General features: G+C 36.3%; 6 protein-coding genes and 4 long non-coding RNA genes across 51 annotated transcripts; 1 reads left to right on the forward strand and 9 right to left on the reverse strand.

The window, feature by feature from the left end:
• Nucleotides 1–6299: 6299 nt before the first annotated feature.
• Nucleotides 6300–10337, reverse strand: LOC113700002 (putative disease resistance protein RGA3). 2 transcript variants are annotated; one of them, XM_072050497.1, is made up of 2 exons: nt 6977–10337; nt 6300–6643 (listed from the first exon to the last, which is right to left on the reverse strand). In XM_072050497.1, exons 1-2 carry the CDS (start codon nt 9410–9412, stop codon nt 6494–6496), a joined length of 2586 nt encoding a protein of 861 aa, XP_071906598.1. In that variant the 5' UTR covers nt 9413–10337; the 3' UTR covers nt 6300–6493. The 2 variants fall into 2 exon arrangements, with proteins under 2 accessions (XP_071906598.1, XP_071906602.1); XM_072050501.1 differs by having other exon boundaries at nt 6408–6627.
• Nucleotides 10338–15930: 5593 nt separating this feature from the next.
• Nucleotides 15931–25650, reverse strand: LOC113699785 (putative disease resistance protein RGA3). Of its 19 annotated transcripts, none has more exons than XM_072050557.1 (7): nt 22260–25647; nt 21593–21903; nt 21235–21448; nt 19414–19525; nt 16761–16811; nt 16447–16652; nt 15931–16328 (listed from the first exon to the last, which is right to left on the reverse strand). In XM_072050557.1, the coding sequence occupies exon 1, from the start codon at nt 25455–25457 to the stop codon at nt 22299–22301; it is 3159 nt and encodes a 1052-aa protein (XP_071906658.1). In that variant the 5' UTR covers nt 25458–25647; the 3' UTR covers nt 15931–16328; nt 16447–16652; nt 16761–16811; nt 19414–19525; nt 21235–21448; nt 21593–21903; nt 22260–22298. The 19 variants fall into 19 exon arrangements, with proteins under 19 accessions (XP_071906658.1, XP_027075961.1, XP_071906641.1 ...); XM_027220160.2 differs by having other exon boundaries at nt 16761–16820; XM_072050540.1 differs by having other exon boundaries at nt 16761–18749.
• A 4321-nt stretch (nt 25651–29971) lies between these two features.
• LOC140021012 (uncharacterized) lies at nt 29972–32637 on the reverse strand. The gene is made up of 3 exons (XR_011824977.1): nt 31981–32637; nt 30800–30862; nt 29972–30160 (listed from the first exon to the last, which is right to left on the reverse strand). It is a non-coding gene; the product is annotated as an uncharacterized lncRNA (long non-coding RNA).
• A 10836-nt stretch (nt 32638–43473) lies between these two features.
• On the reverse strand, nt 43474–51696 carry LOC113699858 (putative disease resistance protein RGA3). Of its 7 annotated transcripts, none has more exons than XM_027220222.2 (6): nt 48229–51694; nt 47840–47870; nt 47264–47496; nt 46966–47142; nt 44407–44539; nt 43474–44257 (listed from the first exon to the last, which is right to left on the reverse strand). In XM_027220222.2, exon 1 carries the CDS (start codon nt 51372–51374, stop codon nt 48261–48263), a length of 3114 nt encoding a protein of 1037 aa, XP_027076023.1. In that variant the 5' UTR covers nt 51375–51694; the 3' UTR covers nt 43474–44257; nt 44407–44539; nt 46966–47142; nt 47264–47496; nt 47840–47870; nt 48229–48260. The 7 variants fall into 7 exon arrangements, with proteins under 7 accessions (XP_027076023.1, XP_027076027.1, XP_027076018.1 ...); XM_027220226.2 differs by having other exon boundaries at nt 43474–43786; nt 44018–44257; nt 47264–47870; nt 48229–51693; XM_027220217.2 differs by adding an exon at nt 46111–46378 and having other exon boundaries at nt 47264–47870; nt 48229–51693.
• Nucleotides 51697–64312: 12616 nt separating this feature from the next.
• On the reverse strand, nt 64313–72040 carry LOC113699912 (putative disease resistance protein RGA4). 6 transcript variants are annotated; one of them, XM_027220284.2, is made up of 5 exons: nt 68775–72038; nt 66145–67868; nt 65835–66048; nt 64774–64840; nt 64313–64666 (listed from the first exon to the last, which is right to left on the reverse strand). In XM_027220284.2, the coding sequence occupies exon 1, from the start codon at nt 71837–71839 to the stop codon at nt 68804–68806; it is 3036 nt and encodes a 1011-aa protein (XP_027076085.1). In that variant the 5' UTR covers nt 71840–72038; the 3' UTR covers nt 64313–64666; nt 64774–64840; nt 65835–66048; nt 66145–67868; nt 68775–68803. The 6 variants fall into 6 exon arrangements, with proteins under 6 accessions (XP_027076085.1, XP_027076069.1, XP_027076066.1 ...); XM_027220268.2 differs by having other exon boundaries at nt 65835–66007; nt 66137–67868; XM_027220265.2 differs by having other exon boundaries at nt 66137–67868.
• Nucleotides 72041–79697: 7657 nt separating this feature from the next.
• On the reverse strand, nt 79698–85302 carry LOC113700009 (uncharacterized). 8 transcript variants are annotated; one of them, XR_011814994.1, is made up of 10 exons: nt 85186–85302; nt 84171–84212; nt 83991–84057; nt 83685–83887; nt 83470–83516; nt 81800–81980; nt 80783–80937; nt 80515–80590; nt 80175–80426; nt 79698–80054 (listed from the first exon to the last, which is right to left on the reverse strand). It is a non-coding gene; the product is annotated as an uncharacterized lncRNA (long non-coding RNA). The 8 variants fall into 8 exon arrangements; XR_011814997.1 differs by lacking the exon at nt 80783–80937 and having other exon boundaries at nt 80175–80392; XR_011814991.1 differs by lacking the exon at nt 80783–80937.
• A 28927-nt stretch (nt 85303–114229) lies between these two features.
• On the reverse strand, nt 114230–116535 carry LOC113700026 (uncharacterized). 3 transcript variants are annotated; one of them, XM_027220436.2, is made up of 4 exons: nt 116297–116535; nt 115243–115324; nt 115074–115165; nt 114230–114861 (listed from the first exon to the last, which is right to left on the reverse strand). In XM_027220436.2, the coding sequence occupies exons 2-4, from the start codon at nt 115271–115273 to the stop codon at nt 114343–114345; spliced, it is 642 nt and encodes a 213-aa protein (XP_027076237.1). In that variant the 5' UTR covers nt 115274–115324; nt 116297–116535; the 3' UTR covers nt 114230–114342. The 3 variants fall into 3 exon arrangements, with proteins under 3 accessions (XP_027076237.1, XP_071906702.1, XP_071906699.1); XM_072050601.1 differs by having other exon boundaries at nt 116301–116410; XM_072050598.1 differs by having other exon boundaries at nt 116263–116408.
• Nucleotides 116536–120044: 3509 nt separating this feature from the next.
• Nucleotides 120045–123365, reverse strand: LOC140007703 (uncharacterized). Of its 3 annotated transcripts, XR_011815063.1 has the most exons (5): nt 122660–123365; nt 121793–122538; nt 120908–120973; nt 120595–120790; nt 120045–120476 (listed from the first exon to the last, which is right to left on the reverse strand). It is a non-coding gene; the product is annotated as an uncharacterized lncRNA (long non-coding RNA). The 3 variants fall into 3 exon arrangements; XR_011815061.1 differs by having other exon boundaries at nt 120908–122529; XR_011815055.1 differs by having other exon boundaries at nt 120908–122538.
• Nucleotides 123366–128755: 5390 nt separating this feature from the next.
• LOC113700047 (putative disease resistance protein RGA3) lies at nt 128756–132823 on the reverse strand. Its single transcript, XM_072050604.1, has 2 exons — nt 129470–132823; nt 128756–129201 (listed from the first exon to the last, which is right to left on the reverse strand). Exon 1 carries the CDS (start codon nt 132581–132583, stop codon nt 129500–129502), a length of 3084 nt encoding a protein of 1027 aa, XP_071906705.1. The 5' UTR covers nt 132584–132823; the 3' UTR covers nt 128756–129201; nt 129470–129499.
• LOC140007663 (uncharacterized) lies at nt 132638–133410 on the forward strand. Its single transcript, XR_011815003.1, has 2 exons — nt 132638–132749; nt 133181–133410. It is a non-coding gene; the product is annotated as an uncharacterized lncRNA (long non-coding RNA).
• The last annotated feature ends 10769 nt before the right edge of the window (nt 133411–144179 follow it).

Raw genomic sequence — 144179 nt, forward strand, 5'->3', positions numbered from 1 at the left:
AAAGTTCTGGTCGACCAGAGAACCCCTTTTTTTTGGGTAAATTACATTTTATCCCCCTGTGGTTTACCCTTTTTTTTACATATCCTCCCTATGATTTCAAAAGCTATACATAACCCTCTCATGATTTGGATTAAAGTGTCAAAGTAACGGAAATAGTCACTCGTAACGGAACTTCTAAAAATATCGAAATTACCCTTATAAATACATGACACATTAACCCCATATAATTTTTATATTTTACCATATAACCCCCTTATGATTTAATACTTTACCATATAACCCCCTTATGATTTTCAAAATATACACATAACCCCCCTTGGTTAATACATAAATTTCAACTTTACATAAGGGTATTTTTGACATTTTAGATGATGCCGTTACGAGTGACTATTTCCGTTACTTTGACACTTTAATCCAAACTATAAGGGGGTTATGTATAGTTTTTGAAACCATAGGGGGGTTATGTGAAAAATGCTAAACCACAGGGGGTAAAGTGAAATTTGCCCTTTTTTTTCGTGGGTGGGGGAGGGGAAAGCTGACTAATTCAACTCTTCAACCCGTTTCTTTGGATTATGGGGATAACACCACATTTTCTATTTCCTAATTGGTCCGAGCAGAGACGAAAGGAAATCTGGCTATATTAAAACAAAGAGGTCGAAATTAAAGAAGCTGCAATCTTTGTGATGCGACCTAATTATTTAAAATGACATTAACCTTCAGTTCCAATATGTTTGAAATTGTCTGCATTTCTGTCTAATTCCTTCCATTACTTTTCACTGGAAAAAGAAAACAGTGCAGAAAACAAGTAGAAAAAACAAAACAGCATTTCAGCTAAAAAGAGAAATGCATTTCTTATAAGAATCCCATTAATAATACAAAGAATCTCATCAATAATTTCAATTCATAACTCTCATTAACCAGAAGCAAAATTTCGAATCAGCGATCGAAACTTGAACTTTATAAATACCCATGCACTAGTCTAATGTTGGCGATTTTTGGGGCTTGTGCAAAAAATTTACTGTAGTTTCTTAACCTAATAAGTTTGTCGATGTCAAGTGAAAGAGGCAAATAATGTACAATTCTAACCATCAAATGCTACCACCACGGGATAGGCTAGAAAAACTCTTCTGAATGTAGTTCAAGAACTAAGTAGAAATTGCTGAAACCAGTTACGTCGCTCAGAAATTTAAAAAGAAAAAAAAAGGGTAAATTATATTTTACCCCCCTATGGTTTACCCTTTGTTTACATAACCCCCTATGATTTCAAAATCTATACATAACCCCCTCATAATTTGGATTAAAGTGTCAAAGTAACGGAAATAGTCATTCGTTACGGAAATTCTAAAAATGTCGAAATTACCTTTATAAATACATGACACATTAACCCTGTATGATTTTTATATTTTACCATATAACCCTCTTATAGTTTAATACTTTACCATCTAACCCCCTTATGATTTTCAAAATATACACATAGCTCCCCTTGGTTAATACATAAATTTCAACTTTACATAAGGGTATTTTTAACATTTTAAGTGACGCCATTATGAATGATCATTCCCGTCACTTTGACACTTTAATCCAAACCATAAGGGGGTTATGTATAACTTTTGAAACCATAGGGGGGTTATGTGAAAAAAATGCTAAACCACATAGGGGTAAAGTGAAATTTCCCCAAAAAAAAAAAGGGAAAAAGGAAATGCTTGGAATCAAAGGGACTTTCGAGAGGATTTGGGGTAGGGACGGTCATCAGTATGACCATCCCTGCACGGTTAAGGGCCAAGATTTGCCCTCAAAAATTTGTGCGGCTGAGATTACACCATGTAACTTGATTTTCGCGCCAAGTGTGGGACCCACTACTATCTGTTCTGAAAATACATCCTGTGAAAAAAAAGTTACATCGTGTTTAACCAATGTTACGCACAGTGCAAAATGAGGACAACCGGCACAAACGGTTGCACCGTATCCCTTTCGAGAGCAGCACTAATCAGCGGGGACAACTCTGGCAAGTCAATGGCGATTGACCGGCAAATGTCAGTGGTGGCTGTGGAGGAGAAAAAGGATTAGATTTTCCCAGGAATTCAAATGGAAGAAGGGAGGCCCACTCGCATATATCAAAACATCTCTCACATTTCGCCTTAATCCTTTACTTTTAAATATTAATTTTACATTCCTCATAAATTCAAATTAATAAAATTTAGTTCCAACTTAAGTTTTCAGTCACTTCTTGATTCTATCCTTGACTCACGCGTGGTCATTTTTAGGGACAAAAAGATTAGATATCATTTGTATTTAAATAAATGACCTGATTTATATTCATTTTTTTCTGTAAAAACTAAAAAGTATAATATAACTCGAATTATATTCATTTTTCTTTAAAAAAGTTAGATCTGACACAATTTATATTCATTTTGCTCGTAAATAAGCGAGATATGATCTTTTTGTTCCTAGAACATAATCACATTTGAGTCACGTGGTGATTTCAGACTAAAAAATGGTTGAAAGTTTAGATTGGGAGTAAAGTTTGCAGACTTGAATTTGTAATAGATGTAAAATTAATATTATCAAAGTAAAGGATGAAAAAATTCATTTAGAAAAATGTGAGGGATATTCAAAACAATTTTTCCATATTATTATTCTTCAAATGATGTTCCTCTACTTATTTATTTATTTACTTGTAAATTCAGATGAAAAAAGTCGACATCCAAAAAATTCTACCGGAGGAAACTAGTCCCCCCTCTCCAATGTAGAAATAAGTTCATCCGAAACTTTTGTGCGGAAAACATATTCCCTTCCTTCTTTCTAAGATGTTAGTTTTTATTATTTTTAGGTAACTAGTTATTATTATTATTATGATAAATTATCTTTTACCTCCTGTAATTTGGTGATTTAGCACATTACTCCTCTATGCTTTAAAAACCTATTATAATCCCCTCATAATTTGAATTAAGTGTCACTATTAGATTCTCCATTCAAACTAATGCTCAACAGTAAAAAGTCAAAATCAAACTAATAAATTGGAAGAAAGACATCAATTGGAAGACGATGGATAAGGAGAAAAGAAAAGGGTCGAGATTTTGGTCAAAGTTTCTTTTTCTTTTTTCGTTTTCCCCTTGCTTGGTATGAATTACGAAGCCACTTGCTTAATTATTCACAAAGCTAAATCAATAGTTTTCTCTTGGAGATCAAGAAAGACATCTTGCTACATAAACAAAAATTTTTCTTACTTGGTATGAATTATGAAGCCACTTGCATCTTCCTCGAATCCTGCTTGGTTTTAGTTAATTATGATTACAGAGACTGCTTAGTTTTCGCTAATGCTGGGGCGTTGGGATGCTCAAAAGGTCTAATCCTTGGTATTTAAAAAAAAAAATGCTGAAAAAAAGGTAGGTACAGAAAAACTGGCATTTCCACCTAAAATATTAGCAATAACAATAGTAGAAAAATTATAGAAGCGGATGGCTCGGGTTTGAGTCCCAAACTCTCAATTGTTATATTAGGGCGGCTTTGCTATCTCAATTGTTGCACCCAAAACAACAAGAAGAAGTGGTTTTCTCAGCGTGGAAGAAGAGACTAGAGAGTGCTTCTTTTGACAAACTTCAATGCATTTTCCACCAAAACTGATTGGCGTTTTGCTTGAATGTTTCTAAATCAATGCTAGGTTTTTTTTCTTTATTACTTTGTTCTTGGAAAATTCATTTAAAATGTCTCTCATATTTTGTTAGATAAATTTTTTTGTCCCTCACTTTTAAATATTGGTTTTATGTCGCTTACAAAATCAAGGCAGACAAATTTAGTCCCAACTTAAGTTTTTTACCACTAAATACACGAAGTGATTCACCGCATGATTATTTTTTTAGGTGTAAAAACTACATTTTTTTCCAAAAGTTAAAAGAACTTCAAAAAACTAGAAAAAAAAAAATCTATAATGAGGAGTGAGACGTAAGAAGCACTTAAGAAACAAAAGTTTTGAACCAAGGATCTCTAATTCTTGTAGTTTTGACTTTAACTATTTGACCAAGCCCCTTCCCCACATAAAGGTTATTGTTTCTGGGCATTACTGTGATTTCATTAAATTTTTGCAATTTAGTCCCTAATTTTTATTATTTCTCAATTACAATTGGTTCTCTTTTTTAATTGCTAATTATGAATCATTAACATGCATTTAATGTGTAAATTTTAGATGTTTTATGTTTATTTTACATTTTTTGCAATAATAAGGGGAATTGAGTTTATGTTTACAATCTCTTTTAAAGTGTTATCAATTAAATTAGTGCATTGAGCTATTTGTTGATTTTGGAAAAGTAGACAACTCTCCTTTCCCCACACTAGTCATTGTTTCAAAAGGGAGGTACCCCTATTATCCTTTAAATTCCTCTTACGTGCTCCTCGTGTTTGTATGTTTTATGTATTTTTGCTTTTATTTGTTTATTTTAAGATTTTTATTCATTTTATGTTTTGTTTATTTAATTTAGATTTTATGATCATTTGGAGGCATTTATATTCCGAAATTGTAATAGATAGGTAATAGCCTCTTGTGCAAGAAATGTAATTAAATAGGCAATGTAATATATAGATTTTATTTTGCAAAAGATGTAATTAGCTAGATGAATATATATATCTAGAAATAACCTAAAATGTGAGCTTCACAATTAATGTGATTTGCACCAATTAAACTTTGAAGAGACATTTCATCCCTCTCAACACCCCTAAGTCTAAGTTTGCATCCCATATAGAAGTATCCAAATGTGATAAGTTTTATAGGTTAGATTAGGAAAATTTTTTACTAATTCTTGCAACTAACCTTGACTCGGTTGAAGGGGTGCATTAGATTTAATCTTTGTCTTCTCTTTTTTTAACCATGAATCCCGAACTCTTTTCTCTAGTTTTCAAAGATCCGGAGTCATCTAAAAAGGTTTTATTTATTTTTTCATTTAAAATATATTTTGGGTGATTTGGTACACCTAAATTCGATAACAAATGGTGACTCTCTTTTTCTAAAAACCCTTTTTAGACTATTATTTTGGGTCCAAACTATACCATATTCTAAGTCCCATTTTAGATCCTTTTTCTTTATTTTCTAAAATAAGATCAAATATTCATTTTAAACACACTTTCTCTTTTATTTTCAAAATATGGGGCTCTAGAGTCCCTAAAATACCCCATATGGGTTGCTCGATTAGGAGTCTAATGGAATTTATGCGGCGGTGCCATTGCTGAGATCCTTTATTGGAACTGAAATAGAAGTTTAGGATCATTGGCTACAAATAATAGTTGGGGATGAAATCAATGAAAAAAAAGTCTAGGAACTAAATTGGCCATTTTTCCATTTATTTATTTTGTGAATTCACCTGAAAAAAAGTCAATATCCAAAAAAATTTGGAAATTGGCCGCTTATTTTTTTGTGTAGAAATAAGTTCATCTGAAATTTTTGTACAGAAGTAGATTTCATTCCTTTGTTTAGATTGCTATTTATTCTGTTAGAGGAAACTAGACCTTCCCACCCTTTATTTTTTTTTTTGTGTGGAAATAAGTTCATCTGAAATTTTTGAAAAAACTTCCTTTGTTTGGATTGTTGTTTTGTAGATTTTCTGTGCTGCAATGATATGATGTATGTGAAATAGAAAGATATGCTCAGAAAATGTGATCACAGAAAATGTAAATATTTTTCCTGCAAAAAACTTCAATCCAGACCAATTAGTTATTGCTATTATTATTAATACTTTTTATACTGATATAGATATAAGAGGATTTACTTGTATTGGCCTTCGAAGTCTTAGAGGCATGGAAATGTAGAAATGCTTTCTGTGCTGTTACAGATATGGGATGATTTACTTATATTGGCCGTCAAAGTCTTAAAGGCATAGAAAAGTAGAAATGCTTTCTTTGTAACATATCCTGAGCTGGCAATGAAAAAGATTTGAAGCCAAGATGTGTAAGATCCATGTCACATTATTGCTTCATGGAACAATATTGACGCACAAGGAGACAAGTTCACATAGATGTAATTTTGCAAATAGATGCTGTGTAAAATGTCAGTTTGATGAACTAAGGTTGACCTCATATGTTCCCATTTAATTCTTATTAAATGGATTTCCACAATTTCATCTCTCCAACGTTCCCATCCACCAAGTGGTATCCTTTCTTGAATAGAAATTGGTGCTTTAACAATTCAGTTTTCTAAATTGCTCTCTGACAAACACAAGTAGAAGGGCTCAAGCTGACTGACTCTTGTGCTCTGAGTCCTGTCTGAGCTTTATAGATACAAGGAGCAATGGAAAGTATCATTGGACACAACCTGTAGTCAACTGCAGAACGCTGAGAAAAAATATATTTCCTGTTTTAGAGCTAAGATACAACTTCAAGAAGTGATGCAAGCACCTATCAGGGTTCAGCTAATCCATATCTTTCTGCTACAAAATACCGGCTACTTTGAACAACAAGCAGTATGGAAGATACGGCGAATTGAGTTCCCAAAGAAGTAAAATAGCACCTAATTAACATGTCTACAAATTGCTGAATCGGTTGGACAGTTTAAAAGCACCACGCCAACAAGGAAGACCTCAGGCTTTGGCCATCCAAAGCAAAGAGTAAAAGAGAATTCCATCCTGGATGTTTTCATCTGATCTGATTGAAACAGGATCTGGTTCAGCAGGGGATTATAGGACTTTTAATAAAGTACCAAGGATGGTAAGCAAGAGCTATCAAGGTAATGTTGATCTTTGAGCATAAAATCATTGCAAAACACAAAAACTCAAACTTAAGAAACTCGAGAAGATTTCTACATTAAGAAAAGATTTCTCAAGCTGAATTTTCATGATCATCATCTGAGAAGGGACCAATTGCAAGCTCCCTTAAGCTGGTTAGGAAACCAAATCCTTTTGCACTTGATAATCTGATAATCTCAGCTCCAAAAGAGAATGGGTGTTTGTTTCAAATCAAGCGGAAAAGAGATAAGATTGTGGCAATCAGTCACCTGAAGCTTCTGGAGAGAAGTACAAGAGTGTAGCATGTCACTGGGCAGATTCGTCAACCCACCGCAACGATGAATCACCAGCTCTTTAAGAGAAGTAAAGTTTTGCAGGGGAAGGAGTTCTCTGCATCTATTGCAGAAATTAAATTCCAAACGCTCTAACTTGGGGAGTGTTGTTGGCAAATCCATTAACCATTGAGGAAATTGATCGCCCATAAAACCCCTAATTGCCAACTCCTTCAAATTTGGGTGGGGTTGAAGGCCATCTAACACATCTTTATCGTTGTAGTTGTCGTCTTCTCGATCCCTATCCCAGGCCCACTCAAGCCGCAAACTAAATAAATTTGCCTTTTCAGATAGATTTGCTTCTTCAGCTTCTTCCTTATCCTTTACTAGTTGAAGATTGCGTATACTTAATTTGCCTTTGAGGTTGTTCAAGCATCCAAGCTCTCCAATTTGTCGACCCTTCTCTGGACCCACGTTAAAGAACTCTAGTGTCTGAAGGCAAGTCAATCGTCCCATCTCTAGTGGCATTCGAAAATTTTCATCACTTTTGTAATAGTGAAGATGTCTCAAGCTAATCAAATTGCACGTCCCGTTTGGAAGATCTTTGACATATGTGCTATCTAACACCAATGTCTGCAAATTATAAAGCTTGCAAAGGGAGTCTGGCAAAATACGGATTTGAGACTTCGAAAGGTTAACATATCGCAAATGTATCAATTTGCCAATTGAGACTGGTAGCTCTCGATTTCTTGCATCAGACAAATTCAAAACATACAAGTTCTTCAACTTCATTAACATATCACTAGATAGGTCACCCTTTACAAACAATGAATGAAGCGAAGTTGATTGACTCTCCAAAAGTTTGTCTCTGTCTTCTCCACCAGATGAGTCTACTGCAAGGTAACGAATACTGTTAATGACTTCGGTAGACTTGGACATTGACTCTGCAAGGTCGTGCACTAAATCATGCATCTTATAATATATTCTCCGATTAGCATATCTCGTTTCTTCAAACAACGAACTTTGCAATAAAATTCTCACATAATTCATTCCAATTTCCTCCATCATCATTTGGCTATTGACGTCTGCTTGGAGGAAACCTTCTGCCATCCAAAGTTCGATTAGCATATCTCGTTTCATCGTAGTATCCTTAGGAAATATAGAACAATATGCAAAACATTTCTTAATGGATGGAGATGGTAAACAATCAAAACTCAATTTAAGCGTTTCCATGACACCATCTTCATCTCCACTGAAATTTGGAAGCTTATTCTTCAAAATCAATTGCCACTCCTCTTTTCCCTTCATTCGTAATAAACCACCCATTACACTTGCAACCAACGGTAGACCACCACATTTTTTTATAATTTCCTCTTTCATGACATGCAATTGTTCTGGAATTTCTCCACCTGCAATGGCTTTCTTTGTTAGGATAGACCAACAATCGTCATCAGATAGCTTTCCTAACACATAAGGATCATGTGTAGCCAAAATGGATGCAGTTTGTTGTTTACGAGTTGTCACAACACACCGATTTCCATTAGTTGCATTCAGGCCCCGTAACAAACGTAAAAAATCATCCCACAAGATTTGGCTTTCGGTCCAGACGTCATCAAGAACAAGAAGATATTTTTTTCCCACAAGTTGTTGTCTAATTTCCTGGACAATGACATCCCTACTGGTCATTTCAACATTTCTTCTCGTGAGTGATTCTAAAATCATTTTCAAAAGCCTTGTCACTTCAAAATTGTTGGACACACAAACCCAAATTTTTTTCTCAAAATGGCGATCAACTTGGCTATTGTTGTATACAGATTGAGCTAAAGTTGTCTTTCCCAATCCGCCCATCCCAAGGATGGGAATTACAGAAACGGCATTTTCTGACAAGCTTAGCAAGATCTCCACCAGCCTTGTTTCATCCTTAGCTCTTCCTACAACATAATGGCCAGCAATAGAATCCGTCTCTCTATTTAGAGTGACTTTAGCAGTTGTAGAAGGGGGGAAAGTTGCCCTTTGGAATCTGATCAGTCCAAAATCATTGGCTTCTTTATTGATCTTATTCAACTTCTTGTTGATGTCGCTGATCTTAGAGGCCATTCTCCATCGGAAAACAATAGTAATGTCAGAGGACAGGATGAAGGAGCGTACCTTGCCCACGAGTTGACGACGAAGAACTTCATAATTCAGCTCGTCCAACAAATTCTCAGCATCAAACGCCACGACCTCCAGCCTCTGGAGCCACAGTTGCACGGCCTGGTCATGCGTTTGCTTTTCCTCAGCATCAGCCAAGACAGCTTGGATCATGGCAACGGATCCTCTCAGGGTCTCCAAATCCTCCTTGAATTGGAATAACTTGCCAATCCTTTCATTGGCAAGGGAAAGTGTCTTCTCCAGTGCCACCTTTATTGTGGAAGCAATAAGTGCATCAGCCATTCTTTTTGTTCCTTCAGCAGGATCTTCAGATTAGGATACTCTTTTGCAGCCGTAGGTTTTAGCTGTAGCTAGAAGCAGAAAGGAACTGCTCTTTACTCAAACGGAAGTTACAAGACTTGTGAGGATTTTTTGGTGCTGCGCTTCTTTGACAAACTGGATCGGATGCTTTTGCAACGGAAGTTGCTTGGCATTTTCAGTTGAAAATAAAACATAGTCGTTGCTGGGATTCTGCATCTGCTTTTGATCCACATTCCACACGCTTGGGGCCCCTGGTCGTGGAAATTCCACCCAAGAAGGACAAGAAACTGTGCTGAAAAATGAAAGGTCCACAATAATTTTTTATAAGGGAGAAAAAGCAAAAGAAAATGACAATCATAATTGAGACTCCGACAATTAAACATAGTATTAATTTCATCTAAATTGCTGATCCTTGGGGATCAGAATTAAAACATATACAAGTACACCTTATTTTGTTCGCTTTCTGCAAGGGGTTACGCTAACACTGGCTTAAAGTCCTGAACTTATTTACGGCCCAGAGACTTCAAAGTCCAGAACTTTTTTGCTTTTCCACAATGTGTAGAAGTGTTGCAGCAGTACATCTTTGAGAAACTGGGATCCCATTAATTGAAATAGAAGTTTGGTTGGCAATTTCACTGGGCCTTGTTAATCAATGCTTAGCTGAGGTTTTCATCTGTTTCTGATTGAAGAACGCCAGCTGGGGCCTTCGGTTGTGGAAAATACCTCAATTTGAAGTCGAATCAGTAAGCAGACTTGGTATGTAACGATGTAAATTGTCCAGCAACAGGATGCTCTTCTTAGCTCTTTACATTCGTGAAATTGTCAAAATAGTCCCTCGAAAGTTTTCTAGCTCTTTAAACTTACAAAGAAGGAATTAAGAACTCACATTTTGACGCAAAACGTCTTGTTCATGTCCCATATACGAAATTTAAGTGGTGAAAATTTTGAGCAGTTTCTTTATTATATATTATTATTTTTTGGCATACAATATACAATGGACTGAAATTAGAAGTGGAATAGAACTTTTATCTTACGCTATATTTATACACTTCCATTGAATTTAGACGTTGCGAAGGGAGGAAATGAGCATGTTTTTGTTGACTTTGATTTTTATCCTTGAATTATTTGCCTGTGATATGAACACAAGTTTTACTTAAATGGGGTTGTAATAATAGAAATTTGTCTAAACCTGAAAGAAGACTTCAGAAGGTGTTTAATTGAAAATCTGTGATTGTAAGCGTTACATCTAATTCAAATTAATGTTGCAAATGTATACGAGTCACAAAATGTTTCGGTGCACTAGCAGACAAAAGGGTACGTCTAAGGTTTCTAGGACAAGTTTTGCGTTAAGTGGGAGATTTGTAAACCAATTCAGAGTAAACGAATGATGTTGAGGAAAAAATTATATCAGCGCAATACAATCACAAAAGCGATGATACATTTGTTAAAACAAGAAACATTTATTAATTTGGTGCAGTCTAATTGTAAACCTAGATAAAAATATACGGTATCTTTTACTCAAATAAAAGTGTAAATGGATAGAGGATTAGCTAAATAAAAAAAATTAGATTAACAATGTAACATTTTTTGTAATTTGATATAATGCATGCGAGACAGAATGGTGACCGGTAAAATAAAAAAAAAGTGAGTGAAATAAGTATAAACAATTTTTTTTTTCATATATTTGTCTAATGATGATAGTGACAAGGTGAAAACAGTGCATACAAAGGTGAAGGTGATCACAATGATAAGTGTGGCGAGTTGAGATGGACAACGCGCAATTACTTCTTGCAATTGATTACCATGCAATCTATATCCTAGATTAGGTAAATTTGGAATTGGATGAATAGAATTGATTAGCACACAAAACTTTCAATGAATGAAACATTTATTGTGCTTTTGTATATTGTTATTTTTTTTCTCCATTTAATATCTTAGTGTATACACGTCTATTGTGTCAGTACCTAAATTGCATGGTGTGTATGACACTATATATATCCGTTGATGACATGAAAGTTCCATGGAATTTCCAGTTCAACTTTCCTACTTAATGCTTTGCTCAGGCGCCATCTCTTAAACTGCTGGGGCATTCTATTGTACCAAAAATCTAGAAAGAATGATGGTCTGACCCAAGAAGCACAAGAAATTATTATTGTCCTTAACAATTAGAATGTTAAAAAGAAAAAAAAAAAAGGGAAAGTGACAATGATGTTGTGATTTTGGCTACATTATTCATCCCATTTTTCTAGTTCTTGAGAAATAAAATAAAACCATTTCACTATCTTCGCTTGTTGCAATGCACCGCACTGGGCTTTATCAAATGCTCCATTTTTTGCCAGAATCTAGGGTCCTTTGTGTTGTCCATTTCCCTAGTATTACTTATTTTGCTTCTTGTTTGGTTCTATTATACCATACAGAATTATATTATGTATATAATGTAGGACTTGTGATGAAAAAGGAAAGGGAAAATGGCAATCATAATTGCAGCTCAGGCAAACATTTTTTTTTTTAATCTAATTTGCTAATTCTTGGGAGATAAGGATAGAACTGACTTCATCTAAATAATAATAATTCCTTGACAAACTTGGATGCTATTAATTGCCATAGAAGATGCTTGGCAATTTCACTATTTGGCCTTTCTTAATCAATCCATGAGGCTTACATCTTGGACAAACTTGGACGCTATCTCAAGCATGACAATCACAGGTGGTGACATGGGCAACATTAATCATGTCATCTGTTAATCCAGAAATAAATTTGAAAAGAATAATAAATTGGCCTTAGTAACTATCCTTGGGAATTAGACTAACAGCATAACTGGAGTAATATTTTGTTTGCTTAAAATCTTGAAGAATTTGGTCAAAATTCAGACACCACAAAGTGACCGCAAAGTGATCATTTCATACATCACGTAATTGGCCAGAAATTGTTTGCATTTTAACTTGTGAAAATTGTTTAAATATTCTCTCATACTTTAGGAAGTTTTCTAGCGCATCAATCAAACTTGAAAGAAGGAATTTAACAACTCATATCTTAGACCGTAACTCCTATTTATGATTAGTCTTCACACTCAATCTGTGTTGTTTACGTTTTATGTGCAAGATTTAATTAAGTGTTGAAAAATTTGAGGAGTTAGTTTAACTAAAGCACAAATTTAAATGTTGGGAAGTTGCTTGGTTTTTTACTGAAAAAATTTCCAAGGTCAATGCTCAGATTTCTTTTTTTTTTTTTCTACTTTCATCGCTTGTTTGTGTTGTCATATCGATTACTTAAAAGTTAAAACATATTATTTGGATGTTTTGAAATGGCTGTGGTTGTTTGACAAATTTGGATGCTTTTGTATTGGCATTTTTACTTTAACTTTCTCAACTATTTTGATTGTGGACAATATCTCAATGGTTGTTGCATTTATGAAGGATAAAATTGAACTCAGGATCCCTTACTTACAACTAGGGATGTAATCGAGTCGAGTCAAGCTCGAGTAGTGCTATACTCGAGCTCAACTCGAGCTCGATCGAGTCAAAAAAATTGATACTCGAAACTTGATTCGATGTACTCGTTCTAAGCTCGAAACTCAATTTGATAAGGCTCGACCCTTAGTCAAGCCTTATCAAGCCGAGTCTAATCAAGTTTTTTGACTCGACTCGACCAAAAAATGTTAGACATTTTTTCTTTTTAGGTATTTTTATAATTATGTTATTACTTTTTTACCCTTATAAAATTTTATTATAAAGAAGAGTATATTGTAAATTCCGTATAACCTATACCCATAATAGTCATTTTATAATTATAATACATATATTTTATTTAAATTATAAATATATTATTTAAATAGCCCGGCTCGACGAGCTACTCGACAAGCCGCAAGCCAAAAATTTGAGACTCGAAACTCGACTCGAACGCCTATCGAGCTACTCGAAACTCGGCTCGAACTTGGTCAACCCGAGTTCGAGCCAAGTCGTTGACCGAGCTCGGCTCGCGTACATCCCTACTTACAACACCTCCTACCTTATCACCCACATCCAACCCTCCCAACTTGAATCATAATTTGGTCTTAATTACTAATCCTCAAGAATTAGAATTAGAACACGCATCTTATTTTGTTTGGTTCCCTCAAGTGCCAGAACAAGAATTTTTATCGGATCAATTAATGGTCAGTTTTTGACTAATGAAAATATTCTAAATAAGATTGTGAAATCAATTAATTTCATATACAATCCAAATAAGATTATGAACTCCTTGTTTGTTTAATTAATTTCATGTGCTAACGATTGTACTTGCCAAATAATTGACGGTGACTTTAATAAAATTTCTTTGTTAGTGGTCAAAGTTCTTCCTTTCAGCACTAACTGTGTTACATTCTGATATATAGTCCATGTTCTACCCATCTCAAACTTTCTATATTATTTCTAGGTCGGAGACAAATATTTTTTGTTTTTGAAAGAAAAAGTTTGAATGATTTCGACTCTAATTATCACCATGGTAAAACACGGTATACTTTTATATTTATTTATTGAAAAAAAAGAGGTCCGACTAAGAATCGGACTAACTGACAAGAAAAAAGCAATGGCAATCGATTTGATTTTGGCCCAAGGAAAGTACATAGCAGTTGAATATTCACTCAGTAAAATGGTCAGATCCTTGAGAATCTGAAAGTAGAAGCAATGATTCTATTGCTTAAAGCTGAAACAATTTTCTGTGCTTAGACATACTTTGGAATAAAGCTTCATTTCTTTTATATAAACTCATCATCTTCCCTTTTCTGGCAAATCAGCAATAAAACTCAACTTTTTCTCCGAGAGGCCTTTAGGAATTGGCAATTGTAGCACAAGCAAAGCAACAAGATGTTCAATTCCAGCTATACATATGGCAGCAAGAGTTGCTGATCTGAATCCGCATAAAAAAATGAATTGAGATGCTAATTTGAGACGAATGAATGTACTACTGGCTGCATGTAATGCCTGAATCCAAAATGGCTACCATTTCAATCCACAGAATCCACTAGCGTAAGGAGCAGAAATATGATGAAGGCAACAGGACTGGAACATGGACTAATAAGAATCAGATGAATCAGATATGATAATTCTTGATTGCTTCAGAAAATCTTGTATGTTTGGTTATTTGACACAAGACGTCAATATGCCTCAAATGAAACAGTGAATCCAACAAATAAGGCATGATAAGCTGTGATTAATGCCATACAAACCTGAGTTTATCTTTACGATTTATTCAGGAAGTTGCTGTTAGTTTCATTAATTAACAGAGAAGATAGCGAAGAGTGAAGAGCAGAGCCATTCCAAAGTGCCAAAGAGACAGAGAGATTATAAAGATGATCAACTAATCATAATCAGCCACATACCCTTCAAGAAGGGCATCAACAAGGAGGCTTGAAAGTAGCTTTAGTCCAACATAACGACATTCAACACAAATAGCCAAATATCTGAGGTTTGAGAAATGACAACAATCACTGCAGTCAAGCAATAGCAATGAAAGGGGGGACTACACATCCAAAAGAAGGCACAGCAATATGATCAGTGTGGACCAAAATTTGCATTATAAACTAATTCAGAGCCAGCTACAACGTCACAGAAGAACAGGCAATAGCCATGAAACTTCCAATACAAGGCCGACCAAGGAGGTCGGAGCTGCAATCTTTGTGATTTCAAGACCACTTCATTAAAAGTAATGTTCATTACTACCGGAGATAGGCTGGAAAATTTCTTTCGAATGCGGTTCAAGAACTAGGTAGAAACTGCTGAAACCAGTCACATTGCTCGAAAATTTAATAAGAACAAAAAAAAAAAAAAAGAAAGAAGAAGGGAAAAAGGAATTGCTTAGAATCAGAGAGAGGAGAGGGACTTCTGAGAGCAGCACTAATCGGCGGGGACAACTCCGTAAAGTGGATGGCGAAGACAGCACTAATCCCTTCCCTTTTGGGTAGAAATAAGTTCATCTGAAAGTTTTTATTATTTTTAGGTAACTAATTACTATTACTACTACTACATTCCGTACTGATACAGCTATGAGATGATTTACTTATATTGGCCGTCAAAGTCTTAGAGGCATAGAAAAGTAGAAATGCTTTAATTGTAACATATCCTGAGCTACAATGAAAATGATTTGAGGCCAAGATGTGTAAGATCCATGTCACATTAGTGCTTCAAGGAGACAAGTTCACATAGAAGTAATTTTACAAATAGATGCTATGTGAAATGTCAGTTTGACGAACTAAGGTTGACCTTATAAGTTCCTATATAATCCTGTTCAATTGATTTCCATAATTTCATCTCTCCAACGTTCCCATCCACCAAGTGGGCTCCTTTCTTGAATAGAAATTGGTGCCTTAGCAATTCAGTTTTCTAAATTGCCCTCTGATTTAACATAAATACAAGGGCTCAAGCTGACTGATTCTTGTGCTCTGAGTCCTGTCTGAGCTTTACAGATGCAAGGAGCAATGGAAAAGTACCATCGGCCACAACCTGTAGTCAACTGCGGAACACTTGAGAAAAAATACGTTGCCTGTTATAGAGCTAAGATACAACTTTCAAGAAGGATGCAAGTTATCTAGCAGGGTTCAGCTAATCCACATCTTTCGGCTGCAAAACTACAAGCAGCACGGAAGATATGGCAAATTGAGTTCCAAAAGAAGTAAAAGAACACCTCATTAACATGTCTACAAATTGCTGAATCGGTTGGACAGTTTAAAATCACCAGCCGACAAGGAAGATCTCAGGCTTTGGCCATCTGAGGCAGAGAGCAAAAGGGAATTCCATCCCGGATGTTTTCATCTGATCTGACTGAATCAGGATCTGGTTCAACAAGGGATCACAGGACTTCATTACAAATGATAGTAAGAGCGAGCTATCATGGTTAATGTTGATCTTCGAGTGTAAAATCACTGCAAAACACAAAAACTCAAACTTAAGAAACTCAAGACAGCATGTAGTCAAGAATAAAGCCAGCACATAGTTGCATGACATTGTTGTTGTATTTGAAACACTAAAATAAGAACTTACCATGAAGAGATGAGCAATATCAACAAGTATAGGTGGTAGAATGAGCTTAATAGCCATCATCACAGCGGATGAAATAATTGCAGCCAACAAGCATGCTTGGCAGTCTCGACTAACCACAGCGATATGCTTCAAAACTTGCAGCTTAGACTTGATTGTGTTAGAAGATGCTCTGAAAAAACATCTTCCATGGCTGCTCCAAAAAACATCTTCCATTACAAGAAGATTTCTCAAGTTTTAGTTGTAATATATTCAGAATCAAAGTATTTAAAAGTCAAAATTGTGTAGTAAAAGAAGAGTAGTATATCTGAACTTACTGGATTCTTATAACCAAAAACCAATTTGATGACTAACCGCTCTGGAAACTCCTGAAATCACTAAAAGTGAGACAGAAACCCATCATTTACAAGACTTATCGAACAAATCACTAATCAAATGGTTCAAGAAGCTTGATAAATGCGCCTTCAAGGGGCCATTAAACTTTGGAGCCACTATTTACTCCCTCTAGAATCATAAGCTAGGGAGCTGATCACTTTAGCAATCACATCTTACATCCACAAAAGCAGATATATAAAATCAACAGAACAAAACTCCTAGTCACTTCAAAACAGAAAACTGGAAATTGCATGACATTCTTGTTTAGTCAATTATTCAGAAAGCTAAATCAATATTTGTTCTTGTTGTTCTTTTCTAACCTAAATCAACAAGAAGATATCAAATCTTTCTGGTCAGTCTACAAGTACCAGAAGTATCATAGAAACTATATTAGTTTTTGTTCAAAACACTGAAAAAGGAGGAGTTCTATAACAATAATGACAATGAGTGGCAACAGAAGCATGAAAGGAAGAGAGCCTCAGAATTGCCATGAAGGCGATCTCTTTGAGACTGCAAGATGCAACAGGCAGAGCTAATTACAACTATTTTACTCTTAAAATCTCATATGACAACTTCAGTAGAGGATGGTCTACCAACTCTCTACCGCTTGAAAAACATCTTAACATCTTAACCCAACATTAAGTAATGGAAGAAGATTGTTGGTATTATAAATTATCAGACCACCAATTTCACAACCAAAGGCAGTGAGAGTAACTCGATTGACCATCGGATTTAGGTCAAGAGATCATAGCTAAAGAAAGATGATAAATATATTGGAGCAATTATGTCGAATCCCATCATTTAAGAGACATAATAAGAATACCAATTATCAGATAATTTGGAGCAAGATGATAAATATATTTAAAAGAGATCAGAGCAGACATGATGGAAATACAAAAGTAAACTGGAAGTAGCAGACATATGAGATGAGCAAAAGTAAACTGCTAGTTTTTACTTAAAAAAAAAGAATTTTGTACCGTAGATGTAAATACAAAAAGTTTTTCAGCTTTGGCATCGTGTTAAACTGTCCACACTCCACATCAAATAACTTGCTCTCGAACATCTGTTGAGTTTTCAGCTTTGACAAACTAAAGTTCTAAAATTGCTAATTTACTTCCATAATTCACAGCTTATAAGGTAGTACAATTAATGATTGAGATCTCTAATTGCAACCTGCAATCAACTTGCAAAATGATAATTCTTCAGTCCTTAGTGTTACATTACTAGACAACATCTTGGAAACAGACGTTTTAAAACTTCAGATATTTTGCAACAAAATCATCTTACCATACAATATTTATCACCTGATATTGGATAGATTTAAAAGAATTTAGTAATGATTTTACTGGAGTACGTTGTCCTGAAGAAACAAAAAATTAGAAATTGACTCCTAAAATCTTTGTCCGTCATTGCCTCTCTATAATTTTCTGTGTTCCATCAAACTTTGATTTTGACAATCTATTTCATGAATGTAAACGCATTATCATTCTTTTCTAGCAAATTGATAACCAAATGAACTTTTAGAGTACTTAGTTGGCTGAGGAGCTTTTAGATTGAAAATCTCAGGAAGGCATGTTTGCCTGCATTACAATAAAGATAGAAGAGCAAATTTCATGTCATTTTTGAGCTAGGAATCTTACAGAGAGAAAGGGTTTCTTTTTGTTGCCTTTGATCTAAAACTAATGAGCAGGAAATAAAACTTGATAATAAGTACATCTACTAATCCATTTAAAACAAATTCCCTAACGTTACAGTACTTCTTGAAAATTTGCAAGCTTCTCATTGTCAATCTGTTTCTCTAATACAAGCTCTACCGCCAACCAAACCCCCATGATCATCAGCAGAAATTCACGGTAATGATGGCTCTTGATCTTGAAAGACATTACATAAGTTGGGGAAAGAAATTCAGGTGAGCAGTTTGTAGAGGCCAGCTGACAAAGATAGAGCATTTTATCAGGTTTTAGGCACTAGGAAGAAAGAAAAGTGTGCCTGTAGCGTGCCATCCTAATCATTTCTGTCCAATTGAAACAGGATTTGATTCAACAAAGTTTTCAAAAGTTACAAGCTGTGTAATTCAATCAGTAAGTAAGTCCAATTGTAGATTTCTGTTGGCATTTAAGCCTGAGATCATTGCAGAGCAGAAAACTCGAGCTGAGACAATATGTGAACAAGAAAGCTAATCAGAAAGTTCAGAAAATTCGACAATAGTTTTGTTCTGTCATTCTTACATAAGGCTAAAATATGTCTTGTTTGTTATGAAACTAAATGGATAAGCAAGTACTGAGTCGTGTTTACAATTACAGTGGTTTGGTTCCAACCACAAAGCAAGTAAGCACAATCATAAGCTTGAAAATAATGATAGGCAATTTGCATTTTACATTGAGGCATTGAGGAACAGTAGAGCTATGGGCCGCTGAGGAACAGTAGAGCTATGGGGATCCACATTTAACTGCTACCAAAGCACTAGTTAGTTCTAACTTCTAACTGTGAGCAGTATGCCACAGATGACAATTTGAATCCTAAAACATGTACATCAGCCCCTCATTATCCTGACTAAATATCACTGAATGGTTTGGACAGTTTAAAAGAACCTACCCCAATGGATATCTCAGACTTTGGCCATCTGAGGCACAGAGCGAAAGCGAATGCCATCCTAGATGTCACTATTCAACTGAAGCAGGATCTTGTTCAGCAAGGAATTGCAGGACTTTCAAAAAGTAAAGACAGTAAGAGCCATCGATTAGGTTCCCTGTTAAGCTTTGTGCTAAAATCACAGCAAAGCACAAAAACTCAAACTCAAGACGACTTTCAGGACAGAATAAAGCTAATGGAAATTTTCAAATAATTGCAGGTTTTCTATCATTGTAACTGAAGCCCCAGAAGGAGAAACCTACCATAAAAAAGGAAGCAACCAACAATCATAAAAGCAGAGAGAGCTTAAGAGCCTTTATCAAGGTGGATTCATTAAGAGCTGAAAGTCGCAACAAACAGACTTGACCAACTACCGGAATGCTTCAAAATATTCCACTTAGACAAGAATGTTGGAAGATACTCCACCAAGTTTTGTGCAAGATTTCTTTTGTTTTATATGTGATATATTACATATTAAAGTGGTTAAAAGTCAAAATGGAGTAGTGAAAGAAGAGAAGCATATCTAAAATTACCAGAATTTTTGAACCAAAACATGAAAATGATGACCAACAGCTACGAAAACTCCTCAATTGACCATTGTCTTCATGGCTCAAAAGTCAAAAAGTCAAAATGCAGGAAAAGTGAGTCAGACAACCGTCATATATGACTCTGACAGAGCAATTACTAAACAAATAGTTCAGATAAGTTAGCGAGTTCATTATCAAGAGGTCAAAGTTCAGAGAAACCATTTCATCCCCTTAGAATCACAATTTTAAATAGAGTGAGCTGACTTTAGCAATAATAAATTAAAATCCATAGAAACAGACATTTAAAATAAACAAAACTAGACTGCTAGTTGTTTTAAACATTAATAGGATATTTGTAGGAAATGCGGGCCAAAAGTTATTGAGTTCCAGCCATATAGATGTTACTGAAGAAGCTTCAAAATTCTAACCTCTGTTTGTCTAAGCAAGAGACCACAAAAATCAGCTTGGAAAGTTTTGAAGAAAGGAGTGTCATCACTCATCAGCATTGCTGATCTAAAGACATATAGAAAATGTTTCACAAATTTTCTGCAGATGCTATGAATATAAAATGCAAATGCATTTTCCACGGACAAAAGTGCAGAGAACTCATTTCATCCTGATGCAAATCATGAGTTTAAAGCGAGAGCTAATCTTAGAAATAATCTTTTACATTGTTACTTGATTAGTTAATTTGTTTCACTTCTCTTTTATGCAGAACTTGCTTTGGTCACCCAAGAAAATCTTGTGCCTTTGGTTATTCATACACAAACAAGATATTAAGTCAAGCTTCCATTGAAGACATGTAACCATCACCTATTTATGGTAATGTTTATGGAGTACCTATAACTTTCAATCAAGATACAGAAACCTAAGAAAGACGCCAGACAAAATTGAAAAGAACAACTTCATGCAATTCTTCATTTTTGGTCAAGCGACTACCAACATAAGATTTACTCAACATCATATAGACCCCGTAATTTTGGAATAACTATGAATCTTAAAGTAAGAGCATCATTCTAGACATACGATTTTTAACTGCAAAAAGAGAACAGGCAAGCTCATAAAATCATGTTGTATCTAATGGAGCTAAGATACAACTTCAAGAAGGGTGGTGAGTAGCTTGCAGAGGCCAACTAACAGACAATAAGCAGTCATAAAGACAGACTGACAATTTTCGGCAACTAAATTGCAGCTAATTTGAGAGGCAAGCAGTATGAGACAGAATAGCAAATGAGGTCCATAATTGATGAATTACTACCTAATGTCATGACCAACAGGTTGAAGGCATCGCATTCACAACGTAGATCTCCAGCTTTGGCCATCTCAGTCACTTAGAAGCAAAAGAGAGTGCCATTCTATAAGTTTGTCTCCAGTATGAAAATGATGTGGTTGAAGAAGGAATAATGGGATATTGATACGTATGGCAGTAATTAAGCCATTGAGGTCTCCCGTGAGCTCTGAGCATAACACCACTGCAAAATAGAATACTCAAAACTCAAGACAGTGTATAGAAAATCATAAAGCTAGCTAGAAAATTCGGGTAATTGCAGGACATTTCTGTTCAACAAATCTTGCAGAAAGCTTAAGAAAAAGAGATATTGTCATTGATTTCAAACCTAAATAGCAGATACAAAATCTTTCTGCTGAGTCTCAGGTACCAAATTCTTATTGCTAGACCTCGTGACTGAAATGGCAGATTGACAGTGTGCAAGCTTCGACAATAAGGACATTTGGCTATTTGAGGCAGCAATATGAAAGAAAAGAGGGCCATCATAAACATTTCTGTCCAAGATACTGGGTTCGCAATTGAATGAGCAATTACTGCTAGTTGTTCTGAACGTTGATAGGTCATTTCTGTCGAAAAGGTATGGTGTGAAGAAGCTTCAAAATTCTAACCTCTGTTCGTGAAGCTATTCTTCTATCACTCCTACAAAAACAAAGCATAGAACAGAATATGAACAGAGATACAGTAAAACTTCAAAGCACGAAACAGAACAGGTGCTTGGGGTCATTCTAATTGATAGTTACAAGAGTATTACTATTATGTTGTAAGGAGTAAATGAAGAGCACCAATATTTTGGACCTAATAAGAAATGCTAATGCTGCAGCTTTGAAAGATAATAAATAGGACGATAAAAAGGGAGAAGAGAAAATTGTGAAAATAACCATAGGGGAGACTTTTTTAGGTTTTCTCGCGAGAAGGTTAATCAGAGGGGGAGGTGAAGAGGAGGGGAGATTGATTGCAAAGCAAATTAGGAAAGTGGTTATTGAAGGCAATCTTACATGATTGAATTTGATCCGAAGATGAAAGTTGGTTATTAATCAACGTATGCCTAGGTCTTGAATGTGAGAAACTTTGGACCACTGGGAGTCGGGGCCGCTGCTCTCAGGAGTGCATCTTTCTTTTAACAGAGGAGAACCAATGACCCGTAGCTTTTTTAGTTTGGTGAGACTTCTCATGGCATCCTCAGAGGGCAGATGTCGAAGCTCTTTGAAACCAATTAAATAAAGCTCTTCAAGAGCAGCGGAGTTTCCGAACCAATCTGGCAGAGCTTTTACACCTCCAAAATCACGTAGCATTAGTGACGTCAGAGTGGTCAAGTATTGGATCTGAGGTGGCAGGGACTCCATGTGTGGCAACCCATATAATTCTAATTCATGGAGTGCGGATGACGAAGAGGAGGAGGAGGAGGATATCAATCCAGACCAATCAAACTCATTGTAAATTGAAGAATTTTCATGATCATCACCATCATCATCTGAGAAGGGACCAATTGCAAGCTCCCTTAAGCTGGTTAGGAAACCAAATCCTTTGGGCGTCATGCTTGTTTTCAGTTTGGGACAGCAGTATAATTCCAGCTCCAAGAGAGAAGGCGTTTGTTGCAAATCAAGCGGAAAGGAGATAAGATTGTCGCAATGAGACACCCAAAGCTTCTGGAGAGAGGCACAAGAGTGTAGCATGTCACCTGGCAGAGTCGTCAACCCACTGCAACGATAAATCTCCAGCTCTTTAAGAGACGTAAAGTTTTGCAGGGGAAGGAGTTCTCTGCATCTGTTGCAGAAATTAAATGCCAAACTCGCTAACTTGGGGAGTGCTGTTGCTGACTCGGGGAGCGTTGTTGTTGTTGGCAAATCCATTAACCATCGAGGAAATTGATCGCCCATAAAATTCCAAATTACCAACTCCTCCAATTTTGGATGGGGTCGAAGGCCATCTAACACATCTTCGTCATTGTAGTCGTCGCCTTCTCGATCAGGGGCCCACTCAAGATACAGCCTAAATAGATTTGCCTTTTCAGATAGTTTTGCTTCCTCGGCTCCTTCCTTATCCTTTACTAGTTCCAGATTGCGTATCCTCAATTTGCCTTTGAGGTTCTTCAAGCTTCCAAGCTCTCCAATTCGTCGACCCTTCTCTCGACCCACGTTAAAGAACTCTAGCGTCTGAAGGCAAGTCAGTTGTCCCATCTCTAGCGGCATTTGAAATTCTTTATCACTTTTGTAATAGTGGAGATGTCTCAAGCTAATCAAATCGCACGTTCCCTTCGGAAGATCTTTAACATTTGAGCCACTTAGCGCCAATGTCTGCAGATTATAAAGCTTGCAAAGAGAGTTTGGCAAAATACTGATTTCAGACCACTCAAGGTTTACATACCGCAAATGTATCAGTTTGCCAATTGAGACTGGTAGCTCTCGAGTTCTTGTACGAGACAAATTCAAAACATACAAGTTCTTCAACTTCATTAACATATCACCAGATAAGTAACCATTTACGATGAATAATGTATGAAGCGAAGTTGATAGACTCTCCAAAAGTTTTTCTCTGTCTTCTCCACCACCAAATGAGTCTGTTGCAAGGTAACGAATCTGATTACCATTGTCTATTATCTGAGCATCCCCACTATTAAAGACTTTGGTAGACTTTGATATTAACTCTACAAGGTCGTGCACTAGATCATGCATCTTATAAGATGCTGATGTTTCTGACTCATCTATTATTTCTTCCAACAACGAACTCTGCAATAAAATTCTCAAATAATTCATTCCAATTTCCTCCATCATCATTTGGCTGTTGAGATCTCCTTGGAGGAAACCTTCTGCCATCCAAAGTTCGATGAGCATATCTCCTTCCATCTCAGTATCCTTGGGAAAAATAGAACAATATGCAAAACATTTCTTAATGTTTGGAGATGGCAAATTATCAAAACTCAACTTAAGTATTTGCATGACAGGATCTTCATCTCCACTAAGCCTAAAGAGCCTATTCTCCAAAATTGATTGCCACTCCTCTTTTCTCTTTAAACGTAACAGACCTCCGATTACACTTGCAGCCAATGGTAGACCATCACATCTTTTGATTATTCTCTCTTTAATTGCTTTTAGTTCATAAGGTACTTCTCCCCCTCCAACTACTTTTTCTTTTAGGATAGACCAGCAAAGATTATCAGGTAGCCTTCCTAAGGCATAGGCTTCATCATCCATCATCAAAGCTCCAGACACAATATCTGCCACCTGACCAATACGAGTAGTGACAAGACACCAGCTTCCATTGGTTGGATTGAGTCCCCTCAAGGTGGTGAAAAAGTCATCCCACAATGCCTGATCATCATCCCACACATCATCAAGAACTAGGAAATATCTTTTTCCCCCAAGTTGATTCCCAATTTTTCCAACGATGACATTCCTATCTTCCACTTCAACCTTTTCTTCCACTTCAACCTTTTTTTCGGTCAATTGCAATAAAATGAGTTTGAAAAGATCCAGTATCGGAGCTTTTTTTGATACACAAACCCAAATTTTTTTGTTAAAGTGCTCATCAATTTGCTTGTTGTTGTATATCGATTTAGCCAAAGTTGTTTTGCCTAGACCTCCCATACCAGTTATGGGAAGACAAGAAACAACCTTCTCGGATGGGCTCAACAGCATCTTGACTATCTTTGATTCATCATCGGCTCTTCCAATCATTGGAGCAACAACAGAGTCGGTCTGCCGATTTCTTTTGTCTCCAGCATCAGCAGCAGCAGGGAGGGCAGCTGTCATGACTGCCCTCTCGAACAGTCCCAAATCACTGGCTTCTTGATTGATCTCATTCAGCTTAAGTTTGATGCCCCTGACCTTAGAAGCCATTCTCCAACGGAAAGCAAGATTAGTGTTAGAGAAGGAGAAGAAGCAGCATACCTTTCGCTTGTGCTGGTTTCGGGACTCCACCTGGTGACGAAGAGATTCATAGTTGAGCTCATCCAACACATTGCCAGCATCATAAGCCACTTCCTCCAGACTCTTCAACCATTCTTGCACTCCCCGGTCCTGGTTTTGTTGCCTTTCCTCAGCATCAGCCAAGAGAGCATTGATAAAGCGAAGAGATCGTGTCATGCTGGCCACATCCTTCTTGAACCCAACTAACATACCAATCCTATCAGTGGCAAGAGATACTGCCGTCTCCAAGGCAACCTGAATAGTGGCACTAATGACAGCGTCAGCCATTTTTCCTTTCCTTGTATGGAGCTTAATTGCTAGGATGTTTTGTTGATATCAGATTGGTGATTTCCTTGTATGTATGTAGCTTGCTAGGATGCTTTTGGCTATCAGATTATAAAGATGGAGATGGACAGAAGGGTAGAGGCCTTGGTCAAAGTTACAGTAGAAAAGTTATTAACAATAGTAGGTACAGTAGAATTGACATTTCCGTCTAAAATATTAACAATAGCACTAGTAGAAAAGATACTGAAGTGTTTGTGTCTCAATTCTCCATTGTTATTATATGAATATTAGGGCGGCTTTGCCATCTCAATTATTTCACCTGCACCTACATATTATCTGTATAGACTACCATGTCCATTGGGTGAGAATTTTGGTGCCTTAATAATATAAACTCATGTGATGTTAAAAACAAAAAAGAAAAAAAAAAGAATAGGGAGATTGACGGATAAAGTAACCTATTTGTCAAGCTAAAAACAGAGAAACAAGCTGAAAAATGACGCTGTTGACTTTTGAGTTGCTGAAATTTGTTCCTTAAACAATCTCTTTTGTACAGTTTGGTATGAAACTTTTTTTGTTAATTTAGTTTTTTTGTTAATGGAAGGTAGTATTTCATTATCTATTTTTGGACAACTTTGAAGTACATAACTATTTGAAATCATGGGAGCCAATACTCTTCTAATTACTTAGAATGAATGTTTCTTTATGCCTATTTCAGTTGGGGTTAGTTTTGGAATAAAAAACGATAATGTCACTCAGAATCTTGAAATTATTAACATTGGAGGTAAATGAGGGGTAAAATATATATATAAATGAATAATATATATATTTATATAGAAATGGATGGGTCAGGTTCGTGTCTCAACAAGTGTATACAGAAAATTCCTAAACAAATTATCCAATGGATTTTCCACCGAAGTTACCTGGCGTTTCACTTGAAAGTTTCTTAATCAATGCTGGGCTTTTCTTCTGTTTCTTTTTCTTTTTTTTTTTTTTTGAATTGCTTGCTCCTTTTGTACTTGAATGGTGGGCCTTTGATTGTGGAAAAATAAATAAATAAATAAATCTGCAGTGCTGTTGCGACATTGATTAGCTGACAAACAACATTGCGACTAGAAAAGTAGTATATATATAGAACTGAGAAAAGTAGTCACTTTTGCCTCTCAACTCTTAATTGTTATAATATTAGGGCGGCTTGGCCTTCTCAATTATTGCACCTGCACCACCAACAAGTGTGTCCAGATAAAAAATCTAAAGAAATTATTGAGGTTTCACGGTCTGTGAAACGATGAGAGTACTGAGTGTTCGGATCAGGATGAGTTTTGCAGCATGGAAGGTATCAGTAGCATTGCAAGGGCTTGCTCTTCGCAAGTAAAAGTCTACTGAGTGTAAAGATGCTCGGCTAGTCAAGTCAGCTCCATTTTAAATATTTTTAATAATTTTTATTTCGTGCATTCCTCTAATATTTCTTTTTTTTTTTTACATTTATTAAAGTGAAATGTTCAATTTATCCATTTTAAAATAGGGAGATAGTTTCACAAACCTCCCTTGAGGTTTTTGACAATTTTATTGCACTGCTTCAACGTTTTAAAACTGACACTTACCTTCCTTATCAACATAAAACGACAATACTAATGTTAACATTTTAATAAAACTCCCATATTGGGTGTGCATATACAAAGAATGGGATTTATAATTGTTTTTTCTTTTTCTTTTCCTTTTCTCTTCTTATTCCTTTTTTTTTTTGTATTTTTGCTAGTGAACCCATAGAAAGCTATAATCACCGACTCCAAATGTTGAATTGGTGACTTTTTTTAACAACTTTGAATGCCATCCAATTTTTATTTGTCAATATTTTTTTTTCAATCAAAAGGAACACCAGCTCAAAAAGAAATGCTCAAAACGACTACCAAAATATGGTAATTCCATCAACTAAAATGCAGTATGATGATGATAATTTCTTCTTCAATTTAGAAAGAAAATGTATCCCCTGTAAAGCACCATTCTATCATAATGTGAAGCTATTGGTCGTAAATGCTTATCAAACAATAGATTTGGTAATGAAAACTTGACACCCTTTCCTTATATTTGTGCTAAGAATTGCTAATTGAGGAAAATTAGCATCACGAATAAAATTCTTTTTTTTTTTTGGTAGTTGCTAACATAATTATTGACAGTTTGAAGGCCCCATATTCACAGCAACAAATCACAAGCTTAGGCCAGCGGAGACAGAGAGTATCAAAGGAGGTTGCCATGATGTATTATTTCAACAAGGAATCCAAGGATTTTCAAATGTAAAAAAATACTGGAAAAAATGGTAGGGACAAGTACAACTGCTGGCATTTCCACATAGAATATTATTACACCAGTTGAAAAATTACAGAAGTGCATGGCTATATCAATTATTGCACCTAAAATATAACAAGTGTGCACAGAAAAAATGTAAAGAAATTATTGCATCTGCAATAAGAAGTGGTATTCTCAGCGTAGAAGAAGATTGCTTCTCTTCACAAACTTGAATACATTTTCCACCGAAGTTGGTTGGCGTTTTACTTGGATTGTTATTGCTTGATCTCATGGTGTTAGCAAAAACAATCCTTCAACGATCAACTCAAACTCAAACACAAATCAAAATGCACTCAACAAAATAAAATGAAATTAGAAATAAATAATTATTGTTACAGCTGGAGGCTTCAGTTCACGCTGATGCCACGCCAGACCAGGCCCCTTGGGTTGCTGAAAAAACTCTTGATTGTTATAATATTAGGGCGGCTTGGCCATCTCAATTATTGCACCTGCGCCAACAAGTGCGTCCAGAAAAAAAAAAGGCTAAAGAAATTATCGAATGAGGTTTTATGATCAGCCAATTTTGTTCCTGTGAAATGATCCGGATGAGTTTTGCAGCATGGAAGGGCTTAGTAGCTCGGACTTGCTCTTGACAAGTAGAAGTCCTCATGGGAAATCCTAAGGATAATTTCGTATAGCTGCGAACAAATCGCCCAAAGTTTGACTCGGCAGTCGAGGTGAGTATGCCGAATGTAGAGATACTCGACTCTTTAAGCTGGCTTGATTTTACATATTTTTAATGATTTTTATTGCATGCATTTCTCTTAGATTTTTCTTATTTATTAGAGTGAAATGTCTAATTTACCTATTTTAAAATATTATAAATACTACTTATTATCTTCAGTCAAGTTCAGTGTATTCTTGTTTGATTGGAACTTAATACATCATCAAAACATCATATTGTGCACGCACAGAATGTAGATATCTTTGGAAAATAATTTATCTATGCAATACAAAACCACTCACAACTCAGGACACCATAGAGCAGATGATAAGGCTAACTGGAAAATGGCATGACACCTTTGTTTAGTCAATTAATTATTCACAGAGCTAAATCAATAGTTGGTGTTGCTGTTGTGCTTTTCTAACCTGAAATTAGTAAGCAAATACCAATTCTTTCTGCTCAGAGAGTAGAGAAAAATTGGACGAAGATACAAAAGAAAAGGGTCGAAGTTTTGGTCAAAGTTTCTTTTTCTTCTTTTTTTTCCCCCTTACTTGGTATGAATTATGATGCCACTTGCTTAATTATACACAAAGCTAAATCAATAGTTTTCTCTTGGATATTAAGAAAGACATGTTGCTACATAAACAAAAAAATTTTCTTACTTGGTATGAATTATGAAGCCACTTGCTTCTTCATCGAATCTTGCTTGATTTTAGTTAATTATGGTTACAGAGGCTACTTAGTTTACGCTAATGCTGGGGCCTTGGGATGCTCAAAAGGTCTAATCCTTGGTATTTACATAAAAAGCTGAAAACAAAGGTAGGTAGAGTACAACTAGCATTTCCACCTAAAATATTAGCAATAACAATTGTAGACAAATTCTCAATTGTTACATTAGAGCGGCTTTGCTATCTCAATTATTGCACCTAAAACAACAAGAAGTGGTCTTCTCAGCGTCGAAGAAGAGAGTGCTTCTTTTGACAAACTTGAATGCATTTTCCACCAAAACTGACTGGAGTTTTACTCGAATTTTTCTAAATCAATGCTGGGTATTTTTTGTTCTTTATTACTTTTTTTTTTGAAAAAAAATGTTCCTCACATTTCATTAGATGAATTTTTTTCAAATATAATTTTTAAAAGGGCAAATTTCACTTTAACCCCTGTGGTTTAGTGCTTTTTTACATAACTCTCCTATGGTTTTAAAAACTATACATAACTCTCTCATGGTTTGGATTAAAGTGTCAAAATAACGGAAATGATCATTCATAATGGAATCATTTAAAATGTCAAAATATTCTTGTGTAAAGTTGAATATTTTTTATTAACCAAGGGGAGTTATGTATATATTTTGAAAATCATAAGGGGTTATATGGTAAAGTATTAATGTGACGACCCCACCTCCCCATAAGGCGAACCAGAGGGTTTGGCGAACCGCCTGCCCAACTCTCGCCGGGACTCAGTCGATCACTTCAAGCAACCACCGGAATAACCATAAAATAACATGATAACGATCCAATCAAAACAAAACTTATGTACATAGATATCTTTAAAAGGAAGTACAACCGTCAAATATACAGAGGTTCTCAATTCCATACAACCAACCCGTGCCAAGCACTAGGGCGAGAACCACTACAAAAGATTCAAAAGTACTAGTTCGGCTAGTCTATACTTAGCTTCCGTCCTCGCACGTCTTCCCCTGCTAAGGAAAACAAAACTAACGGGGTGAGCTATAAGCTCAGTGAGGTTCCGAACACATAGGCAAACAAGAAGTTCATTTCATTCATTACATGTAACCAATAATTCAAGATACAAATATTAGATAAAGCGATAAACACATTCAATAAAAGGATACAATCTCACAAGGAGCCATTCATTCATTCCTTCATTCATTCATTCATTCTCCTTTCATTCCCTTATTCCTCCAATCATTTGAAAATGCATTTTCTTTTGTAATTAAAACCCTCAATCATTCATGCAATCATTCATTTCATTCACCCCCTTCCCGGACATTGGCCAGGCTCCACCAGACTTCAAGGTAATACTCGAGTATACCGAAACGTTCACCCAAGTCCCTAATTGCCCGACCGAGTCCGCTTCTGGCTCGAGACGACCGGTAACAAGGGGCAATGGCCAGTTCAGCCAAAAGGCTTACATTCACGCACAATTAACATTCCAATCGTTCAATCATTGAAAACTTCACAATCATTTAGGCTAAGTGCGATAAAGTACACACTTGCCTAGAAAACTCATTTTAGCAATCATTGAAAGCATTTAACATGTTATCAATCATTCATACCAGCCATGTAATCATGTAACATAACAAACAAGGAACACTCACCTATACACGCAAAACAACGTCCAAAATACCCCACCGGGTATTACCCTCAGTCACCAAGGAAACCTAATATCAAACAAGAGAAAATATTACCATTTATCTAGTAAAACAAGTAGGTGAAATCAAGGGACTCGACTAATTACGAGTAAAACGGATAAAGGTGGCTGTAAGGTGATAAGAGAGTATTTTGACCTGTGGTCGGAAACAACTAGGGCTTCATACACCAAATACAAGACCAAATCAAAAGGATTATGAATTTCCAACGGAAACATTTGACCAAAGATAAGTCAAAATCCAAATAGATAGGTCAAGGAAATACTCTTTCTAAATCGTTTGTGTAGCTAAGAGTCAATATATATTCAAGTAGAGGTTATATAGTAAAAGGCTAAATGAAATCATATAGAAAAGGACATTTAAAACCCTTATTTGAAAGTAGTCCACGTGTGGCCGAGACAACCTTAACTTGGCCGATAAAACCCCTAATTCACACCTCTTTATTTTGAATACGGGGTAAGTAAACATTTGGTGGTTCAAACCGAAGAGGTATCATGTTTTCGAATGGTAAAACGGTCACATTAGTTGCCTTGCGGAAATATACAAGTTTAACTAGAACTTAGCCCTCGAATCCCTATTTGAAAGACCCAATGAAATTCTCAAGGAAATACACCCAATTTGATACAAAATACATTTCCAAAACCACTTTAACTCATTCAATTTCCAAGAAAATAAATGGACGGCATATCCCCTTAAATTTTACATTTTCACCCTATAATACAAAAACCCACAACTCATAGCAATTAACCAATATCACATACACAATTAACAAGCAATAAAACACACTCAATTAGGCCACAAAACCTTTCAATCAAGGCCACTTACAAGCTTATAAGCCAACCTTAGAAATTCCCCAAATGAAACCCTAGAAACCGGAAATTCACCAACAAGCGGAAATTTTCCGCATCCAACCGCAATTAACGTAGAAGAGCTTCCATTAACACCATTTAAACCACTAATCCAAGTCCAATCCAAGACTATCATATAAAATCAGAAAAATGCTCAATAAATTGGAAAATCACCATAAATTCCTTAAACCCATAAAATACTCCACACAATAGCATAAATACCATCTCTAAACCACCAATCGGTTATTAATTGAAGAAAATAAGAAGTTCTTAGCAAAATACCTTCAAACCTCAAGAAAAGTGATAGCTTGGAGCTTCCTCTCCCAAGACAACTCCACCACTAGCTTTAAACCTCTATAATACACACTTGTATGGAGTGAATTAAAAAACTAACGGTTAAAACTTGAGATTCAAAGAAGGAAATCAAAGGGAAGAAAATGGAAAAGTTTCTCTTGTTTTTCCCCCAAGAGAGCCGGCAAGAAGGAAGCAAAAATGAGGACAAACAGCAGCCAAAATCAGATATTTATGAAGGAAACAGCCGGTCAAAGCTTCTGACCGGCTGTGACACGTCACAATCCGGCCGGAATCTGGCCGGATTTCCGGCCGGATTCCTGGCCGGATACAGGGCAGAGACTTCGACCCTTTTTTTTTCAAAACTGCACAACAATCCGGCCAGCAATCCGGCCAAGAACTGGCCGGATTTCCTGCCGGATTCAGTCCTGCATCCTTTTCAAAAAATTTTTCCTTTTCCCCAAGTTTGATTGCCACGCTCAATCGTACTTCTAACACATACACATACATACACATCTCACACATAAATGCACACAACCACAAGGCCTTCCTTTGATTCAAACGATTAGTGAACAAATTTTCATTTGAACGGGAGCGAAACTAAACCAAAACGCTTGGAAAAATATGCAAGGTTTGGGGTTCTCACAATTAAACCATAAAGAGATTATATAGGAAAACATAAAATTCATATGGAGTTAGTGTGTCATGTATTTATAAGGGTAATTTTGATATTTTCAAAAGTTTCATTATGAATGACTATTTCCATCACTTTGACACTTTAATTCAAATCATAAGAGAGTTATGTATAGTTTTGAAAACAATAAGGGAGTTATGTAGAAAAACACTAAACCACAAAGAGTTAAAGTGTAATTTGCCCATTTTAAAGTATTGATTTTATGTCGCTTACAAAATCAAGGCAGCCAATTTTAGTTGCAACCTGGGCCTTCAACCACTGAATACACGAAGTGATCCACTACGTGATCATTGTTTTAGGTGCAAAAATATTTTTTTCTAAAAATTAAAAGAAACTACAAAAAATTGAAAAAAAAAATACTAGCAAGGAGGAGTGAGATGTAAGAAACATTTAAGTAGCAGGAGTTTTAAACCTAGGACCTTTAATTCTTGTAGTTTCACCTTTAACTAATTGACCAAGTCTCTTTCCCACATAAAGGCTATTATTTCTGGGCATTAATATGATTTCATTAAATTTTTGGACCGAATCTTTGTGCTGTTAAATATTTTATACATCCATCTTGGGGAGCAAATCGTATATATCTTTTTTTTTTTTGAAAAATAAATTGTATATATCTTTAGTTTCCCTCGCCACTTTAGTTTCCTTTTCTCTTCTATTTCCAATTTCTCTTTAGTTATGTTTCCTTGTTGCAAGGCTTGCAAAACTATATAAGATATTTGTTATCGATTTCTTTGATTCCTAAAACACAAGAAATTTTTCATTCCTAATATGTATTCTTGTTTAATTGTTTAATTGATTGTTAAAAGATATTAGTAAAGAATTTTAGATCCAATTCGGTGCAGTGCTCCTTTGACAAACTGAATCGGATGCTTTTGCAACGGAAGTCGATTCGCATTTTCAATTCACCTTTCTTAATGGTATGGTCGTTGCTGGGATTCTTCATCTGCTTTTGATCCGCACGCTTACAGAAAATGCCAATCATCATTGAGACTCCTGATAAATCTCACGATGAATAATTTCTTGGGACATGAACCTACGATGAATAATTTCATCTAAATGGCTGATCCTTGGTGGATCAGATTTCAAACATAATTTAAGTACGCCTTACTTTTTGGTTTGCTTTCTGCAGGGGATTATGCTAACAGTACTGTGGCAGTGTGGCTTAAAATCCTCCAATTTCTTTAAAATCCAGAGACACCCACAGTTCTCCATTTCCTTTTGTGAATTTTGCAACATTAATTACCTCATTCTCTAATCCTTGGGAAATAGGCTAAAAACTGAAAAAAAAATATAATAATAATCGCTAGTTTAGTTATCAAAAACATGAAGTGGAGCTAGTAATCAGGCTTGACACGTAGCTACATAATTGTTTCTTGGTTAGAGAAGTAGTTAACGGGCGCACTTTAATTATCGAGACACTAATGAAAAACTGGTTGTTTATCACGTGTATGACAACTATAATCGATTTATTAGCAAATAATTGAGATAATTATTGCATTGATGATTAGTTATTTGAACCACTTTCGGAGTTATGTCTTTGGCTAGAGCTTGTTTATTCTTAAGTTGAATTTAATTTGCTTTATTTTAATTATTTTCAGTCACATTGATTATTGACTTTAGTTTTAATTCTCCAAACCTCCCTCCCCCCCCCCCCCCCACAACACCAATTAGCTTTTACTTAGAAAGAAATAGATTTTTTCTCTAATTCCTGTGGAGACGACCCTACTTGTCATTATACTCGTTTATATCTTTTTGTGAGTAGAAATTTATTATTGCACAGACAACACTCTTGTCATCTAGCACTTTAAAACATCAGACATTTTGAAGCAAATGTCTCGTTTATGTACAGTATACAAAAATTAAGTGGTGAAAATTTGAGTTTGTTTATTATGAAAAATTGGAGATCCCTTGTATTCATCTTTGTTCCTCCATTTCACAATTAGTTTGCATGCATTTTAATGGTGAATTTGTCCACAATTTATAATCATTTAATAAAACATTTTGTAATGACATCGAAAATCCACTTTGAGGGTAATTGAGGCAGCTCTCTTTTAAATAAATCATGAAAAAGAAAATGCTACAGCTGATTGACAGTTTGAACTTTGGAGGCACCATATTCACAGCAGCAAATCACAAGCTTTGGTTTATCCAGCTGAGACATGAAGAAAAAAGATAGCGCAGAGATGTGATCCAGCTAAGAATCAAACGAATTTCAAAAGGCAGTAATACTAATTAGGGGCCAACAAGGTTTATCCAATAAGCTTTCTCGATCGGCTTAGAAAAAAGAGTAATGCTTCAATTCCTCCAAAGCTCCTACTGGGCGTTTCACTTGAAAGTTTCCAAGTCAGTGCTGGGCTTTTCTTACTGCTTCTTTTCCTTTTTCGAATTGTTCGCTCCTTTTGTGCTCGAATGCCGAGCCTTTGATTTGTGGAAAAATAATTTAGTGAGTAAATTCCAGCACTTGGTTTTCAATGTCAAAGACCTCGAATGTTCTGGTGATTCTTGGAGTAGAAATCAAAAGAGGAAAACTATTACTTCGATCCTTAATTTTTTTTTTACTTCGATCCTTAATTAATAAAGGAGTACAATTATCCTGTTTTGTGAGAAATTTTAAGTGGCATGGCACAAATGTTAAAATCCCATGCTTCAGCTCAACTTCTAACGACTAGTAACATGTCATGTGCTTTGCGCCGTGATCATATTAACCTAACATATAACATCATAGAGATACTAAATCCTTTGTTAAATTTTGACTTTAAGCATCAAAATAGAGCAATTCTTTTGGTTTTCAGTTTCTTTAACTAGTTCTTTGAAAAATACTAGTTTAGATGTACATGTATTGCACGCTGCAGTTGCTATGACTAATAACTTATTCAAAATTCTTTAAACAATTGAACTTTAAGTAAATGAAACAAACCTTCAACGAAGAACTCAAATTCATATATAAATCAAAATGCACTCTTCTAGTAACCACTCCAACACTATATAGTCTTGACAAATAGACCATAGAATTCAAACAGAACAGTAAAATGTAATAAGAAATAAATGGGCTATGGAGGTTCTGATTTAATGATTAAAGTACTTAAAGAATAAAAGGTCCTAGATTCAATTCTCTGAATTTTTACTTCTCATGTATGAAAATAAAGTATGAACATAAAAATGAGCTAACCTAATGTTTCAAAAAAAAAAAAGAAAAAGAAACCACCTAAAAATACAAAGGATCCTCCGTTAAGAATTTATCTTCATACCCTTTGCAAGGTCATTGAAAACACACTTTGAAGGTACTTGACGTTACCCTGTTTTTAAATAAAATTATTAGACATTAGAAAATATAGAGGCAAGAATTATTAAAGCCGGAAATTTAAGAGGTACTTTGAAGACATCAAAAATACGCTTTGAAGGTACTTGAGGCAAACCCTTTTTGTTAAATAAATCATTAGCATTAGAAAATTAAGAGGCAAGAATTATTAAAAAAATCTACCTAATATTCCTTTTAGGATAAATTTTGTATACACAGATAGTATATATACAATCGAGGCTGAATACATGCTACCTTTACTGTGGAAGAAATAAGTACATCAGCAATTCTTTTTGTTCCTTGGATACTTTTTGCAGTGGAAGGTTTTTGCTCTGGGTGGAAGCAGTAAGGAACTATTCTTTGCTTTAGCAGAAGCAACAAGACTTACAAGACTTTGACAAGCTTGTATGCTTTTGCAACAGGGAAGAGGTTTCTACTTGATCCGGGGCCTCACAATTTATGTTTTATACAATTTTGTACAAGTTGATCTTTGGTGTAAATTAGTCGGATTTCGGTGTAAATCATATCCAGTTTAATGTAAATCAGGTGCAGTTCAGTGTATAGTAATTTGTTATTATTTGGTATAAATCAAAGACACTTGGATATAAGTTGATTATTATCATTTAGTGTAAGTTAAGGTCAATTTGATGTAAATTGAGAGTAAATTGTTAATTTACATCAACTTATACATAATGGAACTTGTGAGGCCTATTTCCTTCATAGAACTTGTCAGGCCTGTAATTTTGGTATCCAAATTTTGATACGTGAGCAGTTTTAATCTCCAAACTTTGGACAAACACAAATATGGTACTCAAACTTTCAATATTTGAACACATTTAGTAGCCTTAGTGATTTTTTTCCAAATTGTTACTTGAAAGAGTCGCGTGATTACACTTTACCCTCCTATGGTATAACTAATTTTCACATAACCTTCTGTATTTTTAAAAGCTATATATAACCTCTTTATAGTTTGGACTACATTATCAAAGTGACGGAAATAATCATTTGTAATAAAATCTATGAAAATGTCAAAATTACCAAAATATAGAAATATAATATGCATGACACTCTAACCCCATATGATTTTATTTTTTACCATATAACCCTTTATAATTTAATGTTTTATCATATTACTCCCTTATGGTTTTCAATATATATACATAATCCCCTGTGGTTAATAAATAATTTTCAACTTTTCATAGAGGTATTTTTATATTTTAGTTGTCTCTGTTATGGATTGCAAATTCCGTCACTTTGATATTTTAATTCAAATCATGAGGGGGTTATATATAGATTTTGACACCATAGTGAGATTATATAAGAAAACACTAAATCACAAGAGAGTAAAGTATAATTTGTCCTAAATTAAAATATTAAGTTTTTTGTTATGGTTAACAGTCATAGAGGGTAAGTTGGTTATTTGACTATAAGGCAATTTATATTATATAAAATGGGAAAATAGAAAATCTTTTTCTCTTCTTTCCATCCATACGCCTTACAATGTATCTCTTTTTTGTATTTTTTGGTTAAAACATTGTATCTCCTTCTCACCACTTGACCTTCCCTTTTCTTTTTTTTTCTTTTTTTTAAACTTTGTTCCCATTCACCTCTGAATCACCCATAAATTAGTACTATTCAAACCCAAAATCTTATGACCCAAAATGATGGCGTCTTCAAAATTTCAGAAATGGATGGAATCCTTGATCTACTTCTTCATTCGTGCATATATGATATTTCTGTCCATGGCGCCAGCCTATTTATGCCAAGTAATTCCGTGCGGTGGCTGCTTGTGGTGCACAGGAGCGGTTATATGGAGAAGATGATATGAGAAAAGATGACCGTACCTGTGATTTGGTATTTTACTACATAACCCTTTTATAGTTTAAAAATTTATATATGATTTCTTCATAATTTGAATTAAAGTGTTACCATCATTTTTTTCCGTTAAAACTAACAGTCAATAGTAAAAATCAAAGTCAAACTAATAAATAGACAAATTCACATTTTCACTACATTTCTTTCCTTTCTTTCTTTTTTTCTTTTCTTTTCTTTCTTTCTCTCCCTCTTTTTTTTTTTTTTGGAAGAGAAGAGATGATTTAAAATCTGTACTTTGGCTTATAAAATCTTAATTTTCTCCGGGTATTAAAAAAAAGGAAGGGAAATGAAAAATAAATAATTAAGAAATCGAAAAGATGGAAGGAAAGTGAAAAAAAATAAATTAATAAGAAAAAAACATAGTAAATAAGAAACGAAAGATACCAAATCATTATTGACTGCAAATACCATTATAGGCTTTTAGACCAAATCTTTTCTGGTATTTTCTATTTATTATTTATTTATTTTTACTTAAATTTCTTCTTTTTTGTATTTGGAGGAAAAAAAGGAAAGTAGTGAAAGAGTAAATTTGTCAATGTATTATTTTGAGTTTGATTATTTTTTCCTATTGATAGTTTTGATGGAAAAACTAACGGTGACCCATTAAGTCACACCATGAGGAGGTTATATATAGGCATATTAAGTCAAACCATGAGGGCAAAAGGTAATTTATCTTAATTATTATTTTGTTTGCTTAAAATCTTTGAGAATTTGGTCAAAGTCCAGAGACCACAAAGTGATCATTTCCATACTACTTATCTGGCTGGTTGGTTTAGTATGGAGGAATATGTGTACTGGATGTCCACCTCAATAATCAGACTCGGTCATACATCATGTAATTGGCCGCGAATTGGATTCTTTTCTTTGCATTTTAACTTGTGAAAATTGTTCAAATATTCGCTCATACTTTAGGAAGTTTTCTAAAGCATCAGCCAAGTGGAGAGAAGGAATTTAATAACTCATATCTTAGACCGTACTCTTCCGTTAGCCCCCTATCCCATTTATAATTAGTTTTCACACTCAATGTGTCTTGGTTATGTTTCATGTGCAAGATTTAAGTGGTGAAAAAAATTTGAAGAGTTTTGTTTAACTGAAGTACAATATGCTTTTCCCAGGGAAGTTGCTTGGCCTTTTACTGAAAAAAATTTCCCGGCTCAATGCTGGATTCCTTTTTTTTTTTTGGATAAAAAACAAAAAAGCCCTCGTGGTAAATCTAATATACAGAAAAGTCCCCATGATTTCAAAACGTACAACACGAGATTTCATATTTTGAACTAAATTGTAAAAGTAACGGAATCCGATAAACTTAATGGAAATGGACAAAATGACAAAAATGCCCTGATATAATTGAGCAAAAGACAGCTCAACAAAATCATTTATTTTATTCTCTAGAGAGAGACAATTAAGGGCTAAGGGGTAGAACAGGTATATTTGTTAAAATTTAGGTATAATTTTTTTTTTTAAAATTCCAATAAGTCATTTCCGTTAAACTTAACGGATTCCATCACCTTTACAATTTAGTTCAAAATATGGGGTGTCGTGTTGTATGTTTTGAAATTAAGAGGAACTTTTCTGTATATTAGCTTTACCACAGGTTTTTTTTTTTGGCTTTTACCCTTTTTTTTAAGTTGCTTGTTTGTGTTATCATCTCCATTACTTAAAACATATATTATTTGTTTGGGCAAATTACATTTCACCCCCCTGTGATTTAGCGTTTTTTTACATAACCCCCTTATAGTTTCAAAAGCTATACATAACCTCCTCATGGTTTGGATTAAAGTGTCAAAGTGACGGAAATAGTCATTCGTAACGAAACTTCTAAAAATGTCAAAATTACCCTTATAAATACATGACACACTAACCCCCTTATGGTTTAATACTTTACCATACAACTCCCTTATGGTTTTCAAAATATACACATAACCCCCCTTGGTTAATAAATAATTTTCAACTTTACATAAGGGTATTTTTGACATTTTAGGTGACTCCGTTATGAATGATCATTCCTGTCACTTTGATACTTTAATTCAGACCATAATGGGGTTATATATAACTTTTGAAACTATAGGGATTATGTAAAAACGCTAAACCACAGGGGGTAAAGGGGAATTTGCCCTATTTGTTTTGAAGGGACCAAAGTCCTGCATTTGGTTTTGTGAAAAAGAGACCTCCTCCACAGTTTCCCATGTGCATTGGATTTTGACTGTTGGCTAGCACGTTCAAACTTCCAAGTTTCTTAAACACAAGTACCTCCAGGAATAGAGAAAATACCAAATTGAGGGTCGACTTCTACTTTGTATATTATCAGCAATCAGGTTTGGTTAGGCAGAGCCAAAGAAGAAGGAAGATTTTCAGCAACTAGTAGGCATTGTTCTGAAGCCGCGGATTAAAATGCATACACAGAGTCATGCCAGCAAAGAGAGAATATCTGAGAGCATTCCAATCAAATATCAGAGGATAAATTACATACAATCCCCTTGTAATTTTGAATAATACCACATTCAAAATAGTCATGCAAAGCAACAAGACGTTCAATTCCATCTGTATATATATGGCTATAAGTGATGTCCTGAATCGAAAAATGATGGAGGAAACTGAACTGCGACATGGACCGATAAGAATCAGATACGTGATAATTGTTGATTTCTTGCAAAATGGCTACCCAAGATAATCTTGTACATTTGGTTATTTGAAACAGGACATCGATAAACATCAAACCAAAACGCGAATCCAAGTGCTATTAAACAAGAATCACATTTTGTCATGGAACTGAAATGTTTCCTTTCCCACTTTACTTCCTACATCGCCAAGGTGTACGCAGCCTCGAGAAGTACGAGGATATATATATATGTGTGTGTGTGTGTGTGTGTGTTTGCTGAGAAACGCAAGCCAAACCAGTACTGCCTCATTCATAAATCATAACTCCTTAGTCCTCTCCTTCCCCACCAAACCAAACGAAACCAACCAAAACCTACCCATGGCTTCATCTGACAAGCAATTTATATCTATATAGCGGCCACATACGTACGCCACCCTTTCAAAATCTCAATCTTCTCATCCGCTTTTTTATATTCTGATCGTTTATCTTCTTCCTCGAAAAGACCAGCATTATTCTTCCATAAACCAAGTTGTCTTTTGCTCATCACCCCATGGATGAATTACATTTTTCTTTTTTTTTTGGGGCTTCATGATTGAGTATCAACTATCAGCTATCAATCTAATGCTTTTCTATGATTCCAACTGCTAGTAACTTGGTATTCTGAACCTTTATAGCTTTCTTTAATTCTTTCTTCCGTGTGTTTTTTTATTTTCTTGTGACCATAAATAGCTGGCTTTATGTTTTGTATGTTTTGTCAAGCCGCCATAGTCGAAAAAGTTATTAGAAACGATTCATTATTAGAGAAAAGACACAAGAATTTGGGCTGGAGAAATTGTCTGTGATTATGATAAGTGATAATCTGTTCTAATCCTTATCATAGATGGAGACACAGGAACTTGAAAGTATTCAACAATCTCTCGTATTCTCCTGAGTTTGATCGTTAGCGGGAGTGTACAGTATGGCAGTAGTATGGTTAGTGTTTGGAAAAAGGTACCGCAGGAAAACTTGCCCTCATGTTTTCTGAGTTTCTGGGGGTATTCCTTATTCTCCTGTTTGTATATGTATATTGTTTGAAAGTTTGAAAATATTAGCTTAGGAAAAAAGAAAAGTCTTCTTATTTCCACTCTGAATTGTTCCCTGCTGGATGGAGGAACAATGAAATTCATCATCTATCAGAGCATACTCTTGTCATAGAAATTATAGTTGAGATTAGCTGATTATTTGTTGATAATGTAACTAGCCATACTCTACTCTTGCAATCCTCACGATGGATGAGGATCTTGTTTCTGATGAATGCAATTGATTTAACCAGCAGAACGCCTGAAGTGATGAATAAGATGACAATTTGTTGAATCTAACACGTTCAATCTATGGAAAAAAAGCATCATAAAGAGTGTTATCATGCACTGCAGGAAAGCATATTTGTGAGGCTAAGATTTGGAGTGTAGTGTAATGCATTTTGTTTTTGCTTTGGCATTGCTTAGGGCCTGCTTAAGAGCCAAGACAGACGAAGAGTAAGAGGATTCACCTTTCAGGGGCAGCCGTTCATGCCCTTTTTCTTTGGAGAGTATGACAGTAAAGTACTATTCCTTTTCCACACCTGTAGAGTCAGTTTGAGCTCCTTCCCATTCCAACTTTGTGAAGTACTAAAATCACATCATAAGTTCTTGAGCTACTCTTCATCACTTCAGTCCTTAGCATTGGAAAAAATGGCTCCTCCAAGAAATAGACGCAAAACGGTCTGGTTTTTACACTTGCATCTTTTTTTTTTTCCTTCTGCATTTGTTTATTCAAAGATTGAATGTTGTGTGTTATATTGGTCTAGAGTTTACTGATACGAATTCAATCAGGAAGTTGATGTCGGTTTCATTAAATTAACAGAGAGTGAGCATCATACAGGGAGGCATGACAATAACATTTAGTTCAGCATAACGACATTCAACACGAATAGCCAAATATCTGAGGTTTGAGAAATGACAGCAATTGTTGCAGTCAAGCAATGGCAATGAAAGGGGGGACTACACATCCAAAAGAAGGCACAACAATATGATCAGCGTGGAACAAAATTTGCATTATAAACTAATTCAGAGCCAACTACAACGTCACAGAAGAACAGGCAATAGACATGAAACTTCCAATACAAGCCCGTACACATAAACCCCTGATTACAAGGCAAACTAATTTAATCCTTTTCTTTGTAATATAGGGAGAATTGGAATACAGGGATAACAACACTTTTTCCGTGTCCTATTTGGTCTGACCACGGACAAAAGGACATCTGGCCAAATTAAAACAGAGAGGTCGAAGCTGCAATCTTTGTGATTTCAAGAACACATCATTAAAAATAATGTTCATTACTACCAATGATGGTCATCTTTCATTTAAATAGGTTTTGGGAACATGTTCTGTTTCAAATATGTCTGGAATTTTCTATATTTCTGCCTGATTTCTTTCATAACTTTTCACAGAAAAGAAAAGCACATATAATAAGTAGAAAACACAAAACAGCATTTCAGCTAAAAAGAGAGATGCATTTCTACATTTCTGTGTAATTTCTTTCCATAAATTTTCATAACTATCATTAAGGGGAAACAAAATTTCGAATGAGTGATCAATACTTGAACTTTATAAACGTCCATGCACAAGTCTAACGTTGGCAAATTTTGGGACTTGCGCATAATATTTACTGTAGTTTCTTAGTTTGCCAGTGGGTGAATAATCTGCTATCATTCTAACCATCAAATGCTTCTAACCATCAAGGCAGATAGGCTGGAAAAGTTCTTTTGAATGCAGTCCAAGAACTAAGTAGAAATTGCTAAAACCAGTTACATTGTTCGAAAATTTAAAAAGAACAGAAAAAAAAAAGAAGGGAAATTGGAACTGCTTAGAATCAAAGAGAGAAGAGGGTCTTCTGAGAGCAGCACTAATCGGAGGGGACAGCGCTAATCCCTTCCCTTTTGTGTACTGATACAGATATGAGATGATTTACTTATATTGGCCGTCAAAGTCTTAGAGGCATAGAAAAGTAGAAATGCTTTAATTGTAACATATCCTGAGCTACAATGAAAATGATTTGAGGCCAAGATGTGTAAGATCCATGTCACATTATTGCTTCATGGAACAATACTGACGTACAAGGAGACAAGTTCACATAGAAGTAATTTTACAAATAGATGCAATGTAAAATGTCAGTTTGATGAACTAAGGTTGACCTTGCATGTTCCTATTCCATAATTTCATCTCTCCAACGTTCCCATCCACCAAGCGGGATCCTTTCTTGAATAGAAATTGGTGCCTTGGCAAGTGGGATCCTTTGTGCTCTGAGGCCTGTCTGAGATTTACAGATACAAAGAGCAATGGAAAAAGTATCATTGGGCACAACTTGTAGTCGACTGCAGAACAGTGAGAAAAAATATGTCGCCTGTTATAGAGCTAAGATACAACTTCAAGAAGGATGCAAGCACCTATCAGGGTTCAGCTAATCCACATCTTTCTGCTACTTTGAACTACAAGCAGTATGGAAGATATGGCAAATTGAGTTCCAAAAGAAGTAAAATAGCACCTCATTAACATGTCTACAAATTTGCTGAATTGGTTGGACAGTTTAACAGCACCAGACAGATAGGGAAGATCTCAGGCTTTGGCCATCCGAGGCAGAGAGCAAAAGGGAATTCCATCCCGGATGTTTTCATCTGATCTGACTGAAACAGGATCTGGTTCAACAAGGGATCATAGGACTTCATTACAAATGATAGTAAGAGTGAGCTATCAAGGTTAATGTTGATCTCTGAGTGCAAAATCACTGCAAAACACAAAAACTCAAACTTAAGAGACTCGAGACAGCACTCGAGAAATTGTATAGTACGGTTAGTTGAGATTGATATGGAACCATGCATGGCTTATTAGTGGTAAAGGTTATGAAATATTTTGCTTATTAATGATAAGATTTACCTATAACTTTCAATCGTGATGAAGAGGAAGAAAGGGCCGACCCTGCGTCCAACTTGGCAGACCTGCTCTGTTGTTGCTCCAATTATCAGTTGATATACTTTCAAGGCAAGAAAGACTTTCAAAAGTAAAGTCACTGCAAAACAGAAAACTCAGACTCAGGACTTCGCATAGCAAATCATGAGGCAAACAGGAAATTGCATGACATTTTTGTTTAGTCAATTATTAAGAAAGCTAAATCAGTATCCGTTTGTTTTTGTTGTTCTTTCCTAACCTAAATCGGTAAGAAGATATCAATCTTTCTGGTCAGTCTACAAGTACCAGAAGTATCATAGAAACTATATTAGTATTTGTTCAAAACACTGAAAAAAGAAAATTTCTATGACAATAGCGATAATGAGTGTCACCCACAAGCATGAAAGGCAGAGAGCCCCACAACTACCGTGAAGGCAGACTCTTTGAGACTGCGAGATGCGACAGGTTGAGCTAATTACAACTATTTTACTCTTAAAATCTCATATTATTGCATTTGATCTTAAACTTCAGTAGAGGATAGTCTACCAAGTCTTTGCCGCTTGAAAAACGTCTTAACCCAACAATAAGTAATGGAAGAAGATTGTTGGTATTCTAAATTATCAGACCACCAATCCCACAACCAAGGGCAGTGAGAGTAACTCGATTGACCATTGGATTTAGGTCAAGAGATCATAGCTGAAGAAAGCAGAATCCCATTATTTAAGAGACATAATAAAAATACCAATAATCAGATAATTTGGAGCAAGATGATAAATACATTTCCAAGAGATGGAAGTTCAGAGCAAGCATTTCCATCCCGGTAGAATCTCAAGTTTAAAGAGAATTAGCTCCTTTCAGCAATCATGATATACAACTGGAAGTAGCAGACATATGAGATGAGCAAAAGTAAACTGCTATTTTTTATTTAAAACAAAGAATTTTTTACTGTGGATGTAAATACAAAAATTTTTCAGCTTTGACATCATGTTTAACTGTCCACATCAAATAATCTCCTCTTGAACATCTGTATTCCATAATTGAATTTAATATATGGTTAGCGATATTGTTTTCTTCCCGGAACAACGCTTGTTGAGTTTTTCTGAATCAGACTGAAAAGGCCAAGAAAAGTTCAACAAAGTAGACAACTGACCTTACTGTTACATTACTAGACAACATCTTGGAAGCAGACGTTTTAAACCTTCAGATATTTTGCAACAAAATCATCTTATTGTACAATTTCTATCACCTGATATTGGATAGATTTAAAAGAATTTAGTAATGATTTTACTGGAGTATATTGTCCTGAAGAAACAAAAAACTAGAAATTGACCCCTAAAATCTTTGTCCATCATTGCCTATCTATAATTTTCTGTGTTCCATCAAACTTTGATTTAACAATCTATTTCATGAATGTAAACGCATTTTCATTCTTTTTTAGCAAATTGATAACCAAATGAACTTTTAGAGTACTTAGTTGGATGAGGAGCTTTTAGATTGAAAATCTCAGGAAGGCATGTTTGCCTGCATTACAATAAAGATAGAAGAGCAAATTCCATGTCATTTTTCACTAGGAATCTTACAGAAAGAAAGGTTTTTTTTTTTTTTTGTTACCTTTGTTCTAAAACTAATGAGCAGGAAATAAGACTTGATACTAAGTACATCTACTAATCCATTTACAACAAATTCGCTAACCTTACAGTACTTCTTGAAAATTTGCAAGCTCCTCATTGTCAATCTGTTTCTTTGATACAAGCTCTATCGCCAACCATACCCCCCATGATCATTAGCAGAAATTCATGGTAATGATGGCTTTTGATCATGAAAGGCATTACATAAGCTGGGGAAAGAAATTCTGGTGGACAATTTGTAGAGGCCAGCTCACACAGATAGACCATTTTATCAGGTTTTACACACTAGGAAGAAAGAAAAGTGTGCCTGTAGTGTGTCATCCTAATCATTTCTGCCCAATTGAAACAGGATTTGATTCAACAAAGTTTTCAAAAGTTACAAGCTGTGTAATTCAATCAGTAAGTAAATGCAATTGTAGATTCTAGTTCACATTTGAGCCTGAAATCATTGCAGAACAGAAAACTCGAGTTGAGACAATATGTGAACAAGAAAGCTAATCAGAAAGTTCAGAAAATTCAGCAATAATTTTGTTCTGTCATTCCTACAAAAGGCTAAAATATGCCTTGTTTGTTATGAAACTAAATAGATAAGCAAGTACTAAGTCGTGTTTACAATTACAGTAGTTTGGTTCCAACCACAAAGCAAGTAATTACAACTCATAAAATGAAAATAATAATGGACAATTTGTAGTGTGGGCAAAGCATTTCACATTGAGGCATTGAGAAACAATAGAGCTGTGGGCCACTGAGGCACAATAGAGATCCACATTTAATTGCTACCAAAACACCAGTTAGTTCAAACCTCTAACTCTGAGCAGTATGCTGGAGATGACAATTTGAGTTCTAAAACATGTAAATCAGCTCCTCATTATCATGACTACACATTACTGAATCATTCGATAGTTTAAAAGAACCATACCCCAATAGATATCTCAGACTTTGACCATCTGAGGCACAGGGGAAAAGAGAATGCCATCCTAGATGTTGCTATTCAGCCGAAGCAGGATCTTGTTCAGCAACGAATTGTAGGACTTTCAAAAAGTAAAGACAGTAGGTAAGAGCCATCGCTGAGGTTCCCTGTTTGTGCCCAAAATAACTGCAAAGCACAAAAACTCAAACTGAAGACGGCGAATAGCATAGAATAAAGCTAGTGGAAATTTTCAGATAATTGTAGCTTTTCTGTCATTGTAACTAAAGCCCCAAAAGGAGAAACTTACCTTAAAAAAGAAGCAACCAACAATCATAAAAGCAGAGAGAGCTTAAAAGCCTTTATCAGTAGCAATGCTTGTCGCAACAAGCAGGTGGATTCATTAACAGTAGCAAGTCGCAACAAGCAGACTTGACCAACTACCGGACTGCTTTAAAACTTTGCGCTTAGAGTTAAATGTTGGAAGATACTCCACCAAGTTTTGTGCAACTTCATTGCTCAAACAGTACACACCTTCCTTGGCTACCTCAAAAATATGAAAGTTCATTTATGACTGATAAAGCAATTACTAGTCAAATAGTTCAGATAAATATGCAAGTTCATTATCAAGAGGTAAAAGTTTTGTCCCCTTAGAATTACAATTTTAAACAGAGTGAGATGACTTTAGCAATAATAACTTGAAATCCACAGAAGCAGAGCACGTAAAATAAACAAAAATAGACTATTTGTAGGCTATGCAGGCCAAAAGTTGATAGGCTATGCTAGTTGTTCTAAACGTTGATAGGCTATTTGTAGGAAATGCAGGCCAAAAAGTTATTGCGGTCTAGCCATATAGACGGTGCTGAAGAAGCTTCAAAATTCTAACCTCTGTTCGTGAAGCTATTCTTCTATCAATCCTACAAAAACAAAGCATAGAACAGAATATGAACAGAGATACAGTAAAACATCAAAGCACGAAACAGAACAGGTGCTTGGGGTCATTCTAATTGATAGTTTCAAGAGTATTACTATTATGTTGTAAGGAGTAAATGAAGAGCACCAATATTTTGGACCTGATAAGAAATGCTAATGCCGCAGCTTTGAAAGATAATAAATAGGACGATAAAAAGGGAGAAGAGAAAATTGTGAAAATAACCACGAAAGGGAGACTTTTTTAGGTTTTCTCACGAGAAGGTTAATCAGAGGGGGAGGTGAAGAGAAGGGGAGATTGATTGTAAAGCAAATTAAGAAAGAGGTTATTGAAGGCAATCTTACTTGATTGAATTTGATCCGAAGATGAAAGTTGGTTAGTAATCGGTTATGCGTAGGTCTTGAATGTGAGAAACTTTGGACCACTGGGAGTCGGGGCCGCTGCTCTCAGGAGTGCATCTTTCTTCTAACAGAGGAGAACCAAAAACCACCAGAGATTTTAGTTTGGTGAGACTTCTCATGGCATCCGCAGAGGGTAGATGTCCAAGCTCTTTGAAACCAAATAACTGCAGCTCTTCAAGAGCAGCGAAGTTTCCGAACCAATCTGGCAGAGCTTTTATACCTCCAAAGTCGTATAGCGATAGTGACGTCAGAGCGGTCAAGCATTGGATCTGAGGTGGCAGGGACTCCATGTGTGGCAACCCACATAAGTATAATCCACGGAGTGCGGATGACGAAGAGGAGGATATCAATTCAGACCAATCAAACTCATCGTAAATTGAAGAATTTTCATGATCATCACCATCATCTGAGAAGGGACCAATTGTAAGCTCCCTTAAGCTGGTTAGGAAACCAAATCCTTTGGGCGTCATGCTTGTTTTCAGTTTGGAACACTTGACTAATTCCAGCTCCAAGAGAGAAGGCGTTTGTTGCAAATTGAGCGGAAAGGAGATAAGATTGTCGCAATAAGCCACCCGAAGCTTCTGGAGAGAGGTACAAGAGTGTAGCATGTCACCTGGCAGATTCGTCAACCCATCGAAATGAGCAATCACTAGCTCTTTAAGAGACGCAAAGTTTTGCAGGGGAAGGAGTTCTCTGCATCTGTCGCAGCTATAAAATCGCAAACGCGCTAACTCGGGGAGTGTTGTTGCTGACTCGGGGAGTGTTGTTGTTGTTGTTGGCAAATCCATTAACCATCGAGGAAATTGATCGCCCATAAAATTCCAAATTACCAACTCCTCCAAATTTGGGTGGGGTCGAAGACCATCTAACACATCTTCGTCGTTGTAGTTGTCGCCTTCTTGATCACTAGCCCACCTAAGTTCCAGCCTAAATAGATTTGCCTTTTCAGATAGTTTTGCTTCCTCAGCTCCTTCTTTACCCTTTACTAGTTCCAGATTGCTTATCCTCAAATTGCCTTTGAGATTCTTCAAGCTTCCAAGCTCTCCAATTCGTCGACCCTTCTCTCGACCCACGTTAAAGAACTCTAGTGTCTGAAGGCAAGTCAGTCGTCCCATCTCTAGCGGCATTTGAAATGCTTCATCAAGGGTGTAAAAGTGGAGATGTCTCAAGCTAATCAAATCGCACGTTCCCTTCAGAAGAACCTTAAGAGCGAAACTATTTAGCCTCAGTGTCTGCAAATTATAAAGTTTGCAAACAGATTCCGGCAAAGTTTCACTTGTGGAATCCTCAAAGTTAATGTACCTCAAGTGTATCAGTTTGCCAATTGAGATTGGCAGATTCTGATTTTCTTCACCGGACAAATTCAGAATGTGCAGATTCTTCAACTTCTTTAGCATATCATCAGATAAGCTACCCTGACTCAGAAACAATGTATGAAGCAAATTTGATCGACTCTTAAGAAGATTTTTTGCGCCTTCTCCAAATGAGTCTATTACAAGACAACGAACCTGATTACTATTGTCTCCTGAACCAGTCTCCGAATTAATGAATCTAGTAGACTTTGACATTATTGATTTTGCGACGTCGTGCACCATATCATGCATTTTATGCCACCTTGTTCTCCCATATTTTCTTGCTTCTTCAAACAACGAACTCTGCAATAAAATTTCCAAGTAATATTCTCCAATTTCCTCCATTGTTTTGTTCTCAAGACCTGCATGGAGGAAACCTTCTGCCATCCAAAGTTCGATTAGCATATCTCCTTCCATCGCAGTATCCTGGGGAAAAATAGAACAATATGCAAAACATTTTTTGATGGCTGGTGATGGTAGATTATCAAAACTCAACCGAAGTATTTGCATGACACCATCTTCATCTCCGCTCAAATTTGAAAGCTCATTCATCAAAATCAATTTCCACTCCTCTTTTCTCTTCATGCGCAATAAACCTCCCATTACACTTGCAGCTAGCGGTAGGCCACCACATTTTTTTATAATTTCCTTTTTCATGACTTGTAATTGTTCGGGAATTTCTACGCCTGCATTGGCTTTCTCTGTTAGGATAGACCAACAATCATCATCAGATAGCTTTCCTAACACATAAGGATCATGTGTGGCCACAATGGATGCAGTTCGTTGTTTGCGAGTTGTCACAACACACCAATTTCCATTAGTTGCATTCAGCCCCCGTAACGAATGTAAGAAATCATCCCACAAGATTGGGCTTTCGGTCCAGACATCATCAAGAACAAGAAGATATTTTTTTCCCACAAGTTGTTCCCGAATTTTCCGGACGATGACATCCCTGCTGGTCATTCCATCATTTCTTTCCGTGAGTGATTCTAAAATCATTTTCAAAAGCCTTGTCACTTCAAAATTGTCGGACACACAAACCCAAATTTTTTTTTCAAAATGGCTATCAACTTGCTTCTTGTTGTATATCGATTTAGCCAAAGTTGTTTTGCCTAAACCTCCCATACCAGTTATGGGAAGAACAGAAACAACCTTCTCAGACAGGCTCAACAAAATCTTCACTATCTCTGATTCATCATCGGCTCTTCCAACCATTGGAGCAAGAACAGAGTCAGTCTGCCGATTTCTTGTGTCTCCAACAGCAGCAGGGAGGGCAGCAGGCACGACTGCCCTACTGAACAGTAGCAATCCGTTGGCTTCTTGATAGATGCCATTCAACTTCAGTTTGACGTCCCTGACCTTAGAAGCCATTCTCCAGCGAAAAGCAAGATTAATGTTAGAGAAGGAGAAGAAGCAGCATACCTTTCGCTTGGGTCGGTTTCGGGACTCCACCTGGTGACGAAGAGATTCATAGTGGAGCTCATCCAACACATTCTGAGCATCATAAGCCACCTCCTCGAGACACTTCAACCATCGTTTCACTCCGCTGCTTTGGTTTTGCTTTTCCTCAGCATCAGCCAGGACATCTTTGATAAAGCCAAGAGAAAGTGTCATGCTGGCCACATCCTTCTTGAACCCAACTAGCAAACCAATCCTATCAGAGGCAAGAGATACTGCCGTCTCCAAGGCAACCTGAATTGCGGCCTGAACAGTGGCACTGATAACAGGGTCGGCCATTTCTTCTTCCGTGGATATACAGCTCTGAGATCAAGATTTTTTTTTTTTTTTATGGAAGGTTTTTTGCAGCGAGGAACTGGTAATCTTATCTAGGCTAGTATAATTGGTTATGAAGAAAGGAGCATTAATAATTATTGCGCGTAGACGTGGAGTTCTTCTCTGACAAATTTGTAAGCTTTTGCATTGGCATGTTTACAGAGTAACTTTCTCAATTACTAATCAGGCTTGAGATTTTAAATTAACATGATCGGTATGAAGTCCCTAGCCTTCTACTCCTCTCTTTAAAATCTGCTAGCCTTTAATTCAGATCGGTATTAATCTTTTTTGTTATATTATTTCTTATTACTTTCTTTTTCTAGTTGATTTTGGATCCTTTTTTTTATTACTTTTCTAACTTTTTCTCCTCAAACTGGATGTCTCTCAATCTCTCTTGTGGGAATTCAACGTACTTTAAGATGAATTTCATTTTGCCATTATCAAGTTTGCACTTAAAGAATTAAAGTTCATATGGGGTTAAGTCATATACTAATTTCATATCTTTGACATTTATTTATCACAAACCTCAATTCTTCTTTCCTCTGGTGTTTCTTTTCTATATCAACTCTCCTTAATCCCATTATTGTCTCGCAGCATAATCCAGAAAGTGTCAGTATATAAGAATTCTTTTGAAGTAATTATTACTAATATATAGTTCCCGTTTCTTGTGGAATGTTCTGAATCTTTCCTAAAGCAACATTTTCCAATTTGAGTTCCAGAATTGTTGCAAAATTTTTGGTTTGCGCATCACTTTTGCACAGGGGCGGAGCCAGAAAAAAATCTTAGTGGGGGCAAAAGTAACACTAAAATTTTTTATCTACTCATTTTCTAATTTTTTAAGCAAAAAAAAAAGTCTCATGCATCAAATCACCATTTCACAAGTTAAAATATTTATCAAATAACCCATTTATTAGTTATTACATTAACTAATCAATTTTCAAATTTCTTTAAAATAGTAATAGTCTCAAGCTCTAGAAATATATTTGCAAACAAATTTAAAATAATAATAATAATAAGTAATTGTTTAGAACCTGATTTTGATGGTCTCTTAAAGTTGGTGAAAAGAGCTGCAAAATGTGGCGGATCCAAGTTCTAGAAGATCAATTGATTCTGGTGCAATCTCTAAATAGGATAAAGTGATCAAAAGAAAGAGTAACAAACTTTGGTTGTGGAAAAAAAAATGGCTCTCGTATGTATGTTGGGGAGTGGGGACAACCAAGAGCCAGATGAGCAAAGGGAAATTGGGGAGTGGGGACAAAGGAAGTAAATGATAATTGGATAAAGTGATAAAAAGAAAAAGTAGTTGGCTTGGGTGTGGAAGAAGAGGAGCCAGTTGTGAAGGGAAATAGGGGACCACAGGAGTAAAGGGAACTTGGGGAGTGGGGACCAAAAGGAATGACTGATATAATTGGTACTTGGCCCTGTTGGTGGGAAAATGGGAACTAGAGGAGGAAAGTGAATGATATAAATTTTGTGACCCATTCTTTCACATTTTTTCTAAAAAAAATTCTGGGGGCACCTTTAAAATTATGTCAAAATTGTAGATGTATTATAGGAATCACTTTAAATCCGCCCCTGCTTTTGCACGTAAGAATTCAAAATTTCACCACCAATTAAATAGTTTTCCTCGCAACTTGTCCCGTTTGCATTGCTATTTTTAGAAATTTTTGTAAAAAAATATACTATAGAGATTTGATGTATATGAGGTAAAAAGGCTATTGAGAAATATATTTACGAAAAAATTGCTAGTTTCCTTTTCTCTTCTATTTCATCTTTTTCTGATTGAAAGCTGGCTGGCCTTTGGTTGTGGAAAATATCTCAATGGTTTGTCGGAGTTGTGGTTTGACCCAAGACTGAACCCCGCCAAAAAGGAAAAAACTATGTTCGACGATCAAAATGTAAAGGAGAAAGAAGAAATGACAACCATAGCTGGTGACTTTGCAACATTAATTACCTCAGCCATTAATCCTTGGGAAATAGACTAAAAACGTTATTTTGTGGGGGAAAAACTTAAAAAATAATCCGTGGTTCACTTATCAAAAACATGAAGTGGAGTTAGCAATCAGGTTTAGCATGTAACGACATAATTGGCCAATGGTTGGGTGCTTTCTTAGCTTTTACACTTGTGAAATCGCCAAAATATTCACTCGTAATTCCACAAGCTTTCTAGCACTTTAAAAATTCAAACATTTTGTGTCAAAATGTCTTGTTTATGTACAGTATACAAAATTTAAGTGGTGAAAGTTTAAGGAGTTTCTTTATTACTATTTTTGTTTTGAGTACGATATACAATCAGTTGGAGTTAGAAGTGAAATAGACCTTTAGCTCACACTATGATTATAAACTTTGACTGAATTGGATGTTTTGGGAAGGGGAAAATGAGCATGTTCTTGTGGATTTCAATTTTTACAATTGAGTAGTTTGCCTATGATATGATCACAAGTTTAACTTAAATGGAGTTGCGATAATAGAAGATTCTCGAAAGAAGACTTCAAAAAGTGGAAATTGAAAATGAGTGGAAATTAATGGGGAATTAACCAGTTATTTGGATACTTGAATTATTTGTTCTTATGGTTCCTCTCTCTTCTAAAAATATGGTTAATTTGTATAATTTTTTTTATCCATATGGATTAACTTAGTGTTAAAAAAATTTTAACTGTTAGCTGATAGATTTATCAATATTGCTGGAAATTAAATATTTGTTGATGTAGAAAACAAATCGCAAAATATATTGTGCTCAGTTAAGTAGGAAAATGTAACTAGGTTTATGGTTATTATAAAAATTGTAATTATCTAAAAAATATCCGTACACAAAAAGGTAGAATATCTATTGATTTTTTTATATGTGTTATAATATTTGATGAATATTATTATATTATAGTAAAACTATGTAAAGAAGTTTTTAAAAATTAGTATGATAGTTAAGTATAATTATTCCATTAATTTTCTAAAATTAATATGAATGAACTTGTAAGATCATCATTAATTTTTATTTAAATTAGTCATGCCTGCACGAATTCATAATAAAATAAAAAAATAAACCATGCCAAGGCACATGCAAGATGCTAGTTCAAATTAATGTTGTACACGTATAGGAGTCACAAAACGGTTTGGTGCACTAGCTAGCAGACGAAAGGGGACATCTAAAGTATTAGGACAAGTTTTACATCTAGCAGACGAATTCAATCGATTGTGATGTATTTGCTGATTTTCTTGAAATAAAAAATGCATAGGAAAAAAATATTATTGAGTTATCCTTTGCATGGAGTTCATATCGTTGCTACTTTTGCTACGCTTGTCTGATGGATGTCTGCTTGAAATATGCGTTCCACATATTTTGTATGTTTATCCTAATATAAATCATCTTATATTGTGCTAATATTTCAAACAGGTTTTGGAATTTTGCTGCAAGTTTATCTTCTCAAAAGATAAGTCAATCGATTTGATTTGCGTCAAAAAAATGTGGGTAGAGTTTTGGAATTTATGCTTTGCCTGAGGCCTAGAGCCCTTTCTGATTGACAGATCTTAAATGCTGGGGCCTTCAGTTGTGGTAAAAAACTCTCTGACCCAAGACAAGACGCACAAGAAACTGTTGTCTTTAAGGATAAAAATGTACCAAAAAAATAATAATAAATAAAAGGAAAATAACAATCTACTTTGGCTACATTGTTCAGCCAATTTCCAGTTCTTTAGAAATAAAATAGACGTTCAACGTCCATTTTCTAATTCGATTCAGTACTGTGACCCCTTTTTTCAATTTTCTATAATTTGAGGTATATATATATATATATATATATATATATATATATATATATGTATATGCCAATCATATCCCAATGCCATTTGGTGGCTTTGCTTGGTCACTATTCAACGCTTCCCTATATTTGTTGTATTGTTCCCGTCATTCAGAAACAAGGGAACAAATCCTTATACTACTGTATAAGAATAAATTGTGGTCAAATGGATTTGAATTTCAGCCGCATGAATATGGACTTTTTGAAAATATCAAATATTGTGCAATTTTTTAAAATCTTTTGGTATAATTGAGGGCAGCATGTGTTTAGATAGATTTATTGAAATACAGTCATTTTGGTACATTTAAAACTTTGATTTATGGGGACATTCAGGTATTTCTGGAATATGAAATTATTTTACAATCATTTTTGCATCGAGTACAACTCATATAAACTTATGTGTTGATATAATTACTGAAATGATATTATTGACATATTTAATTAAAGTGTGATTTTTGTTGTACAATTAATACAAAGATATATTAACACATTGTGCAATTAAAACGTTGCTATAATTAGCCATTAGAGGATATTTCTTTGTTTAAAACAATTTATATCTGCTCTTGGACAATTTTCAACTAACATCTGTAGGGATTTTTTAAGAATGGTAAAATTGTAAAAGTATTGATAAAGTAAAATATACAAGTGTGTGTTGCAATTAGAATATACTATTATTAGTTTTGTCATATTTAATGACTATTTCTTTTCGAAATGTATAATTATTTATCCAATAAAAAATTCTCTCTAATCACAAGCACCAAACATCAGCACGATGCACTGGCACTCCCTAGTAATCACAACAAAGAGAGGAAGGCAACCAAATTGATCAAGAAAGTGGAGCGATTGATTACAAGGGTGAATTCTTAGTTTATGATGGAAAAAAAAAAGAATTCTACAACGAGGGCGGTTCTTGGAGTGTGTTCTGCAAATAGGGGTCTTCGCATTCCGGAAATGCGAGCTCACTGAGCTCACATTCCCAGAATGCGAGCTCGTGAGCTCGCATTCCGCCAATGCGAGCTCGAATTGGAGCTCGAATGCGAGCTCACTGAGAGCCAAGACAAGGAGGAAATCATGCAAATATTGAAAATACTTCATGCAAGATGGTTTGGCAGCAGGCTCGCGGCACAGCTTTTATGGTGTCTGATGTAGTTTCCTTTCATCCGACTGCAACTAATGACTTGAACAGTCAACATTTAGACTATAGTAATAAAAATTCCAAACATTTTCCATCTTTTAGCCGCAAAAATCCTTATGTTTAAGCACAAAACAAATTAGATGAAAGGATCATGCGAGCATCAAAGAACAGTTTTTTCTTCAACAACAATGCTTCTGCAAATTTCGATGCAGAAAAATCATGCAAAGCTTCAAACAAAACTAGTGAACCTATCACCCCAAATACCCCTTAACACTGAACACTTCACATGAAACCAGGGTTATTGATTATAAACACAAATCTCAGCAGATCAGAACTTGCGGCCAAACAAAGACAACCAAACAGCAACTGAAGTAGATAAAGTTTCAAAGCCGCAAGTCTGGGGGAGCTAGTAAAAAAAATTAAATTAGAGCTCGCATTTGCGGAATGCGAGCTCAATAAGTAGAGCTCGCATTTCGCGAATGCAAGCTCTATTCTAACCTCGCATTCGTGAAATGCGAGCTCAGTAGAGCTCGCATTTCACGAATGCGAAAACCCCCGGACGGAATCCATTACCAAAATCACCCCTTTTGTAGAATTTTTTAAAAATTCATCACAAAATTAGAAATTTCTCTTGAATACAAATGAATAATGTCATATTGCCGCATATTACTACTGCCTTATTACCATTAGATAGGCAAAATATTTGTACTTTTCAATTTTCTATTTGAGGGTAACGTCTAATATCCCATTTTTTTCCTTAACCCTAATCGTCAATCCTAAATTTCATAAGGATTAGTATAAATAATTTTGAATTATTTTTTTAACTCTTTCTTATTTTCAACTCAAAAGTTCGAAGTATCAATTCAAATATTAGATTATTTTTATCAGATTATCGCTATCGAAAATGCTCTACATTTTTACTCATATATATGGTCATCGATCTATTACTCATCACTTTATCAAGCAGTGTAGATGTTTACACTTTTTCACAATGTTTTTAGAATTTTTTTTTTTACTTCAATTCAAGGACCGGATTTGAAATTTCGTTTTTATTCCCTTCAATGCAAGGACCGCATTTGGACTTTGTTTATGCTCGCTGTATGTGGTCTGTAATTTCTTACACCTTCTTCATAACTAGGTCATTGTAATTTGAATTTTCTAAGTCTTCAAAAGTTACAGTTTGATTTTTATTTCTGGCAAGGTTTTTGTAATTAATTTGTTATTTCAATTTATGGATTCACTCTTCAATTCAAGTAGAACACATATTGCTTTTTTGGTTAGTGATTTAAATTAAAGTGGCCTTTTGAACTATGTGTTTTCACACGATTTTTTAATTGCCTTTGATAATTTATTAATTATCTTCAACAACGTATTAATTTTTTTTATTTTCTAGGTTTCTGGGGTTAAAAAAATTTTGTGCAGTTTTCGATGTTTTCTTTTAGACTTTGGTAGAAAGCTTTTAAAGAACAAGAAAGTGTCACTGATTACATAAATGGCAAGGCATCAAGTTCATTCTCATACAGCAGTTCACGTCATGCAATGTACATCAGACTATTTAGATATTTTATGTTTTTGACTTAATAGCAAAATACATCTTATGTTTTCGTTTTGGTTTCTATTAGCCATGAACAGATTTAGAAGGTTGCTGTGTTCCTATGACTTGATTGATTCTGAATCTTTCATTAATATTTCATTCGGCTTCTTTTTTTTCACATTAACCTTTAAGCCATTTATATTAAGTACCATGGAAGTTGCCATGGAAGTTGCTTGGGATTTTGACTTGACCTTTCTTAATCAATGCTTTGCTGAGGCCTACACCTTTTTCTGATTTTGGGGCCTTCAGTTGTGGAAAAAATCCCAGAGGGTTGTTGGAATAGTGATGAACCAGAGGGTTGGGACCTTTGGTAGAAAGCTTTTAAAGAACAAGAAAGTGTCACTGATTACATAAATGGCAATGCATCAAGTTCATTCTCATACAGCAGTTCACGTCATGCAATATACATCAGACTATTTAGATTTTTTATATTTTTGACTTAATAGCAAAATACATCTTATGTTTTCGTTTTGGTTTCTATTAGCCATGAACAGATTTAGAAGGTTGCTGTGTTCCTATGACTTGATTGATTCTGAATCTTTCATTAATATTTCATTCGGCTTCTTTTTTTTCACATTAACCTTTAAGCCATTTATATTAAGTACCATGGAAGTTGCCATGGAAGTTGCTTGGGATTTTGACTTGACCTTTCTTAATCAATGCTTTGCTGAGGCCTACACCTTTTTCTGATTTTGGGGCCTTCAGTTGTGGAAAAAATCCCAGAGGGTTGTTGGAATAGTGATCTGACCCAAGAGGCACAAGAAACTGTTGTCCTCAAGGATAAAAATACACAGCGGTTGAATGCTCGAATTCAACATCTGCTTTTGATCCACACCCTTTGGGGGGGCCCTTGGATGCGGAAAATTCCACCCAAGAAGTGCAAGAAACTGTGTGTGTGTTGAATGATGAAGAAAAGAAAATGGCAATCATCATTGATCATTGAGATTAATTAATCTCACTCCTTAATTCTTTGGACATCATCGTACAATTAATCATGTCATCTAAATTGCTTATACTTATTTGAAAATTATTTCAGTACTCCTTATTTTGTTTGCTTTCTGCAGGGCATTATGCCATGAAATAATTACTGTAATACTTTTTATAATATGATATATATTAAATAAAAAATAATAAAAAATATAAAAAATGAATTAGAAAAAAATATATATATATGATATAAATAAAATATTATTTAAAATAATTGGGTATTGAAAGACCCCCGGAGTTCTCCATTTCCATGCTAGCTATATATTTTCCCTTTTTGTCTAGTTCGGAATAGCTAGAAATTTACAGTGGATGCTTTTGTTTGCACTTCAACCACCGGAAAAAGTGCTGCAGCATTACATCTTTGACAAACTTGCATGCCATTATTGACTTGGCCTTTATTGATCAATGGTTGGTTAGGTATTTCATCTTTTTCTGATTGAAAGCTGGCTGGGGCCTTTGGTTGTGGAAAATATCTCAATGATTTGTCGGAGCTGTGGTTTGATCCAAATACTGCGCCACCCCTACCCCCCCCCCCCCCCCCCCCCCCCGGCCCCAAAAAAAAAAAGCCCAAGCACGCCAAAAAAGAAATGTTCAACGCTCAAAATGTAAAAGAGAAAGGGAAATAACAACCATAGCTGGTGACTTTGCAGCATTAATTACCTCTGTCATTAATCCTAATAGACTAAAAACGTTACTTTGCAGGGGAAAAACTGAAAAAATAACCGCTGGTTCACTTATCAAAAACATGGAGTGGAATTAGTAATAAGGGTTTGGCATGTAGCAACATAATTGGACAATGATTGAGTGCTTTCTTAGCATTTATGCTTGTGAAATTGCCAATATAGTCACTCGCAGTCCCACAAGTTTTTTAGCACTTAAAAACTTCAGACATTTTGTGTCAAAATGTCTTGTTTTTGCATACCATACAAAATTTAAGTGGTGAAAGTTTGAGGAGTTCCTTTGTTATTATTCTTTTTTCTTTGGAGTACAATATACAATCAACTGAATTATAAGTGAAATCGACCTTTAGTTCACAATATAATTATAAATTTTGACTGAATTGGGTGTTTTGGGAAGGGGGAAATGAGCGTGTTCTCGTGGATTTCAATTTTTACTATTGAATTATTTGCCTATGATATATGACAAGTTTAACTTAAATGGAGTTGTGATAATAGAAGATTGTCTAAACTCGAAAGAAGGCTTCAAAAGGTGGAAATTGAAAATTAATATGAATGGACTTGTAAGATCATCATTAATTCTTTATTTAAATTATTCATGCTTGCACGAATTCATAATAAATTAAAAAAAATAAACCATGCCAAGGCACATGCAAGATGCTAGTTCAAATTTGTACATGTATAGAGTCACAAATCGGTTTGGTGCACTAGCAAACACAAGGGAACATCTAAAGTATTAGGACAAGTTTGACATTAAAGTGGAAGATTTGTAGAGCAATTGAGCGTAAACAAATGAGGTTGAGGAAAAATTTATATCAATTGCAATACAATCATGAAGCCCCTGACACATTCGTTAAAATAAGAAATATTTATTAATTTGAGGTAGTCTAATAGCAAACCAAGGGGAAAAAAATATGAATGATCCGTAAGGAGGAAAAATGTCATTTTACTTTAAATAAAAGTATGAATGGATAGGGGTTTACTTGAACAAAAAATTTAGACTAATATCGTAATTTGGTGCAGTCTAATAGCAAACCAAGGAAAAAAAAAATACTGAGTACCCGGGTTTGGTGAAGCCAAGAAATAATGAGAAAGTGATTGGCTGGTCCACGCACTTACTTGTATTAGCGGTAGAGTCGTGCAGCACCCTTTTAGCATGTCCGCTGTTGGAAGAAGGGAGAGAAATGACAGGGCGGTATGATGTGAGCCAGCTACTAGATTAGATAAACCTCTTTTTTTTCTTTCTTTTTTTCAGGTAGTGGAGTGATTACACAGACTATTTAAGAGGAAATATGTTATAAAAGAATTTTAACAAACACAAGAAAATTTTCTTAAAATGCCCAATTATTTTAGTGGAAAATTTAGCATGAAAATATTTGTCTGGCGAAAAATTTTAAATTGACAAACAAAAATTATTGTAAATTTATTGTTCATGTTTCTCGGGACGGGGTAATTATGATAGGGTGAAGGGGTGTACTGTGGTGAGTGAAGGTGTGCCTCTTGCTATCAGTGAGTGGTTGAAATTTAAAGGGCTACCATCACCTTGAGTCATGTTCACGTATAGAGATATTGCACCTTTTGGAAATGTACATTTCATTTATTCATGGACCTGCCAGTGGGCATGAAAGTTGCCATGAAACTTAAGGGTGAGCAAAATTATCTACTTATTTGAAAATCTGTCGTATTCGATTCGATTCAATCCAAAAATTAAGATACCCTATTTATATTATTTGATCGGATAGGATTGGGTACCCGCTAAGATACGGGACGGATTAGGATCACATACCCGACCCGTCCAACATATATATATTTATTTGTTATTTTTATATACATACTATAAAATAATAATTTAGAACTAAATAAATAATTTCATTGAACAAATTTTATTATAAATATGAGAGACTATAGTTTGTTTACAAGATTCATTTGTATAGATCATGATTTTATGTTTTATAGAAAAGAGTTTAATTAATGTGAAACATATATGTCAAATTTTTATTGATTTGAATACTTTTAATTTTTTTCCTTTATCTTGTATTCTCTTCGCATGTTTGTTTCTTGGTGAGAGTTTTTTTGAAAAAAAAAAATCTTTATTAAATTTTAAATGAATGTGTAAAATATAAATTTAAATTAGTATAAATCTTTTTTTTTTATTTTAATGATAAGTGTGGCGGAATGGATACCTGTTGACCCGATCCTATATCAACGGTTACCCTATAAATGGATACTTACTAATATACAGTGCGAATAAAGGTCAGAAAATAGTTGACTTGCAAGATGCGAGTCGGATCAGTTAAATGGTGCACGGGATGAATATCCGATCCGTGTCCACCTTTAATGAAACTTGGATGCTATTCTATTAATTGCCATGCACGTTGCTTGGGATTTTGACTTGACCTTTCTTATTCAATGCTTTGCTGAGGCCTACATTTGCTTCTGATCGACAGATCTTACTTGTTGGGGCCCTCAGTTGTGGAAAATGTCTCAGAGGGTTGTTGGAATGGGGAAATGGGGCAGGAATGGGGCAAGAAATCTGGAAAGCAAGAAATCTGGTGATCTTCCATGGAAAGCAAGAAATGTTTTGAGAGATGACAAAGTTTCGTATAGATATGATTGGAATAGAAGAGTATATAGCTGATGTAAAGGTGGACTTTGCCACTGTGTAAGCACCGCTTCTTTCTATCAATAAAAATGAACAAGTTTTGCTCAAAAAAAAAAAAGAAAAAAGAAAAGAAAAGAGCCAATCCATACAACCAAAGAGATGCAGAGATTATGAAGGTGCTCAATTACAAAATAGTAGGGAAACTAATAGCTGTTGTTGTAATTGCAACTTTACGTATCATCAGAACATCAGATTATGGCTAGAAAAGGGAAGCACAAAAAATGTAGATATCTCTGGTCAATAGTTAAAGATACTACAACAGTTTTTGGCAACTAAGTAGATGGTAATTTCAGAAACGAAGAGTCTGCGACAGAATAGCAGATTCACTACAATAATCAGTGAATTATTAGTACTACCACAAATCATGACTAAAACTGCAACAGATGATTGACAGTTTGAAGGCAACATATTTGCAACAAGAAATCAAGAAGCTTTGGCCAGCAGAAACAAAGGGAATGAAAAAGGCAGTGCCATGATGAAATTCAAGAAAGGATTATCCAAAGAAAAGGCAGTAATTAGGAGCCGTCAAAATATCTGTCTGAGCTTTAAGCCTACTGTCACTGCAAAACAGAAATACTAGCAAATCATAAGGCTAACTGGAAATTACATGACATTAATGTTTAGCTAGTATTCAGAAAGCTAATTCAGTATTTTGTTTTTGCTGTTCTTTTCTAACCTAAATTAGTAAGCAGATATCAAATCTTCCTGCTCAGTCTACAAGTACCAGTAGTGCCATAGACATTACACCAGTTTGTGTTTGAAATACTGAGAAAAGTGTTGTTCTATAACAATATAGTTATAATATGTGGCACGTACAAGAATGAAAGGCAGAGACAGTTCCAGAGTTGCCATGAATGCGAACTCTTTCAGACCTGCAAGATGCAAACGTCTTAAACATGACAATTTTTTAAGGTTTTAGTTAACTCATTGGATATTGAACTGGTTAAAACCCAACTATTAAGTAGTGGAAGAAGATTATTGGTACTGTAAATTATCAAACCACCAATTTCACAACCAAGGGCAGTGAGAGTTCCCTCAATTGTCCGTTCCGATTTATACCGAGGAGAATCGGTAGAATCCCATCATTCAAGAGACACGATAGAGAATGCCAATAACCAGGTAATTTGGAGCAAGATGACAATTACATATTCAAGAGGTGAAAGTTTAGAGCAAGCATTTCCACTTGCTCCCTTCAGCAATCATAGCGTACAACTGGAAGCAGCAGACAGCTGGTAAAAGTAAACTGCTAGTTTTTATTTAAAACAAAGAATTTTGTACCGTAGACGTAAATACAAAAAAGTTCTCAGCTTTGACATTGTGCTTGATTCTCCACATCAAAAAATCTGCTCTTGAATATCTGTATTCCATAATTGAATTTTATATATGGTTAGTGACAGTGTTTCCTTCCCTGAACAGCACTGAAGTTCAACAAAGCAGATTACTGAGCATTCAACAAACTAAAGTTTAACAGTTGCATCATTTCCCAAATTGCCAATTTGCTTCCATGATTCACAGCTTCAAAGATAGCACAATTAACGATTGAGATCTCGAATTGCAACCTACAATCAACTTGTAGATGCAAAACAATAACTCAACGGTCCTTACTGTTACTTTACTAGACAACATCCCTGGGAGCAAATGTTTTAAAAATTCAGATATTTTTGCAACTAAATCATCTTACCATACGATTTTTATCACCTCATGTCAGGTAGATTTGAAAAAATATTAGTAATGTTTTCACTGTAGTATGCTGTCCTGAAGAAACAAAAAACTACAAATAAAGTTAAAAAATCATTGTCCATCATTGCTTATTTATAATTTTCTGGGTTCCATCAAATTCTGTAGCCTTTCCCTGAGTAGACTAGCTCTACAAAGCCTTACTGCTTGGGAGACTGTCCCATATATGGGAATGGGTCCATAAGCAGGAAATAAGACTTGATACTGAACACATCTATTTATCCATTTTTTTTAAAAAAATTGTAAACCTGAGGGTACTTCCTAAAAATTTGTAAGCTTCTCATGGTCAATCTGTTTTGCCAATACAAGCTCTATGTGGTGGAACTCAGAAAATGAGCCATTAAGTCACAGCAAAATCCGCATATAACTGCAACCAAAACACCAGCTAGTTCTAATTTCTAACGACGAGCAGTATGCCAGAGATAGCTAATTCAGTTACAAGTAAATCAGCCCCTCATTATTGTGACTACAAATTGCTGAATCATTTGGACAGTTCAAGGTGGATTCACTAAGAGCAGCAAGTTGCAACAAGTAGACTTGACTAGCTTTTGAAAGGCTTCAAAACATCCTGCTTAAACTTGACCATGTTGGAAGATACTCCACCAAGTACCAAGTTTTGTGCAACTTCATTGCATGAACAGTACATCGTCCTCGGCTACCTCGGCAATATCTTCACAATGACAAGATTTCTTTTGTTTTACATGTAGCATATTAAAAATCAAAGCGATTAAAAGTCAAAATTGAGTAGTGAAAAAAGAGAAGCGTATCTTAAATTACCAGAAATTTGAACCAAAACACCAAAGCGATGATGTGAAAACCCCTTGATTGACCATTGTCTTCATGGCTAGAAAATCATAACCGAGAAAAAGTGAGTCAAAAAAACCATTATTTTGAGACCCAGAGCTATTACTAATCAAATGGTTCAGAGAAGTATCTAAATGCATTTTTGAGAGGTAAAAGTTACAGAGAAACCATTTCATCCGCTTAGAATCACAAGTTTAAAGAGAGTGGGCTGACTTTAGCAATAATATCTTACAATCCACAGAAGCAAATATGGAAAATCAACAAAACTAGACCCCTAGTTGTTATTATATGTCGATGGGCTATTTGTAGGACGTGCAGGCAAAAAATTATTGAGTTCCGGCAATATATACGGTGCTGAAGAAGCTTCACAATTCTAACGTATGTTCATCTGAGCAAGAGACCACAAAAATCATCTTGGGAAGCATTGAAGAAAGGAGTGCGGCAAGAATTGCTGGTCTAAAGGTGCACAATGGAATCCTCTCAAATTCCAGCTATTGCACTGCTAGACAACATCCTTGGAAGCAGATCCTCCTAAACTTTGCAACTTAATCGTTTTAGTTACCATCTATATCACCTCACAAAAGGTAACAAATAGAAATCTTCATAAAAGTTTCATTAGAGTAAGTTCTCCTATAGAAACAAAAGAAGCTATAAATTAAGAAGTCTAAAATCTTTGTTTGCGGTTGCTAGTTCACAATTTTTTTTGCTTTGACATACATTCATTTGAGGATTTACTCCATGAATATAACGCATTATCTTTTTCCTTTTTTTAAACAAATCAATAAGAAAATAAAATTTTCACAGTAAATGGTGGTGTGTATGCCTAAGTTTGATGAAAGCCCTCATATTTAAAATCTCGAGAAAGCTTGTTCCTGCATTATAACTATGAAAGAACAGGAAGTTCTATTACATTTTCTTGTGATGGGAATCTTACAAAAAGTGAGTTTCTTTTGCCACTTTTACCCTAAAGATAATGAGCAGGTACTAGGACTCGATACAATGTATGTATATTTTTTTGACTTACATATGCTAACCTTGCGATAACACTCGAAAGTTTGCAAAACCTCTTAATGGTCAATCTATTTCTCTAGTAATGGTCATCAAACTGCCAATAAAGATCATCAAAAAGTCCTGGTAATGATGGCTCTTCAAAAACATCTGATAAGCTGGGGCAAGAAATTTTTTCCCAGTAGATTGTACAGGCCAGCTGACAGTCATTAAGCAATCAAAACACAGACAGAAAACTTTCTGCAATTGAGGTACAACTAGTTTCAATGACAAAAAGCCAGGGAAAAAATTAAGCAAATTTATAGTAATATAGCAGGTAAATTCTTACTGCTGGACCTCGTGACTGAAAAGGCAGATAGACAATGTGCAAGCTCCGACAACAAGGATATCAAGTGTTGGCTATATAAGGCACCGATACGAAAGAAAAATTGCCATCATAAATATTTTTGTCCAAGCTACTGGCCTTGCAATTCAATGAGTAATTAATGGCCAATGGATATATCCACTTAAACCTTGAGCCTAAGATCACTGCAAAATAGAAAATTCAAGCTCAGACATTATGTAGTAAACAAGAGATCTAACAAAACAATTTAGATAATTTCGTGAAGCTATTGTTCTGTCAATCCTACAAAAACAAAGTGTGGAACAGAATATTAACAGAGTTATAGTAATACATCAAAGCACAGAACAGGATAGGTGCTTGGTTTCATGTTAATCGACGGTTACAAGAGTATTATGTTGTTAGGAGTAAATGAGAAGCACGGTATTTTGAACTTGACAAGAAATGCTAATGCCGCAGCTTTGAAAGATAATAAATAGGATGAGAAAAAGGAAGAAGAGAAAATTGTGAAGAATAACCACGGGAACTTTTTAGCTTTTTTCATATAATTCCCCCACTCTTAAATCATTGCTTGTCCTCGAGTAATAAGAAATACAAACCAGCAATAATTTAAGAAGTGAAATGAATCAAGTGAACTTGAAACTCAATCTCTCTTAACTTTGGCAAGCTTTGATTATGCAATTTTTTTCCTATTACCTGTAATACTCATCATATCATGTAAAAGAGAGATAATTACACCCAAAATTCAACCAAACAAATTTAATCTCTCTATCTTACCTAATTTCACAAATAACTAACATATATAGTTACCTTGGAGATTTTCTTCCTTCTAAATGAGATGTTTAGCTTCACAAACTTAAGAGGGAACTATTCACTTTCTTTTTTCTTTTATTTACTCTTAAAATTGTGAAAATGCCTTTTGATGTGAAGATTGACATTTTTAGATAAAAATCTCCAGTTACTCAACACTTCACTTATTACTCCCAATTCCAATATCTTTGGATGCAAAAGTTGATATATGTAGATGAAAACTCTGGGTTACTCAGTACAAGAATTTATTGAATTTTTTTTAACATAAAATTCCTCAATAAGGTCACATTTGGAAGAAAAATATTCTAGCAACTATATAAATCAATTACTTTAAAAATAAGTAAGATGAGAGATTTTATTTACTATGCAAAATGTAGGCATAATTTTCTCTATTTTACAAGATATACTTTCTCACATGCAATAATTCTAGTCATATGATAATTGCTTCCAAATCAAGTGAGAATTGAATTGTCCAATTACTAAAATCATCTCACTTGTATAGGAGAATTTTGAAACAAAAGGGACATGAACTTCATCCACTTGTGGATTCAAATGAACAATTTATGAAAGACTTGGGGCAAATTTTGAAATTTGGACAAGATTTTGAAAAAATTTTGATAGAGTTTCCCTTTAAAACTGGATGAAACTTTCTGTCAGCAAACCCAAAAAAACAACAATTTTAAGCACAAGGCAAATTTCTAATATCATATCCAAGCATTTACCATATAAGCACCAAAGTAACTCCTACTTAACAGCATTTCCTCCCCACACTTAACATACACATTTTCCTCAATGTGTAGGGAAAGCAAAGAAAAAAAAGTAAAAACAAGTTACTCCCCAATTCAATGGCTGAGATCCAGCTCAATCTTGAATCACGAGCCATCGACGAATCTACAACCATCTATGAAAACTGCCACAAGTCCCAAATGCAAGATGAGAAGTTCAAGTTAAACTTGTACAATAAAAAGAGTTAAAATAAAACTACAAGGAAATATGAAAGCAAAAAAAATGCAACAAGAGGTCGGCGAGTCTTCTCCTTGCGCATCACATCACTGTGGAAAAGTGCTAAATGATTCTTTCATATATAGTGCTAAATACACATCACGTCTTCTCCTTGCGGTGTTTCTTGTCCCTCCTTTTCTCTTCTTTCTCTCTTTAGTGATTCTTAAATATATAGTGTTCAAGAGAGTCAAAAAATGGTAACTAATATGACATAAAGTTTCTTTTGCACTTTTCTAGAGTTTCTTGAGCATGTGTAGCCTAAATTCTGTGCTAGAATTGAGCAGAAAAGAAGTGTGAAAATAGGGCAAGTTGCAAAACAAGTTACAAAAAAATAGGGGAGAATAAGCAGGCTTGGAATACGTGACCTCAACTCGTGTATTCAAAGCCTGTGTTTTCTCTTTTGTTACGTTTTCTTGTGTCTTTCTATCCAATTCACTAAGATCATAAGCAAGATGTCCCAATGTTTGTTCATGCAATGAACCAATAATACTTGCATTTGATGCTCTTCTAATTCCAAATCATCATTGAATCAGGCACTAATGAATTCAAATGAATTCGCCTCGATCCAATATTGATAATTCTCCTCAAATCCTACCAATATAACCACATTTGCACATTCAACTTCCTAAATGAATCTTGCAAAAGTTAGAGACTTAGAGAGCAAGTTACACCGTAAAAACAATAAATTATACCAAACAATAAGCACATAATACTACTTAAAAGAATGTATAATACACTTATCAAGAAGGTTGATTAGAGTGGGAAGTGAAGAGAAGGCAAAGATGTCTTATGCGTAGGTAGCAAGCAATCTTACATGATTGAATTTGATCTGAAGATGAACTGTTAATCGCTTATTAATAGGAGTTGAATATGAGAAATTTTGGACCACTGGGAGTCGAGGCTGCTGCTCTCAGGAGTGCACCTTTCTTTTAACAGAGGAGAACCATAAACTAGTAGAACTTTTAGTTTGGTGAGACTTCTCATGGCATCCTCAGAGGGTAAATGTCGAAGCTCTTTGAAACCAAATAAACATAGGTATTCAAGAGCAGCAAAGTTTCTGAACCAATCTGGCAGAGCTTTTATACCTCCAAAGTCATGTAGCCGAAGTGACGTGAGAGTGGTCAAGTATTGGATTTGATGTGGTAGGGACTCCATGTGTAGCAAACCAAATAATTCTAGGTCACATAGTATGGATGACAAAGAGGAGAAGGATATCAATCCAGACCAATCAAATTCATTGTAAATTGAAGAATTTTCGTGGTCATCATCATCTGAGAAGGGACCAATTTCAAGACGATTTAAGCTGGTTAGGAAACCAAATCCTTTGGGCGTCATACTTGTTTTCAGTTTGGGACACGCGTATAATTCTAACTCCAAAAGAGAAGGCGTTTGTTGCAAATCAAGCGGAAAGGAGATAAGCTTGTCGCAATAAGCCACCTGAAGCTTTTGGAGAGAGATACAAGACTGTAGCATGTCACTGGGTAGATTCGTTAATCCACGGCAAAACCAAATCACCAGCTCTTTAAGAGACGTAAAGTTTTGCAAAGGAATGAGTTCTCTGCATCTGTGGCAATAATAAAACTCCAAACGCACTAACTTGGGAAGTGTTATTGGCAAATCCATTGACCATCGAGGAAATTGATCACCCATAAAACGCTGAATTACCAACTCCTCCAAATTTGGATGAGGCCTAAGGCCATCTAACACATCTTTGTCGTAGTTGTAGTTGTCACCTTCTCGATCCCAAGCCAAGGCCCACACAAGTACCAGCCTAAATAGATTTGCCTTTCCAAATAGATTTGCTTCCTCAGCTGCTTTCCTATCCTTTACTAGTTGAAGATTGCGTACACTTAAACTGCCTTTGAGGTTTTTCAAGCATCCAAGCTCTTCAATTTGTCGACCCTTTTCTCGACCCACATTAAAGAACTCTAGTGTCTGAAGGCAAGATAGTCGTCCCATCTCTAGTGGCATTTGAAATTTTTCATCAAAGGTGTAAAAGTAGAGATGTCTCAAGCTAATCAAATTGCACATCCCCTTCGGAAGATCTTTGACATACATGCCATCTAGTGCCAATGTCTGCAAATTATAAAGCTTGCAAAGGGAGTCTGGCAAAATACGAATTCTAGAACTAGAAAGGTTAACATATCGCAAATGTGTCAATTTGCCAATAGTGATCGGTAGCTCTTGAGTCGTTGCATGAGACAAATTCAAAACATACAAGTTCTTCAACTTCATTAACATATCACCAGATAGGTCACCCTTTACAAACAATGTACGAAGCGAAGTTGATAGCCTCTCCAAAAGTTTTTCTCTGTCTTCTCTGCCACCAGATAAATCTACTGCAAGGTAACGAATATTGTTAATAACTTTAGTAGACTTTGACATTGACTCTGCGAGGTCGTGCACTAGATCATGCATCTTATAATAATGTGTTTCCTGATAACTTTTGGTTTCTTCAAACAACGAACTCTGTAATAAAATTCTCAGACAATTCATTCCAATTTCCTCCATCATTATTTGGTTGTTGACATCTGCTTGGAGCAAACCTTCTGCCATCCAAAGTTCGATTAGCATATCTCCTTTCATCATAGTATCCTTAGGAAATATAGAACAATATGCAAAACATTTCTTAATGGATGGAGATGGTAAACAATCAAAACTCAATTTAAGTATTTCCATGACACCATCTTCATCTCCACTGAAATTTGAAAGCTTATTCTTCAAAACCAATTGCCACTCCTCTTTTCTCTTCATACGCAATAAACCTCCCATTACACTTGCAGCCAGTGGTAGACCACCACATTTTTTTACAATTTCCTTTTTCATGACATGCAATTGTTTGGGAATTTCTCCACCTGCAATGGCTTTCTTTGTTAGGATAGACCAACAATCATCATCAGATAGCTTTCCTAGCACATAAGGATCATGTGTGGCCACAATGGATGCAGTTTGTTGTTTACGAGTAGTCACAACACACCAATTTCCATTAGTTGCATTTAGTCCCAGTAATGAACCAAAAAAATCATCCCACAAGGTAAGATTTTCGGTCCAGACATCATCAAGAACAAGAAAAATTTTTTTTCCCACAAGTTGTTCTCGAATTTCCTGGACGATGACATCCCTACTGGTCATTTCAACATTTCTTCTCGTGAGTGATTCTAAAATCATTTTCAAAAGCCTGGTCACGTCAAAGTTGTCGGACACACAAACCCAAATTTTTTTCTCAAAATGGCTATGAACGTGACTATTTTTGTATACAGATTGAGCTAAAGTAGTCTTTCCCAATCCGCCCATCCCAAGGATGGGAATTACAGAAACGGCTTTTTCTGACAAGCTTAGCAAGGTCTCCACCAGCCTTGTTTCATCCTTAGCTCTTCCTACAATATAATGGCCAGCAATAGAATCCGTCTCTCTATTTAGTGTGACTTTAGCAGTAGTAGAAGGGGGGAAACTTGCTCTTTGGAATCTGATCAGTCCAAAATCATTGGCTTCTTTATTGATCTTATACAACTTCTTGTTGATGTCCCTGATCTTAGAGGCCATTCTCCGTCGGAAAACAATATTAATGTCAGAGGAGAGGATGAAGGAGCGCACCTTGCCCACAAGTTGGCGACGAAGAGCTTCATAATTCAGCTCGTCCAACAAATTCTCGGCATCAAACACCACGGCTTCTAGCCTCTGGAGCCACAGTTGCACGGCCTGGTCATGCGTTTGCTTTTCCTCAGCATCAGCCAAGACAGCTTGGATCATGGCAACAGATCCTTTCAGGGTCTCCAAATCCTCCTTGAATTGGAATAAGTTGCCAATCCTTTCATTGGCAAGGGAAAGTGTCTTCTCCAATGCTACCTCTATTGTGGCAGCTATAAGTGCATCAGCCATTCTTCTTGTTCCTTGGGTACAGTCTTCAGATAAGAATACTCTTTTGCAGTGGAAGGTTTTAGCTGTAGTTAGAAGCAGCAAGGAACTGCTTTGATTCAAATGGAAGTGACGAGTTATGAGGATTTTTTGGTGCAGCGCTTCTTTGACAAACTGGGTGAGATGCTTTTGCAACGGAAGTTGCTTGGCATTTTCAGTTGAAAATAAAATATTGTCATTGCCGGGATTCTACGTCTACTTTTGATCCACATTCCACATGCCTGGGGCCCCCAAGAAGGATAAGAAACTGTGCTGAACAATGAAAGGTCCAAAATAATTTTTAGATAATTCAAATTAAGCGATTACATATAATTCAAATTAATGTTGCGCATGTATAGTAGTCACAAAATGGTTTGGTGCATTAGCAAACAGAAGGGTACATCTAAGGTTACTACGACAAGTTTTACGTTAAAGTGGGAGATTTGTAAACCACTTCAGAGCAAACAAACGGTGTTGAGGAAAAAATTATGTTAGTTGCAATGCAATCATAAAAGCTATGATACATTTGTGAAAGCAAGAAACATTTATTAATTTGGTGCAGTCTAATTGGAAACCTAGAAAAAAATAAATGAATGATCCGAAAGGGTGAAAGGTATCATTTTACTCAAATAAAAGTGTGACCGAATAGGGGATTAGTTAAATAAAAAAAATTAGATTAATAATGTAACACTTTTTGTATTTTTATATAATGCATGTGAGACAGGATGGTGGCTGGAAAAATAAAAAAATAGTGAGTGGAATAAGTAAAAACTGTTTTTTCATATATTTATCTAATGATAATAGTGACAGGGTAAAAAAACAAAGGTGATAACAATGATAAGTGTGGTGAGTTGAGATGGATAACGCACAATTACTTCTTGCAATTGATTGCACCATGGAATCTATATTTTACATTGGGTAAATTTGAAATCGGATGAATAGAATTGATTAGCACAAAAAACTTTTAATGAATAAAACATTTATTGTGCTTTTGTGTATTGTTATTTTTTTCTACATTTAATATCTTAGTGTATAGGTCTATTGTGTCGGTACCTGAATTTAAAATTCCTCCTTTCAATTTTAAATACTACTACTTATCTTACTTATAAACTTCCATACCTACAGTTGGACTTTTGATGCAAAAAGAAGGGGAAAATGGCAATCATAATTGCTACTCAGGCAACCTTTTTTTTTTAATCTAATTTGGTAATTCTTGGGACATAAGGATAGAATTGACTTCATCTAGATTAATAATTCGTTGACAAACTTGGATGCTATTAATTGCCAATCTGCCATAGAAGATGCTTGGCAATTTCGCTACGTGGCCTTTCTTAATCAGTGCATGATGCTTACATCTTGGACAAACTTGGATGCAATCTCAAGTGGTAATTAGAATGGTGGTTTGACCCAAGAATAACAAATAGCTATGTTCAACCGCCAAAATGTAGAAGCGAAGTGGGATATTGAGCCGAGACGGTCATCAGGCGGACTGTCTCTGAGTACTCCTCTCACAAAAGGAATTGAAAGGACTGCAATAGACCACATATAATGGGAACAGTAGCGAAGGAAAACGATACTGTTTTACTAAGTGAGTAGGGAAAAAGATTTTTTTTTTAAAAAAAAATATGAGGGGCTAACGGACTCCTTTAAAAAACCTCAGCTTCCGTAACAAAAATTTCCGCTCAAATTAATGAGCCACGACTATTCTTATCAAATCTTCAAATGAAATAAACTTTTGATCTCCCTCCAAAACTTATCTTTTGAACATTCCTTCACAATTTCAGAGTATCAATAGAATAATATCCTTGCCCCAAATTGGGAAGTTTCAGATGAGATTCTATTTATAAGTATTGTACATTTAGTTAGTATTTAAGTAGTATTTGTTGTTAATTTTTCAATGTTAGCTTGATCTGTTTTACAATATATCCAAAACAATAACTTCTATTCTATCGATTGGTTAAAAAAAATTTACAATCTATTGCTAATTAGTAACATACCGATGTTGTACCCCGTGTTGGTATTTATTGACTTTCCATTGCTAATGTCTTACAAACTATTTAGTCCATTTTATGATATGTTTAAGGAAATAAAGATTTTTGTTTCACAAATTGGTGAAAACTAATGACATTTGGTTACTTATGAGTTCATGTTGATTGAACAGAAATTTAACTAGTCATTTACCACTATTATGAAAGTAGTGGCTTTAGGTAAGATTTTAGTTGTCAATATATTACAATCTCAAAAAGTAGAGAAGTTACCCATCAACACATTTGTAACACCCAATCATAGTGTGACTCGTTTCCATTTTTATCAAATCCCAGACTAAAAGTCTTAGAAAAGTTGTTGGGATGTCAATTTTGGCATACTTCTATCATTTAATTGCTCATTGAACAAATAGCTTTGGGTTGGTTGAGATGTCAATTTTACATACTTCTATCATTTAATTGCTTTTCGAATAAATATTCTTGGGTTTATTAGATATGATGCATATAAAAATAACATATACATAAAGAGGGATGATGTGTGACTTAAAATGAAGAATGGATTTCTCAAAAAAAAAAAAATGAAGAATGGAGCAGTTTGTTAAGTTTATAAATATAGCAAAGTGCCTCTTTGTTAGATAATTTTATTACTTATAAATATTTCTAAAAATGAACAAAAAAATTAGTCAAATGTACACAATCATAGTTGGTGATGTTGGCAACATCAATCATGTCATCTCTTAATCCACAAATAAATTTGAAAAGAATAATAAATTGGTCTTACTAACTATCCTTGAGAATTAGACTTATTTTAGGAGTTTAGGATAGACAAGAAAGGAAGGGAAAACTTAAGTTATGAGAGAAGAGAAGAGAAGAGAAGGGATTGTTATGTTGTTTGAGAGTTTTAAAAATTAGTGGCATGATTTTGGATATGGAAGTTATTAAATATTTGTTCAAGACCTATTTAAGGACAAAATAGGCATTTTGAAAAAAATTGACAAGTTTTCTCAAAGTTTCCTTCCATTTCTATCTAATTTAGGAGTAAAAGTTTTGGCTATTGTTGCAGTGCATTTCATCCTTTTGAATCTTCCCATTTCTTTCTTTTACTTCTTGCTAAAAACTAAAGGAAAGCTAACTCTCTCTTCTTTTCCTTTCATTCCTATCCAAAATCCCAACTCCCAAACGAAGCCTTAGACTAACAGCATAACCAATATTTCATTTGTAACTTAGAAGCAAAATTGATTTTGTTTTCCTCAACTGGCACAAAGAGGAAGACCTGCAAAGGCTAGAAGAGCAAAGAGGAGAGTGACACCTGCTAGACAATTTATCATTGCACAGACTAACAATGCAATTTCTGAATCTTTTGGAAATGTTACTACCACTGGTGATGAAAGAAATCGGTTTTGAGCATATAGAGTCAAATTGGTACAAGTATATTTCTTTGCAAATACCTTTTTTATTTTTTAAATTTATATTTTTATGGGTTATTGCATTATGATGTAGTTACTGCTAGAAATTTTTTTTATGTGATGGTTTTTTTTTAAGCAAATAAAGCTGTTTAGGAATATTTTTATTTAGCAAGTAAAAGGGTAATTTAGAATTTTTAAAAATTTTGTTACACAAATAACAAAGTAAGGTAGGTAAATTATATTTTTAAAACTTTAAAGGTATTAGGTGATATTAAGAGAAACATCAGGGAAGGCTTTGACATCATCCCATATCTCAATGGTTGTTGCATCGACGAAGGACAACCATTTACGTCCAAGATAAAATTGAATTCAGAATTCCCTACTTAGAATTCATCCCATCTTAGCATCCAATCCAATCTTCCGCCAACGTGAATCATAATTTGGTCTTAATTACTGATCCTCAAGAATTAAAATTAGAACATGCATATTATTTTGTTTGGTTTCCTCAAGTGCTAGCAGCAAGTGCCCTCAGGGGCTTGGTCTGGTGGTTGAGGTTGCTGAAGATGGAGCCTCAGGTCCCTGGTTCGAACCTTGCTGCCAGCAAGTTGCTGAGGGTGGTGAATAGTCTGCGGGGTCCACTCCCTGCGGGACACACCTAAAAAAAAAAAAAAAAAAAAGTGCTAGCAGCAAGAATTTTTATAGGATCAGCTAATGGTTAGTTTTTTATTAATACAAACATTCTAAATAAGCTTGTGAAATCAATTGATTTCATATGCAATCCAAATAAGATTATGAACTCCTTATTTGTTTGATTAATTTCATATACTAACGACTGTACTTGCCAAATAATTGATGGTGACCGTAATAAAATTTCTTTGCTAGGGGTCAAAGTTCTTCCTTTCCGCACTGACCATGTTGCATGCTGCTTCTTGGCTTAAATAATCCGGCTTTGTGACTTCCAATTTCATATTCATTAACACACAAACACAGAAACTCTCCCTAATTATTAATGAGTGAGAAATTTCACTTGTAGATAATATAGTCCACGTTCTGCCCATCTGAAACTCCCCATATTATTTCTAGGTTCCAAACAATTTTTTTTTTTTTTTTTGTTTTCGAAAGAAAAAGTTTGAGTGATTTCAACTCTGGTTATCACCAGGGTTGAAACATGATAGACTTCTGTATTTATTTATTTTTTTACAAAAAGAAAATACGACTAAGAATTAGGCTAACTGACAAGAAAAAAGCACAGTTGATTGATTTAATTCTAGCCCAGGGCCTGGTTAACCAAGAAAAGTACATAGCGGTTGAATGTTCACCCAATAAAATGAACACTTGAGAATCTGAAAGGAGAAGCAATGATTCTTTTTCTTAAACCTGAATCAATTTGCTATGCTTAGACATGCTTTAACATAAAGCTTCATTTCTTTTAGGATAAATTAACTTTTACCTTCTTATGGTTTGTTGATTTATCACATAACCTCTCTATGGTTTAAAATTTTATAATGATATTTGTAGTCGAAAAAGATTTTATTTTTTGTTTTTTGTATTTAATTGTTTTATATTTCCTTTCTATCTTTTTTGTTTCTTATTTATTTATCTTTTATTTCCCTTCCATCTCTTTTGGATTTAGAGAAAATTAAGATTTTGTCGGCCAGAGTATAGATTTTCAGAATCATCTCTTCTTTTCCCCAAAAAAAATGTGAGAAAGAAAAGGAAAAAAGTAGTCAAATGGTGAATTTGTTAGTTTATTAGTTTGATTTTGACATTTTATTAGTAATCATTAGTTTTAACCAAAAAACTAACCATGACACATTAACCTAAACTATGATGGTTTTTTAAACCATAGGAAGATTATATTGTAAGGCATCAAATCACAAGAGAGAAAAGGTAATTTACCCTTTCTTTTATACGAACTCATAGTTTGTTTGGACAACAAGAATTTGGCCAAAAAATTTCAGATTTTGTTTTGCTTGCATCATACACACAATTCCCAATCACCTTTTTATCTCACATACATCACATCACAAAAAGTGCTACAGTAACTGGATCAAATAAATCATCTAAATGAATTCTTATCCAAACAAACTCATTGTCTTCCTTTTTTTGGCAAATCAACAATAAAACCAAACTTTTTCTCCAAGAGGCCTCAAGACATTGGCAATTGTAGGTAGCACGCGCAAAAGCAATAGAACATTCAATTCCAGCCATACATGTACATGGCGGCAAGAGTTGCTGACCTAAGAACAATGAATGTACTCCTGGCTACATGCAATGTCCTGAATCGAAAAATGATGGACGAAACTGGACTGCAAGAATCAGATAAGATGATTGCTGATTTCTTGCAAAATGGCGACCCAAGAAAATCTTGTACATTTGGCTATTTGATTTCTTGCAAAAGCTCAATCAATATTTGTTTTCGTTGTTCTTACTGACCTAAATCAGTAAGCAGGCATCAAATCTTTCTGCTCAGTCTACAAGTACCAGAAATGCCATAGAAACTATATTAGCTTTTGTTCAAAACACTGAAAAAAAGAGAAAGTGCTATAACAATAACGATAATGAGTGGCACCCACAAGCATGAGAGGCAGAGAGCTCTAGAATTGCCATGAAGGCCAACTCTTTTGAGACAGCAAGATGCAACAAGTAGAGCTAATTACAACTATTTGACTCTTAAAATCTCAAATCATCGCACTTGAACATAAACTTCAGTAGAATGTGATTAGGGCAAATTATATTTTACCCCCATGTGGTTTACCCTTTTTTCTACATAACCCCTCAATTGTTTCAAAAGCTATACATAACCCCCTCATAGTTTGCATTAAAGTGTCAAAGTGACGAAAATAGTCACTCGTAACAGAATTTCTAAAAATGTTAAAATTACCCTTATAAATACATGACACATTAACCCCGTATGATTTTTATATTTTATCATATAACCCCTTATGGTTTAATACTTTACCATATAACCCCCTTATGATTTTCAAAGTATACACATAACCCCCCTTGGTTAATACATAATTTTCAACTTTACATAATGGTAATTTTGATATTTTAGGTGACGCCGTTATGAATGATCATTCCCGTCACTTTAATACTTTAATTCAAACCATAAAAGGGTTATGTATAGCTTTTGAAATCATAAGGGGGTTATGTAAAAAAACGTTAAATCACATGGGGATAAAGTGGAATTTGCCCATGAGATTATTGGTATTATAAATTATCAGACTACCAATCTCACAACCAAGGGCAGTGAGAGTTCCTCGATTGACCATTGGGTTTAAGTCGAGATCATAGCTGAAGAGAGTCAACAGAGTCCCATCATGTAAGAGACATAATAAGAAAGCCAATAATCAGATAATTTGGAGCAAGATGATGAATACATTTCCAAGGGGTGGAAGTTCAGAGTAAGCATTTCCATCCCAATAGAATCTCAAATTTAAAGAGGTTTAGCTACCTTCAGCAATCATGATGTACAACTAGAAGTAGCAAACATATGAGATGAGCAAAAGCAAAGAATTTTGTACTGTATATGTAAATACAAAAAGTTTTCAGCTTTGACATTGTGCTTGACTGTCCACATCAATAATCTGCTCTTGAATATCCGTATTCCATAATCGAATTTAACATATGGTTAGTGATATTGTTTTCTTCCCTGAACAGCACTTGTAAGTTTTTAGAAAATGTTATCATTGGTTATTACACTGGAGTATGTTGTCCAGAAGAAACAAAAACTAGAAATTAACTCTTAAAGTCTTTGTCCATCATTGCTTATTCATAATTTTCTGTGCTCCATCAAACTTTGATTTAACAATCTATTTCATGAATGTAGACACATTACCATTCTTTTCTAGCAAATTGATAAGCAAATGAACTTTTAGCGTACTTAGTTGGATAAGGAGCTTCTAGATTCAAAATCTAAGGCAGGCACGTTTGCCAGCATTGCAATAAAGATAGAAGAGCAATTTCCATGTCTTTTTGTTGCCTTTGTTCGAAAAGTAATAAGCAGGATAGAAGACTTGATACTAAGTACAGCTACTTATCCATTTACAACAAAATCAATAACCTGATGCTATTTCTAGAAAATTTGCAAGCTTCTCACGATCAATATGTTTCTCTATCACCAACCAAACCTCTCAGGATGATCACCAGAAATTCACGTTAATGATGTCCTTGATCTTGAGAGACTTTACATAAGTTGGGGAAAGAAATTTTAGCGAGCAGTTCATAGAGGCCAGCTTATCAGGTTTTAGACACTAGGAAGAAAGAAAAGTGTGCCTGTAGTGTGCCATCATAATCATTTCTGTCCAATTGAAACAGGATCTGATTCAACAAAGTTTTCAAAAGTTACAAGATGTGTAATTCAATCAGTAGTAAGAGCAATTGTAGATTCCAGTTGACATTTGAGCCTGATATCATTGTAGAACAAAAGACTAGAACTGGGACAATATGTGGTCAACAAGAAAGCCAATAAGAAAGTTCAGATAATGCACCAATACTTTGGTTCTGTCAATCTCACAAAATGCTAAAATGTGTGTCTTGTTTGTTATGAAACTAAATGGATAAACAGTTATTTCTATGGCAATTACATTAGTTTGGTTCCAACTGCAATGCAGGTAATTACAACTCATAAACTTGAAAATAATGATAGGCACTTTTTGTAGCACATGCAAAGCATCTCATATTGAGGCATTGAGGCACAATAGAGATCTAACATCTAACTACAAGCAGCATCTCATTATAGCTGAATCATTTGGACAGTTTAAAAGCATCGATGAGGTTCCCTGTTGAGCTTTGGGCCTAAAATCACTGCAAAGCACAAAAACTCAAACTCAAGATGGCATATAACATAGAATACGGCTAATGGAAATTTTCAATAATTGCAGGTTTTCAGTCATTGTAATCAAAGCCCCAAAAGAAGAAACTTACCATAAAAATCCTAGCAACCAACCATCATAAAAACAGAGAGAGCTTGAGAGCCTTTTTTTTTTTTTATCAAGGTGGATTCACTAAGAGCAGCAAGTGGCAACAAGCACGATTGACTAACAACCGGAATGCTCCAAAACATTGCGCTTAGACTTGAGCGTTGGAAGATACTCCACCAAGTTTTGTGCAACTTCATTGCTTGAACAGTACATCATCCTTGGCTACCTCAAAAATATCTTCAGGATGACAAGATTTCTTTTGTTTTGTGCATAATATATTAGATATCAAAGTGGTTAAAAGTCACAATCGTGCAGTGTAAGAAGAGAAGCATATCTAAAATTACCAGAATTTTTGAACCAAAACATGAAAGTGATGACCAACAGCTGCGAATACTCCTTGATTGACCATAGTCTTCGTGGCTAGAAAAACAAAACCAAGGAAAAGTGACTCAGAAAACCATCATATATGACTCTGATAGAGCAGTTACTAATCAAATGGTTCAGATAAGCATGTAAGCGCATTATCAAGAGCTAAAAGTTCAGAGAAACCATTCATTCCCTTAGAATCACTAGTTCAAATAGAGTGAGCTGACTTTAGCAACAATAACTTACAATCCACAGAAGCAGACATGTAAAATCAACAAAACTAGACTGCTGGTTGTTTTAAACGTTGATGCGCTATTCGTAGGAAATGCAGGCCAAAAGTTATTGAGTTCCAGCCATATAGATTGTGCTGAAGAAGCTTCAAAACTCTAACCTCTGTTTGTCTAAGCAAGAGACCACAAAAATCAGCTTGGAAAGTATTGAAGACAGGAGTGTGGTCAGAATTGCTAATTTAAAGACAGAGAAAAAGTTCCACGAATTTTCTGCATACGCTATGGAATATAAAACGCAATTGCATTTTCCACAGGTGAAAGTTCAGAGAACTCATTTCATCCTGATGCAAATCACGAGTTTTAAGAGAGAGCTAATCTTAGAAATCATAATGTACAACAGATTGGCTGACATGCATGATAAACAAAGTAAAGTCAAATCTTAATTTCTTTTATATTGTTACTTCATTAGTTGTTTTGTTTCACTTCTCTTTTATGCAAAACTTGCTTTGGTTATCCAAGAAATCTTGTGCATTTGGTTATTAACTACGGAAACAAGATATTAACTCAAGCTTCCATTGAAGACATGTAACTGTCGCCTATCGATGGTAATGTTTATGAAGTACCTATGACTTTCAATCACGATACTGAAACCTAAGAAAGACACCAAACAAAATTGAAAAGAACTACTTCATGCAATTCTTCATTTTTGGTTAAGCGACTACTAACATAAGATGTAGTACTCAACATCATATAGACCAGGTAATATTGGAATAACAACTAATCTTAAAGTAACAGAATCATTCTAGACATGCCATTTTTAACTGCAGAATGAGAACATGAAAACTCAGAAAATCATGTTGCATGTAATGGTGCAAAGATACAGCTTCAAGAAAGGTGGCGAGCTACTTGTGGAGGATAATAAGCAGTCACAAGACAGACCAATATTTTTCTGCAACTAAGTTGCAGCTAACTTGAGAGACAAGCAGTCTGAGACAGAAAAACAAATTGAGGTCCATAACCAGTGAATTACTACCTCATGTCATGAGCACAAAAGCTACAGCTGATTTACAGTTTGAATCACCACATTCACAATGTGGATCTCAAGCTTTGGCATTGTTTTCTAACATAAACTGGTACACAGAGGTGAAATCTTTCTGCTCAGTCTGCAGATAAAAGCTGCGTCACCAGAACTATCCTAGTTTGTGTCCGAAACTCTGAAAGATGACCAGTTGAGTAATTTAGAAAAAGAGATGTGGCAGCCAACAAGTATGACAGGCAGAGAAAGCTAAAGAATCTTCATGAAGTGAATTCCTAGAGCAGCAACCAATTATTACCATTTGATGCTTCAAAGTTCAAATCATCACAGTTAGACTTAAACTTCAGTAAAGGATAATCTACCAAATCTTTGCAGCTTCATTGCAAGAACAATACTATTTTCCCTTGCAACCTCAAAAAATGACTTGAACATGTCCTTTTTTTTGAAAGAGGGGAGGGGGCGAGGGGTTAGTTAACAAATTGAGAATCAAACTGCTTAAAACTCAATATTACATAGTTGAAGAAAGTTTATCATGGATTAGGAGCATTTCTTAAAAAAAAAAAAAAAATTGGTATTGTAGATTACCAGTCCATTTGGCATGATGATAAGAATAAGATAATAACATTTTCTAGAGGTGAAAGTTCAGAGTAACCATTTTTTCCTCATAGAATCTCAGGTTTAGGAATCAATGTACAGCTCGCAGTAGCAGACATATGTGATGAGCAAATATAAACTGCTACTCTTTATTGAAAGATAGCGCAGGCATAAATCTGAGGGCAAATGGTCTTTAACTATCATATTATGTTTGACTGTCCGCACCAAACAATTTGTTTGTAAATATCTGCATTCTATGATTGAGGAAGGAAAGGATGGAAGTGAAGTGGGACTATTTGCCAGAAGCAAAATACAAAATGCTTATCAAATGGATCTTTACATTTGGACAAGGCACCTAAACCACAATTATACCAAAAAGGATAGATTGGATGATGAGGTCAGTCTCTCAAGGAGTGCTGTGTGTGAGCCGTGATGCGTATTCTGTGTGTGTGAGTGTGCAGTTTGTGTGTCGAGATGCTATAGTAAGTGATAGTGTTTACTTTGATGACTGCAGTTGAACCTTTTCAGACCGCCTAAGACAAGAGAAGTTCATCAAAGCAGACCTCTGCCTTCAACAAAGTGGAGTTGAGCAGTTACATCATTTCCAAGACTGGCAATTTACTTCCATGATTAAAATAGCTTACAAGATAATACAATCAACAATTGAGATCTCTAATTCCAATCTATTATCAATTTGAACGTGCACAGCAGAATCCTCTCAAATCCTTGCTATTACATGGCCAAACAACATTCCTGGAAGCAGACCCTCGAAAACTTTCAAACTCTTGTTACTAATCATTTTAGTCACAATACATATATCACCTCACCTCAGGCAATAAATAAAAATCTTCTTAAGAGTTTCACTGGAGTATGTTCTCCTACAGAAAAAAAAAAAGGAGAAAAAATCCTATAAGTTAAATAGTTTGAAATCTTTCTGTGTTAGAAAATCCACAAATTTCTGTGCTGGGACGTACTTTCATTTGACACTTTATTCCATGAATGCAAAACATTATTTTCTTCTAGCAAATCAATAAGTAAATAAAACTTTTCACACTAAATGGTGGCATGTGTACCTGAGTTGGATGAACTCAGATTTAAAAATCTGAAGAAAGCATGCTGCCTGCATTATAAATAAGATAGAACAAAAAGTTCCATTACGTTTTCGAGTTGGAAACCTTATGGAAAGTAAGAGTTTCTTTTTGTTAGTTTTCTCCCTAAAATTAATGAGCAGGCAATAAGACTTGATACTATGTACAAATATTTATTTGGTTAAAATAAATGTGCTAACCTGAGTGTTATTCTTGAAAGTTGGCAAAACCTCTGATTGTTAACGTGTAACTCTAGTACGACCCAATAAGATGCCAATAATGATCATCAGAAGGTCATGGTAATGATGGTTTCATAAAAGACTTCAGATAAGTTGGGGCAAGAAATTTTTGGCCACCAGCTCGTACAGGCCAGTTACAGTCATTGAGCAATCAAAATCCAGACCTACAACTTGTGCAATTTAGTGTCAGTTAGTTTCAAAGACAAGAAGCCTGGAAAAAATAAGCAAATGCATAGTATTATAGCATGTCAGTTCGTACTACTGCACCTCATGACTAAAAAGGCACATTGAAAGTGTGCAAGCTCCCAAGATCAGTACATCAGGTTTTGGCTATCTGAGGCACCAAAGTGAAAGAAAAGAGTGCCAACAAAAACATTTCAGTCCAACTGAAACAGGATCTGGTTCAACATGATTCTCAAATATGCGGGCTCTGTAATTAGTAATTACCAGCCATTATAGATTTCCAGTTGAGCTTTGAGCCTAAGGTCACTGGAAAACAGAAAATTTGAACTCAGATAGTATGTAGTGCAAGATATTTCAAATAGTTCAGTCAATCCAATGAAAAGCCAAAAGCTGTGTCTTGTTGGATTTTAAGCTAAATAAATAAGCAGTCGCGTTTACAAGTTGCCCTACTCTTAGTCCATTCTTGTTCCAAGCAAGAAGCAAATCATTAAAACTCATAACCTGAAGAAACGGTGGGCAATTTGTACCACAATCATAGCAAAAATAATTTAATAAGCCATATAAATGGTGCTGAAGAAGATTAAATATAACAAGATTTACTTTATTTCTGTAGGCACTAGACAATCAAAATCAACTTGGCAGGAACTGGAAAAGAAGCAAAATCAAGAGTGGCTGGTATGAACTGGATGTCTTACTCTGTGACCAAAAAGAAATGTGCTACTGCTGCATGTGATGGGAATATGAAATAAAAAATAGATCTTCAAGATGTTAAATATCAAAGCAACCATTTTCCCCCTGTAGAATCTCAATTTTGAAGAGATTATTATGAAGTTGTAGGTTGATTTCCTTGACCACTTGTTTATGCATACATCTTTGGGGTGACCCATGAAAATCTTGTGCATTTAGATATTAACTAATTTAGAACATGTAATGCAGACATTCAATTTATTGGGCCATTACTTGCTGTAAAGCATGGAATTGGAACAGTTGCTTGTTTTCATGCTAATTGATCGTTACAGAGTATTAAGTTGTCAGAGGGAGAACTTAAAAAGCACCAACGTTTTCAACTGGATAAGAAATGCTAATACCGTAGCTTTGCTAGATGACGCTAGGACGAGAAAAAGGGAAAACAGAAAATTGTGAAGAACAATGACAGAGAGCTTTTTCTCTCTTTTCTATTTTTCCCAGGAGAAGGTTAATCAGAGGGAGTGGTGAAGAAAAGGCATATCTCAAAATGACAAAGAGATTGGTTATAACGCGCGGTAAGAGGCATTCTTACATGATTGAGATCAAGAAGCACTTGAGATTGAGATTGAGATTTGATTTGATGATGAACTATTAACCAGATATGCATAGGTTTTGAATATGTGAAACCTTGGACCACTAGGAGTTGGGGCCGCTGCTTTGAGGAGTGCACCTTTCCTTTAACTAGAAATGGAACATGTGCTTTGCACGTGAACATGATGCTTTTAGATTTTTTTGCTTTAAAATTTCTAGAAAATTAATTATTTTGGAGGAATAAATGTAATTGAGGCAAACAAATGTAATATTTAATATTTATATTATTTGGAACTTAGTGTGCCCTAACCAATACAAATGTACAAGCAATAAACCATTCATTGTTCCAAAAGCACTTTTATTTTGTAACAATATCAATATTTTTTGTATTTTGGTTAAATTTAGATGACCTAAATGTTCATTTTTATGCCATTTGAGTTTAATTTTTTTTAATAATTTGTTGCTCCCCTTTAAATCAGCCTATGAAATGTTTATTAGTTTTAGTGAGACTTTCTAATTATTGCTACTTTTTTGCTAGCTGTGGATTGTAAAATGATCAATTGTACTATTGTAATTATAATAGTATCTAAACATATTGAAATTCCATTGTTCGAATTTAAATAGCTTAACTTTGAAGAGAAATGTTTTGATTTAGTGAAACTTATTTGCATTTCTTATTGATGACATGCTTTATGATAATAGTGTTTATATGATTAAAAATTGTAAGAAATTAAAATTATTTATTATATTATAGTCAACCTGGACTTGGATATATTTTTATTCATCTTTGAAGTACTCCTTGAAATTGATATTTATAAAAAAAAAAATTTGGCTTAATTCACCATAATTCAAAGGGATGTTTCACCTTTGTAATTATTATTATGATTGGCATTGATGAATATAATATTCATAAATTATAGTTTAATACTGTTAGTTGTTACAGGAATATGACTAATAAAATTCATTAAATTTAATCTTTATTGCAATTTAAATAAATAAATTCCCAACATAAAACTCTTTGCCTACCTTGGTACTCCATTTGCTACTATATATTGGATTAATGTTTTTTAACTCAGTACCAATATACATATATTAAAAAGGTGCTCTTAAAGCTTAATTTACTTATATCCTAAAAATGAAAAGGCTTGCAATACTTTTTAGGAGACTCATAGTACCAATTTGTTATGTTTTGTTCCATATTTGAAATACTCTCTAAACTTGGATTTTGTAAATAAATTTGTTCTTCTTTCTTTTGATAAATAAAAAAAAAAGTAAGGAATCTTTCATTTTTGTAACTGCTTGCATGTTTGATATTATTTATTAATGATGAAATGCAACGCAATTTGTTTATTTATTAGAGAGGAGTGTAATTTTGGCATCACAAAAACTAATATCATTTTTCGCTTACACTATTAACCACTGAGATTCACCATATTTTATTATAATTTATAAATAAAATTTGCTCTTCATTTTTTGATTTAATTCTCTTTAACTCAAGGGAATGTTTTTCATTCTTGTAATTGTTAACATAACAGATATTAATAATTATTGATGAAATGCAATGAATTGGTTGTTTCTTTTTTGGTTTACTTAACCAGAATTATCACAATTCAAAAAATATTTCTTTGTAACGGTTAGCATAATTCTTATTAATTATTAAGGAAATGCAATGTAATTTGTCCATTTATTAGTGTCAAGGGTAATATTGGTATCACAAAAACTAAGACCAATTTTTACTTACACTCACACTAAAGGTTCAACATGCTTTTTATATAGTAATAGATAATAGATAGATAGATAGATAGATAGATAATCGATAGAGAAGAACCACAAACGTACAGACTTGTTAATCTGGTGTGGCCAGAATTGCTGGTCTAAGGAGTGGAAGAGGGTTTACAAATTTACTGCACATGATATGTAAACTAATCTGAAAAGTGCAATTATTGAATAGGTGCAATCATAACGTACGACAGATTAGCTGATATACATGACAAACAAAGTAAAGTCAATTCTTAATTTCTCCCACATTGTTACCTGATTAGTTGAATTGCTTGACTTCTGTATTATGCAAAACTTGCATTGATAACCCAGAAAATCTTGTGCATTTGGTTATTAACTGCTGAAACAATATATTAACTAAATCGTCCAATGAGGACATGGAACCATTTCCTATTGATGGTAATGTTATTTAGGACATATGACTCTCAATTATGACACAAAAGCATAAGAAAGACACCAAACAAAATTGAAAAGAACAACTTCATGCAATTTTTTCATTTTTTAAGATTTAAGAGACTACTAACATAAGTAAGATTTACTCAACATCATATAGACCGAGTAATTTTGAGATGGGTATCAACTGTAGGATTAGTGTAGTGGCTAGTGTCTGGGTCTCTTAAGGAATAACTATGAATCATAAAGTAACAGCATCATTCTAGACGTACTATGTTTAACTGCAAAAAGAGAACAGGCAAACTCACAAAATCATGTTGTATGTAATGGAGCCAAGATACAACTTCAAGAAGGGTGGTGATCAGCTTGTGGAGGACCGACTAATACGATAAGTAGTCACAAGATAGACTAACAATTTTCTGCAACTAATTGCGGCTAATTTGAGAGGCAAGCAGTCTGAGACAGAAAAGCAATTGAGGTCCATAATCAGTGAATTACTACCTCATATCATGACCAACAGTTTGAAGGCACCACATACACAGTGTAGATCTCAGACTTTGGCCATCTGAGTCACTTAGAAGCAAAAGAGAGTGCATTCTAGACGTTTGTCTTCAGTTTGAAAATGTTGTGGTTGAAGAAGGAATAACAGGATATAGACAGGTACGGGAGTAATTAGGCCATCGAGGTCTCCCGGAAGCTTTGAGCCTAATACCACTGCAAACAGAAAACTCAAACTCAGGATAGTGTATAGGAGATCATAAAGCTAACAAGAAATTTCAGATAATTGAATGACATTTCTGTTCAACAAATCTTACAGAAAGCTTAAAAAAAGTTTTTATCTTTGTTTTCATACCTAATTAGTAAGCAGATATGAAATCTTTCTTCTCAGTCTATAGATACCAGGTAGTGTCATGAAAATTGTTCTAGTTTGTGTAGCGACCAATAATTACTATTTGATGCTCAAAAGTCCAAATCGTCACAGTTAAAATTAAGTTTTCAACAAATGATAATCTGCCAAGTCTCTGGAGCTTCATTGCAGGAACAACACTATTTTCCTTGGCAACCTCAAAAATTAACTTGAATATGTCCTTCAATATTACATAGTTGGAGAAGAAAAGTTGAGTCATAAGTTAGGATAATTATAAGAGAAAAAAAGTGGTATTGTAGATTGCCAGTCCCCTTGCCAACACCAATTTAACAATCAAGGGGCAGAGGGAATTTGTCGATTGACAAGTGTCCTCATGATGAGAGATCATAACAAGGGAAAGTTGAGTCACATTTCATCTCTAAGAGACATTGCGGAGAAGATTAAATCTCAGATGGTGCACAGCAAGATGATGAGATGACAGGTACATTTTCAAGAGGTGAAAGTTCAGTGCAACCATTTTGTACCATAGAATATCAACTTTAGGAATCATGTACAAATCACGGTGGCAGACATATGTGGTGAGCAGATAAAAACTGCTCCTTTTTATTGAAAGATAGCAGAGGTATGAAACTCAGTGCAAATAGTCTTAAGCTATCATATTATGCTTGGCTGTCCATACCAAATAATCTGTTCTTAAATATCTGCCAATCTATAATTGGGGTGTATACCTGAGTTTGATGAAAGCCTCATATTAAAATCTCAAGAAATCTTGTTCCTGCATTATAATTACGAAAACAGGAAGTTCTATTAAATTTCTTGAGCTGGGAATGTTACAAAAGTGAGTTTCTTTTGTTGCTTTTACCCTAAAGATAATGAGCTGGTAATAAGACTTGATCTTATGTAGGTATTTATCCGGCTTAGATATGCTAACCTCGGATAATTCTTGAAAGTTAGCAAAACCTGTAATGGTCAATCTATTTCACTAGTAATGATCATCAAACTGTAAAAAAGGATGACAGGTGCCGAACCTGTGCAATAATAAATACCTACTCGAGAAAAATACAGATTTTGTATATAACGGTAAGTAGGGTCGAATCCACAGGGACTGGGGATAATTCGTTTCTTCTAGAGTCCAAAGTATGGGGGGTTTTGGATTAAATACTAACTAAATAAATTAACTGCAGAAAATAATTAATTAAAAGAAATGATTGGGGAAACTCTAGCCAAGGGTACACATCAGAAATGGTTCATGCACTGATCATTGATGCAGAAATAATTCCAACATTTAGCAATAGATTAGTTATAGTTGTCATGCACGCGATAAACAACCAATCCTTCCTTAATTTCTCGATAGCTAAGGTACGACCGTTAGCTATTTCTCTAACCCACAAATAACCCTAGGTACGACCGTAGGATTTAATTTCTAGATTGCATTAATAATTAGAAAGATCCAATCCTAACCAACAAACACGCTACGAGGGTTTGTTTAAATTAGATCATATGCTCCCCTGACATAAACCCAATTACGCCAGTTGCTACTGAGGTAGAGATAACGAACAATTACGGATTCAATTACCCCTATTTAGCAAAAATAGCCTATATGAATAATTAATTATTGCGCACTAATCAATCATACACAAGGCCATAGCAATTAAAATCAAGGAACATATAAATACCAATAAATGAAGAAAATAATTAAAACAGATTCGATCTCACAGTAATTGTCGAACCAAATCGTCAGTTGTCCCCTTGACTAGAAAAGCTTAACCACGCCTCATGAGAAAATCTCCCCGTTGGGGAATATTGTCGAATACCTGGCGTGTGTCAGAGGCCAGTCCAAAGAAAGAAAACTAGAACTAAACTAAAAAAACTAAAACTAAAGCCCTAGATTTCTTTTGCTTCTGTACGTTGTCCCCTTTTAAAGCAACAAAAGAAAGATGACTAAAAGCTATCTAGGTGGTCCCCACACATGTGGACAAAGCCTCCCAAGTACTTCTTGTTCCAAGTCTCTCTACGTTGCTTTCTTTGAAGCCCAAATGACCAAATGCCTTTCACTAGCTTGTGGTCCCCCACCAATTCAAGGGCCCAAGGATTGAAACCCTTAGAAGTCTCCATATTTTTCACAAAGTCCCTCCTTTTTGGTAGTTTTCTGCTTCATTCCTGAAATTGATTCCAAATGCCAAATATGAGTAAATATCAGCAATTAACACAATATTTGTCAGGGATAGAAGGAAAAATTAATAATAAAAATACTAACAAATTATACCCTATCAATTCCCCCCACACCTGAATCATGCTTGCCCTCAAGCATGGGGACAATTCAACTCAACACAGGCTAGCTTTCACATTATCATTGCCAGCTGTGCTTATACAAAAAATCAAGATTTAGTGGCTAAGTGTCAAGTCATATCCCACTCGGTTAGCTCCTAAGTTCATAGACCTGTCCAATTCATGGCTAATTCGCTTAGGAAATCCAAATATTAACTAGCAACAGTCAGTAATTAAGTCAACTGGCAACCAAAATCTCAACATTACGAACCAAGGATCGGCAGGCCAATATGATAAAAAACACACATATTTTCCACCTCTTTTTTTTTCTTTTTTTTTCTCGTTTCCTTCTTTTCCTTTTTTTTTTCTTCTTTTTTTTTTCTTTTTGCATTGCACGAATAATGCTTAGTCCCGAGCTATTCAAGTCTTTTGACGTGAACTCTGACATTTTTAGATAAAAAGCCCAGTTACTCGACCTTTCATAGCTCCAGGACTATTTACTCATAGATATCGCCACTTTTTGACGCGAGAGCCGACACTTGTGGTGAAGACTCCCGGTTACTAGGTGGCGACACTAGCGGAGTATAGCCATACGTTATTCACCATAAAACACCAAGATACCAAGTAATTACAGATCATAGCCTGCGTCATGTCCTAAATATGGAGAACTAAGGTAAACAGGAGACCAAACTACACAACAATGCAGGCAAAATATTTATATTGCCTAAACAAGTTAGCCATAAGTTGCACCAAGTTGTTAAAGTCAAAGTATTCACCAAGAAAGCATGCTTTTACTAGCCACTGAAACTCAACCCATAATATAAACTACAACTAGCAATAAAGAAGTGAGCTGCCAACATATTCACTAAGACAAAAGCAAGGGAAAAACACCCAAAAGGGATAAAGGAACAACGCCTAAAACAGAAAACAAGAGGAATACAATAAAAAAAACGAAAAAACTGAAAATATTCAGCACCATTCAGCACCCAAACTGATCCCCCCACACCTAAATGACACATTGCCCTCAATGTGATAACGTAAAAGTAGAAGGAAGGAGAGGGGCAACGGTACTTCCCTGAAGTCATCACAACAGGGGCAGTTCAGGTGGAAATTGTGGATCAAGACCTTCATGGTGACGTCAATGTGGATCATCCGAGTCTCTAGTCTCTCAACTCGCATCTGGAGCTGGTGCCATTCGTGGCTTCACCATGAACTCTAAATATCACTCTAAGCAACAAGAGACTACAATTGCCAACAAATAATGGAAGCCGAAAATTCAAAGCAATAACAATTTTCAAAGCCATCCCAATGAGCAAAATGCACAATTCAACCTCCCACAGATTAAACCAGACCCCAGCACTTATAGCAAATGCAATCAATTAGTACTTATGGATGTAGTCAAATTCAGAATTAAGGCAGTCCAAAATGCAACAAGTGTTCCAAAGAGCTTAGTAAAGGAAACCAAAAGGATAAAATGCTCCTGAGCAAGGCAAGTAGAGGTAACCACTTCAATAAGCAAATTTAAGCGTAACAGGCACCTCTTAATTTAACCAACAGCCGCAGCAAATTACCCACAACTCGACACAAATTATACAATTTAGACACAAATGGACCCAAAACCGTAACAACTGTCTCCAATTGGACAGTTAAATACCCAATTCAACCTGCTAAAATTAGCAATTGACCACAGAAATTGGCAATTCCAGCAACCACAGTTCAGGATTCGAAAAACAATTTAAGCACTAAGGATCAAGAAACTGTAAGCAACAATGCAACCAGTACCACTGGTGTATACACAGGGAGGATTTAAATCAAACAGCAGTAACTCAATAAATATCAGAAAATATCCCCACGTATGGCAGCAATTAAACCCAATTCCACTCAAAATCTCAACAAATATCTCCAATGGACAGTCTTACACAACTTAACCAACTGAAATTAGCAAATGTCCCCAAGAAACTGACAAAACAAGCAATAGTAGTTCAAAATTTGGACTACAACTAAATCAAAATGTTCTTTCAGTTTTCAATCAGGTAGCCAACCAAGTAGAATCAATGAATGTAGACAAAATACCCCAACCAGTACCACTGGTGTATTCCACAGAAAAGAATTAATTCAAATGCCAATCCAAACGACTGAGGAACCCTAACCAAGACCTAACCGCACCAGAAATTAGAAGAAATGAAAATGGGAATCAATTGGCAAGCAACTCCCAAATCAACCCCAAAGAACTCCCAAATAAATGAACTATCAGAGGTGCCTTCAAAAAACCAAATACCAAAAATGCATAGAAACTCCCAACCAATTCAACGGGAAAAACAAAATGAAGCAAATCACCTCCTGTGTTTATCCATCAAGGAACCCAAAAGCACAAATTCCAGCAACCGAGGATTCAGGAAAAATGTCAAAACAAGTGTAGAAAGTTAATACCTCCACCTGTCAATTTTGACAGGTGGTGACGCGCGGTAAGGAGGTGGTGCACGAGGTGGTGGCCGCGAGCTTTGGAAGATGAGCTGGCGACAGAGGCTGTCAGCCACGCGTGCAGCTGTGCGCACAATAGGAGGAGAGAGGCGCGAAGAGAGAGAGATGAGCGCGGGCAACGGCCTGGGCTGGTAGTGGTTGCGACAGCTGGAGCTGGGCGTGCGGCAATGGCGGAGCTGCGGCGCTCGGCTGTTGGAGGTGGAGGTCCATGGGCTCCAGGCGGCAGGCGGCGGTGTGCTGGGGTCGAACTGGTGGTGGGTTGGCCAGGTCAAGGTCGCGCGATGGAGGAGCTTGCCGTGGGCTGTGGCGGCGCGTGAGCTGAAGGGCTGCTGGTGTTCGCGGCTCCCGATGGTGTGGCAGACAGCAACGGCGGCCACTTGGCTGCGAGGTTGGGCAGACGCGCGAGGGGAGGGAGATGGTGGTGTGTGCGGCGCGTGGCTGGAGCCTGGAGGCGCGCTGGTCTGGTGTCGCGCTGGTGGATGGGCGAGGCTTAGGAGGAGGCGATGGCAGGTCTGCTGCGTGGCTGCAGCTCGCGAGGTGGTGGTGGTCGTGGAGCTTGGGGCCAGCGGCGGCTCTGGTTGCGGATGACGCTGGAGGCGGGCGAGGGTGAGTGAGGTGGAGCTGGTGGCGTGCGGCTCGGTGTGGAACGACGGCGGACCAAGCAGAAGAAGGAAAAGAAGAAAAGAAAGAAAAGAAGGAGAAAGAAGGAAAGAAAGAAAAAGAAAAGAAAGAAGAAGAAGAAAGAAAATAGGGTTTCGTGTCTTTTGAAATTTTTTTTTTATATATATATTTTTTATATTTTTAAATTTTTTTTTTACAAAGAAACCCAGTCTTAGGCGTGGGTACGCCTAACTGCTATAGAATCCGCAGATCCTGAACAAAAATTTCTTCCTTCAGGCGTGACCACCTGGCGTGGGCACGCCTAACTGCTATAGAGTCCGCAGATTCTGAATGAAAAGTTCTTTCCCTCAAGCGTGACCACCTGGCGTGGGCACGTCTAACTACTAATTTCCTGCCACCAAATATCAAACTATTAATTGACACTAACACTTAACTAAAACTTCAAAAATGCATGAAAACTGAAACAAATAGTCTTGGGTTGCCTCCCAAGTAGCGCCTTTCTTTAATGTCTTTGGCTAGACATGCTATGCTTGTTCACGGAGGATAAAATCCTGTAACTCGCTTCAATGCTTCATCTTCAATGTGATCCTGGTAACCCTCATAGATGGAATAATCTTTGAGCACACGAGCTACGGTCTTCCATGGACTAGTTGATGGCGCCAAATAATCAAGCATTGATCGCAATTCTTCATCCACTTCTCCATCAAGAGCATCCATCGGTTCAAGATATTTGACCATAGCTACTCTTAACTTATTTCTGCCATGAGACTCAAAAACTTCCGGTAAAACAAAATCAATCTCATTAACAGAAATCATGGAGTAAGAGTTAAGAAAATGCGGGTTAGGGAATGGAGGTGGTGTCACCATATTTGATGATTTTTCACTGGATTCTTTCACTTGAATGGGTTGCGGTTGGGGTTCCATTTCTTCCTTTTCGGCTTCTTTTTCAACTGCATCTGTAGATTTCTCATTTTGACACTCTTGCATCTCCTCATCACTAGTCAAGCAAATTGCACTCTCATCTTCTTCTAGATCAACAATGGTTTTCGAGGGCAATTCTTTCCTTTGAGAAGCCAATCGATTCATTCTGGATGTCAATAGACATAGTTGATCTGCCAGATAACTCATTGCATCCTTCATCATCTCATTCCTCATTTGTGTCTCCTGTTGGAATTGGTATGTATTAATAAATAATTCACCCAATTCCTGAAGAGACATACCTGACATGGACGATGGTTGTTGAGACTCTTGCTGTTGAAAATCCATTGGCCCGGTCGCATAATCAAAATTGAAATTATCCCACCATCCTTGATCATACCCGTTTGAATAAGGGTCATATTGCGTTTGATATTGGGGTGGAAAATCTCCAAAAGTATCAATTGGAGCACTTAGATTATCTTGAAATGCGGGGCATGTGTCAGTTGAATAACCTGAGTCAAAATAAGTTCCACAATTTGCAACAGCCCATTGATCATTAGGAAAAACATGAGTCTCATAACCCCATTCAGGAACAAAGTCCAGTCTATCATCAAAATATGGAATGTTCGAAGCCATAAACTACATAAAAAAATAAGACAAAAACAAATAAAAAAAATAAAAACAAGATGAACTCAAAAAGAAACAAATTAATCTGGCACCAGTCCCCGGCAACGGCGCCAAAAATTGACAGGTGCCGAACCTGTGCAATAATAAATACCTACTCGAGAAAAATACAGATTTTGTATATAGCAGTGAGTAGGGTCGAATCCACAGGGACTGGGGATAATTCATTTCTTCTAGAGTCCAAAGTATGGGGGGTTTTGGATTAAATGCTAACTAAATAAATTAACTGCAGAAAATAATTAATTAAAAGAAATGATTGAGGAAACTCTAGCCAAGGGTACACATCAGAAATGGTTCATGCACTGATCATTGATGCAGAAATAATTCCAACATTTAGCAATAGATTAGTTATAGTTGTCATGCACGCGATAAACAACCAACCCTTCCTTAATTTCTCGATAGCTAAGGTACGACCGTTAGCTATTTCTCTAACCCACAAATAACCCTAGGTACGACCGTAGGATTTAATTTCTAGATTGCATTAATAATTAGAAAGACTCAATCCTAACCAACAAACACGCTACGAGGGTTTGTTTAAATTAGATCATATGCTCCCCTGACATAAACCCAATTACGCCAGTTGCTATTGAGGTAGAGATAACGAACAATTACGGATTCAATTACCCCTATTTAGCAAAAATAGCCTATATGAATAATTAATTATTGCGCACTAATCAATCATACACAAGGCCATAGCAATTAAAATCAAGGAACATATAAATACCAATAAATGAAGAAATAATTGAAACAGATTCGATCTCACAGTAATTGTCGAACCAAATCGTCAGTTGTCCCCTTGACTAGAAAAGCTTAACCACGCCTCATGAGAAAATCTCCCCGTTGGGGAATATTATCGAATACCTGGCGTGTGTCAGAGGCCAATCCAAAGAAAGAAAACTAGAACTAAACTAAAAAACTAAAACTAAAGCCCTAGATGTCTTTTGCTTCTGTACGTTGTCCCCTTTTAAAGCAACAAAAGAAAGATGACTAAAAACTATCTAGGTGGTCCCCACACATGTGGACAAAGCCTCCCAAGTACTTCTTGTTCCAAGTCTCTCTACGTTGCTTTCTTTGAAGCCCAAATGACCAAATGCCTTTCACTAGCTTGTGGTCCCCCACCAATTCAAGGGCCCAAGGATTGAAACCCTTAGAAGTCTCCATATTTTTCACAAAGTCCCTCCTTTTTGGTAGTTTTCTGCTTCATTCCTGAAATTGATTCCAAATACTAAATATGAGTAAATATCAGCAATTAACACAATATTTGTCAGGGATAGAAGGAAAAATTAATAATAAAAATACTAACAAATTATACCCTATCAAAGGATCATCAGAAACTCCTGGTAATGATGGCTCTTCAAGAGCATCCGAGAAGTGTGGGCAAGAAATTTTTTCTGAATAGCCCATACCGGCCAGCTGATAGTCATAGAGCAAACAAAACACAGACCAAAAAACTTTCTGCAATGAAGTAACAACTTGTTTCAAGGACAAGAAGCCAGGAAAAAAGGAGCAAATTTTTAGTAATATAGTAGGTAAATTCTTACTGCTAGACCTTGTGACTGAAACGGCAGATTGACAGTGTGCAAGTTCCGATGGTAAGGATATGAGGCATTGGCTATTCAAGGTACCAATACGAAAGAAAAGAGTGCCATCATAAATATTTCTGTCCAACTGAAATAGGATTTGATTCAAAGCAATTCTTAAAGATGCTTTCTAAGCGGTTCAATGAGTAATTAACAATTTCATGTTCACTTTCTTGCTTAGTAAACAATGTTTTCCAGTGGTTAGTACTGGAACCAATCTTTACTTTCTATAGGTTACATTGTTATACAGATATGCTGTTTGAACAATGGGAACTAGAATGCAGCATATGTCTAGCGTAAACTACAGCTTGGGCTGGAGATTTGGTTAAGAACTTTCGATGCTGCCATTTTGCTCTGTTATTGGTCGAAGATAAGCTGGTCAGAACTTTTGACCAAGTAATCTTGGGAAGTTTAAGATATTTTTATTGGATCATATTACTTACCTGGTTAAAAACCTTCTTTTTGTCACATATGCTTTCTTGGAAATGATGCTGTTGAGTTATTAATACATGAGAGTCGTAGCATGCCTTTGTAAATTTAATTCTTGCAATAGTGGTACATACAATGAGAGGAAAAGAAAGAATCAGGTGTTTCTACGTCCTACCAAAGTACACAAGGTTTTCTGGGCACATTAGAGGTTTGCCTGTTGATTTTATCAAATGTAAACCATGTCTTCTTTTCTTGTCTGCGCAGGTTTTTAACTGTTTTGGCCACCAATTCTGCTTGTATTTTGAGGCGTTTCATCTAGGAACAGCTCCGGTTTATATGGCATTCCTGAGATTCATGGGCACTGATGAAGATGCAGAAAAATTTTGTTATAGTTTAGAAGTTGGTGGAAAAGGTAGAAAGCTAACATGGCAAGGTGTTCCAAGGAGCATTCGCAACAGTCATATAACAGTTCGAGACAGTTTGGATGGATTAATTATTTATAGAAGCATGGCACTCTACTTCTCCGGCGGGAATATGAAGGAGCTCAAGCTTAAAGTGTCTGGCCGTATATGGAGAAAAGACATGTAAAAAAAGAAAAAAAAATTCATGGTAGTGTTATGGTGTCTTCTGTTTTTTTGGAAAAGAGTTAATGGTGATCTATGTGTTAATTTCTATGATTGGTGGATGAATTTTGCTAGATATGTAGTTTGTATAAAGATAATGGAGGCTCTTGGATAATTTCAGTTTGATAGATTTATTCTACTGCAACTTAGAGGTGGCTTTTCCTTGTGTATAAGTTCTAGAGTTTCCTAGCTCGAGGTCTCCGCTGTTTCCACACATCCTGAGCACAAACTCAAACTATTCTATTGCTTCTTACCTTAATATAACTACTGAATGTTGATTGGTTTAGCAGAGTTCGAAAACAACTACAAATAATCTGGAAGGGTGGTGGTTTGGAGGCCTGATGTTTTCTCTATGGTGGTTTAGAAGTAGGGAAAGGAGCTATAATGGATGTACCGTCATTTTAATTTTCTAGGACGAAAAATGACATTGTCCATTGGGTTACATCAAAATCTGCAATGCCATCTTTTAACAGAGTTCAGGTTTAATCATCTGTAGAAATTGTATCAATATGTCAAAAACTACATTGATTTGTTATTAAAGCATCTTCATTTACATGTATGCATTACAGGCAGCAAGAAGTTCATCCTTCTGATCTCTTGAAAAAAGGACTGATCTCTGTATTCCTCTGAATCTGAATGTAAACATAAAGAAGTATTCACAATCTTCTTTGATCTAAGACAAGGATTTTCAGATTCACATTTCCCCAGTTCATCTGTTCTTCCTTAATCTCTTGAACCAAACTTCCAACATGGCCTGGACAGCGATGCACCTGAATCAATTCAAGAGTTGGAATTTCCCCCAAACAAGAAGGGAGCTCCTCCAAGTTCAAGCAGCTTTCCAAAACCAATTTCTGAAGACAAGGGAGATGATCACCGGAGCACGTCCACCTGACAATGCACAACAACTCCAATTTCAAGAATTTGAGTTTAGGGAATTCCCCTTCTGCCATGTTCCATATTTCTTCCCCACCAGCTTTTGTACCCAGTAATTTGAGAACCTCAAGATTAGGTAGGCTTCCTATTGAGGAAATCATACTCCAGGGAAATGCTTCCAAGGTCAACTTTTTTAGATTCATGGGGAAACTGAACTCATAATCCTTCTCTTTCACACGGTAAAAAGACAGCTTCAGTGACTCCAGTCGTCTTAGAAAGTCCATTGCCACAATCTTGTTCCGATCCCCACAAGATTTTTCTGTTTCACGGAGACTGCATTTCAGTTTGCGGATATTTGGAAACTTCTTCATTATCTTACCCATGCTTTGCCCCAAATCAAGCTCAAGAGCTGATATAGTGTCTAGGTTACACAAATCTGAGGAGCTGTCCAAGTTGTCTTTGGCCAAACTAAGATCAAAAAACTTGCCGCTTACACAGAGACACCTCAATGTCTGCATATTCCATACGGTATCTGGGAGAAAAAGACTACCATGCAACGATTTTAGAATAAAAGTTTCCAAATTCCAAAGGTTTGCTATTGATGATGGGATGTGATTCATGTTACCCGAAAATGCCAAGTATCTCAACTGAACAAGCAACATAATTTCGCCGGGAAAAACAAATCCCAGATTAATTTTTCCCAAATCCAACACTCTCAGAAGTTTGAAGATGCGAAAAATGGATGAGACATTGTATGGAGTTCCATATTCCTCACTCTGGGTAGTGACCACTAGAGAGGTTAAAAGAGGACAAAATAGCCGTGACTTCTGAAAATGCTTTGCTTTAGAGTAAATAAACAACCGACGTGTATTACTTGGCTTGTCAAACTTAGGAAGTCCTGCATCATCACGTCTCAGCTTTAGAAGATTTTCTTCTGTGGCTTTTCTCAAACAAAATTCATGCAACAAGTCATGAATGCGGCAAGTTTTGACTCCACTCGTAGATTTTGGTTTGTCAACTATAACCAAGCTTCTCCCAATTAGATCCATTATGTTGTCCTCAGCTGTGTCCTCTAGGCTCTTTACCTGTGTCTTTTGGACAAAGCCTTCAGCAATCCACAACCGCATCAATCTCCAGATAGGAATCTCTTGATCTTCTTGAAATGCTCCAAAATAAAGAAGGCATGGCTTCAAATAATGATGTACATGTTTGTAGCTCAGCTCTAATATACTTTTACAATGTTCTGTGCCAGACACAGTGTCCGAACTTAGACTTTCTGCAATTTCTTCCCAACCATCTTGCTCTAAATTTGCAAGAATTTCAGCTGTGATAACAACTGTTAGAGGTAACCCTTTACAACCTTTTGCTATATGCTTTCCATATAGAAACAGTGCTGGAGGATATCCACCTTTTTCTACCAGCTTCTTTTGTAGTAATTCTAAGCACTCATCATCAGTAAGTTGGCGAAGATGGAGAGGTTTACTTGCAGGTTTAACTTCTAAAGCCAACTTAGAAATTCGACTTGTTAAAAGAATTCTGCTTCCATTGGCATCATTTGGGAATGAAACTTTTAACGCATTCCAAGCCTCAATGTCCCAAACATCGTCCAAAACTAGGAGATACCTGTGTCCCTTTAAACAATGGTAGAGTGATATAGCAAGATCATCAGCATCCATCCTAGAGTATTCATCAGAGTCCAAAGGATCACTGCAAGCCAAAATCTGAAATAACACATCTTTCTTTCCATATACTTGAGAAATACAACACCAAGCACGAATATGGAAGTGACATATAATCATCGGATCATGGTAAACTTTATTAGCTAAAGTAGTCCTACCCAGTCCAGGCATGCCAACAATAGAAACAACGTCCAACTCTCCTGATCCTTTTGTAAGCTGATAGATTATTTGTCCTGCCTCATCACGAAATCCCACCACAACTTGATTGAATGTTGGCATAGTCCATTGCTACTATGAATGGAGTGGAATCTGAGCTTTCTTTTGAGCTTCATAGCTGAATTCATCATCACCAATCCCCATGTATTCCATATTAACAAGATTAACCTCTTCCATGATGGCACTGGGGGATTTAAATGTTTCTATTACTGCATATCTGTCTCCAACTTCCGCCTCAATAAGCTTAATAGTTTTTTGGAAAGCAAAGAACACAAGATCCATATCCTTGGCTGAGTCCTCTTTTAATTCATGCATAAAAAGTGAGTGGATCACATTTTTAGCTTCACCAACAGCATCTCCAATAATATCCTTCACGTTTTCAGGTAGCTCATCAAAGTTCTCAGAAATTTAAAAAGAACAAAAAAAAAAGGGAAAAAGGAATTGCTTAGAATCAGAGGGAGAAGAGGGACTTCCGAGAGCAGCGCTAAACAGCGAGGACAACTCCGGCTGGTGGATGGCGGTGACCGGCTAATGGCAGGGGCAGCTGTGGAGGAGAAAAAGGAATAGTTTCGAAGGAATTCAAATGGAAGAGGAGGAGGTGCAAATCGCATATATAAATCTTCAAACAGTATCGTTTCCTCTATTTATTTATTGGGATAATTGCAGAAACCTCCCTTGAGGTTTCTGATATTTGCACTGACCTCCCCTGTAGTTTGAAAAATTACACTGACCTCCCTTGAACTTACTAATCATTTACAAATTCAGTTCAAACGATTAAAATATTGTTTTAGGGAGTGAAATTAGAATTTTTTACCAAATTTGTCCTTTGTACTATATATCCAATGAATGACAAAGTACTACAAATCAATTAACAATTAATAAACTTTAAGGAGTATAATTTATAGGCAAATACACATTACTTATTTAAAGTACCGGCTCTTTATGGGTATTTTATTTTCAAACATTTAATTTAATACAAATATTTACGCTTAAATACAGATTTGTATTTACTTTCAAATACAGATTTCTTACTGCTAGACCTTGTGACTGAAACGGCAGATTGACAGTGTGCAAGCTCCGATGGTAAGGATATGAGGCATTAGCTATTCAAGGCACCAATACGAAAGAAAAAATTGCCATCATAAATATTTCTGTCCAACTGAAATAGGATTTGATTCAACGCAATTCTTAAAGATGCTGGCTAAGCGGTTCAATGAGTAATTAACAATTTCATGTTCATTTTCTTGCTTAGTAAACAATGTTTTCAGCAGTTAGTACTGGAACCAATGTTTACCTTCTATAGGTTACATTGTTATACAGATAATGTTGTTTGAACAATGGGAACTAGAATGCAGCATATGTCTAGCGTAAACTACAGCTTGGGCTGGAGATTTGGTTAAGAACTTTTGATGCTGCCATTTTGCTCTGTTATTGGTCAAAGATAAGCTGGTCAGAACTTTTGACCAAGTAATGTTAATGTGGCGTTGTCCCACATCGGCTTTTGTAGAAGGGAATCTTTCCCTTAGTTGCCTATAAATATAGTGGGCCTGTGATGGGGTTAAGTGCACCAAAACCAATAGAGCATTAGTGGGCTATTTGGGCCTTTGGGTCGTTAAGCCTTTTGTTTAGTTAAATATTTTTTGAACTCTCTTGTGTTTTTAGTATTAGGTGTTTTAGGCCTAGGAACACTTTCCTAAGGCATCTTTTGTACTCTTTTCTTCATAGTAAAATATTGCTCCTCTTTCGCTCGTGGACGTAAGTCAATTTGACCAAATCACGTAAATTCTTGTGTTCTTGTTTTACTTATTTCTGCTTTGTTATTTGTTTTTTGGGGTTGCCAAAAATCCTTTCGTCAATTTTCTGGGGCCAGACCTAACAAACTGGTATCAGAGCTTCTTCGGAAGCTTTGGATTTTGTGACAACAATGACAATAACAATGACTGTCGTCAAGAAATTTGACAGGAATGTCAACTTCGGGATGTGGCAGTTCAAGATGGATGCCATTTTGGTTCAATACGGAGTTGATCTAGCGATAGACGGAATTGAGAAAAAGCCAGAGAGTGTGACAGAAGCAAATTTCGCTGAGATGGATAAGAAGGCAAGATCCAGTATTATCTTAAATCTCTCTGACGAGGTTTTGCGGGAAGTAACCACTGAGATTTCGGCAAAGGCCATGTGGGACAAACTTAAGGTCTTGTACATGAAGAAGACATTTGAGAATGGGCTTTGTTTAAAGCAAAGTTTGTATATGCTTCGCATGACTGAAGGTACATCTATACTCTCACATCTTGATAAATTTGATTCTATTATTATGGATTTGGGAAATATAGATTCAAAAATTGATGATGAGGATCAGGCCCTGTTACTTTTGTTTTCCCTTCTCCAATCTTTTAAACATTTTCGCGATACTATGATTTATGGAAAAGAAATAATTTCGTATCGAGAAATTAAATTTGCATTAAAATCTAAGGAGCAGATAGACAGGGATATTATTAGGGAATTTAGTGGAGGCCATGCAGAAGGTCTGGTTGTTAGGGGCAGAACTGAGAGAAGAGAATTTGATAAAAGTAGATCTAAATCCAGACATAGAAATGTGGAGTGCAATTATTGTCATAAAATGAGGCACATTAAGGCAGATTGTTTCAAATTGAAAAATAAATTGAAACAAAAGAGAAAACCTGGTGAGAAAAATTTTGAGACTGCCGAAACTGGTGTTGCAGCTGATGAGAATGAAGGAAGTATTTTCTTTGTAACTGATGACAGGACAAGGTCTAAAAATGGATGGATTTTAAATTCGGGGTGCTCTTATCACATGTGTCCCAATAGGGATTTATTTTCCACTTATGAATCTTACAATGGTGGAATTATTTTGATGGGTAATAATGCCGCTTGTAATGTTGTTGGTAAGAGTACAATTCGAATTAAAATGCATGATGGTATTGTGAGAACGCTTACTAATGTTAGACATGTTCCTGATTTGAAAAAGAATCTCATATCTTTGGGCACCCTAAAGGCTCTTGGGTGCAAATACACAGCTGAAAATGGCGTTATGAAGGTTTCTAAAGGTGCTCTCGTTGTAATGAAAGCTTGCAGGGTTGGTAGCTTATATGTTTTGCAGGGATCTACTGTCACAAACTCGGTTGCAGTTTCATCATCATCATCTTTGTCTGATTCTGACATCACCAAATTGTGGCATATGCGTTTGGGACATATGAGCGAGAAAGGCTTGGGCATACTAAGTAAAAGGGGACTTCTTTGCGGTCAGAGTACTGGGTCACCGGAATTCTGTGAACATTGTAATTTTGTGAAGCAAAAGAGAGTTAGCTTCAGTTCTCCAGTAATTCATAAGACGAAAGATACTCTTGATTATATTCATTCAGATTTATGGGGTCTATCTCGTGTTCCGTCTAAAGGTGGTGCCAGGTATATGTTGACTTTCATTGATGATTATTCAAGAAAAGTTTGGGTCTATTTTCTTAAACATAAGAATGATGTTTACCTCACTTTCAAGCAATGGAAAGTTTTGATTGAGAAACAGACAGGTAAACAGATCAAGCGGCTTAGAACAGATAATGGTATGGAATTTTGTGAAAGAGAATTTGATGAATTTTGCAAGAATGAAGGAATTGTTCGGCATCACACTGTTAGGATGACGCCTCAGCAAAATGGTGTGGACGAACGTATGAACAAAACACTTTTGGAGAGAGCGAGGTGCATGATCTCTAACGCAGGGTTGGCAAAGGATTTTTGGGTTGAGGCAATTTCTATGGCCTGTTATATTGTCAACCGTGCTTTTTCTGCTACTCTTAATTTCAAAACTCCTGAGGAAGTTTGGTCAGGTATTCCTGTTGATTATTTTGATTTTAAAATTTTTGGATGTCCAGTATACATGCATGTAAATGATGAAAAATTAGAACCTCGAGCTAAAAAGTGTATTTTCCTTGGGTATGTTTCTGGGGTGAAAGGATACAGATTATGGTGTCCTGATTCCAAATCTCCAAAATTTATAATTAGTAAAGATGTTACTTTTGATGAATTCTCTATGTTATTTTCCAAGAAGGAGTCGTCTAGTTCTTGTCAAGTAGATAATAGTATGCAGAAGCAGGTGAAGCTTGAGATTGGTAGTTCTGGTCCTTCTATTCAACAAGTGCCAGTAGATGCATCTGAATCTACTGATAAAAATAATTCAGAAGAGAAAGAATATTCCATTGCCAGAGATAGACCAAGGAGGGATATTCAACCACCACAAAGATATGCAAATCTAGTTGCATATGCTTTGTCTATCGTGGAAGAAACTGATGTAGTTGATGAGTCTACTACTTATTCAGATGCGATTGCTTGTGATGATTCTGCTAAGTGGTTGGTTGCGATGAATGAAGAAATTGAGTCTCTCCATCGAAATGGAACTTGAATTCTTGTGAAGCTGCCTCTAGGTAAGAAAATTATTGGATGCAAATGGATCTTCAAGAAGAAAGAAGGTGTTCCAGGAGTTGAAGATGCAAGGTACAAAGCATGTTTGGTTATAAAGGGCTATAGTCAGTTACAAGGTGTTGATTTTAATGAAGTATTTTCACATGTTGTTAAGCATAGCTCTATTCGTGTTTTGCTTTCTTTAGTTGCCACGTATGATTTAGAGTTGGAGCAGTTTGATGTTAAAACAGTTTTCCTGCATGGTGAATTTGAAGAAAAATTTTATATGAATCAACCTCGGGGATTTGAAATTGAAGGAAAGGAAGACCATGTTTGTTTGTTAAAGAAATCCTTATATGGATTGAAGCAGTCTCCAAGACAGCGGTATAAGAGATTTGACACTTTTATATTGAGTCATGGTTATTCAAGGAGCATATATGATAGTTGCGTTTACTTCCGGAAGTTAGATGATGGTTCTTTTATTTATTTGCTACTTTATGTTGATGGCACGCTCATTACTGCCAAGAATTTGTCAGAAATTCACACTTTGAAATTGCAGTTAAGTAGTAAATTTGACATGAAACATTTGGGAGCAGCTAAGAAAATTCTTGGCATGGGATCAAAAGAGACCGAGGAGCTGAAAATTTATTCTTGACTCAAGAAAATTATCTTGAAAAGATTTTGGAGAAGTTTGGCATGAAAGATGCTAAACCTGTGACTACTTCTCTTGCTAGTCATGTTCGACTATCTGCTACTCAGTCATCACAGTCAGTTGAAGAGGAAGAGTATATGGCACGGGTTCCTTATTCCAACACAGTTGGCAGCATTATGTATGCAATGGTTTGTACTCGTCCAGATATTGCACAAGCAGTCAGTGTGGTTAGCAGGTATATGTCGTGTCCTGGAAAAGCACATTGGCAGGCTGTGAAGTGGATTCTTAGATACTTGCGAGGGATTTCAAATTGTAGTTTGGAGTTTGGAAGAAATAATGACACTTTGGTTGGTTTTGTAGACTCTTACTATGCTGGGGATCTTGACAGGAGAAGATCACTTTCAGGTTACGTATTTTGCATTGGCGGTTGTGCAGTTAGTTGAAAAACTACTTTACAATCCGTTATAGATTTATCTACTACGGAGGCAGAATATATGGCCATGACTGAGGCAATCAAAGAAGCTTTGTAGTTGAAGAGTCTGTTTGGCGAACTTAGTTTGTATCAAGGTGTTACTACTATTTACTGTGATAGTCAAAGTGCCATTCATTTGACTAAAGACCAAATGTATCATGAGAGGACGAAACACATTGGTGTGAAATTTCATTTCATTCGAGAAACTATTGCGGAGAGAAAAGTCCTTGTTCAGAAAATCAGTACCAAGGAGAATTCTGTTGACATGTTCATGAAACCTCTTCTAGTTTACAAGTTCAAACAATGCTTGAATTGGGTTGGTATTCGTTGTTGATGATTTGGCCCATTGGGGCTTATGTGGAGAAGGTGGAGCAGTTTTGCTATTGTTGATGTTAGGGACACGCTAAGGTGGAGATTTATTAATGTGGCGTTGTCCCACATCGACTTTTATATAAGGGAACCTTTCGCTTAATTGTCTATAAATATAGTGGGCCTGTGATGGGGTTAAATGCACCAAAAGCAAGAGAACATTAGTGGGCTATTTGGGCCTTTGGGTCATTAAACCTTTTGTTTAGTTAAATATTTTTTGAGCTCTCTTGTGTTTTTAGAATTAGGTGTTTTAGGCCTAGGAACACTTTCCTAAGGAATCTTTTGTACTCTCTTCTTCATAGTAAAATATTGCTCCTCCTTCGCCCGTAGATGTAGGTCAATTTGACCGAACCACGTAAATTCTTGTGTTCCTGTTTTACTTATTTCTGCTTTGTTATTTATTTTTTGGGGTTACCAAAAATCCTTTCGTCAATTTCCTGGGGCCAGACCTAACAAGTAATCATGGGAAGTTTAAGATATTTTTATTGGATCATATTACTTACCTGGTTAAAAACCTTCTTTTTGTCACATATGCTTTCTTGGAAATGATGCTGTTGAGTTATTAATACATGAGAGTCATAGCATGCCTTTGTAAATTTAATTCTTGCAACAATACTAAGTACAATCAGAGGAAAAGAAAGAATCACATGTTTCTACGTCCTACCAAAGTACACAGTAGAGGTTTACCTGTTGATTTTATCAAATGTAAACCATGTCTTCTTTTCTTGTCTGCGCAGGTTTTTAACTATTTTGGCCACCAATTCTGCTTGCACTTTGAGGTGTTTCATCTAGGAACAGCTCCGGTTTATATGGCATTCCTAAGATTCATGGGCACTGATGAAGATGCAGAAAAATTTTGTTATAGTTTAGAAGTTGGTAGAAAAGGTAGAAAGCTAACATGGCAAGGTGTTCCAAGGAGCATTCGCGACAGTTATTTAATAGTTCGAGACAATTTGGATGGGCTAATTATTTATAGAAGCATGGCACTCTACTTCTCCGGCGGGAATATGAAGGAGCTCAAGCTTAAAGTGTCTGGCCGTATATGGAGAAAAGACATGTAAAAAAAACAAAAAAAAATTCATGGTAGTGTTATGGTGTCTTCTGTTTTTTTGGAAAAGAGTTAATGGTGATCTATGTGTTAATTTCTAGGATTGGTGGATGAATTTTGCTAGATATTTAGTTTGTATAAAGATAATGGAGGTTCTTGGATAATTTCAGTTTGATAGATTTATTCTACTGCAACTTAGAGGTGGCTTTCCCTTGGCATAGTCCATTGCAACTGTGAATGGAGTGGAATCTGAGCTTTCTTTTGAGCTTCATAGCTGAATTCATCATCACCAATCCCCCTGTATTCCATATTAACAAGATTAACCTCTTCCATGATGGCACTGGGAGATTCAAATGTTGCTGTTACTGCATATCTGTCTCCAACTTCCGCCTCAATAAGCTTAATATTTTTTTGGAAAGCAAAGAACACAAGATCCATATCCTTGGGTGAGTCCTCTTTTAATTCATGTATAAAAAGTGAGTGGATCACATTTTTAGCTTCACCAACAGCATCTCCAATAATATCCTTCACGTTTTTAGGGAGCTCATCAAAGTTCTCGTGCTGGTTTTTAAGAATTGTTCTCAAGAATCTCAGTCCCTCGTAGACTATATGCATTTGACTGGTTACAGAATCCATTAAGCCGGTATTGCAATTAAGTAGCTCCCAAAAATTATCTAGGAGAGCATCAACTAAATTCCCCAATCTATGCTTATTAGTCTCCTTTGACAAAGTGCATGATCCTGATGAATTAGAAGCTACAAGGACTTGGATATAAATGTCACGGACTTGAGGATCAAAGGGGTTGATCTTTCTGAAATCTTATATTGCACTTGGTTGGACACTTGTTCACCTTTTATGTCAAACCAACACATTGAAAAGAAGTCTGCTGCATTCAAAGCCACAGAATTGATGTGGGATAAGGCAGCTCCCAGTTGCCTTTGCTCAACAACTCGCAGCACAGCAAAGCGAATCAAACTTTGGAAGAACCTTAGCTTCTCCTGGAGGTCTTTGCATAGTTGATAAGTCATAATTTATTGCTGAATTTATAATTATTTTTCCCTTTAATTTTAGCCAAATATTATTTTAATTGATTGATTCTACTTATATTTGGTTAATGGTGCTAATTGTAGGAAAAGAGCAAAACGTGACAAAAAGGGGCAATCTTCCAATTAATTTGATGGTGGCACGTTTGGGATCGATTTCTAAGTTCGATTCAAACTCTGGGCAGCTTTAGAGGAAGATTTGGAAGACTTGAATTCTAATTATTAGTCTTATGGTTGAATTAGGAAACTTGAAATACTTTATTTTGTGGTTTATTTTTCTATTTTAGGAAACTAGTTCTATTTGGTAGTTGATTTCCATTAGGAAACTAAGGAGAAAAAAGGAGCCGCCGTTATTGACTACTGGCTCTGGCTTTTTACTCTTGCTTTGATACAATTGGAGGAGACAATCAGGATCACTCGCATGTCTTGGATTGGAAACCATTGATAGAAATAAAAGTCCCTTGTTCGTTTCTCCTATTGCTGACCAAAATTGAGAAGTCCGATTCGGTGACTTTTCCCAATTCTTCACGCGCGGTTTGTCCTCCATTAATGGAGGGCTAATTCTCTAATCCTAGTCAAGGGAGCAATTGACGAATTGGTTCAACAATTACTGTGAGATCTAAACCGTTTTTTTAATTATTTTCTTCATTTATTGATATTTATATGTTCCCTGCTTTTAATTGCTATAGCCTTGTGTATGATTGGTTAATGCGCAATAATTAATTATTCATATAGGCTATTTTGCTAAATAGGGGTAATTGAATCCGTAATTGTTCGTTATCTCTGTCCTAGTAGCAACTGGCATAATTGGGTTTATGTCAGGGGAACATACGATCTAGCTTAAACAAACCATCGTAGCGTGTTTGTTGGTTAGGATTGGGCCTTTCTAATTATTAATACATGCTAGAAATTAAATCCTACGGTCATACCTAGGGTTGTTTTTAGGTTAGAGAAATAGCTAACGGTCGTACCTTAGCTATCGATAAATTAAGGAAGGGTTGGTTGTTTATCGCGTGCATGACAACTATAACTAATCTATTAATAAATGTTGAAATTATCTATGAATCGATGATCAGTGCATGAACCATTTCTGAAGTGTACTCTTGGCTGGAGCTCTCTTAATTATTTCTTTTAATTAATTATTTTCTGCAGTTAAATTATTTAGTTAGCTTTTAATTCTAAAACCCCCTATTTGTTTTGACTTGAAAGGAAATAAATTTCTCACCAGTCCCTGAGGAGACGACCCTGCTTGCCATTGTCTGCTAATTAGTGAATTTAGTCAGATAATTAATTCGGGTATATCGGATTAAGCAAACTCTTCGGGAACATGGTGAATCAAGTAACCCATTGCACACTTAGAGTCCCTACTCCAGTACCTAAAATTGATTTTTGGCTACTTTTGGTGGTAGTTAGGTTTTATTTATTATTATTGCACAGGTTCGACACCTGTCAATAGTTCCAGCAGATCTTGATCATCATATCTAAGTATGCAGAGGAGAACATCCACCAGATTCTCTAGAACAGAGTCGATGAGTTCCATCAACTCATGCGCCGTCAGACAATCACTAGTTTGCAACAAACTATTCAAGAAAATGAAGTAAAACTGCCTGATTCTTTGCTTAAAACTTTTTATACTACTTTGAACGCTACTAGTCAAAATAAACCGCCGTTTATTGAATACTCTGTCCCTTTTCTGCTCTATTTGAAGTTTGAGTGCAAGTTTATGGATACCAGTTTCGAGTTTAGACATGAAAGATTCAAGATAGCTTACATAATCTTTGTTGTCAGAAGTGCTCCATATTCTGGCGCAGCGAAGAAATGTCCTCATGAGTCTATACCCCAGCTTCAGTTGCTCAGATTGATAAACATTTAAATCCCAAAGGCCATCCAGATTTTCTAGGGCATTCAAGACTGAATCTACACAGTTGGAGGAGGTGGAAGAGGCCATCTCTTGGTGGGGTGATGGATTGCTAAGCAGCTATGGAGCAACAACGTTCAAATCTTGAACAGCTAAACTAATCGGTTGATGCTAAACTCTAAGAATGAAGAAGAATTCTTTTCTGCACCTCAGAAAATCCTTTGGCCAACCGCCTTGTTCAGCTAAAAATGTAATAGCTGAAGTTTTCACTCAAGTTTGAAGAAATAAAGTGATTTTAGTCGGATGGAGATCTAGCAGTCTTGATGAGACAGTTGACCAGGGCAAATTCATGTGGCATACAGTGGCTGGTCATTTGGCTTAGTTAGGCAATTTGGTGACATCAAATTGAAACTTCAAAGTAGGGCTGATTGTGAGCAGCTCAACCAGTCGATTTGAATTCAATTTGATCAAGTTTAAGATCGAGTTCGAATCCAAACTCGAGCAGGGATGCAAGTCGAGTATCGAGTCCGAATATATGATACTCGAGTTTGACAAGTTACTTGTGGAGTAGCTTTTAATTTAAATTATATATATTTTTAAATATACAATTACCACTAAGGATTTATGCTTTCAAATAATTTACAAGATGATTTGCATATTTAATAAAATTCTTTAATGGCAAAAAGGTAATAGAATTTGAAGTAAATATATTCAATTTTATTCTCTAGGTTTAGAGCTTAAATGTTCAAAAATGTGGTCTGATCGAGCTTCTATGCTTGATGTCAGAATCGAGTACTCGAGCTTGATATGGCTCGCTTTTTACTCGAGCCATATCAGGTCGAGTTTGAATTTTTTATTCCATTTCAATGAGTTGAGTTCGATCTTCAATTTTTGAACTCAACAAAGCTTGAGCTCGAGTTGAGTATGTGTCAATAGTGTTCAAGTCGAGCTCGACTATAGCACTACTCGAGGTTGATTCAACTAGTATACACCCTTACTTCAAAGTACATGTCTTTCTAAAGAAGGAATTTGGTTGGATGAGTTGATTTCTCATTTCTATGATAGAAAGTTGCCAAACACCCAATATGTTTTCCAACTATTTTAATTAATTTTTTATCTCACACAAACATTTTTGGAAGTAGAATATTTACAAAAACTTTGGTGAAAATAAACCAAGAAAAAATCCAATCATAAGAATGGAGGTTTTGCATAGTCTAGTTCTCTAAAAACATAATCTATATAAGAATCATTAGGGTGTTATTTTTAATGACTATAATAGTTATTTGCTTGGAAATGTAGTGATTTTTAGTTACGTCGTATCGCCTCTAATCACTTTTTTACAATCCCTCCCCCTATATCACTCAATCTGTCCTTCCACCGCTCTAATCATTTTCTTATCTTAAACCTATCATCATTACTATATAAAAAGTACCATGAATCTTGGTACTCTAGAGTGTGAGTGTAAGTATTCTTATGATCTTAGTTTTGTTATTCCAATTATGTACTTGTTAATTAATGATTGGAGTTTCACATTATGCTCTTCTTAATTTATTATGATGATTAAAAATTCATTATATCATATATATTAATTTAAACGAAAATAATAGTTGATGATAAGCATTAGAGACTGAGCAAGATTTGATCTTAGTTTTTAATTTTATCCAAAATACCATTCTCCCTAATAATCCTAATAATTAGATTTATTGCATTTTAATAATAGCAATAATAGTAGCTAGGAAATTATTGTAACCTTAATTAAATTTGAAGTATGAAGACAATAAACAAACTATAACACTCCAAACCAATGTGTCTTTGTGCATTCTATTTTCAGTTTTTATTCAATTAAAAATTATTAATTAGTCATAGCTTAAATAAATTTTTAAGTCTTCAAAAATATTACTATTGTGGTGAATGATCATTTACACTCCACTGTTAATAGAATTAACATACAAAATGATACAAAGAGTTCAATTTCAAAGAATATTCATCTCTTCTCTTTTTAAAAAAGGGTGTATATAACTTCATATTGAAGAATTGCAAATTTAACTCAACGTAACATGAAAACTAATACCGGTAAAGCATGCAACTAATATTTATGCAAACAATCATTTTTATTTTATTTTATTTTATTTTTTACCCTCCTATCTCTCCTCACACCCTTTTCATCCCCAACTATCACGCACGGCATTCGAATTCTGAACTAGAAAGAATTCTAAGACCCCTACCTTAACCACTAAGCCAACCCTAGTGATTGACAAACAATTAACTTTTGTTTAGCGTGCAAATTCAGGTCATCCAACTTTAAAAGAAAAATAAAAAAATTATTCATATATCTAATTAAAGATCATACAATTTTAGTGGTATTATCATAATTTGTTTGTCATGGAGAAAACAAATGAAGTAATTAGAAGTATCAATATTATACATACCATTCAAAATATTGATACTTTTGTCAAATCATTTCATATTTGGTCAAATCTTTATTTTTTAAATGTTAATTTTTCATCTTCTTTCAGTCTTTAAAGCCATTATTTTAAATTGAAAGAGACTGAATGTATCTTCATTTGTTAAAAATTCTCTAGAGATTTTATATGAATCTGTAGATATAACATGTTGTTAACTTTTTTTGTTTTTAAAATAATGGTTTTAAGGATAATTAATTAAAGAAGATAAAAAATTAAATAAAAAATAAACTATGCAAATATTAAATTTGTTAAAATAATTTTCACAAATAAATTTTAATGCATAAGAAACATATATTTTATAATATTATAATCACGTGCAAAGCACGTGACCTATTACTAGTATTATGAAAAATATAATCACTTTCTAATATTGAACTCATTAATCACTTTCTCATCTTTAACCTATCACATTATAAGACTGCTACTGTATTATTCTAAACAATTTTTTTTTCGATTAATCTTCTATCCAAACATAGTGGCTCCAAATATTCGTACAAGACAAAATAAAAATACGAAATGAAGCTTTGCACATTGTTCTTGTTTATTTTTATTCAGTTACAAAACCTACTCCCTCTTAAGTGCCTCGCGTTTTATCCTATGTTTCAGCTACCCGTAAGTCCACCTCTGTCCAAATTTTAGTACCATTTTTTGGCTTTGGCAAAGACGATTACTTGCCCTTGTGAGAAGCTGAATGTCTCCACTGTAGTTTTCCCATGCCTAATTGAATACTCACGTCATGCCCTGTATGCATCTTCTACAGTCCAGTACCCCTAATAGCAAGCAACCCCATGTACCTTGTGACCATGGCATGACAGTCTGCAAGTGTAAAAGAACACCAGTCCATTTAGGTTTTAGGATTTAAGGTATAGAGTTTAGAACTCAGGGTTTAAGGTCATGATGTCTGGATTCATGGTGACACCATGCCCTTGAATGATGGCATCCATATCTGCCAGGGCAAACCAAAAGTTGAATAACAATTTCCGATGCATTAATTAGAAGTAAGAGGAGAATGATGAAACTTAGTCTAGTGACTAAGACTGAGATATCAGGAATTAGAGGTTCTTTGTTCCAATCCCCCTGCTGTCTCCCCATTCTTAAATCCCCACCCCTCTCCTGCTGGAATTAAAAAAAAGGAGCAAATGATGAAAGCATGAAACAGCCATCATAAAGATTTGCCACCATTTCGTATCATCTATATGTGCCATCACTTATCCAAAACCAAGGAACTCAGCCACGAACTAAAAGCTACCAACAAAGACGTCTATCAATACTGCAAACACGTAAGTTCATGACCACGAGTACTACTTCAGCTGACATTGGCGCGTAAACAGCTTTAGAAAATCCAATATCCAACCATGCATCATGATATCTGATATCCAAACATAAGCAATAACATAGTGCAATGACATGGTGACTGCAGACAAAATGTCTACCTTGGACCAGGGCCACAGCGCTTGACATCTAATATCCAAACATAGTACAATAACATGGCACAATAACATAGCACAAAGACATCTTCCGTTTCATCCTCTAACAAATCCCCTTCTGCTGCCGCTAGATATGCTCCGAGCGCTTGCAAAGCTGTCCAAAAATGATACATGTCGTCGGTAGGGGCAGGAGGGGAAGGAATACCAATTGATGGAGACATGCTGGACTCTTTCCTCTCACTGAAGTGGGAGCTAATACTGTCAATTTCAAATGACTGAGTATTTACTTCCCCAGGGCTTGAATTGCCAAACTTCCTTGTACGTTTAGGCCTTTTCAGCTTCCCCTTATTCATAGCTTTTCCCCTCTTTGGAGCCACAACCTCAACATGATCATCAGTTGAATCTAACAGGATTGCTCTCTTTCCTTTTTGAAGTTTTGCCATCTTATTTTCCTGCTCACACTCATCATCAGTATAAAGAGGTGCCTGGCCAGATTTCTGACTATACTTCCCTGATGTTCCCTGATCATGGAACACCTTGGTCAGCACATGAAATTGCAAACAAACATTGAGCCTCTTGTTCTAATGAAGCAGACTTACTTTAGTCAACTCATCTTTAAAGGGTTTGAGTTAAAAAAAAAAAAAAGGAGGACACAACACTAATAAATTGCAAGACAAGGCCATTGGGTGTTAGCATGAACCAATTAACCCATACAGAAGCCAATAGATTATACCTTGAAGTAATTTGTAATGCAGAGTTTCAAGTCATTTTCGCCCGAAATGGACTGCACACTATCACAGAGAACGCCAGCTTTATGTCTGGCTGCTGCAAGAATAAAAAAGGCATGATAAGAACCTATAAATCGATTTAACAGGCACAACTAATCAAAATCAGCTACGTACCCTTCAAGGAAGACCTTGTACAGGGAGGCATGAATATACGTTTAGTTCAATATAACAACATTCAACACGAATAGCCAAGTATCTGAGGAAAGGACACAAGGTGTGAGAAAAGGCAGCAATCATCATACTTATGCAATAGCAATGAAATGGAGGCTACATTTCCAAATGAGGGCAGTAAATGCAACAGCACAAGTATGATCAGTCTGGAACAAAATTTTCATTATGTGCTAATTCAGAGCCAGCTACAATGTCACAGAGTAACAGGCAATAGGCATGAAACTTCCAATACAAGCCTTTACACATAAACTCCCAATTACAAGGCTAATTTCTAAGAAATTCCTGGGGAAGTGTTACCATAGAAAAAAGAAAAGAAAGTTAACTGATTTAATCCGTTTCTTTGGATTATAGGGATAACAGCACATTTTCTGTGTCCTAATTAGTCCGAACAGAGACAAAAGAAATCTGGCCAAATTAAAACAGAGAGGTCGAATCTACAATCTTTGGAATTTCAAGATCTATACATTTAAAATAACGTTAATGACTATCGATGATGGTCTTCTTTCATTTAAATTGGTATTTGGAACCTTTTCAGTTCAAATATGTCTGACCTTTTCCATATTTCTGTCTAATTTCTTTCCATAACTTTCCAGAGAAAAAAAAAGTGCATATAATAAGTAGAAAACACAAAACAACATTTCAGCAAAAAAAAGAAAGAAACTTCATAACGAATCAGTGATCAAAACTTGAACTTCATAAACGTCCATGCACTAGTCTAACGTTGGCGAATTCTGGAACTTGCGCATTATATTTACTGCAGTTTCTTGACCTAATATAAGTTTGCCAGTGTCAAGTGAAAAGAGCGAATAATCTACAACTCTAACCATCAAATGATACCACCACGAGATAGGCTAGAAAAATTCTTCGAAACGCAGTTAAGATCTAAGTAGAAATTGCAGAAACCAGTTACATTGCTCGGAAATTTAAAAAGAACAAAAAAAAAAGAAGGGAAAAAGGAATTGCTTAGAATCAGAGGGAGAAGAGGGGCTTCCGAGACCAGCATTAAACGGCGGGGACAACTCCGGCAGGTGGATGGCTATTGCCGGCAAATAGTAGCGGCTGCTGTGGGGGAGAAAAAGGAATAGAGTTTCGAAGAAATTCAAATGGAAGAAGAGGAGGTCCAAATCGCATATATAAATCTTCAAACGGTATCGTTTCCTCTATTTATTTATTTATTTTGTAAATTCACCTGAAAAAAAAAGGCCCCTTATTTTTTTGTGCAGAAATAAGTTCATCTGAAATTTTTGTACGGAAAGTAGATTCGAATCTTTGTTTGGATTGCTGTTTATTCTATTAGAGGAAACTAGGCCTCCCCAGCTGCCATTATTTTTCTTTTGTGCGTAGTTTCCTTTGTTTGGATTGATGTATATCTATTATCTATCACTGTATAAAACGCATTATGTGTCTTTAGTGTGAGTGAGTGTAAATAAAAATTTATCTCAGTTTTTGTTATATCAATATGGGCCTTGATACTAATAAATGGACAGATTATATTGCATTTCCTTGATAATAATTAGTAAGAATTATGCTAATAGTTACAAAGAAACCTTCCTTAATCAACTATTCCTAGAATAGTTGGCCACCAAAAAAACTTTAAGATTCAACTATTCCTGCACTCTAAATCCAGAATTTCCTGGAAAAATCTGCTAGCCGGTGCGTACGCACCCTCTAGATTGGTGATGATAGAATCTATCTTATCCAGCAAAAAATATATGTATACAAAGAAACATTCTTTGAATTGTGGTGATTCTAGTGAATTAAACCAAAAAAAAAAAAAAAAAACTAATTCATTGCATTTCATCAATAATTAATGTCAATTATATGCCAACAATTACAAGAACGAAAAACATTCCCTTGAGTTATAATGAATTAAATCGAAAAAAGAAGAACAAATTTTATTTATAAATTATAAAAAATATGGTCAATCTTAGTTGTTAATAGTGTAAGCAAAAAATGATATTAGTTTCTATGATATCAAAATTACACTCCTCTTTAATAAATGGACAAATTGTTGCATTTCATCATTAATAATATCATATCAAACATGCCGGTGGTTACAAAAATGAAAGATTCCATACTTTTTTATTTACCAAAAGAAAGAAGAACAAATTTTATTTACAAAATCCAAGTTTAAAGAGTACTTCAAACATGAAACAAAACATAATAAATTGGTATTATGAATCTCTTAAAAAGTACCACGAATCTTTTTATTTCTTGAATACAAATAAATTAAGTCTTAAGAGCACCTTTTTAATATGCGTATATTAGTATTGAGTAAAAAGAATTAATACAAAATATAATAAGAAACGGAATACTAAGGTAATTTAAATTGCAATATATAGATTATATTTAATGAATTTTATCAATCATATTCTTGTATCAAATAATAGTAATAAACTACAATTAATGAATATTATATTCATCAATGCCAATCATAATAATAATTACAAAGGTGAAACATCCTTTGAATTATGGTAATAAAAAATAGATCCAAGTTAGTTTGAATATTGTATAATAAATAATTTTAACACCTTACAATTTTTAATGATATTAACTCTATAATCATAAAGCATGCCATCAGTGAGAAATACAAATAAGTTTCACCAAATCAAAACATTTCTCTTCATAGTTAAGCTATTTAAATTTGAACAATGGAATTTCAATATATTCAGATATTATTATAATTACAATAACATTATAGATCATTTTACAATCCACTGTTAGCAAAATAATGATAATAATACTAATAATAATAATAAGAAGAAAATCTCACTAAAACTAATAAACAATTCATAGAATGACATAAAAGGGAGCAACAAATTATTCAAAAATTAAAAGTTTAAACTCAAATGGCATAAAAATGAACATTTAGGTCATCTAAATTTAACCAAAACACAAAAATATTGATACTGTTACAAAATAAAAGTACTCTTGGAACAAAGAATGATTTATTGTTTGTGCATTTGTATTGGTTAGGGCAAACTAAGTTCAGAAAAAGTATAAAATAACATAAATATTAAATATCACATTTTTTTTCTCAATTACATTTATTCCTTCAAAATAATTGGGGATAAATTTACAAATCTCCCCTGAGGCTTTTAACAATTACAGAGAGCTCTCCTTAAGTTTTAAAAATTACATATACCTCCCATATTTTTACTATTTAGTAACAATGTAGGTCTAACAAATGAAATTTTCTCTTAAAAATTCTAAATTGCCCTTTTGTACAAAATTAATACAGAAAAATATAGTGTACTCAATCATTTTCTTCCACACTTTGCACAAATCAACAAATTTAATTCCTAACAACCATCCAAACATAAGTTCTAAAATCAAGTAATTGTTCAAAAGATTCCAAATTGCATATACAATATCATTACTTGTCACGCAAAAAAAAAAAGAGAGAGAAAAAAAGACGAGCCCCGTTGATAACCAATTTTATACACTCAAAATTAAATATCAATTCTCAAATACCTTTTCAGTACAAGCTAATTTGATCTAGAACCACTATTGCAACCCTCCTATGGCCTTAAAAATATTAATATCTTAAAATAGAGATAAATTCTACCTCCACAATAAAATCATAATAACAAATTCTAATTCAATGAAAGAGATCCTTATGTAATTATTGACATTTTATCAAAGTTTTTTGACAACAAGTAAAATATGATAAATTTCACATATTTAGCTTTTCTTCCTATTTCAATCATCAATTTCATTATTTATTTCTCTATCATTGCGAGTCTCCTCATTTCTTTCTAATTTGACACATAATCTGCTTCCTCTGTGATTTGGTAATTTTAATTTCTAATATTAACAAATTTGAAGATAATAAAAATAGGTTATGTTAACTAGAAAAGAGAGGAGCGAAAATATTAGACAAGAGATGGAAAAATAGATTAATTCTTTTGGGTTTTGTAAATGTATTGCCTTAAATTTAAAATTGTCTATCAAGTGGAGGGCATTATAGGTATTTTACCATGTCAAGGGAGGTAAGTGTAATTTCTTAAACTTGAGGGGATTCGAGAGAAATTGTTAGAAACCTCAAGGGAGGTTTCTGAAATTATCCCAAATAATTGATTTTCTAAAAATTTGAAAGGAGAAATATCTAAAAGTATCATGTTCACATGCAAAGCATGTGCTCCATTACTAGTGAGATAAAAAGATATGCTCGGAAAATGTGATCATAGAAAACGTAAAAACTTTAATCCAGACAAATATTTATAAAATCACTAATTAGTTATTGCTATTATTATTGCTACTTTTTAGACTGTTATAGATATAAGAGGGTTTACTTATATTGGCCTTGGAAGTCTCATAGGCATGGAAATGTAGAAATGCTTTTCTTGTAACATATCGCTGAGCTATCAAGGAAAAAGATTTGAAGCCGAGATGTGTAAGATCGATGTCACATTGCTGCTTCGGGGTACAACATTGATGCACAAGGACTAGCTCGCATGAAAGGGATTTTGCAACCAGACACCATCTAAAATGTCAGTTTGATGAACTAAGGTTGACCTTATATGTTCCCATTTAATTCTTGTAAAGTTGATATCCATAATTTTATCTTTCCAACGTTCCCATCCACCAACTGGGATACTTTTTTGAATACAAAATTGTGCCTTAGCAATTCAGTTTTCTAAATTGCTCTCTGATTAACATAAAGTAGAAGGGCTCAAGCTGACTGATTCTTGTGAGCTTTACAGATACAACGTGCAATGGAAAAGTATCATTGGCACAACCTGTAGTCAATTGCAGAACACTTGAGAAAAAATATGTTGCCTGTTACAGAGCTAAGATACAACTTCAAGAAGGATGCAAGCACCTATCAGGGTTCAGCTAATCCACATCTTTCTGCTACAAAATACTGGCTACTTTGAACTACAAGCAGTACGGAAGATATGGCAAATTGAGTTCCAAAATAAGTAAAATAGCACCTCATTTAACATATCTACAGATTGCTGAATCGGTTGGACAGTTTAACAACACCAGACAGACAAGGAAGATCTCAGGTTTTGGCCATCCGAGGCAGAGAGCAAAAGGGAATTCCATCCCGGATGTTTTCATTTGATCTGACTGAAACAGGGTCTGGTTCAGCAAGGGATCATAGGACTTCATTACAAATGATAGTAAGAGCGAGTTATCAAGGTTAATGTTGATCTTTGAGTGTAAAATCACTGCAAAACACAAAAACTCAAACTTAAGAAACTCGAGACAGCATGCAGTCAAGAATAAAGCCAGCACATAGTTGCATGACATTTTTGTTGTATTTGAAACACTAAAATAAGAACTTACCATGAAGAGAGGAGCATCCAACAAGTATAGAAGGCGGGGTGAGCTTAATAGCCTTCATCACAGCAGATGAAATAATTGCAGCAAGTAGCAGCAGCCAACAAGTACGATTCAAACTTGCAGCTTAGACTTGATTGTGTCAGAAGATACTATAACAAGTCTGTGCAGCTTCACTGCATGAGCAGCACATCTTCCGTGGCTGCTCCCAAAAACATTTTCATTATGAATTTATGAGAAGATTTCTCAAGTTTTAGTTGTAATATGTTCAGATTCAAAGTAGTTAAAAGTCAAATTTGAGTAGTATATCTGAACTTACCGGACTCTTAGAACCAAACACCAATTTGACGACCAACAGCTCTGAAAACTCCTGAAATCTTTACTCCTAGAAAATCAGAACCAAGGAAAAGTGAGACAGAAACCCATCATCTACGAGACTTATCGAACAAATCACTAATCAAATGGTTCAAGAAGCTTGATATATGCGCCTTCAAGAGGTGATTAAACTCTGGAGCAACTATTTACTCCCTCTAGAATCATGAGTTAGGGAGCTGATCACTTTAGCAACAAAACGAAACTCCTGGTGCGTATTTCATATTGATGGGTAAATTGTAGGAAATGCAAACCAAAAATTAATTAATACCAGCTATAAAAATCTAATCTAGTTTCATCTAGGGGAGAGAACACAAAAATCTGCTTGTTAAGTGCAGGAGAAAGACGTGCAGCAGAGAATTGCTGGTTTAAAGTCTCGTAGAAAAGGTTTCTAGAATTGCTGCATGTGATATCGAATCTAAAACGTCCAATGCATTTTCAACAGGTGAAACTTCAGAGTGAGCAACCATTGAAATCACGAGTTTAAAGAGAGTGTGCTGATGTTAGCAAACACAACGTACAAAGGACAGTAACTGCCATTAGTGCATTTCATCCAAAACATGATTCAGTTCACCCAAGAAAATCTCATTCATTTGCCATGTTTGATCTAGTACAGAAACATGGTATTGAATTAAGCCTCCATTTGCCATGTTTGATCTTTGCATCAGCAAATAATATGTGATAGAACGTGAGCAATACCAATTTAACATTAGAAATTAACCAAAAAGATTGTTTAGTTCCATTAATTGATATGGAGCCGTGCATGGCTTACTAGTGGAAAAGGTTACGAAATATTGTGCTTATTCATGATGAAGAGATTGAAATGACTGACTCTGTATCCAACTTGGCAGACCTAATCTGTTGTTGCTTCAATTATCAGTTGATATACTTTCAAGGAAAGAGAGGATTTTCAAAAGTGAAAGTGGTAATTAGGAGCCATCAGGGTTCCCAAGTGAGCTTTAAGCCTACAGTCACTGCAAAACAGAAAACCAGACTCAGGACTTCACATAGCAAATCATGAGGCTAACTGGAAATTGCATGACATTTTTGGTTAGTCAATTATTCAGAAAGCCAAATCAATATTTGTTTCTGTTGTGCTTTTCTAACCTAAATCAGTAGGAAGATATCAAATCTTTCTGCTCAATCTACAAGTACCAGAAGTGCCATAGAAACTATTAGTTTTTGTTCAAAACACTGAAAAATGAGAAGTTCTATAACAATAATGATAATGAGCAGCACCCACAAGCATGAAAGGTAGAGAGCTCTAGAATTGCCATGAAGGCGAACTCTTTGAGACAGCAAGATGCAACGAGTAGAGCTAATTATAACTCTTCGACTCTTAAAATCTAAAATCATGGCATTTGAACTTAAACTTCAGAAGGGGATAGTCTACCAAGCCTCTGCTGCTTGAAGGTGGTCTTAAACATGACAATTTTTTAAAGGTTTTAATTAGTGCATTGGATATTGAACTTCTTAAAACCCAATATTAAGCAGAGGAAGAAGATTATTGGTATTATAAATTATCTAACAGTCAGAGTCATCGATGAGGTTCCCAGTTAAGTTTTGTCCCTAAAATCACTGCAAAGCACAAAAACTCAAACTCAAGATGGTGTTCAAAATAGAATAAAGCTAATGGAAATTTTTAAATAATTGCAGGTTTTCTGTCATTGTGACTAAAGCCCCAAAAGGAGAAACTTACCATAAAAAAAGAAGCAACCAACAATCATAAAAGCAGAGAGAGCTTAAAAGCCTCTATCAAGATGGATTCATTAAGATCAGCGAGTCACAACAAGCAGACTTGACTAACTACCAGAATGCTTCAAAACATTGCGCTTAGAGTTGAATGTTGGAAGATACTCCACCAAGTTTTGTGCAACTTCATTGCTCAAACAGTACACACCTTCCTTGGCTACCTCAAAAATATCTTCATGACGACAAGATTTCCTTTGTTTCATACGTAATAGATTAGATATTAAAGTGGTTAGAAGTCAAAATTGAGCAGTGAAAGAAGAGAAGCATATCTAAAATTACCAAAATTTTTAAACCAAAACATGAAAGTGATGACCAACACCTGCGAAAACGCCTCAATTGACTATTGTCTTCATGGCTAAATAGCCAAAATCAAGGAAAAGTGAGCCAGAAAACCATCATATATGACTCTGATGGAGCAATTACTAGTCAAATAGTTCAGATAAGTATGCAAGTTCATTATCAAGAGGTAAAAGTTCAGCCCCTTTAAAATCACAATTTTAAATAGAGTGAGATGACTTTAGCATTAATAACTTAAAATCCACAGAAGCAGATCACGTAAAATAAACAAAACAAGACTGCTAGTTGTTCGAAACGTTGATAGGCTATTTGTAGGAAATGCAGGCCAAAAGTTATTGAGGTCTAGCCATATAGTTGGTGCTTCAAAATTCTAACCTCTGTTCGTGAAGCTATTCTTACAAAAACAAAGCACAGAACAGAATATGAACAGAGATACAGTAAAACATCAAAACACGAAACAGAACAGGTGCTTGGGGTCATTCTAATTGATAGTTACATGTAATGGTACCAGACTTGAGCTAATTAGGAATGTTGGCTCTCGGAATCGAAATCACAATCAGAACGCCAATGAAATTAATTCAAACACAAAACGAGCTAAGAATGGAGCTCAGTAATGGCTTCTATTAATCTGTAAAAGAATACAGAAATGGCGGGAACAATAAGAAGGTGGAAGAGAATGAAGGAAATTTTAAGAAGGAAAAAAGCAGAATGAGATTTGATGCTCACTTCTGTTGAATTACAAGACAAATTCCTACCTGCTACGTTCCCTTAATTCCCTATTTATAACTATCAATCTATAACTAACATCTGGTCCTCCAATCGCATTTGTCCAAGTGGCCAAGTGGCCAAGTGGCTGTGAATTTGGTTACACGAAACTGAAAGTTGTTGCAGAACTTCAATGGCTTCCTTCGCGTGGTTGCAGAGTTGGTTTCCAGTAAAGGCGTGGTCCTTGATTCACGCCTTGGTTTCTTCCTCTTAGATCACGCCTTCTTCTTTGCTATCTTCACGCTTCCTTTTATTACTTGATTTACTTGTCAGCTGCTCCATGACAATAGTTCCCCCTTCGATTGAATCTTGTCCTCAAGATTGAAACCCAGGAAATTTTCGTCCTATCTCCTCTGCATCTTCCCAAGTGGCTTCAGCAGGTGAAGTTCCCCACCACTGTACCAGCCACTGTACTATGGCTGCATTTTTCCTTTTAACCAGCCTCCTGTCTAAAATAGTTTCAGGTTCGACCCTCAAATGTCCTAGTTCATCCGTGTTGGGTAGCTGGAGAACTGGTGTAGCGTTTTGTCCTACCTTCTTCTTGAGCAATGAGACATGAAAAGTTGGATGAATTCTGGAATCTGCTGGCAGCTGAAGTCTATAGGCCACCTTGCCTATCTTCTCAGCTACCTGATAAGGCCCGTAATACTTTGCTGAAAGTTTGGAATTCTTCCTTACCTCGATTGATGTCTGTCTATAGGGTTGCAACCTCAGATAAACCCAATCTCCAACATTGAATTCTCTTTCAGTCCTCTTTTGGTCAGCATATATCTTCATTCTGTTCTGAGCTTCCTGCAGGTTCTTTTTGAGTAAAGCATCCATCCGCTGCCTATCCTTCAAATGGTCTTCTACTGCAGCCAGCCTGGAGTGTGAATATGGCCCCAAGGCTAGTTGTGGTGGTGGGATTCCATATAGTGCCTCGAAGGGGCTCATATGAATGGCAGTGTGGTAAGTGGTGTTATACCACCATTCAGCAAGGGATAGCCAAGCATTCCATTTCTTAGGCTCTAGATGTGTCATGCACCTCAGGTACATCTCCAATACTTGATTCACTCTCTCCGTTTGACCATCAGTTTGGGGATGATATGCAGTGCTCAGCTGTAACTCTGTCCCCAGTAGGGTGAACAATTCTGTCCAAAATTGACTGGTGAAAATTCTATCCCTGTCAGACAACATGCTCAAAGGCATTCCATGCAGCTTGTAGACTTGATCTAGAAAGATCCTGGCTACAGTAGGGGCATCAAAGGGGTGTACCAGACTGATGAAGTGGGCATATTTGGTGAATCTGTCCACTATCACCATGATAGTATTCTTCCTTTCTGAGCTGGGCAGTCCTTCAATGAAGTCCATGGTAATATGGCTCCAAGAGTAGTGAGGAATAGGGAGGGGTTGTAGTAGGCCAGGGTATGCTGTACGTTCATCTTTGCACTTCCTACAAGTATCACATTGTAATACAGTATCCCTGATCTCCTTGTACATTCCAGGCCAGTAAAACAGCTGTTTGGCCCTGTAGTAACTAGCTTGGACTCCAGAATGTCCTCCTAGCTGGGAGTTGTGCAGGGCATGGATGATCTTTCCTCTAATTCCCCCCTTGGCCCCTATGACTATCCTTCCCTTATACCTGGCCACCCCATCCTGGTAAGAATATTCTGGTCTGGAACCAGGTGCGAGTAATAATTCACTGATCAGCTTCTGCATCTGTTCATCCTCCTGGTAACTGTCCATCACCTCTTTCATCCATTCAGGAGTGATACAAGTTAGCTCAACAAGTTCACCTTCTTCTGTATCAGTCCTTCTAGACAAAGCATCAGCAGCTACATTCTCCTTGCCCTTTCTGTACTGTATTTCGTAGCTCAGTCCTAGTAGCTTGGTCAGCCACTTCTGTTGGAGAGGGGTAGTGATTCTCTGCTCCAGCAAGTATTTGAGGCTTTGATGGTCTGTCTTGATGATGAAATGGTGTCCTTCCAAGTAATGTCTCCACTTGGTGACTGCTGTTACAAGAGCCAGGAGTTCTTTCTCATAGATAGATAATCCCAAATTTTTGAGTCCCAAACTCTGACTTAAATATGCAATAGGCCTTCTATCCTGCATTAGCACTGCTCCTAAACCTCCATAGCAAGCATCAGTTTCTATAACAAAAGGTTTACTGAAGTCTGGTAATGCCAAAACAGGAGTGCTACACATGGCCATCTTAAGTTTCTGGAATGCTTCTTCAGCTTCCCCATCCCAGTGAAATCCCCCCTTCTTCAGAAGGTTGGTGAGTGGCTTAGCTATTGATCCATATCCTTTAACAAACTTCCTATAATAACCAGTCAGCCCCAAGAACCCTTTCAGCTGCTTGACATTTCTGGGTTTGGGCCAGTTCACCATGCTGTCCACCTTCCTTGGGTCAGCCATTACTCCTTCTGCAGTGATAATGTGTCCCAAATATTCTATTTGTGTTTGTGCAAAAGAGCACTTACCTCTGTTAGCATATAGCTGATGTTGTCTAAGGATGCTCAGTGTCTCCTCCACGTGCCTCAGATGGTCTTCCAGGGATGAGCTATATACCAGAATGTCATCGAAGAACACTATAATATGTCTTCTCAACTGCTCACTGAAAATCTGGTTCATTAAACTCTGAAAGGTTGCCGGGGCATTAGTCAAGCCAAATGGCATGACTTTGAATTCATATAACCCCTGGTGAGTCCTGAAGGCAGTCTTATGCCTATCCTCCACCCTGACTCGGATCTGGTGATATCCTGACTTTAAGTCAATTTTTGTGAAGAATCTGGCTCCTCTCAGCTCATCCATCAGTTCATCAATCAGGGGCATTGGAAATTTGTCCTTCACAGTGAGCTCATTGAGCTGCCTGTAGTCCACACAGAACCTCCAACTGCCATCTTTCTTCTTGACTAGTAATACTGGGGAAGCAAACGAGCTATTACTGGGTTGGATTATTCCCATCTGCAGCATTTCTCTCACCAGTTGCTCTATTTCTGATTTCTGCACATAAGGACACCTGTATGGCCTAATCTGGAAAGGTTTGGCTCCCTCCTTCAGAGGAATCCCATGGTCATGGCTTCTGGTGGGGGGTAGCCCTTGTGGTTCAGCAAACACATCCCTGTATTGCTCCAGTACTCCATTCACCTCTGCTGGAATCCCCTGCGAGTCAACCTGCCCTTCCTCCACTAAATACAGTTGAGCAGTGATTCCATATTCCTGTTTCCTCCTCCATTTGGCCAGCCTACTCCCTTTGATAGCCTTGAGTGTGATCTTCCCAGTTTCTCCCCTTAATTCTATCAGCTCCTTCCCTCTGTGGAACCTCATGTTTAGGCCCCGGAAGTCAAATTCGATAGGACTAAATTTAGCCAACCAGTCCACTCCTAATACTGCATCACAGCTCCCTAATCTTAGAGTATTAAAGTGATGTTGAAATTTATGTCCCTGGATCTCCCATTCTAGTGGCTTATTGAGCTGTCTGGACCCCAATCTCTCCCCATTAGCTACCTTAACCACCAAAGGAGTACCCGTTACCTGCAGTTGCAGATGAGTAGCTAGCCTTTCATCCAGGAAGCAGTGTGTGCTTCCGCTATCTATCAACATCAAGACTTCTTTACCCCCTATATTGCCTTTCACTTTAAAAGTTTTGTGTTCAGTTCCTCCTGCCAGAGCATGAATGGACACTTCTAAGAGCTCCTGACTTACCTCTCCCTCAAGGCAATCACAAAACTCCTCTACTACCTTTCCCATTCCCTCATGGTGATCATCCACCCCCCCAGGTTCTTCTACCAAGATATACTGCATCTGAGCTAGTTTGCAAACATGGCCTAAAGTGTAAGGTTCTGCACATTTGAAACACAGCCCTTTCTCCCTCCTATAACTGAATTCTGAGGGAGTAATTTTCTTATACTGGTCTGCTACATGTCCTCCCGGCCTGTCCCCCTTTTGGAAAACATTTCCTATCCTTCTGGAGTTGTCATTAGTCCATTTAGGTTTGGTCTGGGATGGAAATCCCTGCCCAATGGTTGGCTGCGGGCTGGAATATTTCTGTGTTATAGGTTTCTGTACTCTTCTGATGGCCTCCAAATTTTTCTCCTGTAACTTGGCAACTTCTATAGTGTCTGTTAAGGTGTGTGGTTTAGCCATTTTTACCATATTCACGATTTCACTCTTCAGTCCACTCAAAAAACAGGATTTATAGTATGAATCAGTCTGTCCAGGAAGTATAGGCATTACCAGTGATTTTAGTAGCTCGAATCTTTCCAGATATTCAGCAACACTCCCTGTTTGCGTGAGTTTGTTGAATTCCTCGATGGTCTCCTCTGGTGAGCCTCCTCCAAATCTTCCACATACTGCCAAGGACAACTCCTCCCAATCGACATATTCCCTACCATGGTACCTCCCATGGAACCAGATGTCCGCCTTATCTCTGAAGTGAAGTTGAGCCAAGTCAGACTTCACCTCCTCAGCTACTCCCTGGATCTGGAAGTACTTGTTGGCTCTCCTAACCCATTCCCTAGGATTATCCCCCATCAAACATAGGGAAATCAATCTTAGGTAACTTAGTTCCCCCCCTAAGATCCTGCCTCTCAGTTTTTTCCCTCCTCAGTTCCTTCCTCTGTTCATTCCCAGAACTGCTTCCCTCATCCCTTCTCCCAGGTTCATTCAATTTGGCCATCATTTGAGCCATCATCGACATCATGCTCTCGTACTTCTGGTCCAGGTTTTTAATGGCCTTCTCCGTGCCTTCCTGCCTATACTCTATCGCCCTGACCGCCTGTTCCAATCCATCGTTTTTGTTAGCAAACGTCCTCACAACACTCCCTAGCTCAGTCAGGTCCTTCCTTATCAGCTCCTCCTGTGCTTTCGTCATCCCAATGGCTCGTAGTTAGCTCTGATACCACTGTAATGGTACCAGACTTGAGCTAATTAGGAATGTTGGCTCTCGGAATCGAAATCACAATCAGAACGCCAATGAAATTAATTCAAACACAAAACGAGCTAAGAATGGAGCTCAGTAATGGCTTCTATTAATCTGTAAAAGAATACAGAAATGGCGGGAACAATAAGAAGGTGGAAGAGAATGAAGGAAATTTTAAGAAGGAAAAAAGCAGAATGAGATTTGATGCTCACTTCTGTTGAATTACAAGACAAATTCCTACCTGCTACGTTCCCTTAATTCCCTATTTATAACTATCAATCTATAACTAACATCTGGTCCTCCAATCGCATTTGTCCAAGTGGCCAAGTGGCCAAGTGGCTGTGAATTTGGTTACACGAAACTGAAAGTTGTTGCAGAACTTCAATGGCTTCCTTCGCGTGGTTGCAGAGTTGGTTTCCAGTAAAGGCGTGGTCCTTGATTCACGCCTTGGTTTCTTCCTCTTAGATCACGCCTTCTTCTTTGCTATCTTCACGCTTCCTTTTATTACTTGATTTACTTGTCAGCTGCTCCATGACATTACAAGAGTATTACTATTATGTTGTAAGGAGTAAATGAAGAGCACCAATATTTTGGACCTAATACGAAATGCTAATGCCGCAGCTTTGAAAGATAATAAATAGGACGATAAAAAGGGAGAAGAGAAAATTGCGAAAATAACCATGTGGACTTTTTAGGTTTTCTCACGAGAAGGTTAATCAGAGGGGGAGGTGAAGAGAAGGGGAGATTGATTGTAAAGCAAATTAAGAAAGGAGGTAGGAGGCAATCTTACACGATTGAATTTGATCTGAAGATGAGTGGTTATTAACCGGTTATGATTAGGTCTTGAATGTGAGAAACTTTGGACCACTGGGAGTCGGGGCCGCTGCTCTCAGGAGTGCATCTTTCTTTTAACAGAGGAGAACCATAAACCTCCAGACGTTTTAGTTTGGTGAGAGTTCTCATGGTATCCTCAGAGGGTAGACATCGAAGCTCTTTGAAACCAAATAAATATAGTTTTTCAAGAGCAGCGAGGTTTCCGAACCAATCTGGCAGAGCTTTTACACCTCCAAAGCCCTCTAGCATTAGTGACGTGAGAGTGGTCACGTGTTGGATCTGATGTGGCAGTGACTCCATGTGTGGCAACCCAGCTAATTCTAATCGACGGAGTGCAGATGATGAAGAGGAGGAGGAGGATATCAATCCAGACCAATCAAACTCATTGTAAATTGAAGAATTTTCATGATCATCTAAGAAGGGACCAATTGCAAGATTCCTTAAGCTGGTTAGGAAACCAAATCCTTTGGGCGTCATGCTTGTTTTTAGTTTGGGACACCTGTATAATTCCAGCTCCAAGAGAGAAGGCGTTTGTTGCAAATCAAGCGGAAAGGAGATAAGATTGTCGCAACCAATCACCTGAAGCTGCTGGAGAGAGGCACAAGAGTGTAGCATGTCACCTGGCAGATTCGTCAACCCATCACAACTCCAAATCACCAGCTCTTTAAGAGACGTAAAGTTTTGCAGGGGATGGAGTTCTCTGCATCTGTTGCAGCGATAAAACTCCAAACGCGCTAACTTGGGGAGCGTTGTTGGCAATTGCATTAACCATCGTGGAAATTGATCGCCCATAAAATCCTTAATTACCAACTTCTCCAAATTTGGGTGGGGTCGAAGGCCATCTAACACATCTTCATCGTTGTAATTGTCGCCTTCTCGATTAGGGGCCCACTTAAGTTTCAGCCGAAATAGATTTGCCTTTTCAGATAGTTTTGCTTCCTCAACTCCTTCCTTATCCTTTACTAGTTGAAGATTGCGTATCTCCAATTCGCCTTTGAGGTTCTTCAAGCTTCCAAGCTCTCCAATTCGCCGACCCTTCTCTCGACCCACCTTAAAGAACTCTAGCGTCTGAAGGCAAGTCAATCGTCCCATCTCTAGCGGCATTTGAAATTCTTCATCACTGGTGTTATAGTGGAGATGTCTCAAGCTAACCAAATCGCACATCCCCTTCGGAAGATCTTCAACACCCGAGTGACTTAGCGTCAGTGTCTGCAGATTATAAAGCTTGCAAAGGGAGTCCGGCAAAATACTGATTGAAGACTGCTCAAGGTTAACGTACCGCAAATGTATCAGTTTGCCAATTGAGACTGGTAGCTCTCGAGTTCTTGTACGAGACAAATTCAAAACATACAAGTTCTTCAACTTCATTAACATATCACCAGATAAGTCACCTTTTACAAACAATGTATGAAGCGAAGTTGATAGACTCTCCAAAAGTTTTTCTCCGTCTTCTCGACCACTAGACAAGTCTATTGCAAGGTAACGAATCTGATTACCATTGTCTACTGTATGTGTATCCCTATCAATAATGACTTTGGTAGACTTTGACATTGACTCGGCAAGGTTGTGCACCATATCATGCATTTTATAACACCTTCCCCAATATTTTCTTATTTCTTCCAGCAAAGAACTCTGCAATAAAATTTCCAAGTAATACTCTCCAATTTCCTCCATTGTTTTGTTCTCGAGACCTGCATGGAGGAAACCTTCTGCCATCCAAAGTTCGATCAGCATATCTCCTTCCATCTCAGTATCCTGGGGAAAAATAGAACAATATGCAAAACATTTCTTGACGGCTGGTGATGGCAAATTATCAAAACTCAACTTGAGTATTTGCATCACATGATCTCCACCTGCACTCAAACTCAAAAGCCTATTCTCCAAAATTGATCGCCACTCCTCTTTTCTCTTTAAAGATAATAGACCTCCGATTACACTTGCAGCCAATGGCAGACCGTCACATCTTTCGATTACTCTCTCTTTAATTGCTTTTAGTTCATCAGGTTCTTCTTCATCTCCAACTACCTTTTCTTTTACGATGGACCAACAATGATCATCAGGTAGTTTTCCTAATGGATAGGCTTCATTTTCCATCATCCTCAGAACTCTAGACACACACTGCGCCACTGGACCTGGACGAGTAGTGACCAGACACCAGCTTCCATTAGTTGGATTTAGTCCCTTCAAGGTGGTGAAAAAGTCATCCCACAATGCCTCATCATCATCCCACACATCATCAAGGACTAGGAAATATCTTTTTCCCCCTAGTTGATTTTGAATTTTTCCAACGATGACATTCCTATCATCCCCGTCAACCTTTTCTCCCGTCAATTGCAATAAAATGAGTTTGAAAAGCTCCACCCTTGGAACTTTTTTCGATACACAAACCCAAATCTTTTTGTTAAAGTGCCCGTCAATTTGCTGATTGTTGTATATCGATTTAGCCAAAGTTGTTTTGCCTAGACCTCCCATACCAATTATGGGAAGAACAGAAACAACCTTCTTAGACGGGCTCAACAATATCTTCACTATCTTTGATTCATCATCGGCTCTTCCAATTATTCGAACAAGAACAGAGTCAGTCTGCCGATTTCTTGCGTCTCCAACAGCAGCAGGGAGGGCAGCAGGCACGACTGACTTACTGTCCAGTCTAAACTCACGGGCTTGTTGATTTTTCTCCTTCAACTTCAGTTTGACGTCCCTGACCTTAGAAGCCATTCTCCAGCGAAAAGCAATATTAATGTTAGAGAAGGAGAAGAAGCAGCATACCTTGAGCTTGTGTCGGTTTCGGGACTCCACCTGGTGACGAAGAGATTCATAGTGGAGCTCATCCAACACATTCTGAGCATCATAAGCCACCTCCTCGAGACTATTCAACCATCGTTGCACTCCTCTGCTTTGGTTTTGCCATTCCTCGGCATCAGCCAGGACATCTTTGATAAAGCCGAGAGAAAGTGTCATGCTGGCCACATCCTTCTTGAACCCAACTAGCAAACCAATCCTATCAGAGGCAAGAGACAGTGCCCTTTCCAAGGTGACCTGACTTGCGGCACCGATAACAGGGTCAGCCATTGGTGCTGCCTTGGATTCAGTGTTGAGAACAAGATGGTTTTTTTTTTATGGAAGGTTTTTTGCAGCGAGGAACTGGTAATCTTATCTAGGCTAGTATAATTGGTTATGAAGAAAGGAGCATTAATAATTATTGCGCGTAGACGTGGAGTTCTTCTCTGACAAATTTGTAAGCTTTTGCATTGGCATGTTTACAGAGTAACTTTCTCAATTATTGGTAGTTGTTGGGGCACCATGTTTTCTGATTAAATGCTGGGGCCTTCAGAATTTTGGGTTGTGGACCATATTTGTTTTTGTCCACGATCAAATCGTAAAAAGGAGAGTGAGATTCTGTTTTGGTTACATGCTTGTCATTATTGTTAAATCCTTGGAAAATGAATTTATGACATACAGTAATTTGGTCTGAATTTTGTTCGGTTTTGGGAAGCGACCACACTGGGAAGCAATAATAAATGTTCTTCTCTGTTTTCGCACTGCCTATGATGCATTTTGCTTCTTGGCTTCGTAATCAGGCTTGAGATTTTAAATTACCTTTTGTACTTTAGCGTTTCAAGTATATTACATGATCGGTATATTACACTTTACCTTTTGTACTCGCAGGTCGTGGGATCGAACCTCACTTAACGCCTGAGTGCAATTGGGGTGGCGCTGTATTCCAGGCGCAGGGGATTAGTCGGGCCGCCTTCGGGTCTTGACCCGGACACCCCTGTGTTGACAAAAAAATAAAAAATAAAAAATAAAAAATGATCGGTATGAAATCCCTAGCCTTCTACTCCTCTCTTTAAAATCTGATAGTCTTTAATTCAGATCGGTATTAATCTTTTTTGTTATATTATTTCTTATTACTTTCTTTTTCTAGTTGATTCTTTTATTACTTTTCTAACTTTTTTCTTTAGCTTTTGCTGACGCGTATATTGGTTTCTCCTCAAACTGGATGTCTCTCAATCTCTCTTGTGGGAATTCAACGTACTTTAAGATGAATTTCATTTTGCCATTATCAAGTTTGCACTTAAAGAATTAAAGCTCATATCTTTGACATTTATTTATCACAAACCTCAATTCTTCTTTCCTCTAGTGTTTCTTTTCTATATCAACTCTCTTTAATTCCGTTATTGTCTCGCAGCATAATCCAGAAAGTGTCAGTATATAAGAATTCTTTTGAAGTAATTATTACTAATATATAGTTTCCGTTTCTTGTGGAATGTTCTGAATCTTTCCTAAAGCAACATTTTCCAATTTGAGTTCCAGAATTGTTCCATACTTTTTTGGTTTGCGCATCACTTTGCATGTAAGAATTCAAAATTTCACCACCAATTAAATAGTTTTCCTCGCAACTTGTCCCATTTAAATTCCTATTTTTAGGAATTTTTGTAAAAAAAATATACTATAGAGATTTGATGTATATGAGGTAAAAAGATCATTGAGAAATATATTTACGAAAAAATACTAGTTTCCTTTTCTCTTCTATTTCATCTTTTTCTGATTGAAAGCTGGCTGGTCTTTGGTTGTGGAAAACATCTCAATGGTTTGTCGGAGTTGTGGTTTGACCCAAGACTGACCCCGCAAAAAAAAAAAAAAGAAGAAAAAAAACCATAGCCGGTGATAATCATAGCTGGTGACTTTGCAATATTAATATAAAGACCGATAAAAATGTAAAGGAGAAAGAGGAAATGACAACCATAGCTGGTGACTTTGCAACATCAATTACCTCAGCCATTAATCCTTGGGAAATAGACTAAAAATGTTATTTTGTGGGGGGAAAACTTAAAAAATAATCCGTGGTTCACTTATCAAAAACATGGAGTGGAGTTAGCAATTAGGTATGGCATGTAGCGACATAATTGGCCAATGGTTGGGTGCTTTCTTAGCTTTTACACTTGTGAAATCGCCAAAATGTTCACTCGTAATTCCACAAGCTTTCTAGCACTTTAAAAATTCAAACATTTTGTGTCAAAATGTCTTGTTCATGTACAGTATACAAAATTTAAGTGGTGAAAGTTTAAGGAGTTTCTTTATTACTATTTTTTTTTTGGAGTACAATATACAATCAACTGAAGTTAGAAGTGAAATAGACCTTTAGCTCACACTATGATTATACACTTGACTGAATTGGGATGTTTTGGGAAGGGGGAAATGAGCGTGTTCTTGTGGATTTCAATTTTTACAATTGAATTATTTGCCTATGATATGTTCACAAGTTTAACTTAAATCGAGTTGTGATAATAGAAGATTGTCGAAAGAAGACTTCAAAAGGTGGAAATTGATGGGGAATTAACCGGTTATTTGGATACTTGAGTTTTCCCCATTTTTGTATCCGATTCTTTTATAATTAATTTTTCTCGTCCTAAAAAATTTATCTTTTTAGGTAAATTTGAATTATTTTTTCTTATGGTTCCTCTTTCTTCTAACAATATGATAAATTTGTTTAATTTTTTTTATCCATATGGACTAACTTAGTGTCAAAAAACTTTAACTATTAACTGATAGATTTATTAATATTGCTGGAAATTGAATATCTGTTGATGCATAAATAAATTGCTAAATTTTTCGTACTTAATTAAGTAGGAATATGTAACTATGTTTATGGTTAATATAAAAATTGCAATAATGTAAAAACTATCCATACACAAAAGGGTAGAGAGAAGAGCATTGATATTTGGTCGCTTAAAAGTGCAGAGTTATTATTAACTTTGATGCCTTCCTTTGCAATGGAAATATATATTCCTTGCTTGGCATCTTCGCTTTAAATTTCTTGGATGCTTTGAAATGCAGAGTTATTCTTGACTTTGATGCCTTCCTTCGCAATGGAAATATATATTCCTTGCTCGGCATCTTCACTTTAAATTCCTTGGATGCTTTGAAATGGAAATTCCTCGCATGGGATTTTCACTTTAACTTTCTTGTTGGGGCCTTCATCTTTACATTTGCTGTTTGCTTAACATATATTTCATTCATTCGTTAATCCTTGAAAGATGAACTAATTAGAACATAATTTGGCCTTAACGCACACCTTAATCTGTTAGCTAGAGACGTATATTAAGTGAATAGTCAATACAAAAATCTATTAGGCTTCTAATTATTTGTTAATTCAAAATTTGATATTGTTGATGTTGAGCATCGAGCCTTTTCAACTTTGCATAATCAATGAGTACCCCACATTCTGAACTGTGGTGAATGAAGTTTGGCGAAGAATAACTTGAAATGTGGATTTGCTTCAAACAGAACTCTAATCATGTAGGACTCGAACAGAAGCATTAGAAAAATTAGATTAGATGACCAGTATGAGGAAGGGTATTTTAAGCATTACAAAAATAAAAAAAAAAGGAAGAAATACCATTATATATAGCACCTGTGGAGCTCCAGTCCTTAAAGTTTTGACAAAAACAAATTTAGTCCTCAAGCACGATTGTAGTCCCTAAAGTTTCTATGAGAACAACTCTGGTCTCTAACGTATCCAATATAAAGTAGATTTAGCAAAGTACAAAAAAGAAAAAAGAAAAAAAGAAAAGCCCCAACACTTGGTTTTTGTGCATAATTAAACAAATTTCCTTTTTTCCTGTTTTCTGGGTTAATTAATAACTCACGTTTCATCACATGAGTTGCTCTTACTGTTTAAGGTTATCCATTGATTTGCTTCTTTCTTACAAAATTAATTAATAATTTTGTACTTTCTTTTCAATCATGTGCACCGAGCGTGCCAGCAGACACCCAAAATTCCTGCCTAAAGGTAAATGCCACCCACATAGCTATCATTTCTGGGCATTAGTGTGATTTCTTTCAGTTTTTGGACCTAATCTTTGTGTTAAACATTTTATACAGTCATCCTTAGCGAGCAAAGTGTGTATATCTTAAGCTCAAAAGCATAAAGTGTTGCATCTCAGCCCCAAGTTCAAGAGTGTAAAATGTAGTTAGCCCTTAAATTCAGTCATCATTCTCTTAGAATCTTCTTGGTCAGCTTCTCAAAGCATAAAGAAGCAGGGCCAAGAATCAGAACAAAGAACACACGAGATTTTTCTTTGCTAAAATATTTGAGAAGGTTGGGCCGTAGCTCATAAATCCTCAATCAGATATGCTACAACAGCTTTCAATTGAAGATCAGAGAGGAAGTTTTATTTGTTCTTAGGCCTAACTTCAGCATTAATACAGATCTAGAGTCATCACTAGCTAGAAGTAAGAAATTCAAAGAAATATGACAAAACATATTAATCCGGTATTTACTATGGGCACTCGTTGACATACTTAAATTAAGCACAACTTATTATGTTAATACACACAATCACAATTAATGTACTCCTTGTATTATATGCTTTTTCGTATTAACTACATTTTTTAAAAAGACTAATGCAGAAAACAACTCTAAATGAGTGTCAAATTGGGCACCCATTAGCCAAAGTAGGTTAAGCCAATTAAGTTATACCAAAATGCGAGCAACTTCAAGCCTTCAATTAATAATGGGTGAATGTGAAAAGGCTTCATCAAACACGATTATATATATATATATATAACAAGACAATTTCATTCCAATATTAGTACTAATGGCAGCAAATACATCAATCATAACATAGATTTATATAGATCTGAGAATCAAATAATATAACAGATTTAAAAATCCATAAACTTGACCATAACATTGAAACTCCAAGAATATCTTCCATCAAATAAAGCTCTAAGTATAGCCAATCCTTGAGAGAGAAGGGGAAAGCTCTAAGTCTTATCTGCTCCTCAGTGACCCCAGGAGGTTTCATGCTGGAGCAAACTACCTCGAACTCCTTGACATGTTTGTGGGGTTCTTCGCCAGAGAGACCATGGAAAGAAGGTAGAAGGTGAATCAACCCCGACTTCAGCTCGAAAGCAGTATTCTCTGCCAAAGTGGGGAATGTGATGCATAAGGGCTGATGAGTCAACTCCGGGGCAGCCAGTTCCCTCAATGTTTGGGTGTTGGCCATGCTTACTTCGTCTTCCGCTGACTCGTCTGCAGCAAATAAGTGCCTTTCTTTTTGTCTCTTGGTCTCTTGCCTCCGCCTACGCGCTGCCTTCTCAACCTCAGGATCGTATACCAAGTCACCTGTGCGAGAAGAACGGGGCATAAACTAGCAAAAATACCAAGAAAAATAAAATAAAATAAAATAAAAATAAAAATAAAATAAAAACTAAATTTGAAAAGAAACAAATAATCCAAATGCCAACTCCCCGGCAACGGCGCCAAAAATTGACAGGTGCCGAACCTGTGCAATAATAATTACTAAAAAGTCCTAATTACCACCTCAATTAAATAATTATAGAACAAATCCAAGTACTGGAGCAGGGACCCTAGGTGTGCAATGGGTTACTTGATTCACCCTGTTCCCGAAGAGTTTGCTTGATCCGAAATACCGGGGTTGTCTATAAAAATACTAATTTTGCGTACAATGGCAAGTAGGGTCGATTCCACAGGGAGCAGGTAGGAAATTATTTCTTTCCAAATCAGCAGAGCAAAATTTGGGGGATTTTCAATGGGAGAGGAATAAATAAAATAAAAGTAAAATAAAAACAAAGCGAACTAAATTCAAAACCAACTCACAAAGCACAATTCACTAAAAATAGCAATTAATAAAAGTTCTACCCAAAGGATCAACTGCTCAGGCACTGTCCAATTAAATGATCATCGATGCAAAGATATTTCACACATTCATCACTAGATTGGTTATAGCTATCAATAAGCTCTGACAACCAATTCTTCCTTACCTTTTCGACAGTCAAGGTACGACCATTGACTGCTTCCCTAACCAGATAACAACCCTAGGTACGACCTTAGGAATTTAATTACCCATTTGCATTAAAGTTAGAAGAACCCAACCCTAACCAATAAACACGCTAAGAGGGTTTATTTAAACTAGATCTTGCATTTCCCCATCATAAAACCAATTATGGTGGTTGCCACGGGGTGTTAACTAAATGAACAATTACGGATTCTATTTAATTAACTTGGCAGTAGGCTATTAAATTAAATCAAATACCCGGCCGTTGATATTCAATTAATAAAATACCCATGAACAATTAATTCAGGAAATGCACGAATAGCAATTAATCGGAGGAAATAATGAAGATTCGGTTAGATCTCACAGATATTATGGACCGCGCCTTCGCGTCAACCTTTGGGTAGAGGAGGAAATTAGCCGCTCCTCATCGTTTCAATCCCGCGTGGTTTAATTGACTTCATTCAATTATTTGCCAAGGAATTGGGAAAGGGAAATTAACTGCAATAACAACCGAAAAGGCCCTGCCTTCGTCCCTGCTTCGGAGTCCCAATTACAAAGCCAAAGCTACGAATGAACTGTCCAGCGGAAAAGTTGAAAGTCAACAGAGAAAGGGGCGTCTAGCGCCTGGGAAAAGGAAAAAAACTAAAGCTAGCGTTTTTTATTCGATGTCAAAATTCCTATCTAATTTGCTGCCCCCGAAGAAACAAAAGCGAAGGGCGGCGTCTGACAAAAAGTAGCCAAAAAGAAAACTAAAGCTAACTCCCGATTCTGAATCTCTTTTTCCTTTTTATATGCAGTGCCGCCCAAGAGAAGTCAAGAAGCAAACATACGTCTGGCCCAATTGATTGCAAAAGGTATCTCCTTTGGAGTTTTGATCCCACGCTCCGAGTTCACGTGGACCACGGTCCGTCTTTCGGTTTCGTCCACCTTCCAAGGCGTGGTCACGCTCTGGGACGACAAGTCTTCTGGAAATTTTTCCCCGCGATATCTTTTTAATGCTAACCACCTACAATTCACACAAATGTCAAATATGAGTGAAATCCCCTTCCTTAGCACCATGAATAGCCAAAATTAGGACAAGATGACAGTGCAAAACGTGCCAAATAACGGCTCTATCAAATCCCCCCACATCTAGACAATGCTTGCCCTCAAGCATTTCGAAGCTCAGACGTACAACCAAGAGAGCGGAGGTCATGCAGCAGTCTATACTAACACAAACATTTCAGATCCTTGACAATGTTGCCAAAATTAAAACACATCGGACAGGCTGTAATTCAAAGAAGATATATGAATACTAGGAACGCTCAAATCAACATCACGAAATGTCATTACCATAGGCTTGCACATTCATCACATCTCCACCACTTGAAAGTGAACTAAACACATAAATCAAAGGGACTTTAATAGGGTTGTAATGGGGCTCAGGTGAAAGGTAGGTTAAGAAGGTATGGATAGGGGGTAAAGTGTCAAGAGAATGTCCGAAACTCCCCAGTAACCACAGTGCTTTATCGAAGGAGTTTAACTAATAGGGCAGTTTCCATTTGCTGTACACCCCGTACAAGTGCCCAAATTTTTTTTTTTTTTTTTTTTTGGGAAACTGCTTGCAAGGCGTGGGCACGCCTTGTAGCTCATAGTCCTCTGGTCACGAGGGCTTCTTCAGGTGTTTTTTTTTTTTTTTTTAATTTCCCCTCCTTTACCCAAGGATAGCACTATATAGCTCCTAATCTATCAGCACTTGCAACCCCAATTTGTTTGCTTTTCACAAATGACGGAGTTCAGGCATCCCTTGACAACACAGGGGTAAACAAGAAAGTTTAAAGAGGTCACGGGTTAACAAACACGGATAACAACCAGAAATGAAGGACAAAAACTCAAATTGGTTCACTATTGGGAGACAAGAAGAGGGCTTGATTTTTTTAGACAGCTAAAGAGGGTTAAATCCTAAATGCCCTTATCATTTCAAATGCATCCAATTCAACAAAAATGTGGCCTCGACATGCATAAACTAGCAAGTTCTACAATGCCAATACCATGTGTGATACCCACTCAATCAAACAAAATAGAGCAAACATGAATAATATGCTCAAGCAAGGCTCAAAAGCTCCCCAAAAGTTACAAGATTGGGTCAATTCCAGCATATTCAACATTCTACGACATTGCCAAGGGGAATAAAATGCATAGCTAGCATACTTGACCACATAACCACTCACTTTGATTACGTCATTCATCACAGCAACATGCCCCAACATTGGCAAGCATAGACATAATTAACGAACCGACTAATTACAATGATTTTCATTACTATTTTTTCCTTCTTTTTCATATATATATATATATATATATTTTTTTTTTTTAACGAAGCAAAAAGCACAGAACTGATGAGACAAAGCGAAAAGGACTAGTGAAAGCCACTCCCCCCACACCTAAGACCGACATTGTCCCCAATGTAGGAAAGACAAATGAAGTATTAGGAGAACTGAGAGGAACTTCCCTGATCACCGGGGAGTGAAAGCGAGACACTAAGGTGAAGGGGGATGAGGCGGCGTGAATCCAATGTGAGCGTAGAAGGCCGCCTGATTTTCTGCCTGAATGCGGGCGAAGACCTGGAGCGCCATAAGACGGCCATCTATCTGTGATAGCTGGGTGTTGAGCTCATGAACACCCTCCTGGAGGTCCGGGTAGCGGGGGTCTCTAGCAGGAGGAGGATGCGAGGAGGACGGTCCCGCCTGATCCGGATGCGGTGGCAAGTCAGTGGAGGGTGCAGTGGTGGGCACCCGAGGCTGTGGACCGTCATAACCAGGGGGCGTAAACTGATAGTCATCGCCCACTTTGCGAATAACCCCCATTCGCTCCAAACTGCCCAAATCCAGTGGCTCGATCTCTCGAGCTAGCGCGAAGTTGTGCTCCTTGTCGAGGTCTAGCACTCCCAAACGAATGGCCAAGTGAGTAATGAGCGAGCCTAGGATAATCGGTTTATTGCGCTTGTGAATGACTGACTCCATTTGAGTGGCTATCCAACACCCAAAATTAACCTTAACATTGTTGCGCATGCACCAAAGGAAGTAGAACTCTGATTTGGTAAGGGTGCCGGAGGAATCCTTCCGCCCCGAGAAATTGTAAGCCAAGAACCTGTGGATGACTTTTAAAACCGGATCCTTCAGTTCATAAGCCTTGGACTGACTCGGATTATAAACTTGCCGATCCGTGGACCACTCTCTCCAGATGTCAATGTATTCAGTTCTGAACGGTCTGGTCTAGTCAATAGCACTATTAATATACTCTCCGGAGGCAATGGTATCCGCACTGACAAACCCCAAAGTCAGATTAAACTCGTTGATTGAAAAATCATAATGTTTGCCCTTTAATCTAAACCGAATAATCTCCGGCTCATCCAAAGTGATGTGTTCATTCCTGATAAACTCAAAGGAGCAGTAGAATTCGCAACAAAGCTCCTCGAACGTGGGGTAGTTAATGGTGAGATACTGCTCCCAGCCTATTGCCGAGAACAACTGTTCAACCTCTCGTGCAATTCGCAAATGGTCCAAGGCCGGGGCGTGAAAGCACTTGCAAGGAGCAACCGGGCGATACACCAAGGTGTTAAACCGGTCCTGTTGGGCCCTTGTAAGATTAGTTATCGGTTCCCCCCACTCTCCAGGAGACATGGTGCTCTTATTCAGGCCCAAACAGGACCGAATGGTGGGTTGTACCGGGGCTCGTCTCTTCCGAGGTTGGGACCCAGACGGCCCAGCAGTAGTTGTCTTCTTAGGGGGCATTGAGGGACCACAGACAGAGTAGATTAGCTTAGATATAGCCAGCCAATCACCAAGAGCAGATATGGGACCACCGTCAACAAGAATTACTAAATACTCAGCAGCTCAACAACAAAAGGGGACACGGTTACCCCACCAAACAGCGACCAGACCACACATCAACCAATGCCCCACTGTCGCCAATTAGCCAACAACAATAAAGAAAATCGAACTAACGCCCTTCAAATCAAGATATTGGTCAATCAAAGGCAACAATCAGAGGGCTACCAACCACGTGTTCCAAATAATAAACTCACTAGAGCCCACAGATATCTCCAGTATATAATCACAGGGAAGCAGATATAAGGTTTCTTCCTTCAGATAAGCAAATAACTAGTCTCCCGACAATACTAACAATTATAGCAACCCAACCGGAGGCACAAATTCAGCAATTAAAATTCTCAATCGAAGTCACCAGTTCAACAAGAAAGGCAAATAGGGTTACCACAGTTTCTCTTGGTCCACGCTGGAGAGGAGAATGGCAAAGAGGGAGAGGCGCGCGCGTGCGGAAAGGCGCGCTGTTGCGGCGGCAGCGCACAAGCGCTGGGCATGCTGTTGCGCGCGCGGGTGCTGCTGCTGGTCGCGCGCGCTGGTACTGCGCTGCTGGTGTGCGGCTGGCAGAGGAAGGAGGCTGCGCTGGTGGGCAGGCTGAGGTCGCGCGCTGAGTGGGGCAACCGTCGCGCGCGGGCTGGCGTGCTGGGCGGCGATCTGGCGCGCGTGGGCTGCTGCTGCTGGGTAGGGGCTTGCGCGCTGGGCTGAGGGGTACGCGCACGGTCTGGCCTGGAGCGCGCGGGCTGGTCTGGCGCGCAAGCTGGTGCGCGCTGTTGTAGATCTGGAAGGCCGCACGCTGGAGTCGTGGTGGGTCGCGCGAGCGGCGGCGGCGGACTGCAATGGAAGGCGGCGGCGACGGACGGCAGCGGCGAGCTTCACAAGCAAGGGAAGAAAGTGAAATCAATATTTTTAGAGAAATTGGAAGACCAATTGCTCAAGTCACGGACAGGGACAAGACTAGAAAAAGTGAAGACAAGTGAAAAGTGAAAAGGTAGGGTCTTGGTCAAAGTTTTTTTTTTTTTTTTTTTTTTTACTTTCGCTATCGTAGGGGTTGGAAGGCGTGGGCACGCCTTGAAGGACCCAGTTCTCTGCCCAGCGCATCCAAATGATACTCAAGCGATTTTTTTTTTTTTTCGCTATCAGAAGGATTGGAAGGCGTGGGCACGCCTTGGAGGATATAGTTCTCTGACCAACGTATCCTAATGATACTCAAGGGAATTTTTGTCCAAGCGCGGGCACGTCTTGAGACTGCTAGTTTCCAATTTGCTCAGGGCACCTGGCGCGACCCTTTCAGGACGTGGGCACGCCTTGAAACCTCTACTCTTCTGTCCAACACCACAAAAACAGTCAAAACATTAAAATAAAACTGGAAAATCGCAGAGTAAGTAAAAAAATGATCACAACTAATATTGTAGTTCTTGGGTTGCCTCCCAAGCAGCGCCTTTCTTTAACGTCTTTGGCTAGACATGGCCTTCAATTGTTTAAATCTCTCCACTTGGATCATCAAGGAATAAAACCTCCATTTGCTCATTATTAAACCCTTCGTAATAAGGCTTTAGACGGTGACCATTGACTACAAACCTTTTCTCCGTCTTAAGACTTTGTATTTCCACTGCACCATAATGAGAAATATTAGTAATAACAAATGGACCAATCCAACGGGAGCTGACAGGTCGTCAGCCTGTGCAACAATAATAATAAATATAGAACCTAGATACCACTAAAAGCAGTCAACAATCAATCCTAGGTACTGGAGCAGGGACTCTAGGTGTGCAATGGGTTACTTGATTCACCCTGTTCCCGAAGAGTTTGCTTAACCCGATATACCAGAATTAATTAATTGACAAAAATTACTAAATAGTAGACAGTGGCAAGTAGGGTCGTCTCCTCAGGGACTGGGGATATCTGTCTCTTTTTAAAGTCCAATTGATAAGGGGGGATTTCACCGGAATGAAACTAAAAATAATTACACAATTTAATTAAAAATAAATAAATCACTAG

Source organism: Coffea arabica, chromosome 1e, assembly GCF_036785885.1.
Source record: "Coffea arabica cultivar ET-39 chromosome 1e, Coffea Arabica ET-39 HiFi, whole genome shotgun sequence".
NCBI lineage: Eukaryota > Viridiplantae > Streptophyta > Magnoliopsida > Gentianales > Rubiaceae > Coffea > Coffea arabica.

What these genes read in the sequence shown, in the direction of transcription:
- LOC113700002 (XM_072050497.1), bottom strand. Translation starts at nt 9,412, where the DNA reads ATGGCTGATGCACTTATTGCTTCCACAATAAAGGTGGCACTGGAGAAG. An exon ending in CTTCTCTCCAGAAGCTTCAG is followed by an intron (nt 6,644 to 6,976) that starts GTGACTGATTGC and finishes CTGCTGAACCAG; the next exon opens with ATCCTGTTTCAATCAGATCA.
- LOC113700026 (XM_027220436.2), bottom strand. Translation starts at nt 115,273, where the DNA reads ATGCCTCCCTGTACAAGGTCTTCCTTGAAGG. An exon ending in TACAAGGTCTTCCTTGAAGG is followed by an intron (nt 115,166 to 115,242) that starts GTACGTAGCTGA and finishes TTATTCTTGCAG; the next exon opens with CAGCCAGACATAAAGCTGGC. An exon ending in GCATTACAAATTACTTCAAG is followed by an intron (nt 114,862 to 115,073) that starts GTATAATCTATT and finishes TTCCATGATCAG; the next exon opens with GGAACATCAGGGAAGTATAG.
- LOC113699858 (XM_027220236.2), bottom strand. Translation starts at nt 51,374, where the DNA reads ATGGCCGACCCTGTTATCAGTGCCACTGTTCAGGCCGCAATTCAGGTT.
- LOC113699912 (XM_027220260.2), bottom strand. Translation starts at nt 71,839, where the DNA reads ATGGCTGATGCACTTATAGCTGCCACAATAGAGGTAGCATTGGAGAAG.
- LOC113699785 (XM_072050556.1), bottom strand. Translation starts at nt 25,457, where the DNA reads ATGGCTGACGCTGTCATTAGTGCCACTATTCAGGTTGCCTTGGAGACG.
- LOC113700047 (XM_072050604.1), bottom strand. Translation starts at nt 132,583, where the DNA reads ATGGCTGACCCTGTTATCGGTGCCGCAAGTCAGGTCACCTTGGAAAGG.